Source organism: Sparus aurata, chromosome 9 (assembly GCF_900880675.1).
Source record: "Sparus aurata chromosome 9, fSpaAur1.1, whole genome shotgun sequence".
Lineage (NCBI taxonomy): Eukaryota > Metazoa > Chordata > Actinopteri > Spariformes > Sparidae > Sparus > Sparus aurata.
In genome coordinates this window covers 5,373,586-5,506,055 of record NC_044195.1, presented here as the reverse complement: position 1 = coordinate 5,506,055, position 132,470 = coordinate 5,373,586, and the positions used below count along the sequence as shown (strand labels likewise).

The following is a 132,470-nucleotide window of genomic DNA, read 5'->3' as shown; positions in this document are numbered from 1 at the left end:
TTTTGAGCTACTATGATAGAACATGTTTTCATTCATCAAAAGACAATGACGGAAAAATATGAAATATTGTTCCTCCTCCTCCTTGTACCCCTATTTTTACAGTACTGTACCCTGCATCTCACAAACTTGTCCTTTGTTTCTGTGATACTGTAATTCTTGTTCTTTGTAGATATGAACCTGCTACCAGTCAAAATCTATTGAGCAGTCAGTACTGTAAACAAATGGAAAGCACAATGTTCAGGGCCCGACAATTTGTTTGTTGTACAGTATGCAGCCTACAATGCACTGTACTACAGTATACACTACAAAAATCAAAGGAGCAAACATGTGATCAATGTGCTTCTTCTTGTCTTTGGGCTGGGTCAGGCCAGAGCACTTTGTCCACATCACAAGCAATATTTTCCCTTCTGAGGCAACGGGGGGAAGAAGCCTCTTGTGTGCCGTATCCAGCCCTGACATGGTTCCTCACCTGTATTACCACAGGCTAAATCCATGGCTTGCAGAAGATTGACCTGTTTGCTCTCTGAACGGGCTTATATTGGTTGTGTCACATGATTTGAAACAAGTGAAATCAATTTTGAGTGGTCGTGTTTAATCAATATGTGTTCTCTATTTGTATTTGATTGTTGCCACTTGTGTTTACTAGTATGGATGACATGTGCATTAGAGTGCAGAATGTGTTTTGAGGATCAGAATGTGTTTAGAGTTCTGCTGAAAAGTCTAAGTGAGATCTGCAAATTGTGTTTTACCATGTGAAATGGTTGAAGGTATTGACAACAGACTGCACAATTAGCTAAATGAGTTCAGGCAACTGCAAACTTTGTTCAGCCAGTGGGTTTTAGTGTTTTAACAATTGAGAAAAAACTGTAAAAATGTATTTCTCCCTGAGAACTATATGTTTTGAACAACATGTTTTCTATTTTTCGGTGTATTGTTTACTGACTGCTTGAGAGTGTGTATCATTTTGATCGCTTTGTTTATGATTTGAGAGCAGTGTTTGGTTTTGAGCACAAGTAAATCTGTTTTGAGGCGAAAGTTTCATTTTGCACGAGGAGTCAGAGGTTTTGTAAATAGTGCTTGAGGCTGAGGATTTGTGTTTAATGTTTTCAGAAAATGGAGCAAGGTTTCAGAAATTGTGTTTTAGCAATTGAGAAAAACTGTAATCTCAAAACAAATTTCATATTTTTCCGTCATTGTCTTTTGATGAATGAAAACATGTTCTATCATAGTAGCTCAAAATTGATCAGAAATTATACTCTGCTTTGCTCTTTGCAATTGTGTTTTAGCAATTGAGAAAAACTGTAATTGCATTTAGTACGAAGTAGTACTGACATATATTGGAAGTATACAATTTTTAATTCAGGACATTGTAATGGAGTGTGTCTATAGTGTGTTTGCTACTTTTTAAGTAAAGAATCTGAATACTGCCGGCACTTAGGCACATCTAAATACATTTAAAATGAATTCAAATTTAAACCGCAAGGTAGCTGTATGAAAATGTCTGAAAGCTTTTGGTATTATAATAAGCTCTGGACACAACAATGAAGTGTTTGTTTCATCCTGTTTGTTTCATCCTGTGTGCCACTGAAAGGCCAGTTTAGTGAACAAGAAGTGCTTAGAGTGCAGGTATGAGATGCTGACATCACCTCCAACCAGGACAGAGAGAGGAGAGAGAGAGAGAGGGAGAGGAGAGGGAGAGAGAGGACAGAGAGAGAGAGAGAGAGAGAGAGATGAGAGTGTAGGAGATGAAGGAGATAGATCGGATGAGAAGATACTAGGCGAGATCGGAGAGTCGCTAGATAGAGGAGATGCGAGAGATGCATGCAGAGAGGAGAGATAGAGAGAGGAGGAGAGGAGAGAGAGAGCGAGAGAGAGAGAAACACCTTAGAAATGTTAGAAGATATGTCAGTTGAATGAACCACACCTGTTCTTCTTTATATGCAAATATTCCCAAGGCAGTTTCCTGACACTCCACTACACACCTACCTGGCAGCACATACACACATTTGCATAAATAAACACGGAATGCATGCAAATATAAGTGTATATGTATAAGTGTGTGAGTGGGTGCTGATGATCTGTGGTGGGTCTGCATAGACACGTGCAAATAGTGAGAAAAAAAATCTCCATTTGGAGATACATTGGCTGCAAACTTCAGAAGAAAGCAACACTAGGAACGACTCTGAAGAAACCACAGTGTGAACTTAGTTGATAATCACTGGCATGCTGAATGTAGTGATTGCACGGCTTAACATTCACTCAGCTGGTGTAAATGTATGGGAAACAAAGGGATTAAGGTTGATTAGCCACCCAGGTAGCAGATTACTGGGGCTTGTTTTACAGATAAATGTTTTTATAGCTGTCTTCATGAGTAATGGTAGAGTAAGCAAAGGGAAACCCTAATACCCCTAATATGTTTAAAATGGTCCAACAAAATCACAAAAGTAAACTGAGGCACAGGGAGTCGAAAACAACAATGTTTACACGACACAGAGATGGAGTTAGTAGAATAGGATGAGCTGTTCCTCTGAGAAGCTTTGTCAAGGTCCCGAGGAGACGACAAGACAAAGTGAGAACAACATGCGCCTGTCTACTGACCACACTAAACATTTTACACATTTGCACACACACGTGCACGTATGCCCACACACTACATAAGACCTCCAAAAGGCCTTTGCTCTGACTTCTCACACCGTGGTGGCAGCGTAGCATGAAGGCACGAGTTTCAGCAGAGAGACACTTGGAGATAGACTCACATTCCTTTTTCACCCTTTGCTGAATCTCTGCCTGGGAGCAAACAACACTCTTATTTTGTCTAAGAAGTAGCTCTTGTATTCAACTGTCACCTCATCTCAAAAGCTGTTGTCAGTTTGCAGCAAGGCCAAGTGAGCTGGCATTCAAATCTGATGACAACCCCAGAATAAAACTCACATTCAACTTCATTTTCAACCTGGTTTAGGGTAAACTTGGCCTCTTGTCAGGCAGGAACACACTGGTCACAGATATCAACATGAATCAGTAGTCAAGGACTAAAAAGAAATATAAATGATGTTTCCATCTTGTTCCTGGCCCCATGATTCCTTGCGTGATTTATGAGTGCGGTGTTGTATTGGGAAAGAACTAATGTACATCTGTTACATCTTAAACAGGATAACGTGATCATACCTCTGCCTTATACTCATGAGGGGTGGGAGGAAGACCTGAAGGAGTGGTCTCAAATAACGTAAGCATAAGCATACTTAGCTACTTTGTTAATTTCGTTGCTTCTGAACAACAGCTCTGTCATAAATCATGTTTTATGTAAGTTGGTGGGACAGAACGTTGTCTGATCAAAACAGACAAAGACTCAAATAAGAATCTCAGAGCCCTATGTCAAGCGCAAGTAGTCTTAGTCACAGACTGTGTGCCTGTCGAAGAGGGTGCACATTTATCAACATTATTTGGCCTGCTGCCTTCAGATGGCTGTAGGGATTTAGTAAACTGAGGGAGAAACTTTTCTTACAGTACGAAGCAGCTCATGACAACAGGTGCAGTAATAATAAATGCAGATGACTCTACTAGTGTTCCTGCTATCATCATATACATCATTTTAAAAAATCCAATTTAAACTCAACCATTGATTGGAGCGAATTGAATTAATTTACATTTTAAGCATTATTACACAATTACTGCACGTTTTCTCTAAGTCTTTTTACTTGCTGTTTTTAATAAAATCCCCAGACTGCAGAGTGATGATGAACCACAAACAGGTTTACATCTGGGACAAGACTCAATGTCCACCCTACTATACCAACAACTCACTTTGTGCCACCTCATTTAAATGAACCTGCTGACTGTACACAGTGCACTCCACAGTAGAAATCAAAATACTAAACAGATAGGAAAAGCCACTTTCAAGGTCAGGAAAACTATACAATGGATGGACTTAAATAGGGTCCTTGAAGTCCTACATCACCAGATCACCTGGCAAATTCAGCCATTCAGCATTGTTTCCAATGTTGCCCAGTGGCCACTTGGCCACCTGTATATCAGCGAAAAAAGTCCCCTGCAGCCCAAAAACATTTTACCCAGAGATCACAATTATAAAAGACAGGACACATTGACCTGAAGGTTCAAGATCAGTTATGACCCTTGCTATTATTCATTTTTGGTTCATGAAGCATTTTTCGAGCAGAGGAGAGCAATTTAAATTGTGAAGTCATTGTACGGTAAAGTTTAGGGCTGGTCCCAAAACTTTAGACTACTGGGCATATTCCATGGGCTGCGTAACCAGGAAGTAAACCTGGAAGCTATAGAAACTTTTGCAAACATTCGTGTTCAATTCTCATTAGACTGAATAGTTTCCATCTTTGAGTCCGGTATCTAATTTTATTATTATCGCTGCATTTCTTCATATTATCTGTTATAAAGACACTGTATGTAATTTCTGCTGGTAGGATTCTCTCAATTAAAACAATGCAATCATCATGGAAGTTGCTATCTTCATTATTAAACAATCTCTATTGCAGTTGCAAATCTATTTCACAGTGACTCAGAGATTCAAAATCCATCCAAAAATGTCCTTCTGGTCAGGTCGCAGTGGCAGTAGGCTAACCAGTGTGTTCCATTTCCACATTCTTCTCCCCAGCAATGCTCTCCAGCTCCTCCTGGGTGAGGCGGAGGCCTAAGAACCGAGGTGGAGTCCATTAATTCCTGATTATGGACACCTCGAATGGCATTATCCCGCTTATGGTCACCATGGTCACTTGCCAAAGAAAAGAAATTAAGACCATTAATTCATATTTTCATGCATTTTACAATCAAAATATAAAGTTTTTCAGAATCAGAATCAGAATCAGAAATACTTTAATAATCCCAGGGGGAAGCCATAATGAAGTTTCCCTGGTAACGCCTGAGGGTTTGACTAATACCTGGAACAATCATTACCCTTCCGTAAGCTTCTTATGCAACGGAAACATTGTTCACTCCTCCAGTAAATAGGATGGACCATAGATACGACTTGGCAACGGTAGATATTGTAGTCCGCTCAGCGATGAGCCAGAAAGCTAACGCTATGCTAGCAAGTTTCAAAGTCAATGACATTGTGTATGGTTGACAAACACGAACTCCCCTGCATGGGCTTGGAATGAAGATTCGTCTACTATTGTACAGAAATATTTCAAGAGAGGAGTTATCTAAGTCAGAGTCCTGCACGGGTGAAAAATAATGTACTGTGTCAGACACAGATGCGGATCGGGTCGGATGCCTGGAGAGGTGGGTCGGGTTTTACGACTGCCATTTTCAAGGTGTCACTTATCATCAGTCATTATTAGCGACACAAATGATAAGCATTTATATTTCATATGAGCTCATTCATGCATGCTTGTGCCCTCCCTGAACTCCCATTCCCCACGCTGGCTTATTTTCACTTTTAAAAATTGCGGGGCGTCCTTCTGGCGTCGGTATCAACTTATAGCGGGTCGGCTCGGGTACAGAATGTCATTTGTGCTACTGTTGGAAAACGGGTCGGATGCGGTTTTAAGTATGGCGGGTTCGGGTGGGTGCGGGTTTGCAAAATGAGACCCGTGCAGGACTCTGATCTAAGTGACCATTTTAATCCTAATTATCAAGCTAAATATCCAACATGCTAGTTAACGTCAAAGACTGCGGTGGAAGACAACGGTAAAGTATTTCCTTTCTCTAACACTGGATTTATTTATGCCTGAATTTTTAAGGTGTGGTGGCTTTTATTTTACCGTGGCCACAGTCAATTGCATTTAGGGGAAACCCTGCAGTATGCTTAAAAACAACAAGACTAACTAGCTAACCAGTCATGTCATTGTCCCCAAATCAATATCAAGATTTTCACGAACAAATGATCGGCCGTGTGTAACGTTACTGTGGCCGCAGCCTGAAGTAGAGAGTTGAACAGTGAACGGGATGTGAGATTTTTCGTGTATCAGTAAGTTTTGAAGGGAAGTGTACTTTCTGCAGCTTGTGTGTTACAGTCGCCATCCTGCGGTGTTTAGAGGATAAGACACTGAAGGACTGATGGACTGCACTCAGTGTTTGAAATGAAATATTATATATAGAGTATATAAATACAGTATTTCATCTTATTTTCTATCTGCTTAAGCATTTTAAGACAACTCAGGTTAGCAGATGTTTCTTCCACTAGCCGCCGTCCTGCCAGTGAGAACTGTCGATTTCCGACAAGGTGGAACTCTCCCAAAGCTTAGTTCCATATAAAAATGGATAATTAATTGTTTTGTCGTTAGCGATAAACAATATTGACCTTGAAGTTGAAAAAGGAGCCTCATATAAGAAGCAATACTAAAATCAAAAGCCGGGAAGTCACTTAAGATATTGCGTGGAAAGTTGTTGCCGGAAGACAGTAGTGGTCCACCTTAACTGTCCCAATCATAAGCCTTCTCCAAGTCCCCCAAAAATCTATAATTCATAACTCCCATAACCTGAGAAAGCTTGCATAGGTAAGGAGCTGGTCCACCATCGAAGATGGAACCCACATTATTCCTCCTAAATCTAAGGTGTGATGATGTTTCTTACCATACTCTATGTTTTTCTTGTCAATAAAAAAATCTAAATACAATCTGAGGTTCGACAATTGGTTGGGGCCTCCTCCCAGCTCTCAGGAATAAACTTTACCCATAGCCCTTTGCAGAGAAGGTTTGATTGATTGAAATCTTTATTTCAAACATGTACAAAAACAAACACCAAACCAACCAAAGAATAGGGCATAAGAAAACAGGCAATTCTAATTACAAGTTCGTAAAGGACTATGTCTGCGATCTCTTCTTTCCTCAAGTCTTCAGCCTCTGCCTCCTCCATAGAGGACATGTGAGTTTGGTTCAGGAATTTCTCAGTGTGTTCTATCCACCTCCCGGCAATATTCCCAGTCTGGGTCAGCAGTTCCTCCCCTGAACACAACCTGAGCCAAGCCCTGCTTACCCTCGCTGAGTCACTGGCTGGCTTGCCAGAACTTCCTGGCCAACCAAAAATCCTTCTCCATATCCTCCCCAAACTTCTCCCACACCCAGGTTTTGCCTCAGCAACCAACCAAGATGGTGGGATCCCTGGGCCAACTCAATCAAAAGGGCTCCTTCTGTAGCCTGATGGTGCTAGCAAGATCTTAAGTTGCCATCATGACAGGCGTTGATGACCTTCTGACCACAGCTCATAGCAGCCACCTCTACAATGGAGACTTTTAACATGGCGAACTCTGATTCGATGTCCCCAGCCTCCACTGGGATGAACGAGAGATTCTGATGGAGGTGGGAGTTGAAACCTTGACAAACAGGGGGCCTCCTCTAACAGATAGTGAAAGGAATAACTGGAAGTCTTGCCAATACATTTTAGCAGTAGCAGTAGTAGAGAAAATAATAATAACAAATATACCTACATAATAAATGTTTGCTCAGTGGAAGACTGGCCATCAGGGAGTTTGGAACTTTTCCCTGTAGGCTGGTCTTGTGATGTCTTTTCCCAACCCTAGCATTATAACCCATATATATAACAGCAGATAGCAGTTCCTAATATAACTGAGGCTGAAAGTTTCTAGCACGTAGGCAGTTATCTTGCACTTTTTGCTGAAACATGGATTAAAAGAAAAAAATCCAAAGCTTGCGATGCAGTGCACCAAAAAATAGAGTCTTTACCAGCTGTCACCGCAAAGTGTGCTAAAATAACAGATTTATTCAAGTCTGCAGGTGATAATAGGGACTTTAAGCAGTGATGATAGAGGGACACCTACAGCATCGACCGAAGATTCCAACGAGTTGCCTTAATGGTGGGAAAAAAATATCACTAAGCAACATTTACCTCTTACAACACCTACTTCTGTGACTACCTTCTAACACTTTTTGAACCCAAGTAGCGTCGCGATAGAAGCGTGCATGCGTATTGTTTTTTCTTAAATTTTAGCCATCCCTTAAACCGTCACTGCTTAAACCTAATGAGGACAGCGGTGGCATAAATTTCAAGGAGCATGTGTAGTGAGCAGTTAGTAGGTGCTTTGTCATGCTTACATATTATGTACTGTGAACAAGCTGAATGAATAAACTAAAGAACAAAATGTTTCTGTTAACCTTGATGTTTCACTGTGGGAGTCCTGCTTCTAACTAGTCAAAGTTAAACCATAGTGTAAACTTCACTCAGAGAAGAACACTATAAATTGTTTGAAAAAATGGTCAGCAACTTCAACTGTGAATGTGATCAGCAAATATGTTGTGTCAGTTAGGATTTTGTGTATACTGGCGGTGCTTGACAGCATATTCCTGGGCTGCTTATGTTGTCAATACACCTCCGCATTTACTGTACAGCCTGTGCGTAATGCAACGAGGCATGGCAAAAAAGTGTCATCTTCACATTCTATTTTTGGCCATTATGAGAAAATACATGGCAGATTCTTTCTTTCAGCATATGAACACTGGTTTCACAAATACTAACAGCGAGGTGTGATCGGTGAGCTTCATGCACTAATAGGCCTCACCAGCTGACCACATTCCACAGCAGTGTGGCTCAAGGTCCACACACACACACACACACACACACACACACACACACACACACACACACACACACACACACACGGTCGGGAACACCTTCAAAAAGTAATTCATGGGATTCAGGGAGTCTTAGCCAAGTCTCAACTACCTTCAAAGTGTTTCCACTATATGAAAAGGGTGCTCAAGTTTCATTGGGGATTAAGGACATATGCTTTCTGGACTCATATTTGCCTTCATCCAAGACCAGGATAAAAGTCTGTTATTTCAAATGGGGATAATAAAGAGGAACATTTTTTTTCTGTATGATCTTTTTACACTAATATGTTTTGCATGATAGTGTATTAGACAGTGGGTGGGAACCTCTGACATATCCCCACACACTATCAAATGAGCCCGTGCTCCACACAGCCATTTGGACACCCCAAATGGCTGATAAACTGGACATTGGAGGGTAGTGCATTTAAAAAAGAAGATTGTTTAAATTGATTCCTCATTTAAGCTTTTGAACTTCCCTGCTTGTGTGCTAACACATGATGATCTCATGTCTCAATGAACTCAATTGCAGTTGGTGGTTTTAGTTTGCCATCAGTTCATCGTCTTTTCCGAAAATGATGCACTAAAGGTCACTTACGCATTTGTTATCCTTTTGACACATACATTTGAATATTGTATTTATTCTTACCAGTCATAATTTATATATTTTTTTATAGTTTAGCTTCTCCACAGTGATTCCATGTACTCCGTAGAAACTGTTGAGGTAGGTCCACCACCTGATTAAGAATTGCATTAAAGAAGCTGTATGTCTTCAAGGCAACCAGGGTTTAAGTGTCTCTGTGTGCAACAATCCAGCCTACTGACGTGTCCTTGAGCAAGACACTTAATCCCTGCAGCTCCATGGGTGCTGCTGCCTCCCTGACCCTGATCCCTGACCTCTTTGGAAGGGGTGACAGATAGAAAAGGCAATTTTTCTACAGCGATTAATAATTTATCACACTTTTATTATACCTCTACACAGCCCACCAATATTTACTGGTCTGCCTGTCACTCTGAACCAACTCCAACTGGACAATAAGAAGAGGTCAGAGGTTCAGGTGTGTGCCTCAGACATCTACATTCACATGGATCCCAAAGATATAAAGACAGTCTCACAACTAGAAAGACTTCCTTGTATATTTCTTGCAACGTTTGATGCTTTGTGTAACGCTTTGTGTCCTTTCATTCTTTATTAAAATAGTTACTTTATCTTGTTGTTCACCTCCAGTAGTTTCATTCACACCTTGTTGCAGTGAAGTACAGGTGCACTCCAGGACCAGGCAACATCACGGTTGGGTGTGGTTACAGCAACAAAGTGCATTTTTAACCACACCTATCAATGATGGTGGATTTGATTAGAGGTGGACGTGATTTAGAGATAATGTTGTCCTTCGCAGAGACAAACTATCATTGGCCCAGAACAAGCCACAATTCCACTGCACAAAACTATCAAGAATATTCAGATTTCCATAAATTAATGAGATAAAAAAACATACAAAATCTGGCTGATCCATCTACAATACTACTGAGGATGACTTGATACAGGATAAATGCACTTCTGTAGGATAAATTAAATATATCATAGAGTTCAAAGTGCTGAGTTCAGTACTGTGTGTGGAACTATTTAGATTTGTGTCCATATATCTTTTGATGGTTGCGTAAATGTGTTACATAAACATGTACGAACAGTGTTTTTTTCTTCTTCACTTGTATCTATTTTTTGGGGGGCTTTTGTGCCTTTATTTTATAAAACAGCCAAAGGACTGGACAGGAAATGACATGCAGCAGGTAACCACAGGGTGAAATGGAACTCGGCTGCAGTGAGGACACAGCCTCCGCACACGGGATGCCTGCTCTACCAACTGATCCACCAGAGAACCCTTTTCACTTTTATTTAAATGACTTCTTGTTTGGCTGTTTTTGTTGCATAATGGGGCTGCACCTAACAGACTCGTCAAGTTTCTTCATGTGTGCGCATTTTAAAATTGCCATCGTGTTAGTAATGCTATTTTTCACTGAATGTACTCTAATAACATTTTTTTCCCTGTAACTTACATGGGGTACAAGTGTTCTGTCACTGCCCATGTCTTTCTATCAGTCATATATTTTTAAGACACAACGACAACAGTGAGCACTACTTTGGACTCACTTGGGAAAGAACCAAATCCAACAAAACCCATTAGTGCTGCTGTTCCCTGAGGTTTGTTCTGTGCTTGCCTCCTGTGCTCTCAGTGGTCCATGGTCCTCAGAGGCTATAAGGAGACTCTCTCTCAGTCCCTGGCCTCGACAGCCCACCTATCAGGGCCTCTGACTGCGTCCAAATCTCCCAGCGGGAGAGCTCGTTGGCCGCGGCGCCTGTCAATCATGATTTCCGGCAGCATGTGGGAGGAGCCCGGCGGAGTGATGAAGGGAGGGGTGGCGGGCTAGAGGCGGAACGACTGTCAATTGTGTTCCCTATTCTCGTCAAAAGTGGGCTGTTGTTGCTGTGAGTGGACCCGACGGGACCGTGGCGGCTGTGTGCAGTCAGAGCGATGAGCTCCGCGGGGACAGCTGGACGGATCTGCGCTTCTCCTGACGCCGACAGCAGCGCAAGTTCGCTCCTCTCTGCACTTTGACATCGATGTGTTTTGGGGAGAAGGAGCAGGGTTTCGGGTAGCCCCGTAGACACCGCTGGATTGTTTTCAAACAGTTTTCTTATTGACACCACCTCGCTGTCATCAGTTCTCGTTACGCACCGAGGCTTGGAGGGGTTTTCACGCTCAAACTGAGCCTTCCCCGCCTCGAGGACGAGCGACGCTGGGAGCGGTGAAGACTTGTTGCGCGCATCCGGGGAGCGCACCAGTCCAGTCCTCATCCAAGTCCACACTGAAGGCAACCTGCCTGCGTGTGATGCTCTGATTTCCACCGTGAGCCCTTCAGTGGAGCGGAGGTGGACTGAAGAGACCAGCTCACACTCACTGCCTGAAGTCAGCTCGGTGACGATGACAGTCTGTTCATAATTAACGAAATTGGGCTGATTAGTTTTCTCCAGTGTGACAGAACTGCTGAGCGGCTGATGCCCGAGGAAAGCAAGAACCCGTTCTCCTTTAAATGGCATCAGCACACTGCCAAGTGAAACTTTATTCGGGTCAGATCCGACGAGTTCATTAATCTCCCTCTGCTGGTGTTTCCAAACCGAGTCCTTCTTCTCGTCGACATGTCTGAGCGTGATGGATATGGAGACGGCGACGGAGCGCCGGACTGCATCCCGCCGAGAACGTCCCGCGGCCGGCGGAGCGGTGTCATCCTTCCCGGGGGCGGCCAGGACTCCGACACCGTCCTCCTGGAGTCAGTGAAGGCAGCACCCCGCCGGAGCAGCATCATTAAGGTACGGAGGTCCAGTCCTGACACGGCACTGTGTTCTTGCTCAACTCTACCTGTGAATATGAACGTGTGTGGAAACGCCAACAGCTTATTGGATCAGTTATGTCAAGACAAAACAATACCTTGAGACACTGCCAACATATAGGACTCATGAATCAGATCTTCATTGACTGATTTTTCTTAAAATTCCTAAACAAACTTAACAAACAAACTCTTTGTTTTCTTGACTGAATAAACAGATCTGGCCTTAAAGGACAACAAAGTTTAAACTTTGTTTATATGTGGCGGACCCTGCCACCTTTCTAGCTTCAAACAGTCTTCTGGGGACTTTATTGTCTTCTTCTGCTTCTTCTTGTTTGTGAAGTTATGGGAAAATAAATAATTATGAGTTTGTGTTATTACCTCCATTACTATTGTGAATACTGCAAATCTGAGTTAAAATGTCTTCTCAAAATGACATAGTGCCTCTTTTAGATGATTCAATGAGTAGAAAGTATCTGGGGGGAACACTAATAAGGGAAGCTGGAGTGAAAGATGGAGAAGTAATCAGAAATGTTGCACTGACAAGGGACAGGTGAGCTGAGATGCTGGTGATGCTTGTCCAAATCAGTCTACACCGTTCCTCCTCTCCGAGGCTGTGTGGGTTTTGATACGGATGTGACAGCAGAGCATCTTGTAGCACGTGTCTGCTGATAATATCTCATTTCGCCTCCTTTAAGGTGCGTCACACATGTGTAATTTCACATTCCTTTGACATGCTTTCAAAGTAGCCACACCACATTCTCAGATGGTAGGATAACTGTGCAAGGTGAAAAAAAGAACCTTTTGACCTGAGAGACACTGCTTCTGAGTGACAGTAGACACTGCTGTGTAGAGCTTCATAGTAACATGGAATTAAAATCTCCTTCAGGATTAGTTTTACCCTACAGGACTGGGCTTTGATACATTTTTTATGGATTAAGCACCATGGGAAGAAAGTCTCTAGGAACAATGATTGTGTGGGAATATTACAGTGCTCTCCCGCAGACACCCTCACTCTGTAAATGGATTTCACGAGGGCATTCTTTTATCTTTAAAGCATACAGAAAATAGCTTAGATCTAAACTTTAATACAGTGGTGTAAGTCCACAAATGCTTTAGTGTAGTAAAAGTGCCTGTACATCAATATAAAAAGTGTTGCATTTAAAGACCTATTTCAGTAAAAGTAGATCAGCAAAATGCACAACATGGCACCAAAATGTCCCGTCACTGATATGTTATTATTCTATATATGACACGATTACATCGTGAATACTGATGCATTAATGTGTATAGGCAGCATTTTAATGAAGCAGATAAAGGTGGAGCTAGTTCTAATGACTTGATATACTGTCCGGCAGTTAAGCTCAGGAGCTCCCAACTTTAGAGTCACAAGATACATCAGAGGGGTCACAACATGATTAGTGGGGTTAGAGAGAAGGGAAACAAAGTTCTGCTTCAAGTGTATTTATTTATCTGTGGAATATTGGATCATCTTAGCTCACTGGGCAAACGTTATTCACAATGACATCGTCTGAAGGTTCAGAGGGGAGTTGTCTCTCATAGACGTCTGAACGTTTTCAAAGGGCCCCAACTACACACAGCTTTTTAGTGAGTGGCCCCAAGCCAAAAAACTTGGGAACCTCTGGTTTAAGTTTTAACTGTGTAATAAGCTTCTCACATGTTTTGGGTAACATCTTCAGCTGGAGGCAAATAGTAACTCCAGCTGCTGTGTAAATGTAGAGGAATGAAAAGTACAATATGTCCCTCTGAAATGTAATTGAGTAGAAAAACTAGCAAAAGTACCACAACACTTTACTAAAAACTACTCGAACGAACTTTCATTTTATGTTGCCTCTGACCCCGGTGTGTTTTTGTGCCACACCACCAGACTACAGAGCAGCTTCTTTCCTCAGGCTGTGAGACTCCTCAGTTCACAAATAGTTAACATTTTATGATTTATCTGACCTGGTGACAGGTATTAAGAATAACTATAATAACTTTACAGAAATAGTCAGTCTCCTCTCTGCTGGGCTCCCTTTCCCATGTAGGTCATAAAGAGGCATCAGTATAAAATTGAGACTGTTTCATCGCCACATTAAAGTTCCTTGTTGTATGCAAAAGTACAGTACTTGAGTAAATATACTCAGTTACTATCCACCACTGCTGGAAAGACCCCTCACCTACTACCCGACTGACGTCATGGTGACATTGTGCCTTTCCACCCTCACCTGTGCTCAGGTTGCAGGTCAACGAGTCCCATGAAGGAGCAGGGTGGGAAGTGAGGATCATGTTTGGGGATCGTTACCTTTTAATGGTCAGAGGCGCTTCCCCTCCGGTTATGTGTCACCTGCGCAGCGAGGCGAGGTCATTCAGCTGAGCAGAAATCAGGCAGAACACAGGATTTCTTGCAGTTGAAGACAGCTGAAGGAGGAATAGATTGACGCTTTGGTTGCAACTGAGGTGTATGACCTTCTCAGCCCGCCTCATATGTGATGCTGATATCAGGCTCCATATTTCATGTCAGCCATCAAGTGACGGGGAAGGTTATAGTTTTTACCAGGCTCTTGTCCGTACTGTATACGGGTCACGAGTCACCCCAGTGAGCCCCATCTGGAAGATCCAGCTGAACAGAGAGTCCTTTGACTGCTGCTGGGGAGGAAGTAGATGAGAGGATGGACAGATGAGACGAGTGATTTCAGTGACAGGCACGGTCAGCTGTGACAGCGAGGGCTGGGTATCAAACCTTCAGAAGGACTGAAAACTGTCTGAATATTGATGACTGACTGAAACCTGGCACCAATTCGCTAAGATTTCTAGTTAAAGTGAGAGCCACAATGAGTAGTTAAAGGGCAACTCCACCAATTTTGAACCTCAAAGTGTATTTACAGGTCTTGGGAAGTACTACTGCGTATGTGAAAAAGTAGCGTAAAGCCTTTTGTGGTTCCAAAGATAGCTGAATGTCACTCCAAGTTGGCCAAGTTGCACTATGGGTAATGTAGGTGTTAGAAGAGGTACAAGAATGTGTGGAATTTAAAAAAATGGGTTTGTCAAATTATCAAATTTGATAATTTGTTTTAAACTGTCTATGAATATCTGAATGTTTTAAAAGAAAAAGCATTTTGAAATAGAATAGTCAAAATGATTTGTGATCCATGTTTAGCATGGAAGTAGAGATAAATGAATAGTTAACATGGATCCTGGATTAGCACTTAGAAAATGTATTTTTCATTTCGCTGCATCTTTAAGTTTGTTTTTCACTCTAAAAATCAGTCAGAAGCCAAAACAGAACAGCGCCCCCCAGAGAACACTCAAAAAGGGCGCTGTCAACACAGAAAAATAAATGAACTTTTTATTTTGACCACATAAGTCGCCCATGTATACCCTGTCCGGATTTCTTAACAAAAATAATTTAGATTTCACTTCGATTTGAATTAAATACAGTGCAAATCGAAGCTCAGTGGAGGGAGAGATGGTTCGATACTCAAGTAGAAGATTTTTTTTCCACACATTTGCAGACGTTCTTCATTTGAGGGGATTTTTTTGGAGGTTACTAGTTGTAATGAACGGAGGGGGCGAGGTTAGCTCCTGCACCGCTCACATTACTACAACAACACGCGCTCACGTGTGTCCGATACACCCACACATACCATGTCACCTTCTGCACACACGCACGCACACACCCCTGTTTGTTCAGCTCACCCCATCAAACACACACGCAAGCAATTAAGGCAGTCCTTGTTAGGTCTGCAAGCTCCGAACTGTTGCAGGGATGTAGTAATTACATCCTCAGCGCAAGAGCCTCTATGGGTAATGACTGAGATAATTCACATCGTTGTTGTCGTCGACGAAGTTCGTCAGTGTCATCGTCAGCATCATTAGTTTGATAGACAGTAAATTAATTAGTATCTATTTTCATAGCTGATTAATTGTATCAGTCAATTTTCAAGAGAAAAAGCCGAACATTCTCTAGTTCCAGCTTCTCAAAGGAGCTTTTCTTCGTTCTAGATGACAGAAAATGTTATATTTGATGGTTTTGTCTGTTAAATAGACACACAATTAATCAATTAATCGTTAACTGTCAACATTTTTTGAAAAATGCAGTTCCCCGGAGCTAAAAGTGATGTCTTCAAATTGTCCAGCCAACAGTCCAAAACCTAAAGACGCCTCATTTGATGTCATAAATGACAAAAATAAATAATAGTTATCCTCACATTTAAGAAGCTGCAACCAGCAAATTAACAATTCGTCTTAAAAAATGACTGAAACAGTTAGTTGATTATCGAAATAATTCACAGCCATTTTCCTGTTGGTTGATTTGTCGACAGATTGTTGCAGCTTTATTCACAAAGTAAGAAAAAAATACATTTTTATTGCATTTTTGCCTTCATTGTGCTGTTGATAGTACAGAGGAAGACAGGAAATGAGGGGAGAGAGATATGGTATGAAAGTGCGGTTTTTCCTAGCTCATGAAAAGTTTGCGTTTTGGAGATAAATGGCTTTACCAGGATTGCTAGCTTACATCATTGTCCACACACACACACACACACACACACACACACACACACACACACACACACACACGCACGCACGCACACGCGCACGCACACACACACGAGTCTCCTGAATGGTTTAGCAGTACGACAGCTTACGTGTCATTAGATAAATTAGAAACTTGTCACATATCAACATTGGCCACCACATATTGATTTTCTATTTTTGGAGCTGCGTGTCCCGTGTTCACTCACTCAAGACAGCCAGTGAATAGCATGATGTTATATACTCCGACACAGTGGATGGCGTGGTAGTTTTTAGTCCACGGGTAAAACCAACGAAGAAGAGGAGGAGGACTATTTAATGCAGTTGGCTTGACTGTAACTTCCTCTGCAAAGAAGACAGCTGGCCTCAGATCAAGCCCCCACACAGAGCGCCAGGCCTTGAAGCCAGTATTTGTTGTGGCCAAACCGTGTAGTTACATCGTCAGGTGATGCACAGGGGACTTTTTCCCAAATGCTAACATTGTGAAAGACACTGTAAAATGGTAATAAAAGCCTCACAAGCCCTGCAAAATGACTTGTTTTACTGTCAAAATTTGAGCAATTCGGTCCAATACTATTAGAGAGGTGTAGAAGAGCCGATTGAATAATTTTTATCCCCATTCAAGTTAGTAAAGGGGTAAAACTTCACATTAACCACCGATCACAGTGGCAGTTTGTGCGAGGAGGAAAACAGTCAGAGAGCTGAAGTAAGCTGAAATCCCTGTGTAGATGGGAAGAAAACCCTGTGCCATAGCTGTCAGGTTTATTCAGAACTGATTTAAACTGTCCGGTTTGTGGCTGGACTTTGCTTACCACAGTGGTCCTTTGGAAATTAGGTTAACTTTATTTCCAAATCTTGTGTCTTTGACTTGTGATCAAAGAGCCACATTTCTTTCTGTGTAATTACTCATCGTTAGTTATGATGATTCATTTGGGAGGGCTTCGTGTCCATTCATCCCTTGAAAATGCTCCAACAGCCAGTCACCTCTTGACCCTTGATGCCAGAAATAACTCACCCTTCTTCTCTAGTTTAATAGGACAATAATTATGTGTACATGACTGTAGAGAAAAGCCTTCTGGTACTCCTTAAGGATTCAGGACCACAGAGAACAGTTAAGCCAGAGTGGGAAAAGCAAAACAGAATGGTGTGCGATAGAAAGACCAGCTTATCATGACTTCAAACTATCATTGTCTCTGGAGCTAACAGAAATGAAGTTGTAAAATTTGGTGAAACCTAGAGTATCTCTCTAATAGAGTAGTTTAATTCTATTGTACGTGCAGAAAAGACTTTAATGCAATAACATTTCCTTCAGAAATATGCCAAAACGTAATTAAAATCTGTAACTGTTTGACATCTCCTCCCCCATCGTCCAGGCTCGTCTTCATTCATGCATTGTTATTCAGGCCATAGTCACCCAGATGAGCCGGTGCAGCTGCCAGAGCGATGCTTCATCACGTATTAAGAGTGAGTTAAAGGGACATTAATCTCAATCAAGTTAAACACATTAGGATCAGGCTGTTATATTAATTTTCCCCAGCAAACCATCAGCAATTAGCTTACAGCATTACTGTGGAACAGGCCAGAAGGCTAACCCAGCGCTCCGCGGTAGACACGGCGGTCAGGCCTGGGAGAGTGGTGCGGGATTAACAGTCGAGGCTGTATACAAGTGAATGAAAACACACACACACACACACACACACACACACACACACACAGACACACAGACAGTCACACAGGTTTTCCAGGATGAGGCTCAGGGGAAGGCATGGTTGGACGTCTCTCTGACAGGCCTGTGTGTTGCCTGACTGCTCACTGTTAGAGCGCTGAAGGACACTGTCTCTCTCCATCTCCCTGGCTGTTGTGTTTGGAGAGCAGAGCCTTGATGTCTCGGAGTTTGACCGCCAGACTGTGTTTAGTATTACTGCAGGGCCTCCGGTCGTCACCAAATTTCTGAGATGGAATTTCTTGGAATATCCAAATCCTTTTCCAAAAAAGGAGTGTCCATGACATGTACAGGACTTTTTTGTTCCATTGTTTGAAATGTTGAGGGCATTAGGGTTGTAACAGCACTTTTTAAAAAAATGCATTTTTAACAACCTTAGTTTAAGTTAAAGTTTGTTCCGCCCTAATGTCCACCTTGCCCCACTTGTAAATGTGTAGAGGCTGCTTAAACAGTAGAGAGGAGTATTTTGACCGCTTACATTTTTTATTCGTTCCGGTAATCGAGACAAACACATACACAAAGTGGCAATTTTCCTATGATGTTGCTCGGGCGGGAAGGTCATATGGTGGGGTAATGTTGTTAATGTAATTCATCAGCAACTGAAAAGACAATGGATCATGAAGATTTGGAGGGACATCAGGCTATCTTTTAAAGCAACATTATCTGGAAATTGGCATTTTGTATGAATTGGTGCCCCCACAGTTTCTGTAGTTCAAGAGATAGGCGGTTGTTTTACCTTGAAATAAGTCCCTCCAGAGTTTCACTCTTCAATGTTTCACTACATTTATTGGACTTGCAACCTGAAACACAGCAGTACAACATTTCTGCTTCCCGCACTGACTGTGATGTCAGTGGAAAACGGCTGCTGTGTGAATATGGTCTATTGACAGACTCTCTCGCCATAAGGTGACAGTCAGATGTATTCTTTGTGCATGACTGCATGTAACGAACCATGACTTCCATGCCGTAACAGTTCTGGCAAGTACCATCACACCCTTACAGGCCACTACATAGTGATTGACTTTCACAGATTCTGTACTCTAAATAATTAAAGTTATAGTGAAGAATATAGTAGTTAGTTATGTAGATGTAACAGCTGCTGGTTTTCAGCTGTATTGTAAAGGTCAGTTATCCCATTATAAATCATTAAGAGTTGAGAAACCTCTTAATAATGTACAAAAGTTAAAACATTTCAAGTGCACAGATGTGCCTGCCAGTCATGGAAAAGTCATGGAATTTCATAACAGGGCCACAGTGGGATCCCTGTTTATGTTTGATATGGGTAGCTGAGTTTATTTTTGTCCTTGCTCAGACAGAGTGCCATGTAGGTTTCTGTCCCACTCTGCCTCCGTCTCCTCTCATATCTGCACTCCTTGCTCTGTGCCTGAAACATTGTGTTTTCTTTTGTCTCTCTCATTTTCAGCCACTGTTTTTCCTCCCTCTTTCATTCAGTGCCACTTTGATGTGTTCTGTTGTTTTCCCGGCATTGTTGTTCTCACTTTGTTCCCTTCGCTTTAACTCTCTGTCCCCCTCCTGCTGTGCTGAGAAGTGAACAATGATTTGTATACAACGTACTCCTGGAAACTGGTCAAGAGTAAAGACAATGTATTCCCACTGTGTGTGTGTGTTTGTGTGTGCGCACATGCAAAGCAATTAGGGCCACTGAGGGCCTTCTGTCTCCCAGTATCATTCTGTTACTGGTGCCACATCTCTCCGGGAACACACACCACCTCATCACAGCTGCTGGTCAGGAGATGATGTGTGTGACCGCAAGAGAGACGAGCACACGGAGCTCTGAACCACCTCACAGTCATGACAACAACACCACAAGTGTAGCCAGAAGAATGTCCATGAGCTTGGACATGCAGAATTCATTATTCAGGTATTCATTGATAGCTATGTATTGGCTGTTTACTGTCAGTTGTATGTCTTCCTGCTCCCTCGCCTTTAGTGTCAGCACCACATAAAGGGAGCCCCTTTAAGACGTTCACCTTGCTCAATAAAAGTGTTTGAAATTTTACATGTTAGTCGTGGCATGTATGTAAACCACCTGCCAAGCAACCAACTTACTGTTTAGCGCCCGCCTACCTTGAAACGGGATAAAATGATTTAATCGTGCGGCTCTTGTAGACTTTACAAATTTAATTGGACCAAATGGCTCAAATTCTGACTGTTTAATACCCAAGTACTTGTCCTGCTCTTCTTCATTGGTTTCACCGGCGGACTAAAAACCACACTCCATGGATGTAATTACATGAGAATGGGATGATCAGCTCCAAAAACAGAAAAACAATATGTGTCGGCAAATGTTGACAATTTATTTATTGTGTGGGAAACACTGAAGTAAATTGCTGATGCCATGTGTGACGAGGTGGGTGGGGCTTAATGATGATCTGTCAGTAAAATTATATCGCTGATTTGGAAAAAAAAAGTTGAATTTGGATTTTATCTTTCTGGGCAGGGTTTCAATTTACTTGGCAGGCTGTTAAAGTAGAGCCTGTGTATGGGAAACAATGTTGTTTAGAGGTCATTTAAGAAAAAGTGTCACCATTACAATTTGTTCACCAGAGAGCACAACCAAGGGGATTCTCCCACAGTAAGATGTCTTTAAAAGAACACATCTAAGGAAGAGTTGTGTATAGTTGTGACATCACAACCTAAATAATCTGCTACAGATTCAATGACTGGAAAGGTCTGTAGACGTAGTCATGGAAACACTAGATTTTGTTTAAACTTCTATATTGTGCTCGGTTGTCATGATATCAGTCTGCATGATGGAAGGAGGTTGAACATTGAAAATGTTGTACCTACTGTTGCTTGTCAGTAGCCCTTTTTAGATAGAAAAGGCAGCACATTTGCTCCAAGGTAAAGGCGGCAATGTGCCGGCCTGTCTTTCTAAAACGGAGGCGTAATATTCCTCCTTTGCCAAAAGCTGCCTCTGAGGTAGGCGTAAACATGTGATGTGACGTGAAGCTCGAAGTTGGGCTGTGAACGGTGACATAGAATTTGTCTTCAAAATAAAAGCTTTACATTACACCCCGTTGGAGTTTAGAACTGGGTTCTTAGCGGGGGGGCTTTTAATTTGAAAGTAGCGACCCTTAGCTTTCCGACACAACATCAAGCTAACACAACCAAACAGCTCCAGAGACCAAGGAGACGCTGCATCTCCTGGATCTCAGCAGCTGTCCAGTTGCTCATCTTAATGTCTGCAGATGAAGTGATGGACTGACTGCTGTGATCAACTGTTTCCTGGTTTTAAAACTCCCCGGCTGTGGGTCGCACAATAGTGCAGGTCATTGACACCTCCGCCCACCTCACGCAGAGGCCGGCACATTTCCGCCTCGTTTTTAGATAGCAGGCGAGGCGGAAAATCGGCGGACCACAACAGACCCCCAATTTGCCGCCCTCTGTCTAAAACTTTGGCGGCTTGGTGCTCTGTCTAAAAACGGCTATTGTCTACTGCTCAGAGAGGTTGATTGGGTTTGTTGTGTTCACCTGTCCTCGTTGACAATTAAACTTCCATCTCAATTCATCACTTCAGCAGATGATACATTCATGTTCAGGGTGGATCAACTAATGGCATTTTCATTGCAGTAAAATGTGGTGAAACTATTTCATAAATGTGCCCGTGCAGTGCTGTGTTTTGAAGAAGTTGAAGGTTATGGATGCATCTTTCAATCATAAAGCCTCAGATACAAACCTCCCTGTGGTGTCCTTGGCGGATCATGCACTCCGTGGCAAAAGTGTTTACAAGGTTGCAACATTATTCAGTGTAAGAAGACTGACCTTTTATTTGTCTTTCTTTCATTTCAAAGATGAAACACATAAACAGCTGTAAAGTTTCTCTGTGAACATCTTGCTCTTCCTAAGACCCTGACAGGCTTCAAAATGACACCCACCTGCAGAAAAATACTCAAAATGAATTTGCTTCATTATAACCATTTCTCACCAAGTGACAACCATACCCTCGACTTAAGTTTAATTTAAAACCAAGAAATTGCAAAAGAAGACATGCAGAACAGGTGGCGTTAGGTCAGTGGAAGGTGACATTATGTAAGCATTTATGCCTCCGCTGGCTTTGCACCTACACAGAAATAGTGTGAAATGTTTGAACAGTGTGATTACTGGTTACACATCACCTGGCTTTAATCTTAAAAGCCAATCCAAGCGCTGTAGGAAATCTTATCAGTGTTAAGTTATTTTATTTTTTTTATTTATTTATTTTATCAGTTTGGAAAAATAACAGTTTTTAACTTTTGTGTAGATTTCTCTGACCTGCACACAGAATCTGTCACTTCATGTATGTTACTAATTTCCAATGAAATCTTTGACAGCAGATTATAGTAATATTTACAGCATCCAGTTCTCTTTATTTAACCCTCTGTGGTAATAGTGCGTACCAACACAGTGTGGTATACATTGTGAAGTGTTATGGGCAGCAGCCCCCCTTAACATGCTAAAGAAGAGCACAGATCCAAGATGAAACTTGGCAGAAATCAAAAGATAACAAATGAAATTGAAACAGGTCCTACTGTAGAGAAAATATTCTCAAGAAGAGGTACTGAGGAAAGGCCTAATTTGTGCTTTGATCCAGTATCATAAAAAACATTTTATTTCCTGTGCCGTCACTTCAGATTGATGGTATGTGTGCTCAAAACATGCTCTGTGCTTTGTCTAGAAGCAAGGCATCACAGTGCTGCTTTTAATAATCCGTACAATCTCTGATATGAGCATACTGATTTTTAACTTCCCGTGGGAAGAATGAACATATAAGAGTCCATTCTTGATTAAAAGTTCTATTCTCGCTGTCTATTTTCTCCGGCTGCTCTCTCTGGTCTGTGTGTATCTGTGCGACTCCAGTGACAATGCCTAATGCAAGACACAGATTTGATTGGCTGAGTCATCCAATTGGAATGATAGTTTCCTGGGCCACTAGTGCTGTAAAAGACAGAAATGCTGCTCTGGTTAAAATAGAAACCATCTGTTAAAATATAATAATTCTCAATAACTGATCAGTTATAGCTCTGGGTCTGGACGTGGGCAGTGTCTGTCTGCGGGGGGTTGAGAAGGATGGCAGGTTAACAAGGGGGATGGCATCCGTCCTCATCCCCTCCTCAAAATGGTCAAAGAGACGCATGAGCAGCTTTTGTGAAGACATTCACAAGAAAGCTAAGTGAGTTGTTGTAACTGTTTTTTTTTATATGGAAGTCTACTGTCATGGTGTTTGAGACTGTACAAGGCGACGGTAGAACAGTGTAAACACTTCACTTAAACTTTATAATGCGGCATCACGAAACCACCACTAAAGCATCACTTCTGGGCTCTTATTGTTTTGTTTGGCAGTCTTCTAAGGTCTTGCAGGAAAAAAACATGGCCTGTAATCGTAGTTGGACTTTTAACAGTTTTACCAGATTACAAGCAGGCCATGTGTGCAAGACTTCTAAGTTTTTCTCGGAGGGTGTACGCCAGAATAAGTGTGAAAGGTAGAATAAGAAAGGGACATAGACACCTGATACATGTTAGAGTGTTCATGTCGGTTATTAGAGTTAATGTGAATGATGCAGGATTTAAAGGGTGACCTTCACTCCGGAGATGGCAAGGTCTCCAGTGCTGGAATTAAAACACCAGAGCATGAAGAGGATTTTAGATTCGAATAACTGCAAACACAAACTAGTCTAAAGCCGAGCGGCTGCTTGGATGACTGTGGCATGGACTGGTGAGAGAACGAGAGAGGAGTGCAAGCTGTTTGTGTCTACAAATCACTCCCTGTTCAAGCCTCTCTGCCTCCCTCTCACCCTGCATACACACGGACAAACACATTTCTCAGCTGCACAGCTGTCTTGGCTTTCCATCACCATCAGTGACTTGGAGTTCTCAAAAAGGTGGAGATGATTCTGGAAGCAGGAAGGGAGCTTCTCCAGAGTGCAGGGGACACAGACAGATAAAAAGTGAGAGTGCTTCGACAGGTTGTTGAGGAGTTGAAACGCAGACTTGACGTGAGGGCAAACAGTGAAAAAAAGATGCAGCAGAAGGAAGAGAAAAGAGTCATTCAGGCCGATGCAGTTTGTGTGTGTGTGTGTGTGTGTGTGTGTGTGTGTGTGTCAGCTCAGCAGTGCGTGGTGTTAACCTCAGGGTGGATAGATCGGGGAAAACTCTAGAGACTGCATGACGGGTTGTTTTGCTGTTTTGGGCTTCAGCCTAGAGGGCAACACACACACACACACACACACACACACACGCGCAGAGGTCCTGAGTGATGTAACAGAGGCTGCTTTCACACCGGGTTTGCTAGTTTGAATCCCACTCCTGATAGCCCAGTGGTCTGTTTTCACACACTGTGGTACTTTGTGTGTGACTTTCCTCTACACACTGCAGGTGTTGCCCTATGTGGCAGGGAACATGTTGGTGCTGTTCAGGCCTGCTCACACTCGAAAGTGGCACAATGAAATGTATTCTAATGTCTTTGTAAAACAGGCGTACCTTGAGGCTTGGTACCATAGTGACTATTCACAGGGTTAGTCGGTGAACTACTATAACAACCAGAGACAGAAAAGGTCAAAAAGTCTGAGAGCACTTCTGTTTTGCATTTGTTTTAAGTGTAGCACTACTTATATAATTACAAATGATAATATCAGCATTACAACTTAAGTGAATAGTGGAATATTTAAAAAAAAATTACATGAATTTTCAGAATATCTTTGTATTTGGTATGTCCACTAGATTGAATGACAGCATACACCCGAGCTGGCATGGAACCCACAAATTTGTGCCTGATGACTCATGTTATCCCAGCATGATCTGACAGTGTTAAACAAAGCGTCTTGTGACGTCACTGAATGCCTGGTTCTCTCAGTCTTCACCTGCTCCCATAAATGTTCAGTGGAGTTGACGTCAGGTGACAGTCAATGACAGTCAGGAATCCTTGGTCTTCTTTGGTCTTCAAGTACTTCTTACAAAGCTCGGAGGTGTGTTTGGGTTCATTAACCTGCAGCATGGAACTCAAAAATACTGAATCAAGTGTATCCAAAGTACGATCAGGCAGACCCAAAGTGACCATACCATCAGAAGATCAGAATTCCTTTTTACGTCCTGCAAACAGGGAAATATGTGTCAGAGTCAGCAAAAGTACTGTCAAAAGAAGGCTGTCTTGTTGTGGCTTCAGAGTAACAGTTTCCAAACCACTTCTCGGGAGGGTAAATGAGACCAAACACATGAGATAGACTGCTGTTTATGACCAGTGTGAAATCAGAAGTCAACAGTGAGTTCTTTTAACTTACTAACATAGTGGAGTCAACATGGGTACATTTATTACTGAAGTTATAGAAGTAACAGAGTTATTTAAACCCAAACCATGATGTTTTCCTTACCCCAACCCTGTAGTTTACTTTCCTTATCCTAACCATACAGGGGCCGTGCAACGAAGGTCCAGTACACCAGTCACTGGTACGCTGCAGCAGTCATGTTGTTTTTGGGAGTTGCTGCTAATTGATTTATTGATTTATAAATCATTTTTCATTTATCGTTTATTTTGGTATGAGGGTGTGTTGATGATTAGCGAGAACGATCGCAAGTGTGGAATATTGTAGTGCCAGTCAGTCACAATACCAAGTCATTGCTTCAAAAAGTAATCCCTTTTTTTCTGAAAAATGTTGCCACGTTGTGTGTCTGGGCTGTTATGTGGCTAAGGCCTTCAAATAAACTGGAAAGAAGTAAAATAAACCAAAAATCCCCAAAACAAAAACAACAACTAATGAGTGTCTTCCACGAGCCGACAACAAAGAAACATTATGTTTAGCATCATGTCGGGCAGTGAGGCATTTTATCTCTCCTGTTGTATTTGGCTAGCGGTGCAGGAATGTCGCTAATGATGTTATCATGATTAGCAGTCTTGGATTTTTGTCATATGGAGATCACAGACCAGCTCATTCATGCAGACTCTTGAGACTTCTACTCCTAGATTCAAGACCCAGATTCAGAAACTACCAGTGAGAAAGCATATTTATTTTGTCCCTAAAGCAATTCCATGCTCTTATCTCCATGTTTTCTGCAGCAGTGCTACATAATTACACTCTGACTATGAGTGTGTCCACTCCAGCTGACTCGTGGTTTTTAAAGCCAATGGGTGTGTCCTGATTTACCAGAAAGTTGAACCAATCCATGCGAGTTTTGTGTGTGTGTGTGTGTGTGTCTGTATTTATGTACTTCAAACATATTTTGTTGTAGTTTATTAGACTAAACAGACTTAAGGTAGTTACAAGCTTTTGTGTGTTAGTGTGTGCATGTATATATATTTGTGTGTGTGTGTGTGTGTGTGTGTGTGTGTGTGTGTTAGTAAAGGGCATGTTTCAGCTCTTTCAGAGCAGAGGAATGCTGTGTGGCTGCCAGACTCGGCTGCTGTGACTTCACTGGGACCAGCGGAGATCCCGGGCACCACACACACCTGCTGCTATGGCAACCAAATACAGGACCCATGACAACCACCTCCCTTCCCGTCTCTCGTCCCCGCCCTCATCCCTTCCCTTCCCATCCCAACCCAACTCCCTCCTATCCATGCTGTGTGTGTATGTGTGTTTAAACATTCCTGATTCTTTGACTTGCTTGTCAGATTTTAATATGGGTGACTGCAAAGGTCCTATGGACATTATTTCAATTGTGTGTGTGTGTGTGTGTGTGTGTGTGTGTTTTCTGCAAATTAAATGTTGAGTTAGGGGGAGCTATGAGAGTGAACCAAAACAATAAAATAGTGGGCTATTAATGGATGGGGTAAAAGTCGAATAATAATTCTCTGTTGGTTTGTCACTATGGGTGAGCTCTGTCACAACTAGTCATGTGACTGATTATTAGAATATGAATATAACACGCAGCTTGTTTAGGTTTATTGTTTGGCAGTGAACCCTGGTGGTGATAGGGATTATGATGGGAGCAAAGGAGGAAGTCAGGTGAGATTGTTAAAACAGCCCGCCAAAATCTTTCAGTGAAGTGGGAGCCTTTCATTGCTTTATTTGTTCTGGACAGACGATGGGTGACATGAAATGGGGAGAGAGAGGGAGAGTGGGGATGAGGGCCACAGGGTGGATTCAATCCGTGGGCAACTGTTGTAGAACTGCACGCTCCACCAACTGGTGCCCTCTTTTCTATATATTCAACAAAATAGTTTTTGAATGGAGAATCCTGATTCATATCGTGATTCCCCATGTCCAGAGAAATTTGCTGTGGACATTTTGTGACATTGTGTGAGTCGCCTGTTCACACATATCGCTCGAAACAGAAGATCATCCATGTCAAATGTGTCGCACCTACTTGAAAAACTAGCCCCATTTACTCTGCCCATTCACTTTGGGAATCATGTGCTGATTCTCCACATTGCCATCTGTATGAAAATTACAAAGCAACGTTACATGACCAAACAAAGGTAATGTGGTAACTGATAGTGTCTTTTGTAACTGCCATACATGGAAAAGTGTCTGTCGTCCGACCCTTTGTCACATTTCTGCCCGAGAAAAAAACAGCGTCTGCCCCTGGCAGCAGAGCCAGGCAGCTCCCGCAGTTGAATGTTGGTGATGATGTGACCTTTTTTTAGAGCAAAAAAAGTTAACTCACCATGCCTCCGCTCTTTGCACTTTTGTGTTGTTGTAGTTACTGTCTCTGGCAACCTGTTTTGAGGAAAAAAATCTCCTCGACAATTAGCCCTCCTGACTGAGACTTTAGTGAACTTTCCCCCAGAAAACAGCATCCCTCCCCACAAGTGAGGGCCAGACAGGGTCCAGCATTTACACAGCAAAAAACGAAGCTTTGACACTTCCAACGATGCATGGTTGGTCAGACTGTTAAAGTTATGATGTGTACCCTCACGCCTCTTTGGGTTCTGCTGCCTGGTTCAGTGTGAACAAAAAAAGATGGCGTGAAGGTGAACCTTCACTGAGCCGATAATGCAGAGTGTCTGTGTGAAAAGGGCTACTGTTTGGCTGAGGCGAGGGGTGGGTTCTGCTTAGAGCAGGCAGGAGGACTCATTCTAAATAATGACTGTTTTTGCACTGATATCTAGGGCTGTGATCAACCAAAGTCAGCTAAAGTTAAAAATTAAGATGAAGACTAGTAGTCTATTTGCTTTAGATGAAATCGTTTTTTGACTTTATTATTTTGCATTGAAATTAATTAATTAAAATGAATGAATTAATAAACACACTCAAGTTTGGCTCTGACAGCATTTTGCATCACGTGCATCTGCGCAATATCAAGGCCCATTATTTCCGAAATATACTATGTCAGCTAGTGATATCAGCACAAGAACTGTTATATTGGAATACTTGACCAATTGTTTTTGTCATGTTATAATAATTGACAGACACTATCATTTCGCTCTGTGTGTCTTCGCACAGAGCAAGGCTGAACACAGGAGCTCAGCTCCATGGCTGAGACACGAACTATTAACCTAAAACTTTTACTCTTAAACACAAAAGGCTTGTCCACTTTAAGCAAAAATAATTGTTCATATACTTAAAACGGACGGAGCAACCTAACGCAGACAAGTCAGCTTACCATTTTGAGGTGATATGCCATGTCTGTAGTCGAGCTGTGATATACAAACTGTTGCTTGCAAACTTTGCATTCGACTGTTTTTCCATTTTTATAAAATGCTGCCACACTGCTGATGTCTTTGACATGGTAGAATAGGAAGGACTGTAAATGAAATGCTTAAAAATAAATAAATATTTAACAAACCACCGGACTGAGGCCTTCTAGTACCTTCTTCAATCTGTTTGTCTGTAGTGGGTTGGGCTAATCCAAAATGGTGAAAACAAGGGGGTGCTCTGAAGACATGGTTGATGGTTCAGGGAAAAATCCCCTCGCTCATACTCGTACTGATGCTCACACGTTTCCATGGTTACCAAACAATTATTACGCCTGGACCACACCGCCCACCTCCACCTGTGCGTGAATGCTACTTCACTGAACTGCTGCAGCTTCCACGTGTGTGGTGTTCACACGGACACCATGGTTGCTGTGGTGGAAGCTCTATCTTTCTACATTGAGCTTGCCTTTGATGATTTCCATCAATGAAAAGCCTCTTTAACAAATGATCCTGTCCACAGAACCACTGGGGGGCTTTTTACTGATATAAGCATTGAAACAATAGTGAAAGGTGTAATGCTGCTGGTAAGATGTCAATATGACTAGCAACAGATCATTTTTAATTTCGATTTCTGTTCCATGTTGTGTGTAAAGGGGGGCACACACATAACGATAATCGGGCTGATTTTGCTCCAGTTTTACCCCTTCCTGACCACGGAAGATTATCTTCTGTCTTATAAGATTATATACGATTATCCTGTGGTCTGTAGTGTGTTAAGAGTCAGTTTGTCCTGATAATTTGCTCGGAAACGGGTCGCGGCCGACAATCGTAAATGTTAAATTTGTTCAATATTTACGACGAAAAATCTTCGTGTGTTTCCCCTGATTTTTCGGACAGCAATAGTCCGAGGACCACCATCATTCCCTCTTATATGTCTTCCACGTCTTTCATGTTTTAAAACTTTTATTTACTCTTTGTCTATATAGAGTCTATGCTCTTTTCCGTTTATGAAGAGCCCGGTGACGCTGGGGTTGTTGCCATTGGTTACTGTAGATCACGTTTGATCACGCGATATTTCTGGCTCGGAGGACTAGATTCTAGATCGGCCGTGAGACAGATAATCTTTATGTGTGTGGTGTCCTGTGCTGAGAATATCAGAGCACACCACACACAGTATGATCAAAGCTGATTTTTTAATCATCATGTGTGGGGACTCTACAGATAAAAAATCTCTTAAGATTTATAAAATCCTTATGTGTGTACCCCCCCTTTAGATTGACATCTTAATGATGAAATACACTGGAAAATTCTGTTGACAGAAACAGAGTGACTTTCCCTGTTTTCATTCTTGATGCTGATCTAATTGGCTGTTGAGAGTAGAGGTTCATTTTCATTGTTCTGACCAGGGCCTAAGGGGGAACCCTGGCGCAAACATGAAAATGAGACTCCCCTCTTCTAGTCTCCAAAGCACCATCAGCAGCAAAGTATTTTAAAAGTTTTTTAAAATCAAAACTACACACAAACAGAAGAGATGGCAGTCTGGCCGGATGCAGAACTGGGAGGAGCTGGCTTTTAGAATGCAGCTTGGAGGTTGGAACCAGTCAGCTCCCTGGGACAAGCTATACACGCCGCCATCATTCACTCAATCAGCCAAACGCAGCTGCAGCCTATCACACACTCACACAGTCGGGTAACAGAGAGATCACAGAGAATTTAAACACATTCTGTGATATAAATGTTTATAAAACTTACAGGGTCCTAACCCTGAAGCTTCATATACATCGATAAGTTACTGGTAGGTGAAGTCAATGAAAGTGATCAGCTTGTTTCAGTGCAATGTTTTGACTAGAAAACCCGGGCTCCTGATATTCATGTTGATGCCACTTGATGTATACCACCAACCCCAACACCGTTACAGATCAAGTCCACCCTCTAGTGGCAGTGGCAGTGCCCCCCCAGCAGGACAGTGTACTCCGTCACTGCAAAAACTACTCAGAGATGGCCTGAGGAACCTGAGAAAGAGATCAATGCGTCAACCTGGCCTTCAAATATCCCAGATCTGGATCTGATCATGCATCCGTGAAATGTGCCAGAACATGTCCGATCCATGGAGGCCCCACTGTGGATCAGACTTGGCTCTAACCTGTCGAGGCACGGACACAGGACCTCTTGAGGGGTCTTGTGGTGCCTGGCACATGGATGTTAGCAGTGGATCTTTTGCGTCCTGAGGGTTGTTTTGGTTGATCAGTAGACATGACAATCATATAAATCTAAATTTCTAACACTCACAAGAAAGAAACACAAGAAAGTCAATGTTGGACTATTTCCTGTACCCTGTTTGAGTGAGTGTAATGGGTACTAAATCCATGCTGAAATCATGTATCAACTAAAACATATTCTGTTAGACTCCAGGTTAATTGGATTCTATCACTAGACACCATTACTGGGTTAATAACTCCTCTGCTTCCTTTTGAGCTATATTCTTAAACATTACCCACCTACACACCACATCCGTTCTTCTGTGTGTCACTCCCACTAGTTTAAAGCAACTCCACACACAACCACACACACCACACACACACATGCACACAGAGTGAGGTGAGAAAGGTGTTGAGTGTCTCAGGTTGTTGTTCTTGGCAGTTGTCACTAACGGGATTACTGGACTAATCATCTTTCTGTTTGAGTCCTTTCAGGTTAAACCACTGTTAGCTTTACTCAGAATCGGCCCCTTCTTTTTCTGCTTTCGTCTCAGTTGCTGAAATCATCAAGTGTCTCTGTAAGGCCAGACAGTCTGTATCGATATCAAGAGGTATGGTAAACTCCATCTTAAAGATGCCCAGTGGAGTTACTGTTCATATTCACTGATACTCACAAAAACATATTGCGTGTTTCTTTGGGATCTAATAACAAACATGTCGAAAGCATTTCCATCTTCATTAAAAATGTAAAAATAAAAAAACATTTTTATTAGTACAGTGCTACATTTCCTATAGCATTCCATCCACCGGCTGTCGGTCAGTAGAACAGAATAAGCATGGTGGCAGGAGGGATGTGTATTGCATCACCCCACATGTGCACGTACATGCACAATACAAACGAAGCAGGAACGTACTTGGAAAAAACACTGCTCCATTGTGCTTCTTGTGTTTGAAAACTTGACAGGGTACATTTAAAGGTCCACTTGTTGATTTTTGAGTCTCATTCCCAACTCGTCAAAATATTCTCCACCCTGGGACGGTCACCATCCCAAAGCGCCAGTGTTTGAGACAGAAAAATCTACTTTCTTACAAAGTGGACCTTCTTTAATGAGTATAATGGCTTAGGAACACTTTTGACTGGTAAACAGCACCATCACTTTGCAGTTAGAACCAAAATATGAAGGAATGTCTTCCTGTTTACACAGAATCAAGTTCACTGGCATATAGCGTGAGCGATAAATGGTCAAACCAAAGCAGTAAAATTCACCACAAACTCTTTGCTTTGAAAATAGATACGGTACAGAAACAAGAGATACACTTTACTGTGTGTTTAAAACATAATAAGACTGAAGTCACTTTCAGTGCAAGATATGTTTTGTCGTATACAGGAGGTCCTGTTCTTACGAGGATACTCTGGGCTCACTCTGTATCTGTAGCTGTTCTCACTATTTACCCCATGTAACACCTTTTAAATTGAGATTTATATTATATTATATATGATATTATAGGGCATTTGCCATGCCGGACAATATTATTGCTTTTAGAATTGGATCTAACTGTGCTGTTTGAGGTTATATCACAATTGCATTTAATTATTAATCCTATAATGTTGCAAAGTCTGAGTGCTTTTGAGACATAAAAGTAAATGCATTTTGGCAGATAATGTGCTCATGGATCTCTTCTTATGGATGTCAGGTCATTTCTGAATAGTGAAATGTCAGTATAACAAGAACTTTTTATGAGATGAATGGGGACTTCATATTGCTGTGTTTTTTTATTATTATGGGTAGGCTGTACAAGGAAGAGTGACAGCAAATGTCCGAAGGAAAACAAGTCCTGATATCTTCATCCTTGCAAACTATGTTGACACTTTCAAAATTAATTACAAATTTGCATTACCAGTGCATGAGAAAAACAATACAAGACAAATACATAGTATATGGACTTAATGTTAAATTATACATTCTTCACAGCTCATAGTTAACCTGAATTAACACCCCAGGCTCAATCCTACTAGTTTTCTAATTACATCCAACATTTTGTCATTTCACTCAGAAGGTTTCACACTTTTTTCTAAGATGAGCTTGGTGGAGGTTTTTGGAGGAATCTTTTCAGAATTTTTCACATTTATAAGATTTTCATCCATATGGTCAGCCGCTCCATCACCAGCTCACATATTCAGCCTCGCAGAACGAATCGCTTTGGAGAGCGTGACAGAGGAGGAAAATGATAATGACATGGAGGGTGGTGGATCAGTGTGTGTGTGAGAAAAAGACAGTCAGGTGGTTTTGTTTTTGAATCATTGTGAATCATCATGGGGAGGTGGTGAGTATGAAGAGGGAAGAGAAATGGAGCTGGAAATAATCAGCTGTAATCAGCCTGTTCATCTTCCCACAGCATTATATTGACATTATATTGCTGTGTTCCGACACAAAGTAACATTCTCCTGCTATTGAAGAGCTGTTTTTACAACAAATAATTTTGTCCTTGCCATGGTTTTTTGTTTTGTTTTTTTCGGTGCTGCTATTTCCCAGCTGATTTTTCTCTCTATAATCTTTAATACAGCTCATAAACACCTCATCCCTTTGTGTTATTCTAGTTTCAGCCTGTGTCCAAAATTAAAATCCTTTTTTCTACCTACTGTTTCATTTGTGTTCAAAATCTCAGTGTGAGATTAATGCACCAGACTGCACACTGGGAAACAGTAGTAAATGCTAAAAATCCAGTAATACACCTGGTAGGATGGAATTGTCACAAGATAAAATGAAAAAAAATGACCTAAACAACAAGTAGGTTTAGGTCATTTTTTTTCATTTTATCTTGTGACAATTGTGCTAATTCTCTGGTTAGGTTTAGGCACAGAAACTACTTGGTTAGGGTTAGGAAAACATGTTTTGGCTTAAAACATTGGTTTAATTGTCCACAAACCTTGTGCCAAGGTCTCCTTAAAAATATTCCAAATACTTACAGATAGTAAATGCAGTCTCTTGATGAAGAATCCTGCCTTAACCACACACATACACACACTGGCACATAGTTAAAGTGTAAGTATTGGGCACATGTCTGAATGAATCTTTAACAATCAATCGTCAGTGACTGAATCAGAAGCTTTCAGCAGTGGAGCTCCTCTCTGGTGACTGAGAGTGCTGTTGTCCTCTCAGCCGTGATACGCAGTACATTACTTCATTATTAAAAGCACATTAAACCTTAAATGTCTACCCTGGCTCTTTAGCGACCTGCCAAAGTCATTCTTTTCATTCAGTTAAGCACTCAAGTCCCTGGTAGTTGTTTTTAACAATGTTCTGGTGTCAACATGTCAAAGATGGAATTTGTTTTTTTGCCATTTATGATTTAGATAATTTAAAAGCAGAACTGGAGCTGGAGAGTGACAAAGCCAGCTCAGGTAATGTGAGCTCTTATTTAGGGATCGACCGATATGGATTTTTTAGGGCTGATGCCCTTTTTCATCAGCCTTAACCGATGACCGATACGGACTGCCGATTTTCTTGAGCTGATATTTGGAGCCGATACTACTTTTGCTCCCTCAATTTACATCAAAAAAATTACACAATGATGAGGTTTCTTCACCAGTTAGGAGTGTCGAAGAAACCTCATAAAGTCACCCTCAAGTGCCTCAAATTTACTGCCATACACATCTCTGCCGTCAGCTGTTGTAGCCGTGGCGAAGCCAAAGAAAGCTGTGCCACGAGTGCCAAAAGCTGCAGTGACCACATGCTGACTGTGATATGTGATTACTGAGCTCAGTCAGTGCTTTGTGTTTGCTAGGTGCCAGTCTGTGAGAAGTTTCAGTTGTCTGTGTGTAAAATAGTGCAGTGGAAACATGAAATCTTACAGGTTACACTGAAATATGTTAAATTGGCAAAGACAACTTACCTTTTATTCTGATGTAAGTGTAATGGCTATGATGCGTTCAAGTCAAGACTTGACGGAACAAATGTATTGTATTCCTTAATTAACATTAAGCAAGCTTAAGCTCTTAAATTGTTTTATTTCAAGTTTCTATCTGAACCAGAGGCTGAGAAATAAAAGATTTTCATGAACGCTGACAATTCATCAAAATTTTCATAAAACCCTCAGGTTTTCAAACAATGCCTCGTTTAGATGCATTTTTGTTGGCTGCCCTCGGTCTAAATGGGTTATTGAATTTTTTACTGAAATGGTTTTTAAGATTTCATAAATGGCAGAAATATTTTACTTTTGTTAAAATAATTGTTAGTTGCAGCCTGAACATGCAGGGAGTAGAGCTGCATGATATATCGTTTGAGCATCTTCATCGCGATGTATGTGTGTGCAATAGTCACATAGCAGAATCTGCTATGTAGGAGGCAAATGAACTCATCTAATTTCAAGGGAACCTTACACACACTGTGCATGCAGACTCTACATGCGCACCGATCCACCAATCACATTAGTTCTTAATCAGTGTGCTGAAGCAGTCCACGCCCCTGCACATGGAGTGAGTCGCTGGTAACAACATTGAAAAATGAGCAAGGAACGAGAGTTTGTTTGACCATTTATGTTGGTACCACACAGCTCAGTACGACAAAAACAGGTACGATCAGTGCAGGTTAATTGTCCACAAGATAGCAGTAGTACAGCATAACTTAAAGGGCTATTCAGGTCATCTGTATTTTTTTATATCGCAATATATATCGCAGGGTTAAAAAAAATTGCAATGTCACTTTTTTCCAATATCGCAGGGACTATCTTTAAATTACCATAAAATGACCAAAACCAACATCTAGTTTTGCTTCTAACAAGTATTTTCTTTGTAGCCTAAGCCTGATATGTCTTTTATTTTTCTGTGTCATAGAACTCATTGTTCTACTGGGTGAGGTGACCTTTATTATGGCACATGAACATAGGCTGTAGTTTTAGACCTCTTGATAAATCATCCTGCTGCCATAAACACTCACTGGTGCCCCATATATGTAATAATGCATGTCTGAAAATAGTCCTAGGCAAATGTGCCTTTTACTTCTGTTACAGGGCCCAGCTGTTTCAGGAAATAATTTTTACAGTTTTACAAACTGAAGTACTATGTCTATGACCTGTTTTAGAAATGTCTGTCTTCAGCAAAAACTAATAGATTTGGGGTTGAATAGGGAAGTTGAAAGTTATTAAGAGATGGACTAATGCCTGTTGGTTTTTTATCTTTCGCAGGATTTACTTACAATCTGAAAATGCAGAACCCCACCAGTCTTATCCCTTAAGACTAAAGCAGAGCTTAACCTTGAGGGAAGCAGCTTTTTGTCCCCAGATGGGAGGTGAACAGATCAACAGGGGCATTTGTTTTCAAGAAAAATCCAAAACATTTAGGATTTTATCTGATCCAGCATTTTGTTGATTTAACAGATAACATGTCATAAAAGTAAGAGTAGCAGGGCTTGAGCCCTCAGCCTGCTGTTCCCTGTCATTCTTAATCCACCACTTATGATGTTCTGTACAAGAATTTGCCATTTCTGCCTAAGCTTATGTTGCATGATTTATAATTTCTATATAAAACCTCCAAACAAATCCTCTGCTGAATTCTTTATAGAACTATTTCACATGGTATGCACCGGGGTGACATCATGTACAGTATGTGGAAAGTTCTCACACAGCCGCACTTTACTTATTTAAGACAAACAGAGTGAAGTATGGAGAGAGTCTGATGGCATGAGTGACAGCTTCTGAATCGGAAACAACGCAAATGCTCATTTTTCTGCATACAGTATTACCCATAATGCCTCTCTGTTGGGGGTCATGTGAACAGAAGCAGTGCTTGACATTGTGGCAAAGTTAATCTCCCGGAGTTTCTCCTCGACATAATGAAATTCCTGAGCGTTTTCCTTTGTGAAAGTTTGAACAAAACCAGTAAGAGCAGCAGGTCCAACACACTTTGGAGGTTTTCCTTTTCATTCAGTGATTCACAACAGCCATGCTTTAGGAGTGAGAGAGATTGGCATTATAAAAGAAGCAAGGTAATGGACAGTCCCCTTATTCCCATGGCCTGTTGCTGGAAGAGATGAATGAATGTGTTTAAGAATAGTAGAAAAAACACAAGAGTTCCCACCTGCTTCTTTTCTTCAACAATAACAAACCTTGTGCCAAAATTTTAGAGCAAGGCACCAAGTCAGCTGTGAAGGAGCACCGTGTTGGATGGTGGCCAGTAGTAAGAGCATAAAAATATTTTTCTAATCACTGTGGATCTATCCAGGGCAGGAAGGATATATTTATACAGCATCATATGTACGAGGAAGTTTCAAAATTCTTAACATTTAAGTCTCGAAGGAATAAAAAAACAAACTGTACAAGCAGAGGAGAGAATGTGAACTTTCTGTTTTAAAAAGTCTGACACAATCCTGATTTAAAGTTAAGGACATCAAACCAGCATCAAAGGGATTAGAGAGCGGTACAGATAAAGGGGCTTTGAGTCTGCCTTTAAAAGCTGGTCAGACTTTGGGCACACCATGCCCTGCAGATATCTGTGACCACAACCACCATCTCTGAATATTTGAAAACTCAACAGCAGCATCTCTTTGTAGAAACATGCCTCGTGGCTCAGGACAGCCCACACATCTCACTGGCCCTCATTTATCAATCTTGCGTGAAAACGGGTGCAGATCTGAGCGCAGAATTGGTCTTACAACAGGACACACGTGTGATTTATGAAACATTCGTATCTGACCAATCCCAGCGTACGAATGATCGGGTCTTGATAAATGTGGCAGCTGAATTCGATCGTCATTAACATGTTACGCCCTTAAATATTCCTGGTTCGGAGGCCTCGCCCACTGAGGTCAAACACGGAGAGAAGAAACACTGAAGAAACACAAGAAGAGAAACTTTTCCGAGATGGAGATCGGCATCCTGGCAGCGCCGGCACATCAAAGGCAGTCTGTTCACTAATGCAATGTTGTGCAAAACTGAACAGGCCAAAATAATATCGCACACTTTCTCTGGTGTATACAGCAGCGTTCCCCCTGCTGGTCAGAGACAGAGCCACGTGCCCTTCAGCAACCCGAGGCAGCTCCACTGTGACCCGTGTGCGTGTGTGCACACTATTGAATCTGCGTTCCTGCTCTGTGGCAGGGTTTGCCAGCGGGGTTATTAGGTATTCCGGTAATGAGTTGTCATATTTTATTTTACAAAAAAGTGGTATCAGTAAAAACTTGGGCTTTTTTTTAATTAAATTTTTTAATTTTGTTTCATTCGTTTTAAGATTCCGTTTTGATCTGTTCTAAATATGTGACTGCTTATGCTTAATGACAGCTGAGGTTTGTTTGATAATTATTTTCAGACTCAGCCAGATTTTGCTGTGCTGCACCGCAAATCCACAGACTCAGATTTGCGTACACGAGCTCAGACCTGACGTGAGATCTGATCGTAGCTTCCGCTCACGTCCAAATTGATGAATGCCGAAGCTCGCGTGGAATTGGTCATACGTACGGTTTTCTGCCGTACGTTCGTTTGATAAATGAGGGCCACTGTGAAGACTGTTAATCAGGGCTATTCCCTCAGCTGAAAGTGGTTTTATATATATACATGATAACTCTATATCTTAAGAAATAATAAAGAAAATAAAATGTGTATATTGGCTTCAAATGGGAAAACAAGTGAGATTCAGGCCTACATGTGTTTGGGAGGAGAGGCCTGCCCAATGTCAATTACTGAATGTAATGTGATCCATTCTCAGAGTTAGATAAGGGGTAGGATTACTTATCTCAGCAGCATTTATAGACAACCCAAAGTGTATTTATACAAGTAAAACAGTCAGCGTCCCACAGGGCCTGTCTATCAAGTACATTTACATAGAACAGCAACAGACAGACGGGATCGTGGAGCAGGAGGATCTTTCCTTTCCCACATCTATCCTACTACTGTGGTTATTTAATTGGCTTCAAATTGTGTTCACACAGTTTCTCATGAGAATGACATAACGCACAGGTTCAGAGTTTGAACTCTGAAACTCAAGCTCAAGGATGGATCATTACAAAGTACATCTTGCTTTTTGTATTGATGACTTGAGAAACAAAACACTAAATTAGTTGTTTTTGGGACATTTTCCATCCAAAATTCTGTTAATGTACTTGGTCTTCTTTTCCTTGGATGGGAGTAGATGAGGACGTTTGTGTTGGTTGTTGCTGATGACAGCAGAGAAGTTGGGGTATTTTTTTTTTACCCTACGCATGTTTGAGCTCACTTAAGTCGTAAGCGAGGAAAACAGTGGTCACTGTATGTACAGTAACTCCACGTCTATGAGCCCTTGTTTAGCCCTCGCAGCCACAGTAAAGCCACTATTTTTTTATAACCAAACAAATGTATCATGGTAACGACGGTTTGGGAAGATTTATGTGGTAGCAGATGATGATGATGATGATGATGAAACTGGTATACCACCCAATACTTGCAATCATTTGAATCACCATGCTGTCTTACTTCGTACAATCAACAGTCCAAAACCCGACATACCCTTTCCTGGCTGGTGTTTGGGATATTTTCTTGATAAATGACTCCACAACATTGGACATTTTTTCTGTTAACATGGTTTGTAGTCCGGACCTTTGTTGCATGGATAACAGAAAACCTCAACAAATTAAATGGAAAGTGGCACATCTCTTGGTGATTTGGGTAAATTGACCTTTTCCAGTCTGATCTGGATCCAGAATGGCACACTAGGATACTTTGTCTGAACACTATGACTCGTTCAGTCCAGTTGCAGCGTACATGCTCTCTGCTCACTGCTGCACATATCACTCTGTGGATTTAGATGGTGAGGTCATTGTGCTCCCAGACATGCTGGGTGGAGTGGACACATCTCACATAAGCCATAAAAACCTCCTCATTAAGACCACCGAGGCACTACACCTCTTCTCTGTCACACTCTGTTGTAACACTTGAGCTTAAATGGTGAAGTCAGATCTCTCCCTCCATCAGCTTCTTTGTCCTTTGGCAGCCATTTCCTGTACGTCAGCCGTGACCTGTAACCTTGAATGAGGACATCTTTGGTTGGTTTCCTTGGCTACTGAGAGGGGAAAAATTAATGGCTTCTCTGACTTCTCCATCTGGCTCTCTTTTTCATTCATACACACACACAGACGTTTTTCTCTCTCAGCAGGGTTGTTGAGGGTCTCAGCTATGCATACAGTCATCTGAGCTGAAATTGTTGAATGTACGAGGCTGAGGACTGCAATGGAGACCGCAAGATGTGGGAGAAATTCACCTGTTCTTCAGCACACTGTCTGATTGGGCATTGAAAGCTCTGAGTGAAGATAGTGGAAAGAAAATTGAATATCCCCCCAAAAATTATGCGGAGATGGGAAAGTTGGTTCATTCATGTGCCAATTGGACTGAAATTGACTACTGTGGCAGCACAAGGTAAAATGAGGACTTCCAACCACAATGAGCTGCTCACGATTCCTGTTCTCCAGATATTATTATCTTAACCTTCATCACTTGGAGTAGATTGGGAAATTTTTACAGTAATGGGCCGAGAAGCTGATAAACGGGCGTGTTTGTTAATGAGCAGGCAGGGAGATGGAGGCTGGTCAACAGACAGCTAAGCATAACAAACAGTTTTGCAAAGCGGTGATTCCACTTGAGGATAGTAAGACGACCGGGACAGATCCATAGCTTACATGCACGCACGCGCGAACACACACACACACACACACACACACACACACACACACACACACACAAATATGAGGATCCCATGTCTGTGTTGCAACTCCAGCTCTGGGCCACGATTCAGATTCAAACAAGGGCTAATTAAAATAATTACTGCTTTTCTCGCATGAAGAGATGTACTTTCCCCCTTTTCCTCCCTCTGCTGTTTTGTGTGACTGCTGCAGGAATGGAGGCATCATTAGCAGTCTATTCAGTCCCAAAATAGTCTTCTCCTCTCTGTATGAACAACTCTTCATTTCTCTCTCTTTCATTCATCTGCCAGCCTTTCCTTTCTCCCATTAAGTCATAATTGCTGCCTTTGTGGTCATTTCTGTCTCCTTTTTCATATAAAGCTTCTGTCATTATCTCTTCAATATGTCAGAACCGGATATATAAGGTTTTGAACATTTATATTGCATTATTAGCTATTTCCTTTTAAAGAAATATTTGGGTAATAGCATCCTGTGCAGAGAATGACGTCACACTCCCCTCTGTGTGTTGTAATCTAGCCTCTCTGTGCTTTGTTTTTGTAGTCCATCAGGTTGCACGTGCATGTTTTTGCATGCGAGTCCCTGTTCAGACAGAAAGTACATTTTGAACTTGTGATACATGGATGACTTTGACCGTGGGATCATTTGTGTTGATTCATCCCAAACAGACAGAATGCCTATAAGATGGCCGTAAGCCCGCAAGCTACGATGGGCATGGACTGTGTCTTAGTTTGTGTGTGTGTGTGTGTGTGTGTGTGTGTGTGTGTGTGTGTGTGTGTGTGTATTCAGTTGGACCTCTGACCCAACTCAGCACTCACCAGAGATTCAGGTTCTTTCTGTTACTTCCCTCCAGTCTATCTTCCTTTTTCCCCTCTCTTCTCTGTACCTTCATAAAGTACATTTACACTTCAGTCAGTAGCAAATCTGTGGCTAAAAGTGAGAATAAAGATAAATCCACTTTTTATTCCCGAAAGTTGAAAACAAACAAACCTCTGAGCTCTCCTTCCACTGGTAAACTGCTCCAGTGCGACTCCAGGTGTTTATTGCTCCAGAAGGTCTCTCTACCCAGCTCCACTTCACACACAGGTTTGACGGCGGGATCATTTGTGCTTATTCGTGTTACTTCCACATGTGTTTATTCTGGTTTATCTGGTTTTCGTTGAAGTGTGTTTTAATGATGATCAGTGAGGTGGAATTACTGTTTTTCGTTATTGTGTCTGGAGAGCAACATAACTGCTGTTTCTGCTTCGAGGGCAGGTGTGGCCGACACAACCATTTATTTTGTTTCTTAGATGCTGGTGTTATAGTGCGACATTGAGTGTCAGTCACTGTCAGAAAACCCCCAAAACATTTAAATGACTTATGCCACCTCACTGACAACCTGAATAATCGGAATTTCTTATACTGCGAAAATCTAATGTTTTTTACAAGAAAATGATGTGTGTGTGTGTGTGTGTGTTGATATCCATTTATCAATAAAATCCATTTCACACTAAGGCAGAAATAAACTGGAACATATTGTCCTGGCACGTGAAATGATTTCAGTTACAAACAGGTCTTGCTCCACACGGCTTCATAGTAATAGGCTCTGTCATTAGAGCTTCTATATTGGTGAGCAGTCCTGCTATCTTTGTGTGCAACGCTGAGCTAAACAAGGCAGCAATCTGTGACTTCGCAATCCTATTAGTCTCCTCTCCCTTCTTACCACTTTGACCTCAGGAATAGTAAGCACTTTATTGATTATAATCTGCTGTAGCTAACTCTGACAGGATTACTAAGAGACCAAGTTAAGCTGTCCATACATCCAATTTTTATACCTGCTAATTCTTATTCAGGGAATAATTCCTATTTGGGAAATGAGTACATGGGGCGAGAGGAAGGCAGTGTTTCTGGCAGCAAACACACAGGTAATGCATGCTTATGATTTTCAGTTTTGACAGACAGCCGCTAAAAATGGCTCCTTAGAAAATACCTACGTTTTTTTTTTTAAAGAAGTAGGTCCCAAAAGTTTTTCAGCTAGATCTTATGTCAGCTTATTCTGACATGTGAAAAAAGTTGACGTGTGTCTGAGTTTACTGCAGGTGAGAATCATCAAGGTCCTCTCAAGCAAAGCTAGGAAATGCCTCTGGTAAGAGAAAATGAAGAGACCGATGCAGAGAGAAAACAAGCAGCTGTTCAGCACCAGGCACCTGTTTAGTATCTCAAAGAAATTATTTTTCAATATATATTTTCAATCATCTTCTTTTTATGTTTAGAATGAACTCCTATGTATTCAAACTGGATTTAATAAGACAAGCACATAAACACCATCACATTTAGGTCAGAGATTGCATCAATGAAGGGAGGAGAAAGGGGGAGGTGCATGCCAGTGATCAGAAACAACAGTTTAGAGTAGATATTGTAGTTCAGCTGCTGATGTGGCCACTTATCAGCATGGTTAGCAGTTAATCTATTAAAATCCTCAGTGCCTGTAAATGCTTTTTTTGAGACATAAATCGGTCAAATCTGAACATATAACAGCGAGTTAAACATCGTCAAGTCTGCTTAGTAATAATTGAAAAAAGTTGACGACTTTTCAACTTCCCCCCTGTTTCCTCATGGTATTACCATGAATGTAAGTATATGTACTGAATCTATGGGTAGTACTGTTTGTGTTGCTGTCTCAAAGACAGTAGCAACATAGGCTAAGCTGCCACTGTCCAGATAAAAAAAACAAAACAAAAAGAATAACAATTTTACCTAGAAACCCCCGTCTCTGTGCTCTTAAGAGAGGAGAGTAAAACACCCTGTTGTATGAATAAGTAGATAGTAGATTGTTTCCCTACTGAGCAAGTAGAACAAAATGCTGGTTACCTGGGGACAGTGACTGGTGAAAACAATCCAGTTATTGTTGCGTAATGGTAGATTTTGCCTCCGTGAATCAGCCTTCATTTTTCCGGGAAAAATCCAGCCTGGTGGCAGGCCAAATAGCAGAATTACACGGTGAAGTCAGTATGTACTTCAGAATGATAAGTTAAAGCAAAAAAGTGATCTATTGCCTGTTTTCTAGTAGTAGTTGTCTGTGTACCCATTGCCTACTAAAAAAAGTCACACCTAAAAATACATATCTCGTTTTAAGTGTACACTATATTTTCAACATTGTTGGTGCTTTACATTGCCACCAGACAGCAGCTGATTAGGGATACATAGCTCATACAACCCCACATCAAAAGACCTGAGCTATCCCTTTAACTAGCATTGTCTGAAACTTTTTAATGATAGCGGAAGCTGTCGCCTTTCTGCTCTCGCTATGTTTTGATCACTGTTGAAGAATCCTTTCATAACTTGCCATTGGACATTAATTGGTATACATGTAAACATTGATGACACACAGTGAAGGTCATGATACACACATTAAACACAAACTGTAGTGACATACTGTCAATAATTAGTAGTAATTATCTGACGTGTGTGCAGCTGTTCCACCTTCAGGCTTAAGGACAACACACTCATGCTGCATCACATTGTGTCATTTGTAACCTGGTGGCACACACCTGACGCTCCACACACACACACACACCCACACACACACACACACACACACACAGAAGACATGGTTGAGATCTGGTGTGTTGTGCAAGTGCAGAAAGGGAACATTAATGTGGCTGTGAGGAATGTGTGTCAACATTGAGAAATCTTGTCCTGCCTCCCCAGTTACTGCTTTGTCAAACTGTTCACACATGGCCCTTTGTCAGTTTACAGTAATAACAGAAGGGCAGATTTGCACCTGAAATTCTTAACATGTTTTGAAACAATGGGTACTTGATTTCAGAAAAAGGAAAACAAGATAAAATGTCTTTTCTAGCTGGTGACCATTGATATGATTCGACAAATGACCACTGCTGCTAACAGATGTTATTAGCTGTAGCTGGCTTGCTTATCAAGCTAATCTTAGCTCCAAGAGTTTATTAAAAACGGCTGTTTGCTTGAGGGTTGCAACAGTATGAGATTTCCAAAGTATGACAACCCCCCGAAAATATCAAGCGTCATGAAAGCATGGTATACAGTATTACACAGCTGCTATTATGATCATTTAATATGAGTGCCAGGGACCGAGCTAGCAGGCACCAGAAGGAACAGTATAATTTCCAAAAAATTAGATTTGATAACAAAAAATGAAAATAATCAATTAACAGAATATTCAATATAGTTTTGGGCCTCTAAAATAGGTCAACTAAACAGAACTTAACCTAAACTAAATACACCCTAGCTCAGGACAGACTAAAAACAACCTAACAACTGAGACGTCGGGGTTCACATATATACTGGCTGAAGGACGTAACCATTTAAACTTAACTACAAAAAACACAAATCACAACTATTAATTAGACTACCTGATCTTTAAGGGGAGGAAAATCATAATTATTGATATAATGATAATTTTCACTGAAATCCTATCCAACAATCAAAGCATGAACCAGGGCCCCTCCCCATGATGCAGGAGGCCCATGGGACAGTCCACTTAGCAGCCAACACTATTTAAGCCAGCTGATGCAGCTCAGCCTCCTTTTGCTGGCCAGCCAGGACCTCCACTGTTACTCCCAGGAACTGGTAACTCAAAGAATATACTATATACATTAACTGTCAAGACAAGTAATGAAATTACTGAAACAAAAATAGTAAAATTGATAATAAAAAGGAGTGTTATATGGAACTTAAACCTATAAAATAGATGAGACCACCCTTAGTAATAATGAATAATAATGCTTTATTGCAGACACGGGTCCATATCATACATCATATAACAATAAATAGTATAAGTGTGTTGTTCAGTGTGGTGTTGCTACTGCGGCCATCACAATGAGGCTATAAGGAATGAAAACAGAACTTTCTTGTGTTGAACAAATGTTTTAAAATATTGTACACAATATTATGTCCTGACAGACAAAAACCTTGATATTGGCCTGGAATGATCAACAGAATTTGATGCCTTAGAGAAGAAAATGTACATGGTTTAATAACCTTTATATATATTTACAACATATACCTGGTAAACAGCTGATTCTCTCATCCTCAGCTGACGTTTTTGAACTTGATGTGAACCCTATAAAACTGGTTGTAACTTGATGGTGCACCAATTTGTATACATACCTTATATTATGTGTACATGATGAAATGCTGAAAGACTGAGGCTGAAGCTGCACGTCCCACTGCATGTCAACAACATCCTTTCAAGCTGAAGATCCTTGTAGAATTAATGGAATTAAAGACATAATGTTGTTCTTGAAGTGCAGTTCAGACCTAGTTAGTCCTGGTATTGTAAGTATTATGATAAATGTAAGATTATTATTTTATTCCAACATGTCCAGTTGCTTAGATTATGTTTAAAAGTGAAACTGTATGTTTGATGTACAGTTTTAGGATGAGGACAAGTGTGCTTGCAATTGTGATGTTATCTCGCGTAACACTGAATGGGATTTTTTAGAATCATCTTTGTCATGTCAAAGCGTGTATAGTGCTGATTGAACAATTTTGTACTCCAATAGGTATTGGCACGGGCACCAAAAATGGGTATTGGTCAGGCTCTGCTGATAACTGATGATAACAAAACCAATTTCAATAGGTTGAACCTATTTTTCTTGTTCAAATAATTATTTGGTCATAGCTACGTGAAAAAGAATTGTAGTAAAATCTTTGCTTACATGAAGATGTAAGCAAAGATTTTAATTGTTGGATTGATGGATGGATGGATGGATGGATGAATACTTTATTGATCCTGAGACACATTTAGACATCCAGTAGCAGCACACAAATGACAACAACAAACATGAGATGAAAAGTCTGTGTAACATTATCCAAAAGATGAACTGACTATACTAATGTTTAAGCTCATATTGAACTCTGTATGTAGAGAAAGAGAAGAAAAGATGGACAAAAAAGTTGGGCTACTTTTTGTCAGTTAATTCTAAAAACACTGATTTGCATAGCCGTGAGGTTCCATGAAGGTCTGTGTGCACTCAACGTTGACAGCTGCTCATGTCGATGCTTTCCAAAATTTGTGACTGTTTTTCAGTCTTTCAGTATGCGCCCACAAGCACCGACTGTGTGTAACAATGTATGCAGACACTCAGTGTTATATTTACAGATACGTGCATATATTGCCTAACTGTGTACGTTTTAAGTTTACAGGGGTCGTGATCTGTAGCAAACCTGATACATCGTCGGTTCTCTCTGTGTCATTGTGTGGGCTTATACAGAAAATAGGAGTGGGTGTTCTAACAAGCTGCTATTAGCCACATGCACTTAACTCTGTCACACTTTTCATTCGACTCCCTCACCTATTAAAGTTTAACCTACACCCCATTCTTTCTTTTTTTAGATTCTTTCTCTCTCTCTCTGATGATAGGCAGGTGGGCTTTTTTTTCTCTCTCTCTCGCTCTCTCTCTCTCTCTCTCTCTCTCTCCCTATCTGCATCTCTCTCTCGACCCCGTCTGTCTCTCCATTATGCTGCCGTATCGTAAACATTTCAGTCACACTTAGTTGCAGCGCTGGCTGATTTATTTAACGCTGCTCCATGTCTGCCTGCGCACAAAGCTGTCCTCTCCATCTCTGTCGCTGCCTGTCACTCCCGCTCGCTCAAAGTGCCTTCCAGCACGCATGTACACACACACACACATGTACACGCACGCACGCACGCACCCGCGCACGCACACAGTCTCTTCTCTTCCATCTCTTCTTCATCTGTCTTCGTGTCCTGTTACCATTGTGTCCCACCTCCCTCTTTTAGCCTCAGTCCTTTATCTTATCAGAAGCCTCTCTTTAGCTCAGCCTCTCTCTTCACTCCTGTCCTCTCTGTCCATCATACTCCCTCTCAGCTATTAGAACTCATAGTGAGGATGGTTCGCTCTTTACAACATATTTTATATCAGTGTTTTTTTTTTTTTAATCACTGTCCGTTTCTCCCTTGAAGGTCGGCTGTGTGTCATTATCTAATGCAAACTATGCATAAACCAATAGTGTTTCATGTTCCAGGAGCAGTAGGAGAACTTAATAATACTGCGACTCTTGAATTTGCTGTATACAGTAGAACATCAGTACAGAGTATGACTAACTGTGTTAACAGGTCTGGTTCCTTGAAACATTAAAAGTATAGCCTACTTTCAACAAGGCTGTCACTTGAGCCGGTAACATTGAGCTGAAAATGAAAGATTACAGACCCCTTAATCACAGTCGCCATTTACCTTTGGTTTCTGGGTCAGTGACGTGGTCCATTGTTCAGTTTGTTTCAGCTTCTAAATGCCCCTCTGGCCATGTAAAGAAAGCAGCAGCTTCAGTCCTGTGTCAGTGTCTTTACAGTACAGTAGTAGATGTGTATAGGCAGTGCTTACGTTTGACAGTGCAAGTTGCTGGCGTCTCCATCATGAGCAACCTGTTCAGTGTCTTGTCCAAGGACCCTCTGACATATGAACCCGGAGGAACTTTAGACTGTACATGAAAAAACTATTCATAAAGGGCCATTGCAGCCTTTCTAAAGCTCACATGTTCATATTTTTACTTGACATTCTTCCTTTTGTTCTTCTTGTTCCTGATCTTGCTGTTGTTGTTCATCACTCTCTATTATCTACCATCATAAATAAATGACACTTTGCACAACAATTCTTGCATACTGCAGCTTTTAACAGTTATTTTATATGTAATAAGCCATTGTAAAGGTTTATAGGCATTAGCTGCAACTTGACCACCCACATATTGTATAGAATAACTAGACAGTATTACCCATTTACAAAGTATTATAAATATCAGCTGCAACTTTACAATAAAAACAGGTTATTAAAGCATTTCATTGTTTGTTAAACGTGAAAGACTAGTAGCTAAAGTCTAATTAGCTATCAATCAACCATTTATTAGTGAGGGTTACATTAAAGTGTCTTCTTGTTCTTCTTCTTGTTCTTCTTCTTCACCTTCACCACCACCACCTCCTCCTCCTCCTCCTCCTCCTCCTCCTCCTCCTCCTCCTCCTCCTCCTCCTCCTCTTTCCTGACACCAAACCTGCTACATTGCATATTTAGACAGTACTCCAGCCACATTTTTTAAATGATGAAAAAACTGAGCCCACATGTGCTGCTGCAGATTATCACCAAATAAATCTCCAGTGATCATGAAAATAAATTCAAAGATTTTAATGCCATGGCAGATATAGTGAGGTATTTTGGGGGGAATTATATCTCAAAAACAGAACAAGGCTAACTCCAGTTTTCCCTTTCTGATGATGGACCCTCCTGTATTTCTCATATGTCTTCCTCCTCTTCCTCCTCTTCCTCCTCCTTGGCCCTATGACTAACTGCTGCTCAGCAGCTATACTATATTCATGAATTACTTTTTTTATTTAGCAGCTATGCAGCTATTTATCTCTCTGTCACCACATTTCCTCTTTCTTGCTTGAGGATGTCTTGTCTAGACATCTTATTAAAGTCAATAACATAGAGTGACCTGGAGAGACTGTGTAACAGAGATCACCTGAGGCATGATTTCTCCTTTTAAGCTGTTCACCTTGTTGCTTTTTGTTTGTGTGTGCATGGAAATGTGTGAATTTATGAACTGTCATGTCCACATGTGTCTATTAAAGAATATACTGTGCTTGTGATTTTTTTGTAATTAGTTTTGAACGATTGCCTTTCCACTGAGAGAAGTCAGGTCTTATCTGTATTGGAAAGCTACTTAAGTCTTGAGCATGTCAGTGAAGCATGAAACTGGAGTGAATGCAAATATTTCTTACTGCACATCTGAGAGTGGCATGAAGCAGATACAGTGTTTGTGTGTGTGTGTGTGTGTGTGTGTGTTTGCATGTTAGGGTGCGTTCGCACTTGATGTAATTGAAATTCGGAGCGGCATGACCCACAACACTGTGGTACTAAACTATTAGCTGTGCAGTGGTGTGTGGCAGCCTCATCTTCTCCTCACTGACGGTAGTTTACCTCTGCCAAATCAAAACCCCAGCTTTCTTTAAATTCGAAGAATGGATCTTGCTGTTAATTTTTGACCCATTTCTTCTCTTCTCACAAGAAGTGTAACTTTAACCTTCATCCTTGCTGCCTCGGACAGTCTCACAGGCAATTTGAGGGTCACATTCTCAGCTGACAAGTCCATTGACTGCTTGTCTATCATCTGTCATATACATTTGATCTCTGTGGATTTATGTTATTACTTATTTTTTCTAGAGTCAGCTGGCGTTCAGACTTAAAAAAAAACATATTTATATTATTATTTGATAATATTAATTTACATAACTGACAGTAGTGTGATGACATAGAGTGGGGGATATTGTCTAGCTGGCTTGAAAAGCTTCTCAGTCCCCAATCCCATCAAATTTATAGCAGAAATACAAATGTTTTCTAACCTGGTACAAAAAAACATTTTGGTCTTTATAGCTAGTGTACCTGCTCATGACAACTGGGCCACTGGGGAATTTTTGTGTAAGTTCCTCATTTGAATTATATTAAGGCTGAAGGTTGCTGCTGCTACTTTGAGTAACCCCCAGCTGAGAGCCATTTTGCTGTCTCTGTGCTGCTGATGGCTTTTCTGAGAATTTTTCACACAAATATTGGTAAATTCATATGGCTTAGCATTAGCTGGCAGACAGCTGCTAGAGCTGGCAAGCTCTGGAGGAGACAGCCAAGGGCAGAGCACATAGAATCTGGAAGAATAAACACCCGAAGTCAAGGAGAGAACAGAGTTTGTCTTTTAAAACTTTTGGGATTCAGAAGTGGATTCATCTTCACTCTCACATCTCAATCTGTCTACAACAGGTGCCGAAATGAACGGTAATGTGCCTTCATTCTTGTATTTTTCTGCTGAGAGGGGGGAAATGTACTTCCCTGTGTGAATACACAAAGGAGAGATGGGGAAAAGAAGAGATACTACACTCACTGAAAGTCCTGGAGTCTCTTGTGAGTGCTGACTTTAATGAGGCAAAACTGAACACAAGACCAGTCAAAGAAGGACGTTAAACCATTTCAGTAATTTGCCACCACAATTTTTCAGGGGATATTATCTGGTGGTGCACTGGTGGAAGGGGTGTGCTGTGAATTAAACATGAATAAACATGTCATTTCAGGTGGTAACACATTACTGGACATAGTAAATGTAATGATATTACAACATCATATTAGTAACATGTTAAATTACTCTGCTCCAACCTAAAGTAAGGTATAACTTGGTCAGTATGTATGTATGTATGTATGTATGTATGTATTTAGGGCTCGTAATGACTTGGCTAGTCCAAGGTGTGTGAGTCTTTTAGATTGTGTGTGTGTGAGCCACGTGTTAAATGCCAGCTCTTATTTTTATTCATAACACATCATTGTTACATATAGAACTCAGTATTTTCATTTCGTCATTATTTCTTGTGATGTATATTGTTTGCAATTATTACCCTCGAGACATTTGTTCTTTGGGGGTCCAAGCTGCCCCTGTGGAGCAGTGTGGTGACAAACCATCAGTGTAAAGATTTTTCAAAAAGGAATACATGTGGTTTCTGAGGAGCCAGGAGCACCTCATCTCTGTGTATGTGTGTGTCACCACACTGGTACTTATTTCCATGGTTACGGTGATCCAGGATGGTCTATGAAAGCGGGCCTCCTGCAGACATCGTTGTGTGCTCTCATTACTGCCCTGTGTGTGTCCTATCCAGCTGTGAGAGTGGGAAAGAGGGACAGAGAGAGTGGGATGACAATGCAGAGCTTATGGGAGAAAAGATGTAGAAGTCAGCAAACAAAAATACAGCAAAAATGGAGCACAAGGGAATGAAGAAAGGCGGCGAGATGGAGAGTGGTTATAAGATTACTGTAGGGCCTCCCATGAGACATGCAGCATGACAGTGGAGACACTGATGAAGTGGCAGCAGAGGCACAGATTGATGCTGAGTCTGAGAGATGAAGAAGAGCAAAATGAGATACTGAGAGTGAAGAACTAAATAGGCTCAGAACCCTCGTAGCAATCCATTTGATAGGGATTTCTCAATGTGTTTTTGCAGCCAGTCTTTCCAGAAACATACATTGATTTTGATTTCACAATCTTTTTATTAGGATTTTACATACAAATGTATTTCGGGAACTGGGTAGGAGTCATTGACCTTGCAACATACACCAGCTAGACATTATACCTTGGCAGTGACAATGATAAAGGTAATACAGCAAAACAATGCTCTCCTCCACATGCCCACAACCTGCCCGCCCTATTTTTGAAGGTTTAGAATTGGCACCTCATTAAGAATGAAAAAGAGACATGTAGAGAAGGTAGCTGTTCATATTTAGTCAGGAGTTGGTCTTCATATCAAGGGGAAGATAAAGTACCTCTTCTGCAAGCCCTAGGTTGAGAAATGCAGCATTTCTAATTGGGAAAAGGAAGGAAGGTTCTGCATCAATGTAGAGACAGCACATAATTGAGAGTCTGAAGCGTATGTTGATTGTTGATTGTCTGGCCTCAGCTGGAGAATTAAGTTACGTTGTGACGTTGATCCCACGCTTTGAATTGTGGGCGGACATAAGGCTAACATTACTTATGTAGGAGGCATGTCAGAGGGAGGCAGAGATCCTCTGCACGTGATAATAAAAAGAGTATGTTTTTAAAGGGTTAGGGTTAGGGTTCTTCTGACCTTGCTGGGAAGCACGTATTGGAAGAAACCCACACTTCATATTCAGCAAATTATGTGGTCATTTTTACAGTAGAACAATTCCTCTTCAAGTACACTATGTTTGATGGGGAAAAAGATACAGACATACTCAAAAGTGGAATTGTACAGATGTTCATCCCAGGAAATGCAAAGTCAGGACTCCAAACCACACAGGTTGATCACCCTTTGTTTCTTCATTCAAAAAGATATCCTACATACAGCAGGAACTTAACAACCAGATATTAGTGGATGTACCATTGTCCTCAGTTTTTTTCATTATTGCTCTATTATTCATCTGTACATCCTCACAAGGAAACTAATTTTGATGTCTGTGCTTTGTGTTTGTTTTAGGAATTATAAAAATAGTTGCATTAAAATATGCAAACTAAAGATATTGACGCTGGACCGATGCTAATGTATAAAATTGAGACTGGTCTCTAGGGAGATAGTTATGTGAACACTTCTAACCGCTGCACACACGCGCTTGTGTGTGTTTGTGTGCGTTTTTGTTACATGACAAATATGAATTTAACCTGACCTGAGTGTATGGAGGAGGAAGAGAGCTGGAGGGCCATATACGTTTTTACCCTGTGAGACTGGGCCACTTTAACAGAGATGGAACATTATATTCTATATATAGCATTATCTGTGATCGTGTGCATGCTTGTGTGTGTGTGTGTGTGTGCATGCTGTGTATGTGAAAAAGACCAGAAACGAAATGTCAGTTCATAAATAAAGGAAGCATGTGTTGCATATTAATGGTGTGTGAGTCCAAATATGTGTTACATGCTGCTAATGAGTTTGAAGCTGATAGGTCATTGCAGTGACAAATGGCTCTGATGAGGGAATGGTTTGTATGTAGGATGCCATTAAATGTAGGCTGCTTCTTAGAATAATGACGTTTTGTGTGTGTGTTTGGTTGCACATGTTTATCTTGTGTCAGTGAACTTGTATGAGCTGTAATTGCACTTTAAATTGTGAAGCTTTGGTTATTTGCGTCCAGTGTTGTGTAAGTTGACACTTAACAAGTGCTAGCTTAAATTTGAGGTCACAGTCTCAAAAAATTAGGTAGTTCACATTCAGCATGTGGACAATGTAGTTTATTACTGCCTACTTGTTAGGAAACAGAGATAACCGGTCCTTTACAAAATGTTGAACTTGGATTGATGAACCTTGCATCAGTTTGCTCGAGGCTTTAACCTCTGTTCATGATTTCCTGTGATATTTGTGATTGAATCTGTACTGATTTGTTCATAGTTAATGCTGCACACATGTAAGATGTAATCTCTTCTGCTAGGGGTCTGTCTATCAAAGAAAACAAAAAATGTGTGCAGAGTGTTGTATTGGTTCAGCTGCTCAGGTTCAGAGCAAGACCTTCTGGAGGAATAAAACAGTCAAGTCTTTTGTACTATAACCCCAATTTGGTAGACTCATTGTCACGTTCCTTGGGCCATTCTTGAGCAGTTCTTGCAGTTTGTCAGGGCACATTGTCCTTTTTATGGGGGCAACTGCCATTGGGGATTGGAGTTGCCATCAGTGGGTATACTTGGCCCACATGTTTGTTTGCCCACATGACGTTATTAATTTCACCTGTTGGTGGTTTTCATGCTGTGGCAGATCGGTGTACAGCAAATGTTTTCTGACACTGCCTTTACCACACCTAGATGATGAGATTTAGGCTCCATTAGTTTTTTCAAATCATTTTTAATTTTTCAACAACAAAAGGCTTAAAGGGTTAGAACGTACAGACTGATTTGGGAAACTGAGTTAGCCTCTCAGTGCTCACTTAATTCTTTGAGCTCTTCAATTGGATATATCTGGTACTGTCTTGCACACAGCGGATAAGACAGTCCCTAGGGAGGCCCATGGAACAGAGGCTAGCTTAAAAGGATGCAGGATTTTGGCTCTTTATACAGCACTGTAAATATGACCCTTTGCATCTGTCCTCTTGAATCATTTAATATAGAAATTCCACTCTAATGATGTGTCTCATCCTTGATTGCAAAAAAGTCTTTAGAAAAAGTTGAAGTGCATTTTGTAGTGCACATACACACACTAAAAATAATAACAAAAAAAGGTCTAAAGTAGATGATTAGTTCATAGATTAATCTCAATTGTAATATGTTCAAAATGTCCCCATGTTGTTATCCAAAGCTGTACTAACACACACACACACACACACACACACACACACACACATTCAAACACAAACATACAGTATTGTGACCCCATCAGTACAGCATCAGCCAACCGGATGTCTCTCTCTCTCTCTCTCTCTGTGTATGTATGTGTGTATGTGTGTGTGTGTGTGTGTGTTTACATCTGCTTTACATGACTCTGACCTTGTATCCTGTATTTTCTCTCATGTGTCTCCGTTGTTGTGTGTCCATCTGTGTGTGCATATGTGTTTCTATGTGAAATGACTTCAGTTTGTTACATAAGGAGATTATATTATGTAACCTTGTGTTTTCCTTTTTAAAAACCAGACCAAACAGTAGGGTTTTATTGTGTGTGTGTAAGCGAAAATGTTCATCTGTGTACGTGTGAGTGTACCATTGACTATGTAGCTGGCATCCACCTACAACCCCTGGGTGTTTTTTTTCCGTTGCTTCCGTATCCCAGTTTGCACCCAAGCGCACACAATGATACCCATACACGCATGCATGCACGCACGCAGGCACGCACGCAAACACACACACACACACACACACACACACACACACACAGAGCGCAGTTAACACATGCTGGGAGCAGGGTGAGGCACACAGCTGGACACTTCTGTCATTCTCTGCCCCTATGACTGCTCCCGACAATCCTCCACATGGTGATTTAAAAGATTTACATTGCAGTTTAAGATAAGATGAGACAGAGTCATTATCCATTTCCTCGTTCTTCAGGCATTTTGAAGTTCCGACCACCTCCAAAAGATCATGTTTGATTGTAATTGATTCAAGCTGTTCAACTAGTTATATTACTAGTTAAATTCTTCTGTTCTGTTTTACAACAGGCATCTTCACTTGTCCTTGTAGGAAAAGCAGTCAACCATTATATAATTACATTAGTGACCCAGGAAGTAGGTTTGTGACTGCATATGTTTGAACCTTTCATTTAGGCCTTTTAGCAGCCAACAGATATACACACATTTTCACCTCCCTTGTGTCTATCTGTCACAGAGAACACAGCTTTATGAATTGCGGACAATAACGAAGGCTTCATTAAAATTAAGCGTCTTGTGAAAACAGCTGATTTAATGCACACAAGATCATCGATGGGCAAACTTGAAGTGAAATGGTCGCATTACAGCAGTCTGATGGCAGTTAACCACTTCAGCATCCACAATTTGAGCCGGACCGATCCATGACTTTTGGGGCTTTATACGGATAAAAAAAAATTACAATATCAATATATGATGCATGGACCTACATTTTCTTTGCAGTGATCTATCAAAAATGATTTCAAACAGTTGAAGAAATGTAATGGAGGCAGGATATTTTACTGTTAACATTAAACTTTTTTGTGTAGAACAGCATTGTTCTGAATACTGTATGTGTGGTGTACTGATGGGAATTTAATAATTCGAGATAACCCCAAGCATCTTTTTCTGCATTTTAATCTCTCAAAAAAGCCTTTCATATTGGTGTGTATCAAGTGTTAAAACAAGAGGAACAGTCTGGTTAATTTAGAAAATTACGTCACTTTACTGAGATTTAGCTTTTAAAACCAGAAAGAGACAGACGTAAGTGTTTATGTCACATGACAATATAATGATATCCAATATATATATCCAATATATAACCCTAAAGAACAACATTTACACCGATACCGATATATCTATGATAGGCCAATGGATATGTTTTCCAGGCTCCATGCTATTTTCCATAATTACTGCTCCTCCTGGTGGATAAAGAATTGCCACTTGTTTCCACACATGGTGCTTATGGGCATTGGGACAGGGGAGGAGGGATCTAATTACAGCCAAAGACCCAGCAGGGATCTGCCATGGATCTGCATGGGCCCTGTCATGGACCAGCCGGCAAGATGCCTGCATCTGTACGAGGAGTGCATCTGCATAGTATCATATTCCACTGAACATAATGCTCCAGCATGTATTCTAGGACAATTTGTCCTTAAATGTTATAAATCCATCATAATGTATCTTTATGTGTATTACACAAATGCCACCAGACATTCAATAATCTTCATGCAATTCTATTATGACATTTCTCAGAATTTCCTCGACTGTTGGATTTTTTTAGATGACCTGGTCATTAACCTCTTACAGCCTTTTCTAGATAAGTTTCTTGTACATCTCAACTTTTGTCATGGTAACCTAAAGTTACAATTACGAAGGAAAACACCTGACATTGAGAAACAAAGTATAAAGATTACCAATGTTGTCGTTGTTTGCAGTAGTTATGAGTTGTTGACATTCAAATCCTTGGTGTAACACCTCCAGTGGAGCAGTGATGAAACCATTTTGTCTGACAGCACAGACTCCTTGCTGAGACAACACAACATGCTGTGTCCATTGCTGACCAGCCTGTCAGCATCACTCAGGGATGACAGCATCTTTTGCCCACAGTCTAGCCTGAGCCCGACACACTCCTAAACTTACTGCTCTACTAACCTCCAGCCCATCTCCTCTCGCCTCAGCCACTTTATTTTTCTCAGTCTTCCTCTGTCTCGCTCCCCTCCTGCTGTCCTAAATTCTATTCTGGCAATAATAGAATGACATTTATCATAATCTCTTTCTCGCTCGCTGTATTGCTCCCTCCCGCTCTCTTGTCTTGGTTTGCCACCCATCTTTTCTCAGCTGTCAGTTAGCCTTCGCCAACTCCTCCCCAGCCTCCCCACTACTCTCTGCCCCCTTTTCCCATCCATCTATCCATCCATCATTTTGACTCTTCACTTGTTAGTCACTATGTTGGTTTGAAGAGCTGATCCCCAACGCTTCTATAGGGGGGGCATTAATTTAAAACATGATTAACTCAAATCTCCGTGATTAGCACTGCCTCCCTTTAATATATAATATAATCCAGTTAAGCACAAATGGCACTGTCATGCTTCACGACCTGAAAGTAAACCCCACACTTTGTCTTAACATGTGACAAACCAAAACCTCCAGGGCCAGGAGCATTTAAATAATTGAAAAAACGTGTTGTCCCTGAATGCTTCAGCTTCTCACTATAAGCGTTTATGTTACATTCAAAGCTTTGATTTCTCAACAGGGATCCAGTCCATTCTGGATCAATAGCCCCTTTCACCCAGAGGCATTTACAAAGCTTTATTTTAAATACAGAGATTATCTTCCAAAGCAATAGTTCACATGTTGTCAGGATTTAAGGTCTTGCATCCCTCTCTTGCTTACACACAGTCTAACTTTCTGCTTTCCTTATTTTATTTGAAAGTGTATATTTTTTGTTAATCTAAAATGCATGTGTGATAATTTCACATCTCATTCAGATTACTTTGGAGACCCAGTTAACCTGTTGGGCCTCAGATTAAAGAAAATGACTAGTAGTTAGTCCCAGATGTAGCTCTAGTGCAGATATAAAATATGCTGGCAAAGCAACACAGTACATGAAACAAACACAGTGGAAGTTTCTTTATCAAGTCACTTAAAAGATGATAACTCAAGCATCTAATACAAGTGTCTTAATTTTTGTGATGTCTCTGGAGGTGGTCACTACACCAAGTATTCACAGTGTGCATAGCGTGTGTAGCACATGATCAGAGCTGCAGCAGCACCTTCAGTCCTACGACTGTCTACACAGAATGCATTCAGGACCAGTACTGAGTGTAGATCACCGGCACACGTAACTTCACTGATTGTGTATTGATCTCTGAGCTTTGCTAAACTGTGGGTGATCAACACTCAGTACACTCAGGCTGTGTGGATATTGTGTTAGTGTCAGGTGAGGAGGCTCACCTCTGAAGTAAACGTGTGTACCTGTTTGCTTATGTTTTGTTTCCTGTTTAAGATTATGCTACTCAGTGTCAATAACTGTAACTTTGAAATGGGTACTTTAAATACCTAAGTAGATTTTACTGTAATCGTTTAAAAAAATGTGATTAAGGGCTTTTGCTTTTGAATACCCTCCTCAAATCTTATTTCCTGAAAACATGGGCATTATTGTCTTGTCTTCAGTCTTAATTTGTGTTAGTTAAGGGTTTCCATGCTGGTGAAAACTTCTTGAAATAAAAAAGTGAATATGAGCACAAGGCCAAACTGTGCCTGTGGTTCATTATGTTCTCTTAGGCTTTCCAAGCATGAGAATATGCTGCCCATTAAATATCAGCATTGGACTTCTAAACATAAAACCTTGTGTTTTACTGTCAGGTCATGTCCTTTTGTTGGTTAGTTCAGATAGCGTTCTCTCTTGTCTTTAACTGTTTTATTGAAACAACACCACACTCTACAGTTTCAGGCGGTTTTGTGTGATTATTAGTTGCTACTTGGCATTGATCTCACCTCCGCAATGGGAACTGAATGAAAGTAAAGCAGAAATAAAAAACTGGTTGTTGAGTGCAAATAAACAGGAAAATCCCACAGTTCTCAAATCCACTGCAGTGTTTAATCTTCATGTTCATGTGTTCACACTACATTAAACTAGAATGTGTTGTCAGTTTTGACAACAGCTGCCATGTGACAGTGTGTAGTAATTAATATATATCATGACTTCAATAACAGCGTCACAATTTGGAGTCGCCACTGGTGACATTTAGTAAACTAAACCTTAACTGCTGCTAACTGTAGCTAGCTGCTGTTGGGTAGTTGGCTCAGTTAGCTTTGGAGCAAACACTCCATCCTGACTCATCCCCGGGTTGCCACGAGCCAAACCGAGCAATAAATCCACCTTCATACTGACCCCTTCATGTTCATGACAGGTGTAATGTCAGTCTTATGCACACCCCTGCAAACAAAGTATTACAGTTATTTATTCCTCTATGACAAACAATGTGTTTTACGATGTGTGACACTTTCTAGCCTAAAAACAAATGAACTGATGATTGCAATGGAGCAACATATGGCGTGCAACTATCTTTATCAAGAGTGTGCTTACATTACATAGTATTGCATACATTTTCGACCTTGATACATGCACACTTGTATGTAGTGGTTCGCACACTTCTTTCATTTTCTCTTTACCACCAACATTATGCTTTCTGTGACACCAGTGAGTTTTCTAATGTCGCCCCAAACACACCTTGCATTTACGATTTTTTCACCTGATCTGTTTTCAGAACAGCAGGTGAGCCACGATTGTTAATTATTATCTGATCAAAGCCAACGTGCCACAAAAGACTTTACAACAACCAGGTTGTACTGAACAGGATCTGTTCAAATCAACAGCATAAGTAGGGCTACAATAAATAGGAGGGGTCAAGTCACAATCTGTGTGTTTAAAGGTGGGATGCAAAGCCTGCGACACTAGACAGGACGGGAAGAGCCACGGCTCATTGTCCACTAGTTAATTGATCAGCCATGGTGTCGTTCTCTTGGATAAATTAAGAGATGCAAAAATGGGTCTCTGAAGTTTTCCATACAAACACTGTACTTGGATAGGCCACCCAGGGAGTATTAAGAGTAGTGTACGTGTGGGAAACACTGAGCTATCATCCAGAACAAAATTTTACAAAGCTTTTGCTATGGTCAGTCAGAATAACATTGTAATATGTACACTGTATTCAGCAGGTAAGGTTTTATACCTGTTTTCACTACTAGGTCATCCTTTTCTGCAACGTTGTGCCTTACTGCTGACTGACAGCTCACTGCTTACTGCTAGCTCACCAGGCTAATGGAACACCTTGGCTAAACTTTCTCTCTTCCCGCCTCCCAGTGAGCATCTACTTGTAACACACAACACACATCAACAGAGATGCCGGGCAGAGTCAGATAGAATGAGAGAATTTTCCGACCGGAGCCTGAAGCTTTACACCACATGGCCTGAACCTGACCCAACACACGTGATCCTTTTCGTTTTTACTACATCCTCCTCAGAGTGTCTGTTGCCCATTTCTGTAACAACTTTTCAAACTGAGACATTTTCAGAATGAAATATTTGCTCCATGTTACTTTGTCTCCTCCTGAGGCCTTAATCCAAGTCGTCTTGTTACTTTTGTTTATCAACCCAGCTGCTCCCTGCCTCTCTGAATCCATCTCATGGCCATTTCCTTTTTCTCTTACTATCTCTGTAATAGTAACGGTCATCTTCTCTCAATCCACCCTGCCCTTTTATCTGATCCACTCTTTTCACTCCCATGCCTTTTTCTCACACTTGTTTTTATGTGCATGGTTTAGTTAGTGTGAAGAAATTACAATTTTTGATGAACACATTTTGAAAAAATGCTTTTAATGTTCTTTCAAAATTAATAATAATTAAAAGAACACTATCGCTCTTCTCCTCTTACAATATGTTTGATATGTGGCTGTACATCAGACAGTGTATATACAGTGCAGCTTCCCTTTAGTTCCGTCTGTCTCATGTCTCATGGTATGTTATGATATCCTGTCATTATATGTTAGGTTAACTGATGTCATAAATAATTTCTTCTGACTTGACTTTCATTCATCACTTTTCATTTTAAACCATCACAGGTCTCTGTTTCCATTTGGGTTTTGATATAAATAATGAAAACTTAACAGGAACTACAGTTTTTAATGGCAGTTATATTTAAAAACACACAACACGCTTGTGGTATGCATGAAACCTTCTCTGAATCTTGAACTCAGCAAAAATGTTCTTTGGCCGTAAATAACAGAATTTCATTGATTCAGGTTCAGTTACAGTTAGTTCACAGGAGCAACTGCATCACACACTGCACACAGGGCAGCTGGCTTGGTGTTTGACCTTGTGTGTTTTTTTTTTCTCTTGATTCACGTGACCGCAAATCCCTGAGCTGTTTGTGTCAGTGCCCTGATGAAGTGCACACTGCATGCTGCACACTGCACACTGTACACCTGGCACTGTGATTATTACAACTCTGCAATTTAAATGAGATGTTGTTTCTGTCTCAGATTTTCAGACAACACTTTATTTTCTGATGTTTTTCTCTTTCAGAGATGCCTCACATTTGCATTTGGAATTAGGATTTCTTGTCACTTGAGTTAATTTTTAGTTACCCAAGCTGCTCTCATGTTAAGAGATAAAAATCACACATACTGATGCTTAAAGATTTTGTTTTGGGGTACACTCACTGTGATTGAAATTTTTGTCTTAAAGGAAAATGAAAAATGAAAATTCATTGTTAGACATGTATTGGAGAGGAGTCAATAGTGCAACTATGTCATTTAAATAAACTTCAGTTACCAAGCCAACAAGCGTGCTAACTGCCAGGAACACTCACCAGCTCAGAGAGCTTTTCTCCCTCCTATGATTGAAATGACATACAATCCTGGGAATAAAATGTGTGAACAGCTCTAGACAGAAAATAAAATGAACCTCAGTGATGCAGAGTAAAGACAAGTTAAATCAGGACCTAAAGCACATGCGTGTTTATTAATTGTGCTTGAAGGAAGAAAAGACACAAATATAGACTTATACACATATTTCGCTAATGTGAACTGAGCTTGGGCTGAGTTTGAAAGCTCAGGGGAATATGTGATCAGATCTTGTATACAGTATTCATAAATGAAATGCACTCACAGCTGCCTGTGGCTATGACAGTCCTAACTCTGGGAACCCACATTAAAATGATGTAAGAACAACACAGGCTGTATAGCGCATGTGAAGAATCTCGATAGAGCTTTCACTGCAGGATCAACATAGTGATTTCTTTTGCACAAAGTTCAAATACACATGTTTGTTTGCAGAAATGCTCTAAGGGCCTGGCGCTCACACAGGAAATGGGTGTGACGCTGGGTTGTTCAACTGAAACACACACACAAACGCATGCACACAAGTCTCCTTCTGTCTGGTTTCCTCTACTCTCTCTGTGTTTGTTCAGGACAAAAGAACGAAGATTGAGACTACCACATTTTCATTATCCCACCTACTGTCCTTCACCTTTGGTTGCTAGGTAGCGGCTGAAACCATATTGAAAATAGAACCGTAATTGTAACGATGTGCATAGAGTGTGTGTGAGTGTGTGTGTGTGGCTGTTCAGCCAGTCACTGCTCTGACATGTCTCATTGGGTACGTTGGATTGTGGAGGTGGTTGCATAACTGCTGTCTCGGCCAGTGCAGGACTCGTCTGACAGAGCCACTGTTTGACTGCCTGCTCCGGAGCCTTCTGGAGACGTTTCTGCTGCACACACACACACGCACGCACACACACACACACACACACAGTAACTGCAGAGTTCTCCATTCATCATACATGGCCCACTTGCACACATGTATTGTTTAAATGTATAATATCAGTTTAATTTCCTCTCATCTCCTCTCATTATTTAAAATGAACTGTCTTTTCGACCTCTTCCCCCTCCTTTTTATCCCTCTCCTCCTGCTCCTGCTGAACCTACCCCCCAACCCCCCACCCATGTCTGAAAGATTCATCAAGCCATTTACTAAACATCTCCTTTTCAGAAGCGCACAGGGCGTCCTTCCAGCAGTCTCCTCTCCCCTCCCTCCCCCTCATCTTTGTTTTCTTGTCTCCTTCCCACAGTGAGAGCAGGAATAGAGCAGTCAGATGTCAGCCTTGAATAGGTTTTTTTCATTTTGTTTGTGAAAGCTGATTGGGTCTCTGTGTTTCTGAGATACCTACCTGACCCCCTCTCTGCTCCTGCTTCTCCCACTTCTTCTCTTCCTCTATCTTTTCTCCCTCGATTCATTTATTTTTTCCCTATAAGTCTCAGTTTCTCCACCAGTTTTGCCCACCTGTCTTTGCTTCCCTCTCATCTCGCGTCTTCTCTGTCCCTTCTTGTCTTTTCCTTATATCTCCCGGCCTTCTCCTTTTTCTGTCACTATGTCCTCTTCCTCTTCCTCCTCCTTTCTTTTCTCTTCCGTCAGTTCTCCCACTTTCTCTCCCTCCTCTTGATCTCAGTACCAGCTTAATCTTTCCCCCCTCCCCTCTCTCTCTCTCTCTCTCTCTCCCTTTGTGTGTGTGTGTATGTGTGTGTGATATTTGTCTGTTTGTCTCTATTGCGTTGTGCGTGTGCGTGCGCACATCTGTAGATATCACCCGAGTCAGAGGCCCACCAGAGAAGCTGCAAAGCTTTAAGCTGTTACATAACAAATGTCCTCTTGACTTGGAAGTGTGTCATTGCTTTGGATAAGGGCCCCTTGTGGCCACTGCCTTAAGACCTCTCCAGGCCTTCCCTTGATAGCACTAATGCTCAGATGGAGGGATAAAGTAAGAGAAAAGAAGGGTAGGGATAAAGGGCAAACAATGGCGAGGAATTAGAGAGAGATGAAAAAGGGCAATGAATGAGGACAGAGAAAAAGGAGAGGTGAGCGACATGGAGGTGTAGGTACAAGGCTGACATAAAGCAGAGGTGAGGAGGTGCAGCACTTAGAGGGTCAGAGGTGACAGTCACTGGTGGGATTCAGTAGGAGGAACGGGAGGTAGAAGAAAGGGAAACGGAGCATCTCCGACGGACAGAGATAAAAGGCAGGGAGAGAGCAGGCAGATGGAGTAACTGGGTAATTGTCTAGACATAAAGGAGAGGTTGCTGTGCTGTCTGTCTGGGTGGGTTTCGTTTGTCCTCTAGTGTCACAATAGTTTAATTTATATGCAGTGTGTTGCAGAAGGCAGTGGTTACTATTTGCTGCTAGAGAGAGAACCAAATGTCACATGCTCCTGGATTGTAACAGAAACAATAGGCATGCAGATTTACCCCCTGTCAGACTTGCACCTCTTTATGTAAATATAATGGCAATCCAGCATGTTGAGCTCATCACATTAAAGTAAAGGTCATGATGGCAATCTTAAGGTTGCACCTAGTTTCCATGTCACTTTCATTATGGCTGAACTGAATGCAGTCAGATTTACGTAAAGACTGCATAAGCGCAATATAAAACATGCCTAGAGATTAAAACCTGTGCCTTGTTCTTCTGTGTGTAACGATTATGCACATGAAGGTAAAATCAGTTAAACTGTGAATCACTGTGAAAGAGCCAATTATGGGTGTAAAGATTCTTCTCATAGATCAGTCTATAAAAACTATTCATCCCCGTTTGGTGCAGACAGTGCAACAACAATCATACTAAGCACAGTTACTAGAGTTCTCAACGGCCTGAAAATTATGACCCGACCCGGCCCGCAGGGTTTTTAAGCCCGAACCCGACGCAGCCCGACACACCAGCATGAATTGTCTGCCCGAACCGGGCCCGAACCCGACCCCCCGCGCGCCTGCATTGTTGTCCTCATACACTACGCAGCGTCAGGTCTGCGTCAGCCCCTCCCCATGAAGCAGGCTGCTAAAAATGGTTAAGCTAAGCGCCGCAAAGTTTGGCTGCTTCTCATAAATTACACCCTCAATACTACTTCAGTAATATTAAAACATGCTTACTACAGTTTGTATCAGATCTTTGACTTCAGCCATGAGGGAGATCATGAACTTGGTTAAACTGTAAACAGTCTAAATTTTATGGGAGGCACTTTTTCTCTGGACCATCTGCAGTATTGAATAGGTTAGCCCAGCTGTCTCTCCGTCTGATTTCCCCCAAAATTAGACCAAATAATTTACAGTAAGCAGACCAGAGGAGCCTATGTTTGCATTTTTCTAGACAAAGTTTGGCAGTTAGCCATGTATCAAATATATCATATATGTATATTAGGGCTGTCAAACGATACATTTTTGTAATTGCAATTAATCGCATTTTGTCCATAGTTAACTCGCAATTCTCTGCATCTGCCAAGTGTTTGGCTTGCAAATGATATTTGAGACTCGACATACTTAAATGGTAACTCATTTTATGTCGACAGGACGTGCAGATAACTTTTGTCCTATCGACCGAACCATCTGGCAGTGTTATGAAAGTAAATTTGCAGTTCATAAGTCCTTTCTCCATTTCCTTTCGCTTTCGCTTTTCAGTCCACCGTGTTTTACCCGAACGCCATGCTTCTTCTTCTTCTGATTCCCCTTCTTATTCTTCTGCCACCCTCTGGATCAAGACAACAGGTGCCATCGACGGCCGTAAATCATACAATGCGCGATTCTTTTTAAAAGATACCTAGTGTTAATCGCGCGTAAAAAAAATGTATGGCGTTACAAGGATGTTGCGTTAACTTTGACAGCCCTAATGTATATCAAAGGAAGCAGATGAAGATCTTTCTTTGGATATTTTTTTAGACATTATATTCTGTGGTTTTTACTGATACTGGTGCAGAATCAGCAAAGAGAAAAATAATTGAGTAAAGAAAAATAGAAAAGCTGACCTCTGAAACAGAGCATGGCCTTCCAGATTAAGATCTAAAAAAATGCCAGGTGGTCCTGCTCATGGAAAAATGCATTTCATTTTCTTCATTTTGAGAACACAAAATGAAATTTCCTCGTAGATGCTATAAATGTGTACAGATTTTGCTTCCAAGCTTCCAGTTCATTTTACCAATGACTGCTGATTTTGTTCAAGTCTTTCTTAACTGTTGCTAGGAGTTATTTGTTTCATATATTTCTGCTTTTTTTGTACAGCCTTTTGTTTCTTCATGTACAAAACATTACTTTTTTATATAGATATATTTAGATACATGAGGCTGGCAATGCTGTGTTCCATGTCTGCAAGCGCCTTATGCTGTCATCCCCATGCACTAATTTTAAAGCACGCCCCATCTTTTTTTAACCAGTGGCATTGTTTTTTAGTTGTGTGAGTGTGTAACAGCTTGTTTGTATGTGTGTAGGGGATCAGGCAAGGTGAAAAGAAAGCCTTGTTGAAATCCATCAGAGATTCTCTTCATTATATGAGGGCAGACGGGCAGAGAGCCAGAGACCTGTTAACGGCGTGTGTGTCTGTCTGTGCGCGCGTGTATGTGTGTGTTCAAGCCTGTGGTGAACAGGGCTTTGATTGAAATGTCCCCATCAACTCTGCTGTCCTTTACAATCATCTACACAGCATGAGGCCAACCCTTCAGCAACAGCCAAGACACACAAGAATCCAGGTTACTGAGAAGAACCAGATTAATGCAGGAAAGCAGAGATTATGAATACATGCATGACATGAAGTGCCCTGGTTGGTATGATTAGGAACCCCATAACATTCAGTTTTAAATAAATAAATCGTAGATTCTGAATAAAATATTTTGTATGACTTTGTGTAAAATATAAACAAACCAACATGCTGTGAAATAAGGGAATATATTATTATAACTGACCACTTTATCACGGAATGTTCTTTCATCATTCATTTTTTGTATGAATTTTGGAATTGAATTTCATTGGATATCATTTTTATAAAATTGTCTTAAGCATAGAAGTTTATTCTTGATTTGAGATCAGCATGTTTAACACAGAAGTCTCTAGTTAAGGTCCATTAACACTTCTTTTTGAGCTTTCAACTGAGTTTGTACATATAAAGCCAGCTTGGTGTTTGAGGGCTCTATCATAAGTCTGGCGCAAAGCAGCGCACAGCGCAGGCGTCATCGCTAGTTTCAGACTGACGCAGTTGTCATTTTCACATCCAGCACCCAGGTTGTGTAAATAGCAAATGTGCTTGTGCCCACCTGTGCGCCCCTGGGCATGTTGGTCTTAAAGTGAGGTGTGGTCAGACGTACTGATGGTGGATTTCTATCTTGAGGCAGTAGAAAGTGACAGCGCCATGGACCAACAAAAAGCTGGTCTAAAGTCAAAAGTATGGTTTGTTTACTGCTATTTAAAGAGCACATTAGATGCACCTACATGCATCTAATGCAGGTTCACACCGTTCATACAATCTGATTTTATGATTTGAGAGGCTGCTTTCAGTTATTTTAAACTTTTCCTTGAACACACTCATGTCACTGTGACAAATATTGTGGCACATTAAATCAGTGAAACTGAAAGCTGTAGATATAAACTCTCCAAAGGGAATGAGTCAGGAGCTTTAAACAGTCAATGAAGTTTATCAGCTGATCTTGTGCGCAAATGCGCATATTAATGTAGAGATCTACATATGGTTTCTGCTGCTGGGTGATCGCTGCAGGTAATGTCATTTATGTTTTCCTCACTAAGGACGTATTTTTCCCCTCTCATCCCACCAGTTATTGATCAGGATGATACTTTTTATGAGCCGTCCCGTCGGATCCATGGACTGAGAATCGCGCACACAGAGGAACAGCACTCCTCCTCCTTCTCAGTTATATTTTCATATGCAGTTTAACAGAGTTGTTGATGGGACAGGTGATTGTGAACTGGCGGGGCAGAGGGTCCGGTAGCTGAGGATAAGCACTGATCATGCCACTGGTTAATATGTGCCAGGCCCTGGTGCACCTGGCTCTTTAAGGGGAATGGGAGATGACACTCTTCCTCTTTGGGTGTTCCACCCAAAACAAAACCATGACTAATTCATACTCAAAATGCTACCTCTTTGTGCCGTTCACCGCACTTTGTGCCCAGATTATCCACCCTTTAACTAGCAAAATAGACTTGGACACGCCCTAAACACACTGGCGCACTGCGCTCAAGGCAATGTGCTTACACGTCTAAATAGGGCCCTGAGTGTGTTTGGGGTAAAGCAAGCTTTTACAAAAATGATGACGTAACCCATAGAGTTGGTTCTTTGTTGCAAGTTATAAAATGTGAATCTTAAGTCGTCTCTGAAATTCGCTGTGATTGTTACTTTACATGCCAATTAGGCCAAATACCCAGCAGAGCTGTCATTAACCTGGTTTTCTGTTGTTTTTGTTTGACAAAATTCACACCATGAAATAATGATGTCAGCTGACTGTCTTTCCTACTCCTAAGGAGATGCTACCGGATGAGGTTAAGCTGTTCTCCTATTGTTTAAGTGTCTCACTGTGGACAAAAGTTTCCACTGAATTTATCTATAAATGCTTGTGTGCTGAAAAGGTCTAGGTGCCACATGAATATTGTGAAAGTATCAAAAGCTCAATCAGGACTTGTGTGAGGATGTGATGTCACACTATACAGTCACCCCGTTTAGACACTCCCTCACCACAGCTTGAGTTGCAAAAATACCTGGAGAGATGTGAAAACATAGTGGGCAGTGCCTGCTTAGGCCTCTGAGAGCTGACCAATCAGAGCAGACTGCGCGTTTGGGAGGAAGCATTCGGTCAGAGAGTGAATGGAGGAGCTGCAGTCTGAGAAAAATGTGTATTTGGAACATTAAACCATGTAATCATAATGTGGTTCCTTTGAGATGACACTATATAGACACTACTGTGAAATAAAAACGCATACAAACAAAAACAACATTACCTAACATACAGACACTGCTAATACAAATACAGACAGCTTGCTCACCCTCTCCCACCTACACCCTGCCCTCAGCTGTTGTACAAGAAAAGCTGAACACAATGGCCTGCATAATAGATCCATTACATTTGCAGAAGGAGCAATTGGAGCAGGTTGTCTGATTGTAAGTGCACACGCATTAAAGGCATAAGCAGGTTGTTTTTAGATGAGAAAATGAAGATGTCCTGAAGCAGCAGAAGGAGATAATGAAGTGATGTCAGAGAACAGGAACAGTTATTCTGGTCTGATGGAGCTTGTATTAGAATGACGTCTGTATCCCATGGCAGAAAATAACCCTAATTTTCATATGCATATTCACACCCAACCATCATGTTGACGTTCACACATTGTGGATACACAGCCATCATCACAAAAACATTATCATTCACAGACCACTTGAGGTTACCGGCCTGAATGTTCCAGCTTATTGATGTTTTGTGATTCCTATCAGTCTGAGTTAATTGCAGTGCATTTGTAATGATCACAGTAGACGCGATTGATTGCAGCGGTTCATTGTACAGTACAGAATCCATACTGTGCAGGACGTGACGAGCAATACCACGCAGAGGTACTGTGGGAATCAGTTATAATATCTTTTATTGGATGATTCAACCAAATACAATCAGTGGGCACGCACTGAAATATCTGCACACACATGCCACCCACAGACTCACAGACACTTCCAGTCACGGAGATCAATTAATCATTCTGGTTTTGCACGACTCGCTCAAAGTGTTGATCAGATTTTTTTATCCACCACGACTTGTTTTGCTCCTTCACACTGACTCCATTTGTGCCTCGGCACACTCTGTCTGTTTTAACTCTCAATGAACGTCATCAGTGCACAGTGTCTGTGCGCAATTTAGCACAAGAGATAGTAAATCATGCTGTAAGACTCTCTCACACACACGTCAGGATTTGGAATAGCTTTATTTTCCCCTTCAACTGCACAGACGTGATATTTTACGTTCATCCAATATGGGAAGTATTTAAAAAAAAGGGGGTTTTGAATGTGAAAACTGCTGCTTTAGTGTGACGTTGAAGCCACAATCGAGTAAAACAAAAAATATGCTTCCAAATTTTACTACACTTGACCTCCCTTTTTTTATTTGCCCTCTTCTTCTTTTTGAAGTTCTCCCTGGCAATGATGGCTCCTCAACACATCTCACAATGATTGCAGTTGAATATTTTGTGAGGTAAATTTTAGATGTTTATTTTTTGTCTGCACATCATTTGTTCATTGGCGGAGCAGCGGCAACATAGCCCAGCAGCCTGTTCGCTGTGGTGGTGGAACAACTGGCCGATAATCTGCCTCACTGGCTCTGTCACTGGCTCGCTGTTTTTACAAACCAACTACGAGAAAGCATAAGAACAGCCCATTAACACCACATAGCCATTGAACATACAGTTAGGAAATAATAATGATAACAGAGATTTTTGTCATAGCCCTGGTAACTTTAGTCTGCTGGACAACAAGAGAGAGGGAGATCAGTGGGACCAGGGCTGAGAGGGAGACCAGAGACACTGCAGTTGCAGAGAAGACCGACTCCGGAGGATGAGTGACCCCGTCAGTTTGGCCATTTTTCAGCCAGTGGCCTGAAAAATGGCCAAACTGTATGACAAACAAACGTGTGCTTACTTTTTTTTGTATCACATTGAAAAAACAAGTCATTTTTTGATTTGGGATTTTGGATGCTTGATTGAATATCAAACGAAAGAATAATATAGAGAATGATACATTTTGATCGCTTTTCTGAATTTTAAGTCTTTTTCTTTTATTTATTTTCGTGTGAGCTATGAAATTGAATGACTAATGAAACATTTTACTTTCACATCCTTGTAGTTATTCTATCAATCCGTGGTGTGGGGTTATCTGGAGGCGCTGAAGGTAGATCATTCGCTGATTCACAGCCTGGTGTTTGCAGTTCTGATGCTAGAGGTTGTATGATATACAGAACATTCCAAGGCTTTAACTCTATCCCGTGCCGAGCTCAACTTTGGGGAACCTTGACATGAACACGCACTGTCAACCAAAACAAGCGGTCTAGACATTTCTGACCTTAGGTAGAACAGAGCCATTGTGAAAGACATTTGAGTTTCATGTCTATGGAGCCCCATACAGTTAGGAGTAGTAAGAGATTATTAGTCTGTATACAGTTGAATACATCAATCAAGACATTCTTAGTGGTATGAATGGGTTCACTATTAAAAATTTTAAATTCTTGCCATTAGTGTGTACCATGCTCTAAATGCCTGTGTGTGTGTGTGTGTTTATGGGTGTGTGTGCGTGTGTGTGTGTGTGTGTGTGTGTGTGTGTGTGTTGGCACAGGTCTGGGCCGCTGTGCTGACTGTGATACACAGCGGCCCATCCTTTGCTGTGGATTAGTGGCTGTAAGACTATGGATGCGGTCGGCAGCGCAGTAATCTATTGTGGTAATCTTCTGCCAATGTGCTGAGGGATCATTAGCTAGATCATAGGATCAGATTTGGGACTGGATTTATGCAACTGCCAGGTGCTGGTCTGGTGTGTTCAGCAGACTGTGTGTGAGAGCATTGGGCACAAGGTTAACAAGTTGCATAAACAAGCTTGTCAATGGATGGAAACACTGAGGCAGGGTGCAGGCACAATGTAGGGATTGATAAACAAGTGTATGAGTGTGAGTTTAGTCACAGTTGTAAACTGATTTTCACATATATGGTTCATTGCCTGGTTCACTTCAGTTAGAGTATCCAGTGTCTGTGTTACAGCTGCTGAAGGTCACTGTGCAGGACAGGCTAGCGGGGCTCACTGGATATAGACTGTTGGTATAAGCCTGCCATAGGTATCTGCATCCCTTTGGGTATCAGTATGTTACTGCTTTCAGTGCATAACAGCTACCTCGCAGCTAGCAACCTACACGCTGTAGATGACAAGCCTACCCTAACACTAACCTGGTCACTTCTCGTCCTCAGCTGTTATTTTTCTGTGACCTCATCTCTTGAGTTTATCCAAGAGTCCATCTCCTCAGCCTTTTCAAAGCATCCCACACCTGTCTCTTTGTTTTTCTAACTGTGGTGTTGAGACTGATGGTCAGACAACTGAGTCTGCCAAGCAGACTGCCCAGCCACTTCAGCTTCACAGCCCCTGTTACTGCTGGGCTGTTTATGTCCAACATTGACCAACGTCTGGCCACAAAACTTCTTCAGCGGAAAGGTTTTAAACATGGTCTGTCCCTTATTTTGTGTTTTCTTGTGAAAAGACCCTGTTGTAATGCCTCACTAATATGACTCTACTTTAACCATAATATACAGTCTAATGACATATTTAATTCCACGTGAGAGCCAGTTTCTGCTGTATTGTTTGGCTCTGGCTGTGTGCATGCTGTATAGTTGCTACTGAATGAAGAGACAGCTGCAGTAAACACTTCATGTGCTGTCTCAGCCTGTTCAATACAATGACCCATTGTTGTCTAACCATTTTATTCTGCTTTTGCTCTTCTCTGCGTTGCCACTTGTTGCATCTCAGTCCTCTTTTCATCTCCCATCTGTCATATATTCTGTCATTCAGTTTGCTCCTTTTTACTGTATTTTTTATTTGTGTCAATTTTTTCTACCTCCACTTTAGAAATCCTTTCATTTTTAACTCCTTCTCTTAAATTGTCTTGTCTGACCTATCTTACGTCTCCTCTCTTTTCCTCTCAGCGTTTTCTCTTCAGCATCTCTCCATCTGTGCTGAGATTTTTCCCTCGCAGCAACTCAGTGATGGAGAGAATGATCACATCTGAGCTAAAGAGAGCGTAGAAGTAAAACAAGCCGGAGAGAGGGAGATGAGGCTTAAAGCAGGCTGTGGATTATAACTGATAGATGCCCTTTTAGGCCAAGCAGAGCACTGCATTAAAGGCTTTATGAGGACGTGGCCATAGTTTCCTGGATGGCATCGTGTGTCATGCACTGAGATGTCAAAGTGACAGTGGAAACATTCACATAATGCAGTGCACGTACATGCACACACTGGATTAGTAATGACAGCCACAGCAACGTCAGTGTTCCCAAATGTCCATGCCCCAAAGCATCACTAACATCCATGGCCGCCCCCGCCCTGCTCTGTCCACCTAAATACCCGCTGACCTGCTTTCTCTAAGCTCGTCTGTCCAGCCTCCTCGCTGACCAACTTAATAAAAAAGACATTTAGTGGGACAGTTATGTGAAAAAAGATAAATAAGCAAACTGCCTTTACTGGAAAGTCTGACCTTACCATCTCCCTGTGTCTTTCAGTGTGCTGGGAGTTGCGGGATTATTGGAATTGGAAATCAATACATGTATGTGTTGTGAATGGGACAAGGCAACGATTTTCAGCTCAGCCCCTGACTGTCTCTGAGGTGTCACTGTTGTGTTTGGCCTATCCTTCTATCCTGTGTGATGTATACTGGGCTCATTGTTTTTTATTTTTATTTTTTTGCCATGAAATACACCAGACTTAATGTTCACCTGTTACTGAAGAGTATTCCCAACACAAGGTCCAACTTATTACTTTCCAAAGCTGTCAGGCACATCTTGTAGTCATCCACAGCAGATGATCGCCACGTTTAAACTTAACAGCCCATTTCAGCTTCAATACGTCCTGGTCAGAATTAAAAAAATGCCCTTGAACCCTCACACACACCAACGCGGCATTTTTCATTGATTCTTGTGGGGTTTAGAGGACTTTATTTGAAAATAGGGAAAATAACACCTGTTGTTCTGAACACTGCAGGATAAGCCTGGATCAGTCAGTGAAACTACTGTTGATGTTATTTAACAACTTTAAAAAAGTGGATGTTGTGTTAAGTTTCTCACGATTAATCAGTTTTACCTGTATTTTATGTCTCCACTTCTTCCTCTTCACTTCTGAAAAAATAAGTGCGTAGATAATGCAATATCATTATTAATGATAATTGTTTTTCAACACATACAAATGTAATGTCAGTGAGGCTGGTTGAATTGATAAAATAGAAAGAGGTTGTTGAACAACCTGCACAGCTCAGGAAATGCTTCCATTTATAGACAAAGCGAAGAAAAGGTGGAGAGGTTAATGATAAAATCCCTCATAAATTGTTTCATGAAAGAAATAATTTAATGTTGGCGCAAAAGTTATTTTTTTATTTACCTGGTTTAAAAATCTGACCTTTTTTCTGCTTTGTTTAGATTTAATAAAAGCTATGGATTTATATCACCCGGACAGTATCAGCCATTTCAATAGTAATGCCCTTTAGCGGTTTGGATGACAAGATTAAAAATGGAATCCAGATGACATTGTTATAGCATGATGAAGTCCACTTAGGCAGGAGGTTGGGGTGGGCGGATGGGTTAAGACTTTAACATATGAGACTGCTGTTTGTTTCCTGTTACTAAGCATTAGTCAACATGTTTTTTTTTTTTTTTTTAAAGCATCACTATGATCATTTGTGAATCGATCATGAAGTGTTTATTATTGTTACTGAGGCGACAAAGGTCCTCTAACATTAACAAAGTAATGATTTCAAACCACGACAGTTTCCTGTAACATATAGTGTATTTTAACCAGAACAATGACTTTTCCTGAAACCTGACCAAGCCTTAATGAACCACAGCTCTGCCACATCACTAAACTGATTTATTTCTCAACAGTTTTCAGAAGGGACAGGCAAATAATATCATCCTGCTGATAGTGCCATCAGATCAGAAAACGCTGTGTGATTCCTTTCTCCTTAAGAGAATTGTTTTTCACTTTATATCTGTATCCACAGTATGTTTCTCCTGACGCTCCACACCTACCAGAGTCTCATGGTCTTTCTCATGTGTCTCTGCCTGTTGTGCAATTTCTCACCTACAACCAGTCCCTACCTGATCTTTAAGATCCTCGGAATGAGGAAGCAGAGCTGAGGCCTCAAATCATGTTTAGAGGACTTTGTGAGAACATTTAAAGCCTGAAATGTAGCTCCCTCATTGGATCTTGTGTCACCACAGTGTGCGTTCAGCTGCTTCCTGGGAGTATTGAAAGGAGGCCTAACAGTCATGTACTGAAGACACACAGGATATGTACCAGTTTGGATGCAGATTTAATAACTGAACAAATATGTGTGTGTGTATGTGTGTGTATGTGTGTGTGTGTGCGTGTGTGCGTGTGTGTGTGTGTGTGTGTGTGTGTGTGTATGTGTGTGTGTGTGTGGGGGGGTTTTCAGTATAGAAGTAAAGTAAAGACAGAATGGACCTTTATTTTATTTGTAGTCTGACAATAGGTAAGCTGTGAACAACAGAAGCTTCAGCAGGCTGCCACAGCTTGTTATTAAACTGTGATTCACTGCTTACCTTTGCCGATCACATAGAAATGACATTAATCATTGATTAGTGTCTGGTATGTAACCACAGATTGTTGGTGTTGAGGCTGAGTGAGCCCGTAAAAGGATCCACCGGGAGTCTGGAAACCTGGTTTTCCAGCCCAAGCTCAGGTTGCCCTCAATGCCTTCATGTTCATTATAGATGATGATGTCAGGTTACTGCTCTGTCTGTACGTCTTTGACACGGCTCCTCACACACTCAATACTTCACACACAATATTAAGTTTCACACAAGCTGAAATGTCATACAAAGCATACAGTATGACAGACAATCAATGTATATGAAAAATCTGTCTGTCTGGCTTCATGTGTACAGCATAAGACTAAAGTTAGCGGCATGATGGGAGGAAATGCATTCCTCTTTTATCTCATTCAAAAATCCTCTCACAAAGCCATGTTTTACTACTATATTTCAATAAAGTGTTCTGGGTATTAGGACACAAAGCTGAGAAATCACAGATGTTCAGAAATCTGGACACATTTTCATCACATATCAGCTCAATCTGTCTGTCTGTGATTGGTAGTGGAGATTTGGCACATCCAGATCCTCTTTGTACTTCAGAGGATGTGGATGGAACCTTTTTCCACAGCATAGTGAAAGAGGAAAAGAATAGATGGAAATATGGAAATAGAAAGTGTGACTACTGATCATTTTTGTGTTTGGACCTGGAGATCCTGGGCTCGCTTTATCAGCTCAAAAAACCTGATGCTTTGATTGCTTAGGCCCTTGATTTTGGATTGATGACCCCTTCAGGAAATGTTGTGGGAGGTCCATGATTTTCTTCTTATGTAGAGACCCCAGCTGTAAAACCTAGTTATATAACTTATTGTTATATGCTGTATATCTGTAATTGATGTTGATAGTATTATAGTACATCAATGTTACTGTAGTAGTAGTAGTAGTAGTAGTAGTAGTAGTGCTTGTAGAAATAGTAGTAGTAGTACTTGTAGTAATATTATTATGAGTGTTATTATTTTTTGTAGCGTTGTTGTTATTTTCGTTATTGTTTTAAATATTCAGCAGTAGGGTCTGTGGACCCCAGACAGTGAAGAAGTAAAGCCCTTGTCTACATATTAGGAAGAACAAAACATTTCAGTATTTCTTATTTTGACACGTATGAAAGACAAAATAAAACTGTCAGTGGATTTCTGTGGTTGATTGGTATGCTGTGTTATGTAGGTGTTTTTGCCACCACCACTTTATCTTCATTGTTTTTGCTTCCATGTTCAAGGCCATTTAACTTGGAAGCAATTTTAGATATTGAAGACAAACAACCTTTACTGCAAATACACCTAAATCTGTACATACCAAATGGAGTCAGCAGGGGAAAAGCCAGCACGCAGGAGACGGGGCCCACTCTCTGCATTCAGCCCAGCGTGTAATTACTGCTGTCATTTACCGCTGTCATTTCAGAAGAACCATTGCAGCTCATTACAAATCAGTGAAAAGCCATTATCAGGGCCCTCAGTAAAAATCACATGTTGTAGCGCTAATGAAAGTTAACTTAACATCGACATTTGCTTACCGAGCAGAAATGAAGATGCCAATCAGTCTGTCGGTAGCTGGAGACAAAAAGAAAGGGGTGTTAGCAGGGTTCCAAAATACTGTAGGTGTGTGTGTGAGCTGTGAGAAGGGTACGTTCTAGAGTATATAGAGACAGCATTACTGGTCCTCTGTACAAAAAGCTTAAAATAGGCTGAAGTGGTTGGATGAGAGAAGAAACATTAAATAAGATATACGCATCTGTCACCTTTGGAACAAGATGAACAGATATTCATTAGCTTCTGGTAAAGATTAATTATTTTGATATAAGTAATCAATTTATGTGTCATGGCACTTAAGAGAGAATCGCCCACATATTAGAAGGGGCCATGTTAGCAGGGGTGGATTATGTACTCTGCTGGATTTATTGCTGTTTGTGAAAGTTCTCCACCTCAGAGTGCGTGGACCCAGTGTGGATGGGATTTGCAAGAGAGAGAAGATTGCAATGAGGAAATAAGCAGGTATTCAAGGGGAAATCAGTCAGATGTGGCAAGAACTTTATTTATAAAGCATTTTAAAAAGGACTAACGCTATCAACAGAATGTCAAGTCACATCCGTCTGATGGTCTCCATAATTTCTACTGGGGGTTGTAAACTAGGTGAGTTTTGTGCTCAGTCTAATAGGTAAACAGAACATAAAAACTCACAAAATGACAAGAAACAAGATATTTTAACAATCATTTTTTGAACAAAACAGAACAATAAAACCGTACACCATCTATATTCCGACTGGCTCTGATGCCATTTAATGCCTCTCCTGTGTCCATCTGCTGTGTCCTCTCACCCCTGCAGTCAGCAGTTTTGAAGGTACCTGTGTATTCTGGCCATTTCTTGCAAATTACACCTTTAAATATAGGCTTGCATGTCAAAGTGAAGCACTTTGTTAATAAACATAGTATCTCATGACAGTAATTCACACTACTAGTGGACAGATGCTGTTGTTTTTTTTTTCCATCCAACTTGAATTTAAACACAATCATTAATGAAGTTTAAGATCACAGCGGGCAGCAGTTCAACATTCCTTTGTTTTGTGAAATGTGAAGGTTTGTCTGGCTGCATTAACCTACGCTCATATAAACCCCACCTGCTGCGCTCCACTGCTCTCTCTCTCTTTACTGGTGGTGCTGCCATGCTGTGTATATTTCTGCTTTCTTTTCATCACGTATGTGTTTAATGCCTCCTAATGTATTGATAATTCAGGTTGCAGTCATGAGCTGCTGTCTAACTAAATTCAGGTGCTGAATACAGATTGTGGCTGCTACCAAATTAGAAAACTGCTTCAAACATTTCACATTCTGATGATGAATACTGTGATTATTTTGTGATTATTTTGAAAACTATCAAATAATCACATAAGAAGCTGGACCCTAAGCATTTCTGGCATTTTTACTTAAAGATAACGTAATTATTAAATGATTACTGAAATGGTTGGCAGAATAATTTTCTGTCGATCGAATGCTTGAGTAATTGATGCATCATTTCAGCTGAGCGGATGAGCCTTTTGAAGGGTGCAGGACAAAATTATTCGTATGTTGCCAAGAAGACAGACAGCTGTTTCCTCTTTTAGTGTGTGAAACCTCCTTCTTCCTCTGAGCATTTTTAAATGCTCCGTTTAAATGTTTTCACACTGTACAGTATGGAGGAAATACATGTGTTGATATATATATATATATATATATATATATATAAAGCTTCTTGGCCTCATTCTACAAAACCTACAGACAAAAACACATCTGCATGCACGGAGCTTCCATCTCTCTTCTGAAACCCTTCCTGCAGGCCAGCTCACCATGCAGGCTAAATAAGGATGTGTGCTTTTGAAGGACCCTGAGAAAATAAAAGCAGCTCGGGCCAAATTTAGAGACTGAGATTACATGGTGGATCGGCTCCTCTGCAAAAGAACACAAAACAAAGTGAAAGAAAAAGCTGTGAAACACTCCTACAAGCCCCCAAAATATCAAAATCCAGTAGTCCATCTCTTGTACATTTAAAGAATGAGCCTATGAAAATTTCAAGCTGGAAAGTGTAGAAACTGTTCGTGTACCAACCATGTCAATTTGAACAACTCTATCAAATGCTTCTTTCAAAAGCTAAAAGGGATATTTGTATCATACAGTGACTGTGTTAAATATATAACTAGACATAATCATTTTCTTTAAGAGTGAATCGTACAACATAGGAGCTCTGTTAGCTATATTACATGCTGAGAATATAACTAATCCCGTTTCATCATCCCAAGGAGTCACATCTCATTCTAGTGTTTGATATCTTTATTCACTCTGGAATGAGAGAAACATTACTGATTTTTTGTTTCAACCTCAGATCTTTATTTCTGTGTCTTCACAAATTCATATCCATAATCCATGTGATTATAATGCATTCTTTTATTCTATTTTGAATTGATCAGTTTCATGGTTCTTTTTAATCTTGTATTTGTTTTTTAGTTTTGTTTACCCTTTTGTTGGCATTAGTTGGCAAAACCTCAGACCACATACACTAGTGCACTCTCTACTGCTCCTCACTTTACTGGCTTTCAAATATTGCACCACCTCCATCTATTGGCCTAAAACCACATGACCATTTCTCAAAGCCATTTATGGCCAATGCCTTTAACTGTGAATGCAGCACTGTGTTGTATATTGTTTTTTCACGTTCCTCCCCCCCTTCGAAATAAACTTCATAAATGCTGTTTGATCCTGATGAGATACAGAGGCTGAAATCAATGTGTTCGAACAGTAAAGTTAAATGGGCATTCCAGTATTTTAAAGCCTGGACACTATATTCACATTTTTTTGTTTGTAAATGATTCATATTTACCAAAAGTTTTGGAATCAGTCCAGTTGATCGCCTCAGCTTGTCAATGCAACATGGCTGCAACATAATCTTGTGGACCAACTACAACCGTTGGCAATACATCGACTGAAAGGGCTTGCTTTTGCCACTGGCTGGCTCAGGTTGTCATTCAAAGTGTCTGACAACATTAGGGAAACGTTTCATACAGATATAGACCTTTTTGTAAAATAATAAGATATTTTTTTCCTACAACAAACACAAGTATTTTATAGTATCAGATTTGCTTGCACAACGCAGAATAGGCAACAGCTGTAACAGCTCACCTTGCAATAATCAGAAGGAGACTTCTCCTTGAACAAGACATGTGTTTTCTGAACAGTCTGATTATTCAACAACAAGGTCCGTCTCTGTAGGAATTCTTTCTGTATTTTTGTCAGACACAGAATAACATCCTCAACGTGCCAGTGAAGAAAACAACTCTTTTTTTCTCTGTTGTCTTGGCTGCCAGCTGAGGTGATCTACCTGACTTATTATACAACTTTTGCAAAGTAAGAATCATTTACACACTGAAACGTGTAAATTAAAGGTCCAGGTTTGAAAATAGCAGAATTCCCCTTTAAAATTGTTCTCAAAACTACAAATCCATTCAAGATATACCAACAGTTTTGCATATAAAAGCAATATTTTTTTCAAGATACAATATTGATTGTATAACTAGAGGTCAATATTTTGTAGTTACACTACTGATGGAAACCAAAGGAGTGTTGTATGTATTTTTGACTGTTCCATAAATCTGATTATCTGACTCTTCTTAACCGTCCGTCTTTGTCTTTTCCCAGGATCCCTCAGTGCAGAAGATGGGTGGAGGTAGAAAGAAGACTGTGTCCTTCAGTAGCATGCCCTCTGAGAAGAAGGTAGTTTATTATCATATAGTAACATGATAAAAAAGTATGTTATAGCTAAAAATGGATCATAAAGTTGTGTTGTGGTTGGTTTTGTATCCCAGGTGAGCAGTGCAGCAGACTGCTTGGCGTTCATGCAGGGCGGGTGTGAACTGAAGAAGATCCGGCCCAATTCCAGGGTTTACTGTCGTTTCTACACCCTGGACCAGGACCTCAGCTGCTTACGCTGGGAGCCGTCTAAGAAGGATTTAGACAAGGCTCGTCTGGATGTGTCCACCATCCGAGAGGTTCGCACTGGGAGGAGCACAGAGACATTCCTCCATAACGGTCCTCTGTCTGAACACCTGGCTGAGGAAGCAGCCTTCTCTATCATACATGGGGATGACTACCAGGTATCATATTAATGTTTCATCCTTACAGATCTACAGTGGATAATCTTACAGTCCTACAACCTAATTTGTGTTCCCATTCGCCCAGTGATCTTTTCTGTCTTTCCCTCCCTGCAGTCTCTGGACTTGGTTGCATTGTCGGCAGATGTGGCCAACATCTGGGTGACAGGCCTCCGCTACCTGTTGGCCCACCCCTCAGTGATTGGGGGGGCTGGAGGAGGTGTTGTAGGAGGAGGAGGAGTATTGGGTGAAGGTGGGGGTGTGGCTGTAGAGGGCAGCCTAGGAGGCATGATGAGGAGTGAGTGGTTGGCAGCAGAGTTCGCCCAGGTGGATGAAGATGGCCATGGCATCGTGTCAGAGGATGTGGCAGTCGCCACTATCTGTAAACTGTACCCGGGTATCAAGGAAGCCAAGGTGAGGGGTAGAATGGCTGGGCCTTCTGAGTATGAATAGAGTCATTTACAGCTGCTGCCACTGTTTAGCTGTCAACTATAAAAGTAACTGCCAGCTATTTTGTTAATCATTTAACTGGTTTGAATATTTTTTAGAAGAAAAAAAGTCCAAATTGTCTGAGTCAAGCTTCTTAGATATGAATATTTTCTGGTTTCTTTCCTCCTCTATGACAGTCAGCTAAATATGTTTGCGTTGTGGATAAACTCGTCACACTGGACTTTGGGAAATACTGATCGATATTTTTCATAATTTTCTGACAATTGTTTTCTATATTAATCGTGTAGTTGTTTGGTCAATGGAATGATGGCTTGATTTACAATGAAAATAATCGTTAGTTGCAAATTTAAAATTGTACACCTTCATGCTTATGATCCATGTAGACAGAATTAATGCACATAGGCAAAGGTCATTGACCTCTGTAATATGTCATTTTCATTCACAAACTTGTAAATGTGTGTATCTTAGGATCTAAATATGATAGAAATGTAAACCAAATATGTATTTCCAAGCTTCTGGGCATGAGGAACTAATTTATGCCATTGATAGCACTCTAAGAGGTCAACATCATTAAGTGCAGTGAAGGTTACTAGGAATGTGAGTGGCTTAAGGTGAGACACTATGGGTGAATAGGTTAAAAAAATTAAATAATAGATATCACCATGAAACTTTCTCAGTTGATTACTCATGTTAAGCTAAGAAAAAAATGTATTGCAATTTTTTTTTATATTTTAGTGTTTAAATATGCAAATGAGGCCTTATCTCGTTAAAAATGTGCCAATTTGCATACATTTTAAAAACCGAAATCAGATCGTGTAACATCCGACCTTTACACCGATCACCGATCACCAAAAGCAGTATCTGCCGATCCCGATATTGCCGATCACCGATCACAGTGTCAAATCCATAAATTCTTCTATATTGTTGTCTTGTGTAACTTTCATATATTTAATTAATGATTTTTCTTAAACAGCATTGACATTGTATTATTAAGTATAAAAATTAGGAGATGAGAAAGTATCATGAATTGACCACCGTTTTATTGCAGGCTGAGGCAATGTGCAATATTTCACACTCTAGAGACTCTTAGAGACAACTTGGACTCAGCTTACACAGAGTAACTGTAGCTTACTAGTGGGAATGCATGCAGTCAGGGAGGGAATTTTGTCATTTTAGGGGCAAGTCCATTTGGCCTGCACTTTTTTTTTCAGGGGCACCAAGGCCCCATGACAGGGCACAAGGCCACTGGGTAAAATTTGTTGATTTACCTTTCTGACTGATACCATAACATCCTAATTTATAATAAGACATGGATTATGTATTAAAACATTTTTTTAATACCAAAATCAAGTTAAAGTTACATTGGAAAGTCCTTTTTTGTTAAGTAGGGTTAGGGTGAGGTGATTTTTGTGACACCACACTGAATATTAGTGTTATTGAATATTTCTCCCAATAGAAATTCCCCAAAATTATGGCAAAGCACATTTTTTCCAAACAAAAAATTGTAGAATAACCAGCAGGAGACCACTGATGAGTGGAGTAATTTTGGTGGCACTACACTCTGAATAATAGTGAAGTTATTTATTTTTTTGTAGTTTCTCTTTTCGGTGTTGCACTTTGTAGACGGTCCCTGCGCCCTCGTCTCACAGCTGGCTGACCATACAGACCAGAGTTAATGTCCAGACGCTCGTTTAGATGAAAATACGGTTGCAGCTCGTTGTCTTCCTCACTACGGTAGGAAAGAGCCGTCGTTTGTGTTTTAATAAGGTTTCACTTATGAGTTATTGATCCAGGAAGTTCGAATCTGAGAATATATTTCCAACTTTACCGGACTAAATCCTACCACATAAGTCAGTTACGTATCATGTCAAAACCGGCTGCGAGCGCTCGCTGTGCTGTAAGTTTCGTTCTTCTGTTTTGAGACGCTGCTGCTGTGTGAGAGGCTTTCACTAGAGATCATCGTGATGATGAGACTCCACCTGCGCAAACCGCGGACTCACTGAAGTTACTGTGAGTGACTACTGTGCACTCAGGTGGCTGTAATTAAAGGCAAGCCCGCTACGCTGACCGGGCCAGGGGCACAGAGGCCACTGTGGCTGTACGATGAGTTTTTTTTTCTTCACGCTGCATCAAGGCCAAAGTGCGGGGCAGCAGCGGCCATGGCCACCGTGAAATTCCCACCCTGCATGCAGCCAGTGCACTGTCTCTATATTGAAACGTCATCTGATCGGCCTGATTTGATCTATTTTGAGAACTCCGATCAAAACCGATAGGGGAATTATCGGCCGATTGCGATCGGTTGCCGATCGATCGGTGCATCTCTACAGCGTACCACACAGAAAGTCAGTGTATGGGACAAAATGTTTGAGACACATGAAGCTAAAACACAGCTAAACAGCTAGCATAACTTCACAAAACAAAGAATGTCACCAATTTCTGGCAGAAAGCAAAGAAACAAACCATCATGTACTGTAATAACATCTTTGTAATCATGACTGTATGTCATAACAGCAGGTGATACTTCATCTGCATCACCTCAGCCACAGCAGGAGCAGCGCGTTTCCTGATCAGATGGTCTGCTCCTGTAATTAGAGCAGCACAATGTTTAATCCGTCATGACAAGAGATTTGTTGCTTTTTTGCTTTCGCTGGTTTAGATCTCTGATATGGGGTTAGACATGGCTTTGTAGCTTCTCACTACCTGCTCCTGTATCACCTGATGACTGAACATCAGGCAGGCTCAAAGGGACTGAGTTACCGTGGAGACATTGAGAGCATAACAGTCTATTGGCTCAGACATTTGACATGACTGCTGACTACCTGCTAGAACTCAGGCACATTTTAACAAGATGATGTCAGAGAGGGAAGATTTTTTTCAAGCGTTGGCTGAACACAGAACAAGATAAAGTGATAGAGGAGGAAGAGGAAACAGACCAAAAAAAGATGGAAGGAAATTGGAAAGATGACAGAGAAGGAACAATAAACACACTGTGTTGTTTAATGTGGATCATTTTAATATCTCTATTAAAACACTATATAAATCAAGTTTGATAAAAATTGTCAGCTTGATTAAGTGATTATATTTACTCACATCATTTACGGCTCCGTTAACTGCCCGGCCTGCCTGACCCTCCTCTCTTTTATCCACTTTCTCTTTCCACAGGTCCGCCTGCGTTTTAAGGAGATCCAGCGCAGCAAGGAAAAGCTGACCTCCCATGTGACACGTGAGGAGTTCCAGGAGGCCTTCTGTGAGCTCTGTACCCGGCCGGATGTCTATTTCTTATTGGTGCAGCTGTCGAAGGACCGTGAGTGTCTGGACCCCCAGGACCTGCGCCTCTTCTTGGAGACGGAGCAGGGCCTTTCTCTGGCTACAACTGAGGGCTGCTGGGAGCTCCTGAGGCGCTTTGAGCCCTCAGCCCAGGGCAGAGAGCGAGGACTTCTGGGTCTGGATGGGTTCGCCTGCTACCTGCAGTCTCCAGAGTGCCAGCTACTCGACCCAGAGCACTTGGGTGTTTGTCAGGACATGAACATGCCTCTGTCCCACTACTACATCAGGTGAGTGGTGCATTTTAGTCTGATTGGAGACACCTTTTAGAAAAAGAAAAAAATCATATACGGTATATAGACATTTTTTTAAAGAATAAATTACAACAATTTGTCAAGACCGTACCTTGAACAGGTGATTAGAAACCATAAATAGGTTTCAAATCACCAAACCATAACTAGGCACGTCCAGCTTCTGTTATTCTACATGTTGTAGTGGTGTGAAGTAAACTTTTATTAGCCTTTCCAAATCAAAAAATGTAACAGCAGGATAGCTGTATAAGGAATGGATTAAACAGTGTGTCTGTCTGTTCTAATGTAAATGGACATAAGCATGTCAGGCTCACTCGCTTGCTACCTACAATAGTTGTCACTACCAGATGTGAATGTAGTAAAAAAAAAGTGCAATATGTTAGATGTTTGATTTTGAACTAATCCAAAAGTATTCAGATTAGATAATCTTTTTTTGGAATCCATTGGATTATGTTACCTATTAGAGAAACTGCCCTGTCTTTGAACTGTTGAAAGGTCAGTCAGCTATCCCAAAATATCTACTGTAAGTATACAGCGGGAGCCTCTTCTACCTGTCCCAAATGTAGAATAAGTACTAGAACCAGACTGTTTTTGGGATTGTGGTAAAATCCAACTATTCTGAAAGGCAGTATGCACAGGAAAAAGTACAGCTAGGGCAGCAACTGCTCCCCGATCCACTTGTGCGCCTACTGGGGAGTCTACCAGACTCTCTGAGGATGCACAAAGACATAGTACAGTCTCTCCTGATGTTGGCATTGAAGACTATAATGACAAAGTGGGTTGGGGATGATCCTTCTAATGTCCAGATGTGAAAATCTCCTGTATCTGATGGTATAACCTTAGAGAGACTGAGGTATTGTACTGGTGGGAGAATTAATCTGTTTTTGAAAAAATGGGAAGGGACTCTGGAGCTTTTATGGATTAGGTGTAGCCTGTCATGGAGATAATGAAGAGTTTGTTCCAATCTGTGCATCCCTTCTGCTATATTTTGCTTTGATGCATGCTGTTTGCTTTTTCATGGACTAATAATGTATGTGCAAAAATCAATAAAAAAGATTGTCCAATAGAGTCAGTCGGAGACAGAGCTTTTAACCAACTCATAGAAGTACAATGATAATAATATAATTTGTCGTAAGTCGTAATTTCAGCCTATATAATTCATGTGTTCACATTCATGTGTATCATTGCTTCAGAAATGATTTCATAATGAACATGACCACTGTGAACTGCCTGTGGCGTGCAAGAGTTAAAGGCTTGACTGCTATAGCAACAGTACGGCTAAGCAGGAGGTCAATAAAACAGCTCACCACTCAGTAAAAATGTACATTCTGTAATATCTGATGGTCCACAAGTCTGTAAAAAGTCGTGTTTTTTTTTCCAGAACATTTCTATATAAAGCTTACAATCTCTGAAAGAACTGCCTCAACCATTCATTTTCTAACAGTGGCTGTCCACTCATCTAGCAGATGGTTCTGCTTACTCACTGCACTCTGCATACCAAAACAAACATTTGAAAAAAAAAAAGTTCATATTTAATTAGATAAAATGTGCCACTATTACATTCTACATCAGGCCATTTTATTTACATTTTTTTGGAACGGTAAACTGCCTTACTGTGTGGCAACACGTGTCGAGCAACACAGGATCAGGTGGCCAGCGTTAAGGCTAAAATATTGGGCTAAAATGTTTTCTCTATAAATCTTGTTGTCATTAGGTGTTAGTCAGTGATTGTTTTGTGTGTCACCAGCAATTTCCTCAAAAATATTTCAGCTGATGAATAGTATTATTGATTTTTTTCCACAGCACCTCGTACCGCTCCTACCTGCTGGATGACCAGGTCCACGGCAGAGCAGACCTGGGAGGGCTGATCAAGGCCCTGCAGTCCGGCTGTAGATGTGTGGAGCTGGGAGTGACTGATGGCCCAGAGGGGGAGCCTCTCCTTGGGGTCGACTATGGGCCAGACATCCCTCGCCACCACCATCACCACCACCATCACCACCACCATGCACTTGTCACTATCCGCTCTGCTCTGGAGGTGGTCAATAAGTATGCCTTCCTGACCTCTCAGTACCCACTCTTGTTGTACTTGTGCCAGCGTTGCTCTCCTGGTCAGCAGCGCACCATGGCACACCACTTAAAGAAAGTGTTTGGCTCCCGTCTTTACACTCCAGAGGCCCTACCTGTCAGCCTGGGTGGGCGAGCCACGACCCTACCCTCCCCAGAACAGCTGAAGGGACGCGTCCTTATAGTGGCGAAGAAGCTCCCTCCAGAGCAGAACGGGTCTGACGGGGAGGTATCTGAGGAGGATGAGGAGATAGGAGGAGGGGGGCCTTTGGCAGGACGGCGAATGACCATCCCTGGTGAGGAAGAATTGGGTGTGGTCTTGGTGGTGCCTCCACCCTCTCAACCCAGGAAGCTCCGCCTCCACAAAGATCTGTCAGACCTGGTGGCTATTGCTCGGACAGGCAGCCGTAGCTTCTATAGCCAAAGAGCCAGTCACAAACAGGCTCAGCAGCAGTCACCACCCAGCAGTCCCTGCTCCCCCAGCACGCCGATGCCTCCTGAGCCGCCTTATTGGACACTGTGCTCCCTGGGTGAGGGAGAGGCTGGTCGACTGACCACTGAGAGCCCCGAAGACCTTGTAATGTTCACCAAACGCACCCTTACCAGGGTACGACCCAGTTCAGTGCGTCTGGACTCCAGTAACCCCAACCCACAAGGATACTGGAAAGGAGGGGTCCAGCTCGTGGCCTTGAACCAGCAGACCCCTGGCGCCATGCTGGACCTTCACAGAGGTCGCTTCTCACAGAACGGAAGGTGTGGTTATGTTCTCCGACCTGCTGTAATGAGGGATGAGGTGTCGTACTTCAGTGCTCATACACAGGGCTGTGTGCCAGGAGTGCCCCCTCAAACTCTGCGGATTAAGGTGTTGATGTCACTTCTGTTGTATTTTGTAATATTCTGTCTTTGATTCTAGCTGAAACATTAGATTTTTAGTGTTGGCTTCCCTGCAAAGTATTACATTTGACAATTTCACAATTGTTTCGACCAAGTAATAAATTCTGCTTTATGTTCTACTGTGCAGGTCATCAGTGCCCACAACCTGCCCAAGCCTCTGGGGTCAGGGGCAAAGGGGGAGGTCATTGACCCATATGTGGTTCTGGAGCTGCATGGCGTACCAGCAGACTGTGCTGAACAGCGGACACGTACTGCTGCTCAAAACCAGGACGACCCACTGTTTGATGAGACCTTTGAGTTTCAAGTAAGGCATTTTATAACTGTATACCCTGGTGCTGGTCTGTTTTTGTGTACGTCTATGTGCATTTGTTTATTTTGATGAATAGTGCAATACACTGACATTGTGAAACAGGGCCAATGCTCAGCTTGTGGTACAAAGGTAGGAGGGTGTTGTTGACTGAGTTTTACAGCTTTGGTCACCAGGTGGGGGTCGTAGGTATCGATAGACCCTGCGGTACAGTCTTGAGTATGGCACAACGCAGCCTTAATGCATTGTTATAAGGAGGAATTCATTACTGGAAGGTGGATTTGAGTCAAGGTTCAGTAATGGCAAGTCACATTAATTCCTCTTATCCTCTTTTAAAGTAACAGATATGTTCCTAATGGCTCAGGCTGCAGGCCACTGTTTAGTCACATGCATGGTCTCAGAGCACAAACAGTTATTATAGTTTTTATAACCTAAAATATATACATATAGATTTGTAAATAAACCTAAAGGGGCAATTTGCATTTATTTATCACTTTTAAATGTGCCATATGTGAGCAGATTGTAACATAACTAGAAAAATTAGACCCTCCCTATCTCTCTCAGCTGCCTAAACAAGCCTGTGGACAATTTGTTGAAGTTGTTTAATACAGCTGGTCTGGATTTCTTTGTGAAGAACTCTCTCTGCTCTGCTAACAGAGAGCTACAGTAGCTAACTAATGTTAGTTTAGAATTTGAAACTTCCAGCACAACACAGAAGTTCCACAGAGCCCCTTTGAAAGGTCTATATGCCACCTTAGATCCAAATGAGTGTTTTGTGAGAAATCCTACTCAACATAATGCTCATAAGATGGTATTTGCAGTTAAGTTTTTAAACGGTTGCACTCCTTAGTCCTATTTGGGTGGTTTATATGCAAAGGATGAGGCCCATACAGAAAATACTGGGGAAAGCAATAGCCTGTATACATACTCACAACTGTATGACAGCTCATTATAATCCTGTTTACTGGACTGGATATATTATTTCAATTTTCCAGAGAAAATTATTTATTTGTTGTTTTTCTGAAAGGAAAAATTGTCTTGAGAGCTCAGGATGCACACTAGGCCCCCTCTCAGAGATGATGTCACTCAAGAAGAGAAGAAGACTGCAGTTGGTACACTCACCTTGCAGTAACTTGATGCTCCTTCTGAAGCATATGTGGATGGCATTCTGTTAAAAATGATCCATTAGTCTAACTCGGTACAGTCTGTGCCCTTATTGCACGAAATTGTGTTTTAATATGCATTTAAAAAGGAAGCCAGAGTGGAAAATGTCAACAACATTAAAGAGGCTTGTGCAATTTTAGAGATGTCTGCTTGACGATTTGCACCTGCATGAAATTAGAGCTTCAGAGTACTTAATTGAAGGGGGATCAAGACCATCAAGACTTAAATTAGGTGCTCCCATGAAAACATTTCTGTCTGCACTGAATTTATTATATGAGACAGGATTTGATGACTGCTGTGTTGCAGATTTGGCTTTTTTACCTCTCACTGACAGAGTCCTGTATAGCTAAAGCATAATGACAAGCTGTCACAACTGATATGGCATGTTCTCTGTGGCTACTGTGTGTGTGTGTGTGTGTGTGTGTGTGTGTGTGTGTGTGTGTGTGTTTGTGTATTTGTGAAAGAGTTATGTGATACCTGTAAGTCAAAAGATAAATCTGACCTTAAGTAATTAACTTTGCTAATATGCAATAAGTGAGACACAGGTGTAACAAGGGAGAGCAGAGGAAGACACAGGATTGTTGTTATGATCTTTGAAGAGTTAGTCCAACTAGAAACATTTTAATGCAGTTCCCCAGATGCCAACCCAGTTCAATAATCTATCAATTAAATGTAAAATGTTCTATATATAGTAAAACCCCATACATTACATGTATATTAATTCCCCTGGTCCAGACTACCAAATGAAAAGTAATCTAGTTTTGCCGCGTTAGGGTTCATATTTGCTTACAATCTACTAACTAAGGTGTTTTTAAAGAAACTCATAACTCAGAAATGTATAAACAATGTCCTTAAGTCACACTGACAGGCAGCTCATTGGTTTTGACAGGGTCACTGACTTGTCATTAGCCCTACTCAGACATGTGAGGGAAAAATGAAAACAAAATTCCTTTTGGTGACAACAGGATATTATGGTGTACATGACTGCTCCTGCTGGCTTTTTATCTTCGTCAGTATTCACTACAAGCTCATGAAGATGTTTTTAGTTTATCAGAATAAATAGAACATAGAGTCACTACTTCCGAAGGAAACTTAAAGCTGTGGTCTGTAACTATTTTTTGTTATATTTGCTAAAATTGTCATAATGATCTGACAGTAGAATAAGATACAGGTCAGCTGTGTAAAAATCTACCGTCTGTGGCTCCACCCAGTTGCTGTAATTTGATTTGCAAGAATCCACCGCTCCCGGCTCAACATAACCAATCAGAGCCAAGGGGAGTGTCTGAGAAGTGTCAATCACTCTTGTGCATACACTGCTGGCAGCCCCCCTCCCCTGCACAGGCACAGTGTCTGCTCTTACCTGGTCAGAAAGGTTCAAGTTGTAAACAATGGCGGAGAACAGACAACGTCAACAGAGCAGAAAAATGCCCCACCATTGCCCACGTCATTTTCTTTATAATAATGCAGTCCAAGCCTAAGGGGATAGCCCCTTCCTCATCCTGTCAGTGTGACATGTTCCATTTTTCCTCATCCATCACCATCTTCTCCCTCATATTAGACTCACACATTTGTAAAACATTACAGCTAACATGGCCGTGCATGTCAGTGATTGTGTTTATATGTTAATGTGTGTGTGCACTATGTGGCTATACTGCATAGACAGGGTTTAGTATTTTTCTGTGTCTGTCTGACTTTCTTGTAATTCCATGAAATAACATCTCTACCTCAGTACCCCTAGCTGTGTCCCAATTTAGGAGCTACTAGGAGCTACCCTTTGAAGTTTGCATTTAAGATCAAATGTGTCTTTACAGGTCGATTAGGCCGGTTCCATTACAGTGGCAGATACAAATTTGAAATGTATCCATCTTTCGGAGGAAATTTCTGCGGATGCATCTGGTGTATTATCAAGATGATTGGCAAATTGTTCAATGGTGCATTAAGACACAATGATTGAAAAAGTATTTAGATCATTTACTTTTGTAAAAGTAGCATTACAATAGTAAAATTTGAGAACATTTGGCAATTAGATCACACCAGCCAGATGTTTTGACCACATGACTAGCCAGTAGACATAACTACGTTATCTCATGTGACAAGATCTGTCTGCAGGCATGTTAGTGCAGATGTATAGTATAAAACTATTAAGTACTTTAAGTAAAAGTGCTCTTCATGCAGGAGGATTGCTTTCAAAATAACATATAATTATATGCATTGCATTATATTGCAAGTATTGATGCATTCATTTGCACATCACTGTAATGTTGTAACTGGTAAAGATGGGCCTATTTGAACTGTTTTGTCAATTTTATTTTGTATTGATAATCTGAATCTTGAGAGTAACTACTGACAAAAGCTGTCAAATAATGTAGTTGTGTAAAAAGTACAATAAATCCCCTTGCATTGGAGTAGAAGTATAAACGTACTCGATTTAAGTCAAATAAAATACAAGGACCTCCTGTACTTAAGTAAAGTATGTAAGTTAATGTACTTAGTTACTCTTTACCAATGGGATTAACAGAAAATTTTAAGTAGTTTTATAGATAAATGTTGATGAATAACTGGCATGGTTAGCATAATTGCTACCCCCTGATGTTAACCATTATCTTAGCAAAATTAGCAACTCCAGAAGCCAGGTGGTCGAGGGAGCTGTATCATTTAATATACATAATGAGCCAATGAGGCACTGATGCTAAAACATCGATGAAGCACTTTCAGCCAGTCATGTGTAACTTCCTTGCTCTGCCTAGACTAATTAAGGTTGTACAGTTTTAGTTTTTCTGGGGCCAGACAGTCTCATTCTGGAGGAAGGCTCTGTCTCAGCCCTCTGAAGGCTGTATATTTATGGGCTATGTCCTTCAAAGACAGTGGCCCCTGAATTTGGACACAGCTGTTTAGTTTAGTTAGCAATGAATATAAGTCTTGAACTGAATGAATAGCTGTCCTGCTGGTTTTGTGTTGGGGATCAACAAGTAAGTTTTTACTGCTGAGTGGAACAAAAGAGTTTATTCACTGCTGCACTCCCATTGTTGCCTACACAAAATTGATAGCAACAGACTGTTAAATGGAACAGATGTGACAGAACACATGCACGAACACAGATTCAGACACATGCAAAATGTAATATCTCAATATTCACCAGGGAGTCAATGTGTCACCTGCGCTGCTTGATTATTTGAGACTTTATGGGTTTATTGGTATGGGTGTATGCACGAGCACACACGCACACACACAGGCACGCGTGCATGCACGCACATGCACACTGACACATACACACACACACACACACACACACACACACACACACACACACACACACACACACACACACACACACACAGGCTTGGGGCAAGTTTAATCTCTTTCTCTGTAGGGAAATGATTGATACTGCTTTCTGCTATAAACATGACACAGATATCATCTGTGCAAGTGTGTTCGAGTGCATGTATGTGAGAATACCAGGCTTTGTGAAGATGAAGAAACATTAGCTGATAATATTTTATTGTCAGATGTGTTTACTCTTGACTCCTATAAATGAATATTCAGAGACACACTCCTAGCATAATTTGCCCTCCCATTTACTATGTGTTTGTGTGTGAGTGTGAGTGTGAGTGTGTGTGTGTGTGTGTGTGTGTGTGTGTGTGTGCGTGCGTGTGTGTGTGTGTGGGGCGGTCCATGCTTACGCACTTGGGTGTTTTAGCCGAAGGGAAGGTAAAGTCCTGAGAAGGTGTGATGTAAAATATAATGTTTCAACAAGCCTCTCTCTGCAGCAGCACCACGATGCCTTTTCATTGTACTGTGAAATTAACATCACTGCTCTGAAAAGCTTGGTCTTGTAAATATTTAATTAAGTGCATCTTTTCCTCCTTAATAACAGCAAACTTGATGATTGTCAGTCAAGAGCAGATGAAACCATACTGATGCATTTAAACACCGTTTGAATGGTGACAAAACATTAAAAGCTTAAAAGCCTAGATGATCAGATAAATACAGTTGTTAGTTTTGTCCACTGCTATTTACTGTAGCACTGTGCATTCTGAGATGTGAATAATGATTTAATTTCAACTATGTTCATTTCTCGTTTCCAGGTAAACATGCCGGAGCTGGCCTTGTTACGCTTTGTGGTATTAGATGACGACTACATTGGAGACGATTTCATTGGCCAGTACAGTGTGGCCTTTGAGTGCCTTCAGCCCGGCTACCGCAACGTGCCCCTGCTGGGCATCGCAGGAGACCAGTTACCCCATACCAGCCTGTTTGTCCACGTGGCAGTCACGAACCGGCGAGGCGGCGGAAAGGCTCAGCGACGAGGTCTGTCTGTGAGGAGGGTGGGGAGACGAGGGCGTGAGTACGTCACTCTGAGGCACACTGGCATCAAGGTGGTGGATGAGGCTTTTAAACTGGCTAGTACCCCCCTCAAAGAGGCAACGGACCTCCGGGAGGATGCTCAGGTAAGAGGGGACATGGGTTGGAATTGTTAAACCATAGGTAAAACACATCTTTTGACTGTCGGACAGACTTAAAGTTAGTGTTGTTAAGAGATTCGAGAGGCATTTTTTTCTGTATATTCACAGAAATCAATCTAGAAATCAAATGCTCTGACAAATAAAAGAGAAAAAACACAGTTTCTGTAGTTGGTGCAGTCCTCTGATAAGTCAGTCTGGTCATTTCAGTAATTCTACCTATGTTCCTGCCTCCATGCACACAGCCTATGCACTCATTGCTCATGAACAGAGCTAGGCAGATATAATGCTAAATCTATTAGCAAGCTAGTAGCACAAAAATGTTCCCCAACACACTACAGTATCTTAACAGCAGTGAGTGCTAACAATAGCTAAGTTCATTGTTTATGTTCATGACAATGTTAGATGTTGTCTTACATATAAGAGAGACATGAGGTTGCTGGATATGGTATGGATATGGATGCATGACACAGATGGGTTGCACTCACAGTAAACAGCCTCTGAGCCTGCTGATTAGCAGCATACCCAGTAGCACTAAGCACCCACACCCTGAGCCAAAGAGTCGCAGTAAGGTAGTAAAAGACTCATTTAGCCGCTAACAGTAGCACAAAGCACACAGCGCCCGAGCCAAGCTAACCCAGTTTGAACAAAGCACAGTAACAGCAGTGAGGAGCTACTGTTGGATTGGGTAGCCTGTAGGACTGAGGTACGTTTGTGATGGCTATTTCCTAGTGTTTATATGATTGTAACAAACAGAGATGTTTATGTATGTATTTATTAGACTTAAATGTGATCTGATAATGCAGATAATGTCTGCACAGTCTGTAGATGGTGTTTAAAGTGAGAATGATACAAAGTGAAAGTTGGCTTTACTTTCTGTATGAACATGAAAACATCTAACACCCCCCCCCCTTTTTTTTTTTTGCTACATGAAGAACCTTAGTACCACTGAAATACCTTTATTGCCTCCATGAGTTGTGCAGCTAATGTACTGACGACACTGAATAATCCACAGACCACCTTCACAACAAGCTTAATTCGGAATACTTTTAGTAGAAATGAAAGGTAAATGCAAACTGTTCAGTGAGGATTTTGGATTACCCAAAGTAACCAGGGCACTTTTCCTAGAAAAGATGTTTTGACAGTTTTTCATTTTTCAGTGTCAAATTAACATTGTATTGCTTTGTGTTTGTGCAGCACAAACACAATTTGTTTCACCCTCTCAAAATCTTCACTGGATACATCGAGAGGAGTGTGAGAAAATGTCCTTTGGTGTTGGCGAACAAAGTAAAACCAAAACCTTCACTGGCACCTTGTGTTTATTTTGCCTATGTGCCAAACCCCAACCCAAAGTTACAGGAAAGGCTATGAGTTGATTCACAACAGATCAGGTGTCATTCCGCATTTGTATTTTTAGGCTTTGGTGATGAGATATCTGGTTATGACGGTGAACTGGAGTAGCTTACTTGACAGTGCTGAAATCAGATTCCACCTGAGACGTCTCTGTAGGGTGAATAAGCTAGGGAGAAAGAGAGAGGAGGAGGTGAGCCAATCACAAAAGAGGAGTCAGTAAGAAGAGTGGAGGAGGATTATAAAGCATCTATAAATATCAGCAAAAATAGAACCTGGTCGCACAGCACCCACCAGCTTATCGCTGAATACAAATAATCTTGGGAAGGCGATGTGAAAAGAATTTTCACTGAAGATCTGTTTTTGGAGATGTATGTTATGAACTAAACGTACACTGTATTTTCAAATGTATGTGGACACCCCTGCCCTTTCCTTTTTCAGCTTGACACGATTCCCCCGTGCTTAATGTCAGATCCATAATGATATTAACAGGTTTGGTGGGAGAGAACAAGCCTTATTGCCCAATATCAGTATCCAAACTCACTAATACTCTTGTGACTGAACAGGACCAGAGGCTGATAGAGCACCTGTATTGTACATGTACATTCTGCAAGCATTTTGGGAAATGGGTGTACTGATGTTCATGAGGAGGGTTAAGATTTGCACTATGCAGTATTATTTTGGTTTTATTTCTTTATTTATTTTAAACTTTTTTTTTAATTCTTATTTTGAGACAGCAAAACAATACTCATCAGGAGAGCAACATATGACCACAAAATAATAACATCTGATACAAGACCATACACAATCAAAAACAAAACACAAAACAACACAGAACAACGAAACAAAAGAAACACACTGAATAAATGAATAAATAAATGAAAATATAAAGAAAAATTGTGGGGGTTTAAGTAAGTCTAAAGTAGTTTTTGAGGACATTCAGCCACTAAATGTTCCATCCTCTCTCTTGCATTCACACTAACAGCGCTGTTGTTCCATCATATGCCCCCGCTCAAGTGGTTGCCAGTTTGTTGCACTAGCTAATGTTGCGAGTTAGCTTTCAAACATTATGTTGCTAAAGTTAGCTATCTTATTGCGAACTCTGAATAACGTCAACTTTGCTAATGCTAGCCAGTTAACATAAGGGCACTAAAGAGTGCTGGTCACATACTGTAGAAATCAACCATTTTTAAGTTTTCCCACAAAATGGCAACCACCAGGACGCTGAGTCACTGATCAAACTCATCAGGTACCAAGTGAAACCAACAGTGTTATAATGTTGGCTGACAAACTGTGTTAGAAGCTGAAAACAAGTGTCAGATTTCTTACACAGAGATATCCAAAACAAGAATTTTGGACTTGACAAATTTGTAGAATCTTAATTTGCAATGGTATTAATGTTTTTAAGGAAAAGAGATACTTTTATTTTAGGCTTGTCTACAAGCGCTGTCGAATTATTTGAAAAAAGATTTGTCTACATAAAAATTTTATAAATATGACCTTTAAGTATGAAGCCGGAGTCAGGATGTAGTTTACTGTGCTTGACTGAGGTTAGCTTAAATCCATAACAAGAGGCATTGTAACAAATGTCAGAAGTTTAAAATCACAGGCTAATCAGATCAACAGTACGAGACCAATACCATTTTCTGAGTCAAACTCCTACCAAATTCCTTTTGCATCGATTAAAGTCTTCAGTGCTGTTCTTTGCTCTTCTTTCAGTGAAATATACTGTGCAGTTCTGATTTGACTTATGCTACAGTAGCATCTCTGCTAGCATTTTCAGGAGCTGCCGTCATTGTTTTCAAATGAACTGTCGCTCCTCTCGCTGGTCGTCACATCTAAACCAGACCTGTAGCTGCCAGAAGTGCTCCAACGGATACTGGCTGGTTTAATGCCTGTGTGCAGCCACAAGTGCGTAGCTTGAAGGCTGGCGAGATGGATTCTCAACATCACATGATCACATGATCTCGTAAATTCAGCTGCTCTCACAAGGTGATGTCCCAGCTGATGTTGACCAAGAATTATAATACACAATGTTTGTATATGTATTAAACAAACAGTACATAGTTGTATTTTTAAACTAGCCAGGCTAGCTGTCAGTTTCCCCTGCTGACAGTGTTTGTGCTAAGCTAAACAGCTTGTCTTCTATTTGTCTAGCTACAGACTTCATGCAGTCATGACAGTAATATGGATCTTCTCTTCATTTTTTTAAAAGAAAGCAAACAAGCACATTTTCCTAAATGTCAAACTAAAAACCCCTAACCACCATATTATTCAACATTCACAATGGGTGCTATGTTTGGGTGTACATGTAGCTTGGGCCAGGAAGTGTAGATTCATGGATCAAATAACCGAAAAGGGAATCTCTGGTTTCCACGACATTCCTCGACACCATACTGCCATAAAGAACTCCTGCTCACTCATTTACAAAATGTCCCACGATTGTTGTGTAACCACCTCAATATAATCATTAGAGGAAAACCTCCAGCGTGAGATAAATCCCTATCCACCTCATGTATCACACAACCCTGAAACAATCCAGCCCAATCAATCTGTCAGACACCCTCCCACACAAACCCACACACTCACACAGTCAGCCCTGCACAGAAACGCACTCGCTCATTCACAAACGGCTTTTAATCTGCCTGCTTAAATCTCATTGTCCTTTCCCTCCGATTGGAGCTCTGTCCTCCTCGCTGTCCCTGTCTCTCTGCCATGAGTCCAGCTGTGGGCTCATCTGCCACACTCACTTATTATTCACCATGCCTCTGTTGCTGTATGTCATACACATACACACTTGCAGACACACACACACACACACACACACACACACACACACACACGCTTTCACACAGGTGGGGCTAGATAATCACTAGTCCAGTTGGGGCTCTGCCAGGTGGCAAATTGCATTCAGTTAGACAGAAGAGGTTCCCATTCTAGCTCTTAAATGTGCAAAAATAAATCTTTTACCTTCATAATGAAGTGACCTGAAATAGCAGTTTAGCAGATTTATACATGACTCCTATTTTTGGCCCTTCTGATTTGCTAACCAACCCAGTTTTGCATCCTGACACACCTGCAGCCGTTGAAAAACACTCTGATTTGCTTGGATTTTCCCGTTCCACATGTACACCATATTGTCTTCTCTTTTGCCAAATGCGCTTAAGCTAAGGCTGATTTCACTGGATTAAAAGCGGCAATGACTGCCATATTGATTTAATTCACAAGAGAGACAGCATATGACAGGGGAAGGGAGGGAAAGTGTGTTTATGTGTGTGTGTGTGTGTGTGTGTGTGTGTGTGTGTGTGTGTGTGTGTGTGTGTGTGTGTGTGTGCGCATGCACACATGTGTGTACGTACAGGGTGTGCCATCCGCTTTGACCTTTCTCAGCTTAGTTTTAGAGCCGGAACCGTACATCTGATCTAATACTAGTTTCCCTCTCCTCCTCTTCCTCCTCATCCCTCTCCCTGTCTTTTGCCTTCACCCTGTTTTCAGAGCACCACTGCCAGTTTCAAAGAGCAGTGTGGGCTCCCCACTGTGGCCAAGCTGAAGCAGTGCATCCAGAGCCTGGCCACGAGGCTGCAAAGCCCTGAGGGCACTATGGGGGCTACCATGGTTCTGAAGGAGGGCTACCCATGCCTGGAGCCTCTGGTCAACCTCTCCGAGACGACGCGAAAGCTACTCACTGCCTACGACACGGTCAGTAAGACTGATGAGTGCACGTATTTGTTTTGAAGGGTAAACCTACTACAGCCTCAGCTTTCTCAGCCTGTTGTTGTAGTAGAGTTTACTCACATGTCATTAAATGTAAGGTTGTTGTTCAAGTTTTAAGATGTGGCTTTGATATTTTAACACAGGAAAAATGTCTACAGTTCCGAAACAGGCACCAACATCGGACCTCTCTACTATTAAAACATTTTTTTTTACAAATCTGTTTATTTATTCTGTGCACTTAAAAAATGATTGGATAATGTAGTTCCACCTGAGAAAGTTTTAAATGCCACCAGAGTCAGCACATTCTATAAAATGACAAAAACCAACAGTAAATTCAATCAGTCTAACTCAAATTGTCCACATACTCTTCTGGAAGCCTGACAGATGGTATCGCTCTGACCCATCGTCACTATTGTACGAAACTATCCAAAACTTTTCCGGGTGACATGTTGCCTGATTACAATGAAAGGTGGGCACTGTAGTTTATTTGGAGTCAGTCCCACATACTCATAGTCAGCAATACAAAAAATAGGTATTAATCACCGGACTAGCAGCTAGTTGAAGCTACTGTATACCCAGCCACAGAGGCTCTTTCAACTAAATGCTAATGAAAGAATGCTAACCTTAAGTGGAAATAGACAACTTCTCCGCTCTTAGTGTTTCCCTGTGGTATTACTGTTGTCACCACTGTTGCAGTGAAAGTGTTAGCAACATGGCTAGCGTTAGCAGCGTGTCTAAAGTAAAATGCATCCATTACAATCCCAATTTCACCTAGAAACCCTGATTTAAGTGCTATGAATGCAGCAAGACACCTAGTTGTAGTTGTGTCAGTAGGCAGGTGTTGTTACTCTCTGACGTAGCAGAAGGAATGCTGGTTTTGAACAGTCTCATGACCCGATGGTAAGAGGAAACACCGTTACCTGGGGATAGCGATCGGGGAAAATAATGCCTCGTTCTGTTTTCGTTGTGCATTCATCATGTTTTTCATCCTTTGTTTTTCCTGTGAAAGAATGATGCTGGTTGCAGACTGAATAGCATAGTGAAAGCAAAGGTTTAAGAGAACTATTCATACGTTGCAATCAGCTCTTACTTCAGAGTGATGAGTTGAAGCAAAAAAGTCTACTATTGCCAGTTTGACATGCTGATGTTTAGTGGGTTGCCTTAAATGTTTAAATGTTAAAAAAATTTCAACGTCTTATTTTAGCCATTTACAATGCTGACATTTGCTAAAATGCACTCCACATACAGTAAAGTATTAGTTGACATAATAAAGTCTGGATCAAAGTGGTGGACAGACCAACTTACTGATAACAGAGTCAAATTTATGGTTGAAAATGGCTTTTTGTATCATACGGTGGGTTATGTGCTTTATGTTCGCTTTGAAAATGAACAGAGTTAGCAGCTTTCCTGTTGGCTCTATGAAGCTGTATTTCATGGTACTTGAACTAAATGGTAAAGTCAACATGCTGACCATAACGATGCTAACACGGTGATATAAAGAAGATGATGTTTCACATATGCACCATCTTAGCATGTTATAATGCTCAACTCTGCGCACGCTCACAAAGTAGTGTCCATCAGCATCGCCATGCCTGGAGCTAAGTCGCTAGGGCTGCTAAAATCTTAGGCTAATGCCAGCCTTCAACATTTAAGTGACTGAAATAGTCTGTCTGATCACACAGTGACAAGTCTCTGTGCTCTTTGTGTACCCTTCATCATTTGATTAGTGTACTCGGTGGTTAGTTGCTTTGTGCTAACTTTTCTCAAGTGCCATCAAAATGGATTCCAATGGAATTTTTTTTATTCGTAATACCCAACACTGTTACAGAGTGTGTACTCACATCTCCACATGCAAATGCATTTCACTAATGCATAAAACATGCAGAAAGACACTAGAGACACATTAGAGGCGATATGCATGAAACAGTCACCACACTGTTCCTCAAGCACACACACACGCACACACACACACACACAGGCACATGCAGACACAGACACACACACACACAGGCACACACACACACACACACACACACACACACACACACCAGCTGTGTCTCCTCCTACTCGATCCCCTCTTGCATCAGATCAGGACAAATCTCTCCCACTTGTTTCAGCACTCAGCCTTTACACCTACACACACCTCAGTATAATGAGTATCTTTTTTCTATGACCATCACTCTGTGTACATCCATGTCAGCAGAGCTGATGATGTTTGAGTGAAAACGCAGTAAATGTGAGCCTGCCAGGTCAGTGTCACGAAGCTACAGTTAGTATGATCTCCAGTCATACATCACACCTCTTCTGCCTTTCTGGGTGCACACAAGGCTTAGTCACCAACCGCCTCTATCTCTCTTCTTTTCCTGCTGTCCTTCAGCTCGTCTTCTGTCCCTCTCTTCATTTCTTACATTAATTTACACAAATTTTGCATGTAAAACAAACCCAAAACAAACTGTATTGCTCTTCAACCCAGAGTCCCACTTATCCATTGACATTGCTAATTATGGTATCACAACTGGCTCTTATATTTTTTGGTTTGGCCATTGGTAATAAGAGCATTTTACTCACCATGTTACTTGCTGACATCTGGAAATGTGATGATGTTGCTACAAAACAAAATGAGGACAGGGCAAGCTGTCAGATAATCATATGAGCACAAGATTTTAATTCAAAACATTCAGTGAACTAACAAGATCAACAGACTGTGTCCGTGTAGCTGTGTAGTTGAGTGTAGTTGACTAAAAGTACAATATTTGTCTTCAAAATGTCATGGAGTGAGAGTAAAAGTGAAGGAAATTGGAAATAAGCAAATACAAGTTTCTTTCTTTCTGACCAGCAATTCATCAAACTACTACTTTTGAGAACCAACTTAAATTTTGAATTGTCAAAAAAGTTCCCTTACCAAGAGCTGCTCTATGCAGTAAAACAGTAGTCTGCTTCACAGTGTTGACTTTAACACAATCTCCCTCCCTGTCCCTTCAGATGATTTCCGCCCAGAAACAACTTATTGAGAATGCAGACGCCGTTCAGGAGAGGATCGCCCAGGTTCAGAGAGAAGGTAAAGTGCACAGGCCAGTGAGAGGGGAATGAATGGCTGGTTGAGCTGACGAGAGGTGATAATGAACTAACCTAAAATGGTTTAGATGAGTGCTCATGAATATCATGAATATAATGACTGAGGTATCCTAAAGATTCAACAATTGCGGAGGTCTGATTTAAACATCAAACAGCCAAACTTAATTTGGGAGACTCCTCGGAGAGTGTGTCAGTAAACAACATTACAAGTTTAGAGACAGCACTTGGTGGTGTTTTTGACAGTATGAATCTCTAATTAGAAAAGCACTGTCATTTTTGTACTTTTTGATATGAGGATCCGTTGAGCTACACATTCCCAAAAAATATCCAGTAATTATCTCTGCTTGAAATGTTGTACAATGAATCTACATTCACAACACACTGCAGTTCTGTCCAGCATTAATATTGTGATTTTTTTTTCCCAGTCTTTTTTTCAGTCTCAGTTGTCATGAACCAGTGTGACAGCTGCACAGCAAACATTTACAGCCAGATCTCCACTACCAAACCTGTGTATTATTAAAACCTCCCTCCTGACCTTTAGCTGCCCATGTAAATGTCATGAGGGATGGCACTGTCTCTGCTTTGACATCAATCTGTAAATCAAGTATCTGACTACCAATCCATCAAGACATGTTTTTGAAATCTTCCTCTAGTCATTTGCTATTGGTCACAAAAATAGTTCAAGCAATTCGCCCTTACACATGAAAGTTATAATTCACCTGACTTTGAGTTCTTGTTGCCCACCCACTCCTCCAAACTGATGCAAAGCTTCTCTCCTCTTTATTTTGCAGGCATGGACTTCCATGAGGATCTTTCTCGGCTTGGGGAGAAGGAGGGACTGAAGGGACGCAAGCAAAGCAAAGCTCTGGAGAGTTTCACCTGGAACATCACTGTGCTCAAGGTACGGGAAAGGAACACAACCAATCAAAACTCTCAGTTTTAATAGGACTGGTGGCAGATAGATATCTGTTAATTTTGTTTATTCACACTTTCCTAATGTTTTCTTTCAGTGTCAACTTTTTTAAAGACTGTTATGTTTCACCTGCTGCTCATGTAAAAGTGGAACAAGCTCACTCCACAGTTCAGCTAAAGCTTATAGCAGCCAGGGAGATAATTACCATTTAGAATTTACTATGACAGACTAATGCAGATCTTATTACCTTTCGGTAGCCATCTGTCCATTCATTTATTGAACTGACTAAGCAAACTTGTGGATTAAACTCTGGAATAATATTAATTGACAACTCAGCAAAAAATATTCATTTATTGAACTGAATACTACATGACAGGTCAATCATGTCCAATTCAAGTAGTTAGTTCAATAAATGAATGGACAGATGGCTACCGAAAGGCAATAAGATCACCATGTTAGCTTTGGCTCAGGTGCTTCTTTTCAATTAGTCAAAACTATGTTATTGTCCACCATTAAAGATACAATCAAAATGTCTAAAAAGACTAGACCTCTGTAATATTTTTTGCTGAGTTGTCTATTAATATTATTCCAGAGGTTCCCAACAATGATCAAATTCAGAGAAATCCACAAGTTTGCTTAATGTAATTGTGCATTTCATTTGGTCACCTGAGAGTCATAGAATGAGGAAGACAGTCGGCAGGAATACACTTAATGTAAATAAAACTTAAAGATACTAACTCATCTTTGTACCTGAGTCAAGGAACTTTTTTGACAATTCAAAATTTAATTGAAGTTGGCTCTCAAAAGTAGTAGTTTGATGAAATGCTGGTCACACTTTATACTGTGTGTTTTAAATTAAGGTCATCCTCTCACAGAACTCAGCATTCACCAGTGATTCTGGTTCTCTCTAGTCTTTTTGCTCTCCTCTCTGTAACATTAAATTAAGAATTAAATCACATTTCCCCCCAGCTCCAGTCAGCAGTCAACTTTACAGAACATGAACACTTGACAATGGAGGTCACCTCCATGGGTTACTACCAAAATTTGTTATGCATTTATTACAATAAATACTTGAGTCAAAGTCATGTTTTTCCCTGTGTTATATAGGGTCAGAGCGATCTGTTAAGAGGAGCTAAGATGGATTCCCTGGATGCCCTGAGGCAGCTGGCTCTGGCCTGTGAAGCCTGTGGACTCACCTCCTCCTCCCCTTCCTCCAATTCCTCATCCTCCAACTTTTCCACAGCCGAACTTCACTACTCCTCACACCGCCGAAGCAGCACCCACGGCAACGGACGCATCTGACAACCCCGCTGGGTCTAGCACACTGCCAAAGATGAAAAGGGAGTGGACGGAGTCATTGCAGAGGTTAACAGAGATGAGGAGATATGAGAGTGAAAAAGACAGAAAAAAAAGTATGGGTGTAAAAAACACCATAGGAGTCAGAGGATTTTTATCCCTTTACCCAGTGCAGTATGTGTCTAGACTGGCCTAGACCAGAGCTGTATATCTGTTAAAGCCTTACGGGTGATGTCATTAATTTATCACTGAAGGTCCAGCCCGCCAAGAGGCTCTTCATGAATGTCATAACTCTGTGGTGGCAAAGCAAAGGAAGACAGTCCACTTGGATCTTTGGACTTCTGACAGCTCCTGCTTATTTTTCTGAGAGATAATGTGTGACTTGATATTGTAACTCTGTGGGTTTTCCTCATCGGTGAGGAAATCATAGACAACTGAATAATTTGTGACAACGGGGCTGTGGTGGAGCTGATGTTTACGGCCCTGTTGGTGTTTCATTTCAGTGGCAGAATGCAGAGTGGAGGGGATGTAGAGCCGATGGGACGGGTTATTCTCTGCCTCGACATTTTAGCTTGTCCCTTGGAAAGGCATCAACTGTACCTGTGTGTGTGAATGTGTGCATGTGTGTTAATAGAGGGACAGGTTGTGACCTACAAAAATACACAAGGTTCTTAAATTAAATGTAAGAATCTTTCAAAGTAGCTTTGATTTTTAGTGTAAAACTCCTTTTTATATATATATAAAAAAAAATACTAAAGTTTTATGATGCTTCTGCTTTTGTTTTTAGATGTAACCACAGTTAATGCAACTAAACATTTGTAGTCACTTAAAGGAGCAATTTGTAAGATATGGCAAAAATGTTCTGTGCCCTCGTCTACTGTGTCTGACTTCTCATCCTGGGAGTCATAGTCCTGATTGGAGCCACTGTAAATCACCTCTGTATTGTATGCCCTGTCTTCAAACGGGTATCCGTCAGTCTTAGAGGCTGGGTTTAGTCCCAGTCAGGTGTCCAACAGTGTTCACTCTCAGGCGGCCAAATCCAGTTTTGCTGGATCCAGCCACCCGTGATGACTCCCTCCATGATTCAAGGTCCCAATCAAGGCAAACTGTAGGGCCAGAGGCTCCATGTCTAAGTAGCTTATGGAAGCAATCTACAACCAAGGACAGCTAGTGTCGTTACTGTGATGAAATGCTGCCCCACTGATGTTTTTAGAGCTACCTTCAATTCTGGCCATATTTTACAAACCATACCTTTATCGTGAAAAAAACCTTAGTCCTAAAGCAGTAGTAAAATGATTAAACAAATTGACAAAGGCCTTTTTCAATATTTGATGCATCTGTTGCTTGACTGTCTTGGGTTTTCAAACTTGAAAAAGATGTCAGCAGTTCTGGTGACACCAAATTTCTCCAAAGCTATAAGCCAAAATTAGTTTCTTAATGATTTTCAGACAGAAAATGGATGTTATATAAACTATCAACAGTTATTAATGAGTTTAGATGTTTGGAGAATTGGAAGATTAAGCTAATTGGCTGCATTCGTTTTTGGAGCTTCTGTCTGGTCTGTCACGACCTGTACCCTGTAATTACCCACAGCTCATACATGTTAAATATCAAAATATCCATCAGAGGTACAGTGAGGATTGAGGAGTTGTAGACTTTCTATACATAAACCAGAGTACATGAAGATCCCCCAGCAATTCTGAGCACACAAAAATGTCCTCAGCTAACTGCTATATTGATGTACTGTGTGAAATAACCAGCAGAAGTGTGCATGTATGCACACACACACACACACACACACACACACACACACATTGTTGTTAGCCCCACCTGATGGCCTTTGAGTCTGTCATGTCCGCTTGGACAGGGGACAGCTGAAATAGGAGGAAATGGAGTGTAGTGGATAAGTGATGCGGTAATTGGAGAAGTTGTTGATGTGTGTTGATACTGTAGTACTACATGTCTACTGTAGTACATGTGTGGATCAAATAACCTCGTCAGTATGTGGGGTAATTGACACTCAGAGTCTGTACATGTGTGTGTGTTTGTTTGTAGGAAAGACCAATTCCTGCAGGATTTGTAGACTATTGATGTAGCAATAACGTTAAAGTTAAAAGAAGTTACAAGTTACATGAGGCTGTATAACTCGGTGTGTACTGACTGAAGGATTGAAAACATTATAACTAACTTTATAGCTCAGTGATGCTTATAAATGTGTATGAAAACAGCAACAAACCTGATCATGGGTCATAGTTGTGCTACCTGTCAGTGATGGCGTTCCTCTAGGCCTTTGAGTGTAACTCTGTGTTTCTTCAGAACACAGGGAAAAACACCGGATACTTACAGCTTTTGTACTCGTATTCTTGTATTTGTAATGCTGCATTTGAACCAAACTTGACAGAGTCAAGCTAAACAACACACAGGACTAAGCTAACCCAATTAGATTTACCTCCTTTGAGTATTGTCACATGAAAATAGCCTCTGTTGAACAAAATGGTACGTTTTGATTTTGGTGAATTTCAAAATCCTTTTTCTGGAAAATTCCAAAAATGCATCATCATCCAGTTTATACAAGGTGTTTTCTTCATCCAAGAGAAGTGAATATTTTTGAGATTAAATGTTTTCACCTGACAAGACCGATGTCAATAAAAAAGACCAAGTGAGGCAGGTACTATGTTTCGAAAAGGTTTGATTTGAATCACTAGTTTTTGATGTAGTGCACCATAGGAGTGTTTGAACAGTGGATTTGAACGAATAGAACTGCACCTAAATCTGCTGCTGCTGACAGTAACAAACAGTTTGAACAAAGCAGGTGTGAGGCTAACAGGCATCTGGAGGGAACTTTTGTATAGAAGACATTTGAATGTTTATTCTGCGCTTTGAGGAAGACTGACCATTGAGAGATCACAGCTGAACATTGTAACAGCTCACCAGCTGATCCACCCAGCCTGTGGCAGCAGACAGGATGTAATGAGGAACACTGAAACATGGGGAGGACACTCACCTGTTTAGCCCCTTTTAAGTGCTTGTGCAGAATCACTGTATGTTCTGAATGACAGCCCATATTTTTGTACACTGTTTTGTTGCCTTTCATTCTTCTACACATTCCTTTCCCTTTTTAATGCTATTAACCTCTTTGATACCTGCTCCTTTTTCCATGCTGTTGTTCCCACTGCTCTTTCGGGGGCTCCAGGTGGGGAATAACATTTCCATGTGTGTGTGTATGTGTTAGAGAGAGCATATGCTTCTAAAAGTAGAAGACGTGTATTGAGGGGAGAGCAAAGGTTGGAGCAAAGACGAAGAAGCGGCTGATATTGGATTAACTTTTCAGTGAATGTGTGGCTGGCTGTGCACACCTGCAGAGCTTTATAATTGGCTGTGAGCAATAGACAGAGTGACAGCACCTGCTGTGTTGGTCTATTAATAACATTGTGACTCACTGGATGCCCTGAGATATGTGTATATGCTGGTGTGCTCATGTCTGTCATGATACCATGGTGCCCTAATTCCCTGCCTGATGATGTAAACTGGTTCTCCTACACACACAGTCATTGCCAAACTATCTGCCACATTCCCTCTTAAATGCACTGAAGCAGACAGCAGCATCAGGAGCTGTTTGGAGGATCTCCACTGCCCCTGAGAGGAATGAAAACCACCGTTTTCATTTGACCATCTCCTCTGTCAGGGATCTGCTTACCTGCAGGGAGGATCCCTCTGCATTAATAATACATGAGCTCCAGTAAAACAAACCACAGTATTAGCTTTCTGTGTTCCGGTTTATATGCCTGCTGACACAGGGAATACAACTGGGTCAATGAGCAAACAGGCGAGGGGGCTTACTATACCTGAGGAGATACAGTGGAGACCGAGGTAACAGAGTTTACCTTAAGAGGTGGACATAAGGATTAGAGGGGTCAGGTTTCAGTAATTAGATCTTTTGTAGTTAAGCTAAACCTAATTCACAGAATCTTTCATCAGCTAGATGGTTGACTTATGGCTGTGCTGCTGCTTTAAATGACAGCTACATGTTATAACCAAGAGAAATGGCAGCTTGTTGATTCAGTGGAGAGTGACCTACGTAGTGTGTCAGGAGGATACAGCGCCCGAGTCAATGATTTGTAGCCACATGAGAGCCAAATGGACCATACCTGTGTAATTCGTAGTCCACAAAACATTTTTTGGAGCTTCACAACAAAACATGTTGCAACATTCTCCCGAACAAGAAGCTGAAGTTTTGAAACATAAAAAACACAAGAAAGCATAAAATGGCTCCACACCGCTTGTCCAGGGTAATCCAAGTTTCCTGAAGCCCTTAGATCCCAAAGTGATTTGAAGACGTTATTTAAACTGGTTAAAAGTCTTCACTGTAGATGCCAGACTGGGTGCATTAGTACCTAGGCTGCACAGTATAGATATTTTTTCAGCCAATACCAAGAATATAACCAATCATTTCACACTGTTTTTATTTTAATGATGGATGATTTATTATTCCATAGCTCTAATTACATTTCTGGTGTTAAGCTCATAGACTTTGTTCCTCTTATCTAAACCCTTGTCAAACATGTTTTGTGAATTTTGTGAGTTTGTAAAAAATGTTCACACCAGTGACAACATGTTGGGCTCTATCCAGGTGCAGCAGTTTGATTTCATGAGCACAACAGGCTTCTTCTTCTTTGTTTACTAGTGTATATAAGTGTGTAGATGCGGCACTGTTGAACCGCTGAAAGGTTTGGCTTCATATAAGCGGCTCTATATATCAGCTAGAATTTCACCAAAACCAACAAATACCCATTATTATAAATGTAATTTACTGGTTTCAATAGTTACCATGCATCTTTACAGTTGAGCGACAATGTTGTGAATAGTCTTTTCAAGTCAAGTTGGGATCTCAAGGCTTCTAAAGACTTGGAATAAAACTGACAGGATGTATCGAGTCATTTCACTGTTTTTGGTTGTTTCGGATGTTTTAAAACAAGTCCCCATCTACTTCAGCTGTTTAGGAGAATGTGTTTTACTGTGAAGCTTCAGAAAAAGACATTCCATCAACTGAGTTTTCATTTTTGGATGAACTGTTCCTTTAACCTATTTACTTATAATCATTTATAGTGAACTTGCAATGGCAAACTTTCCAATATATTTGAAGTATATAGATTGAATGTGCTTCTGTACCTTCCAGGCTGCGAGTGTCAGCTCATGGCGACATGCTTAAAAGAGATTCCATCCGTGAACATCGTGAGCATTTTTTTTGTGACAGGTCATAGTGTGGTGATGCAACAGCATTTTTGTGATGTGCATTAAAAAAACAGTTCCTGTTGTAAAGCCTACCAAAAGAAGAAACTACAAAATTTCCTTTTGCACAATGTGCATTCACATCATTTCTGACCAAACTCAGTCTGAGCTCCCCATCAGCTCAAGATTTCCCTACTGCAGCAGTTTTTTTTTAAACTTTCAAATGATGTTGCTTTACCACACAAGGATTATGTAACATTCAGGAGAAGGAAACTGAGCATGATGTTCACCTGTCTCAAGGAAGGTTGAAGTCCCTAAAATTTGCAAAGTTATGGAGAACAGTCATCAGAAAGGCAAAGCGAGCATGATTTGTAATAAAAACTAAACTTGCGTAAAAACGGGTATGATCCTTTAAGCAGTCAAAAATAGGGTCTCTACATACACATCATTATCCTTTCCATGCCTCTCACACACTCCGCTTCATATGTCACTGCACTTACCTGAAGATATGTTTACCTCTGCTAAAGTCACTGCGGTGAGCCAATCACTGCAGTTTTTACTATGATGTTCAGTATATTTATCTTAACCCATTGTTGCACCCTGATACTCAAAGGTGTGGACTTCTCGACTTCCCTTTAAACCTTTGAAAGTGAAACAGATCTCTGTAAAGCTCTGTCTCTCACTGTGATACAGTTTTAAGTCAGAAGGATGAGAGTGGCGGAGACATCCAGGCTAAACAGCAGGATGTGCATCAGGGTGCATTGTGTCTCTGTTACCCACGTGTCTTAACGTAGAGCTAGCTCTCTCTGTGCTCTTCAGTGTGTGGTACTACCTATCTTTGCAGACCACTGGTCTAATAGTGCTTAACATTCATTTGAATAATTGGAGAGTTGTTTATACCTGTCATAGTGATGTGGACAGATTTGTGTAAAACACTTGGAGGTGTGTAAAGGTATTTTCAGTTTGATATTACCCGTGGCATCTGCAGTGTCTGTGTTGGCCTGTGTCTACACCGTTGACCTTTAATCCAGTGTTGTTCCCTCAGCTGTTCTTTTGTAAAAATGACCAAAAGAAAAAAAATATTTATTGAAGTGTGTTTTAAAAACCATAAATAAATATAATTAATTAAATGGACCTTGCTTTTATTTTTGAAAAGCTACTGTGTTTTCTATCTGACAAGTAATCAACCATAACAAGAGTATGTATCCCAGACTAAATAAAGTTATCTTTTCCTGAAAGTATCCTTTTGTTGTGTCTGCTTTATCTTACTCTGGCCCTCTGTGTGGAAGCTGTGATGTCAATACATGTAGTCTCGTTCTTTGGTATTTGTCCCAAGTTTGTTCAGGCACCTGATTGCAGTTGTACTATTACACTCACATGACATACTCTATTGGCTGCAACTTATATCTAAAACAGCCTTTGAAATGCAAAAATAGATGTTAAGCTATATAAAAACATCTCTTTCATGGAAGTTTGACCATTATCCCTATTGGTTCTGTAACAGACACAACATGAATTTACAATATTAATGGGGTGATTACACAAACTCAGTAGTAATTATTTTTCTATTAGTGAATAAACGAGCTGCTCTTAACACTGAACAAAAATATAAACGCAACACTTTTGTTTTTGCTCCCATTTTTCGTGAGCTGAACTCAAAGATCCTAAACTTTTTCTATATACACAAAAGATCAATTTCTCTCAAATATTGTTCACGAATCTGTCTAAATCTGTGTTAGTGAGCACTTCTCCTTTGCCGAGATAATCCATCCCACCTCACAGGTGTGGCATATCAAGATGCTGATTAGACAGCATGATTATTGCACACGTGTGCCTTAGACTGGCCATAATAAAAGGCCACTCTGAAATGTGCAGTTTTGCTTTATTGGAGGGGTCTGGGGGGGTCAGAAAACCAGTCAGTATCTGGTGTGACCACCATTTGCCTCACATCTCCTTCGCATATAGTTGATTAGGTTGTTGATTGTAGCCTGTGGAATGTTGGTCCACTCCTCTTCAATGGCTGTGCCAAGTTGCTGGATATTGGCAGGAACTGGAACATGCTGTCGTATACGTATCGTATACGTATCCTATACGTGTTGTATCCAGAGCATCCCAAACATGCTCAATGGGTGACATGTCCGGTGAGCATGCTGGCCCAGCATACCAGCATAGTGCTCACTAACACAGATTTAGACAGATTTGTGAATAATATTTGAGAGAAATGGATCTTTAGTGTATATAGAAAAAGTTTTAGATCTTTGAGTTCAGCAAAGACAAAAGTGTTGCGTTTATATTTTTGTTCAGTGTAGAAAGGTGGCAGGGTCCGCCACATATAAACAAAGTAAAACAGTATAAACTGTGTTGTCCTCTAAAGTCAGTTTGTGTATTCAGTTTATTCAGTCATGGAAACAAAGAGTGTTTTGTTAAGGAATAAAAAATCAATGGAGATCTTTTTCTTCTTAATATTTATTTCCCAGAACTACATAGTGCACCTTTAACAAATCTGAAACCTTTTATATAAGCTGGTTTAGCTTTCAACTAAACACATTTATAAATACATAGAACTTAAAGATCTCTAATCTGTTTTGTTGCCTAAGGAGCTAGAAACACTACTTTTTATACTGACCTTTCCCAGAAGACATCCTGATTTGTCATCATAAAGCACAGAGGCACAAATATACTCAACAAAATGTAATTGTATGGTTATGATACAAGTTGAAGTTAAAGATTTATGATGTTTTTTATATACCCAAAATATTTGTTCTCTTTGATTTTGGTACAAATTAGTTAAATCTGTGTGAGTGAGTGACAAGATAATCCATTAACCTAACAGGTGCGGCATATCATGATACCAATAAACAGCACGATTACAGAAAGCAACACTAAAATGTGCAGTTCCATCACTCAACACACCGATGACACCCGTTTTGAGGGTGCCTGTGGTTAACATACTGACCGCAGGAATGTTCACCGGTCCACCTGTTTCCTGGGAATTGAAAGTTCATTTCACTGTGATAAGCCGTCTCCAATGTTGTTTCCGAGAGTTTAGCAGCACATACAACCAACCTCACAACCACAGATCATTTGTAACCACCACGCCAGACAAGGACCTCCAAAACAGGCTTCTTCACCTGTATGATCAATGTGGCAGCTGGTTTGCAAAACCAAAGAATTTCTGTACAAACTGTCAGAAAGCATCTCAGGGAAGCTCATACGCATTCTGGTCTTCCTAACCAGGGTGTTGAACCGACTGCACGTTGTTGTTGGAACCAACTTGAGTGGACAAATGCTCACCTTTGATGGCGTAGCTGGCACACTAGAAAAGTTTGAAACCTGGCTTTCACTGTACTGAGTAGATGGCAGACAGTGTTTATGATGTTGTGTGGGAAGGAGGTTTGGTGATGTCCCTTTTTTAAACTCAGTCCCACATGTTGGCGGTAGTGTTATGGTATGGACAGCCAACACATGGGGCATTTTAGTGATGGCAGTTTGAGTCCGCAGATACAGTGAGGAGATCCTGACGCCTGTTGTAACGCCATTCATCCACCATTATCACTTCAGGATTTACTCTATGCAAGGAAATGTGTCACGCTAGGCAAACAGTGGTCATCCGCCTTGTTCTTTGGGGTATCTGTGACCAAAAAAATGCATATCTCTTACCCTAGTCAAGTGTCCATAGGTCAATGCCAAAATAAATGTTTCATTTTCAAGATAAAATGCAAATTGTAGACTGGCCTATAACTTGCACTAATGTTCAATCAACATCTTGATATGCCATACCTGTCAGGTGGATGGTTAATATTGGCAAAGGAGAGGTGCTAACTAACATGGGATTATGTATTTGTGGTCAAAATCTGGTCTAAAATCTTTTACTTCAACTTGTAAAAAATGGGAGCAGACCGAAAGGGTTGTCTTTTCTTATTTCTTTGCAGGATAAATTATGAAGGCTGAGTTCCAATCAGTTTATTAAAATCTAGTCTCTACTGCAAGCACATGAACACGCCAATCTGTCAGTTACAGCAGCAGGTGTAATAACATTAATCCATGATTATGGTGAATCGGCCCAACAGTGACAAGACCTAACTTCTCTCGCATGAGATTTCCAACCACGGTCTGAGGTGGCTCATACACTGAACATGGTGTTACTCTGTATTGTCAGGAGGGGGAGCTAAACATCAAGCTATTTTCTTTTGGGGCCATCTCACAGTCAACTTGTGCTGTGTTTTTATGTCAAGTTTTAACAGTGATGGGTGTAAATGAACACTTACAAAGGCCCTGCATCATATATATTGATTAAAAGTCTATATTAGGGCTGTAACTAGTGATTATTTAATTTATTATGTAACCTGATGATCATTTTTTCTATTAATTGATTAGTTGTTTTGTCAGGAAAATGTCCTGATTACATTGTGGGTTCCCAGAGCTAAAACATCTACAAATGATATAACTGGACCACCAGCAAAAACCGCAAATGTATCTAAATCCTGAGAAGATGAAACTAGCACATATTTGGCATTTCTACTTGATTAATAACAAAATAGTCTCTGATTAATATTCTGTCAATCACCTAATTGATTTATCATTGCAGCTCTACTTTATATGATTGCCGTTTAATCTAGGTTTTTTTCAGAGCGTCGTGTTACATAGAATACTTCAGTTTTCTTCAAAACAACCACCCTGCTGATGAGAGAAGATGATCTTCACTGGATTATGGGACACAGACATGTTTAAAGTATGCCTGCCAGTAGATGGAGACATTCCATATTAAATAGTGTACAATGTGTGTGTACATGTATACTACACTTCACATATCATCAAATAAGAATGAAAGGTTCCTGCCCATCATGACATATCTATTATTGTTGTGTTGTACTGTCTCTCATCTGGGTTGAAGAGCAATAAATCCTCATAGTCGCTGTACCTGCCCCCCCTCTTCTCTCCCTCAGGAGGTGTGGAGCAGCAGATGGGAAGTGATGGAACAGTGTGGTAGTGTAGGCGGTGACATGACAAGCTGTCAGGCCCTAATGCAGGCTAACATCTGGAGGTTGTTGGCCACATCACTTCTTGCCTGCCGGCAGGGTCCTCTAGCCTGGAGCCAGAAGACACCCTGAGGGACATATACCAAGGGCCAAACCCGGCCTCTGAGACAGGAAGCAGCAGCAATGATGGTGTATGTACAGCAGGAGTCGCTTTGACTTCTATCATGAAATGAAAGCAAAAAAGCCAAGCTTGTGTTGAGAGTATATTAATTGAGCTGCAATGCATAGTGTCAGAAAAGAAAGTGGTGCAAGTGGGTCATCAACATACACGTACTTTGTCGGGCTAAAATACTAGCAGTAAAATATATTCAGTGTGAGACTTACTACATGGCTCTGCAGCTTTGGAAGACACCGTGAACCATATTTCTCAGTGTATTTATCACAGTAAACAGCTGTGAAAAGACATCTCAGTGAGTGGGTGGTGTAGACGCGACTACATGCACAGCAGGATAATATAAGGCCTGTTAAAACTGTTAGCGCCACTGAGGCACTGTGCTATTAGTGCGAGCTTCATGCTCGCCTTAAGCTTCCAAGAAGCAAGTGCCTCTTCTATTTTAATGACAGCCCTCACCCAGAGGTAATTTCACCGTGATTAAAGCAGGGGAAAAAAATCATGTCTTAAAAGTCTCTAAATTGCATCTTATTTATCCACCTTTTAACTAACTACAAAAGGCAGACAGACAATGGCACTGCATGTTTCTACCGCTCCTGGCGAACAATTATGCTTTAGAGATTCTCTGCTCCATCGTTATATGGGTATTAAAAATGGCATCCAGGAGATGACACAGAGTGAAGCTTTGATGTTAAAGTTTTTGTAAAAGAAATAAGATTTTTTTTCCCCCTAAATGCGTTTTTTCATACACCTCTATTTACCTGCCTGATGTATGTACTGTAGACCTTCTAGGCTTTCTGAGTTTTATTTTTCACACTTAAGTACTGTGTATCAGACCTTTCTCCTTAAGAAATTATTCTTTTTTGTAACAAAGGCAGCAGTGTTGCTTAAGGATTAGCGATGTCTGTCGGTTTGACAGTCTATCACACTGCTCTATCAAATTTTACTTTCCTCTGTCAACAAAAGCCGATCAAAAATTTCACATAAACTTTGAAATCTAATCTACGTAACAGTTTGACACAAAACGTTGTTTCCATGTTCTAGCCGGTGAATTAATGACAGTGGTTAGCAGTTGTGGATTTGACTGTTGGATTGCTTGCCACAAGAATTGGTACAAACATTCTTGTCCCTATCAGGAGGAACTAGTTACTTGATCCTCTGATTTTCTTTAGTGCCATCATCAGGTTCAGATTTCACTGTGTCCAATACTATATTCCACCAAATGCCTGCAAAACTAATAACTTTCCCATCAGGCTCAGTCATAGTTTAAAGATATGCTATGTTAAAAGTCTTGTCTAAAAACAACTAGACCATAAGTTTAACATTTTTCTTGAGGTGTGTTGATACATTACCCTGTGTGTCTGTTTCCAGTAATATTTAACCCAAAGAAATTGAGAGTTTACTCGATGTGTTTCATTGTTGCCTGTAGCAATAACTTCCAGGAGAGAGTCAGAGGGCGAGAGAGGAAGAGGCGTACAGGACTAAAGTACGCGTGAATAAGATTTAAATATTACCTTGTCAGTGAACATTGGTGCCACAGTCATGTAAGAGACATTTTCATCGGCAATGGTGGTTGTTAACAGTGTACCTGGTGTTTGACCGGGGGATCATTTGTGTTTATTTGTGTTATTCGCCACAAACACTCAGATAACTGTACACTGGCAGTGAGCAAGGACAAGCTCTGATGGTGTGTGTGTCTGTGTGTTTGAATTCAGGTCAGTTACTAAACTCAGCACTCACCAGAGTCTCTGGTTCTCTCTCTTCTTTTGTTCCCTCTCCTCTCTGTAACGTTGATGTCAAAAAGTAAAGCACTTTCCTCACCAGAGGGGTGTACTATGCAGCAAGATAAGTGGGTTAAGGAGTCTGAGGACTTTTAATGTCACAAAAGTGGCTCTCTTTTATCCTGGCTTGATCACCATGGTCCAGCCTGGTCTGGAGTTGCTTGAAATCGGCTAAAAAGCACCATTCAATTTGGAAATGCTGTCCGTCTATAATTAGTAGTCATCAGCCATACTTAATCTGACCTGAGGGAGTACGTCATGCATATATGCAAACTTGTTGGGCTATAATGTTAAAATATTGCCACTGAACGAAGCCGTTAAATTACAGAAGCATATTCTGTTTGTACCATTTTGTGGTCATTAATAGATCATTAATAGTTCTCTATGTTCATCAGTGGCCTGTGACATTTACTTGCATACTTGCATAAAATGTGGTGCAACTCCTTCAAACCATAATGTTACCATTTTAGGTCATGATAGAATGCTTTGTCCAGATTTTCTGAAGTTGGTTTCAGACTGCTGGTAAATGACAGCGAATAAAACACTGATTAAAAGCAATATTATAGTTTGTTGATATTCATCACAGATAGTTTTCAATTCAATGTCCTAAACTAAATTGTAAATCTTGAGTGTAATATAAAACATTCTGTATTAAGTGTCCTGTTTAAGAGCTTGTGATGTTGCAGTTGTCACGTTAGAAATTGCCGATTTACACAATTAGACATTTTTGCGTTATTTGCAGTATTATTTTTTTTTTCACATTTTACATCGAAAATTACTGTTCTAGTCGATATCTTTTTATCCCGCATTTAGGCAGTTATTTAAGTAGGCCTATAATATAGTGAACTTTTAATCTTCTGTGATTTTATTGAAGGACAAATGTCCAGAGAACACTACAGACACCTTCAGTAGTTCAGTCAGAGCAACAAAACCCTGCAAATCAATACAAACTAGATTCTGATCACTGATAGGCTATAGGTTCCCTTGGCAACAGCACTACTGTAACTGCACGGCTGCGTTCGGTGGCATCATTAGACGCTGCAGCTCATATAGCCTATGTATTCCCTCAGCTGAGAGTCTGACACACTTGATGCTACTTTCAAAGGAGATGATCAGTGAAAGGCACTGCCTAAATTCGGGATAACAAGATATTGACTAGAACAGAATAAGATAAGACACTCACCTTAAGGACATCACGTAGGCTATTGCAGTTTCTAGAGAAGGTGCACTCGATTTGCTTACCCAGCTGTCCAGGAATGATATTAATATTATTCATTTGTATTTTGTGTGCACATTATACCTACTTTGTTGCCACAAATTAGTATTTTGTGGCCACGAATGAGTATTTCATGCGCACGTTATAGCTATATTGTGGCCACAATTACATTTTTTTTTTTTTTGACAATGTCATGTCTTGGGCTCCGTAGAAAATAGTTCTTGTTTCCTTGATTGATTTTTGTGTGGAAGACAAGTCAAATGACACACCACACTGTGTCGACCTTTGTGTGTAGTACAAGGCTCTGCTCCCATCAGGTTGATAATCCGAAGTGAAAATAAATCCACTTTTTAACCCCAAAAGTTTAAAAGTAATCTCTGCGCTCTCGCAGCCCTGTCAGTACACAGCTCTGGATTAGAACAGAATCCAATGTGTCACCTGGTTTTTATTCCTCCAGAAGATCTGGCTCTACACCCGACTGTCTCTTCCAGAGCCGGCCTGAGTAATGTCTAGGCCCCCCAGTCCCCTAACAAAGCATTCAACACATCTTTGTTTTGTTTTAGAGACCCCTGGTGGCAGAAATTACATATTGTGCGCTTAAGTTTTGTGGTTATTAGCAAGTGTTAGCATCCTACCATACCAAACTAAGATGGTAAACATTACCATATCTAAATAAAGGCACTGTCATTGTGACCATGTTTGCATTTAGCCTAAACCAGCGCTGCACCATAAGTCGAGCCTCAGAGAGCTGGAGATTCTTAGATCTGTTTTCTTTCTTTCGCTGTTTGGTTCAGCTCTTCTCTCCTTCACTATTCTTTATTCTCCTCCAGTTTGAAAGATACAGGTCAGATGCATTGCTGTTATCAAAACCAAGACAACTTACTTTGAAAGAGAGCCACCAGAAAGTGTTTCTTATTGAATCAAGCCCAAAAATCAGGACAGAGGGAGGGTCCCATTAACAGCACTCGTCTCTACAAATCACTCTCTATTGTGTAAGGTAGAGAGGAGCTGCAGAGCAGTTTACGTGGATAATTACATTCACCAGACTCACTTCTGCACCTCTCTGAGTGCTCCCGCTGCAGAAGACCCGACAAGTCCCACCCCCTTACCTGAGCAATCACACGCCATCTTCACAGACATTGTATTATAATCACAGCCATTCACAACTTGCTAAAGTTATAATATACCTCCTGAATCATTCCTCCTACTCTGGGCTTTTCATTCATTTTCTCACTTGATTGCATGCTGGACTTATCAATCAACAGTTAGTCAGTGAGTTAGTCACACAGTCACTCAGACTGTCACCTTAGGTTCTTTAGGAACTGCTTTGCAAATGACACACTTGTATATTGAATTGTAGTGCCTTTTTTTCCACAAGCAGCCCCTCACACACATACACACACCCCTCGAGCTAATGTTGCTAATGTTAATAGCCTGTGCTGCTTTAATTGGTTCCTAAACGCTGTAAGCAGGGTTCCCACTGTGTGTTTAATGAACAGGTAGCACTCCATGATTACAGCAATCTCAACCCACCACCCCGCTGCTACAGACTCCCTTCACACACACACATACACACACACGAACAAACGCCACACACACTGTCCCCAACCTCGTACGCAAATGGACAAAGGCAATTTGAGAGGCTCCTGTGCACTGCAGGATGCTGGGTAAATTAGAGATGAGGATGAGAGGGAGAGAGAGAGCAGGCGAGGGACACAACAAAAGAAAATGAGGGGAGATGAGCGCAAAAAATGATTACTGGTTTATGAAGGGAAGAAGAGGTGGAATCATTTCATAGCACATGGCAGTGTGTGAACAGTAGGTGATTTGCTCCAGTGCAAGCTTGAATGTGTGTGTGGTGAAAAAGCTTGGCTGATTATAAAAAGTCTTCCTTGTGTCATTTTGTTGTAATGGTGTTTGTCATCCATAAAGTGTCTCTGTGTGTGTGCTTGTTTTTTTTTGTTTTGTTTTTTTTTCTTGGAAATTTCCATCAGATTCATCAAATTATTGAAAACGTTCTCAAGAGTCACTTGAGAGACAAACTTCTTGACCTCGATTCTGATGCTCCTTTAAATGTTTCCTTTCCTTTCCTTTCCTTTCCTTTCCTTTCCTTTCCTGTCCTTTCCTTTCCTTTCCTTTCCTCTCCTCTCCTCTCCTCTCCTCTCCTCTCCTCTCCATCTGTTAGTCCTTGTCTATCCGGAGGCACAGAGTCAGAAGCTCCTCTTCTCAGTCGGCTGATGAAGATGTGAGATGACAGCCATCTCCCCATTTTTCGACAGGACCGCTCACACAGGATGAGTAGAAACAGAGGTGGGTCTCATTGGAGGCCTGTATATATGTACGGCTGGGTGGCAAACCTCATGTTGTATACATATTTGTTCAAACATGTGCGAGCTGCTCAGTAATCCTCCCCACTCTGTTTCCCCTCCCACACATGTATATAAACAGGCAGGCCGCTGCCCATCTCAGCCACCATGGGGGAGATGGGTGAGGTTAGTGAGAAGGGGGATGGTGAGGGAAGGGTGCATGCGCAGCCTCTGCCAGATGCCCTTTGTAAATAAGCACAGAGTCCTTAGAGGGGCGCCGTCGGGCGTCCCGACTCACCCGTCCCGAAGGACGCAATCAGGGTGTCCCCCTCCCTCACCTTGTGCAAGGGGTAAAGAGGGGTGAGGACAGGAGAAGGTCTGGTCTGTATGTGCCTGGTGCTGACACAGAGGAGCTGTGGGTCTAATTCATTAAACCAGCCTTCTAATATAAACAGTCATTCATTTCGCTGCCTGACACTGGGCCTGGACAATGTGAAGAGCTCCAATAGAACTGCCATACACTGTTTGTGTGTGTGATTGTGTGTGTGTGTGTGTGTGTGTGTGTGTGTGTGTGTGAGAGAGAGAGAGAGAGAGCATGCTGGAGCCTGACTGTTTGTGTGTATGAAGTCTCAGAGAGCCTGTTGCTCCCAAGCAGGTACAGTGAGTCTAACCAGAGGCTTCATGAGCCTCCACACAGTTCACAGAGCAACTGAAATTCAAAATCCAGCAAAATAATGTGATTTTGTGATTAAGGGAGGACACTGAAATATTGCTTACTGCTGTTAGTTGAACTATTAGTGATTCGTAAGCGTCAACTCTCCAGCTGGCGACAGTGAGTACCTGACATGTAAGACTAAATAAACCCTTTAAACCTCTGAGCACAGACTGCTTCACAAATACCTATTACAGATATTAGAGTGTTTATACAGTACATAAAAACAACAACAACAACAATAATAATAATAATAATAATAATAATAATAATAACAACAAAAACAAACATTATCTGGCAATTATCATAGTACAAAGCAATAAGTGCAAAAATAATAATCATGAAACGGGAAAATAAAACCAATGAAATGAATAGGCAAGTATGCTTTCTGATAAACATACAAGTTCAAAAGACGACAGTGACACAGACAGCCTTATTGCATCGGGCAGGTCGTTCCAGGTCCTGATGACAAAAGCTTTGTCTCTCCGTTCATAAGGGATTAAAAAGTCTGAAATGTAATCTGGAGCCAGGCCATGAAGAGCGACTAAAAATAAGCAATAATATCTTAAAATCAGTTGTTAAACCAAGAGGGAGGCAATAAAAAGAGGCTAAAACAGGTGAGATGTGACTGTAATTCTTGGTTTGTAGTTAAACAGAGGAAATGGATAAATGACATGATCAGTTATTCACATGGTATTGATAATCAAAGTAATCAAAGTATTCAGATATTATAAGATCCACAATCCACATTTTTAATTGCTGCTTAACTTGCAAATAAAAACCAGCGCGCGCACACACACACACACACACACACACACACACACACACACACACACACACACACACCTACACACACACACACACACACACCACTTTTGGGTCTCCTGCAGGGCCAAATTGTTCAGATCAGACCCCCTGTTGCACGCACTTAGCTCCATATCTTGTCATGTTCTTTTGCTACAAAGTGTTCTCCTTTGTGAATCTGACTGAGGAGAATGGAAGAAGACCCAGAGTGCTGGAAGAAGACAGTGAACAAATGTCTTTAGAGGTAATGATGAGTAATCATGAAAGCCAAGGTTTTTTTTTTTTTTTTCCTGCGAGGTAAGTGCTGGAAGAATTTGTCAGTGTAAAATCACCCAAACCTTTGCAGGCTCACCTACACTGAATTGGACAATATTATTGAAAAGAATTTTAGCAAGAAGCAGAAGACAGAAAATCAGATGTGTCAAATTATCCATTTTATTGTTGATCAGATGAAGTTTAAGCGTTGGACTATATCAGTGTCAGATCTCCACTGACCAGCAGTGTGGCCAGCTGTTATTCAGGGACACGTTGACAGTAGACACAGTCGTCGGCAACAGACAGACAGACAGTACACACCCACTGAGACTGATACTGAATGTGGAATGTGGGTTTTATGGGCTTACAAATGCACACAAACACACACACCATACACTCATGTATGTGCACGCACGTAGACACACACATGCGTACACACCCATCCGTCCAAGCATGCAAGCATCCACCCACCCACACATGCAAACACACACAAACACACACGCACCTAGGTATCTGTGACCACTAATTGTGTCTGGCCAGTGCCGTCCCCAGCAGCCAGGGTCATGAGAGTGCTGCGGTGCAGGACAGGGTAGCCATTGCGGCAACCTCTTAAACATAGCTTATCCTGAGGCCTGTTATTACCCTGAGAAACTATCATCTTTTTCTCCTCAAAACCGTCCTGCTCAGTCAATTTAATGAAGCAGGCATTCCAATGGAGGGAAATGAGCAACAACTCCCACAGTCCCACACAGCACCAGCAATTAATGGTTCTAGACAACAACCTCCGGGAAGGAGACAGGGCACAGCAAATACGTTTATCCTAACAATGTTATTATCACTTGTCTTTGTTGTTTGTCTTTGTTTGGTTTTTGTCTGCCTTTTTTTTACCTGAACGAGGCTGATATATGAACTTTTACTGTGAGACTATTGTCGCCGTTGAAGGTGCAGTCAAAAAATGCGTGCTGCTCTGTCGCAAAACGCAATCATAATAGTCAGTGCAGACAGGGGGCTGATATGTGCTGGTGACCTGATGACTATGGGCTGAGGACAGACGTGTCATGTCTTGCTCTGGTTTATGGTTTACCACTGTCTTATTTTGTTGTATTTACCTTTCCTCTCTTTTCAGATCCCCTCTCACTGTCCTTGGAAGTTCGTCCTCCACTGGGATTGTCTTCCCCCGCCCTGATTACTTTCACCTGTTCCCCCTGTGTGTGTATATATAGTCCCTGTGTTTCACCTGTCCGTTGCCAGTTCGTCTTTTGTCTCTGTACTTAGCGTCCCAGCCTTGTTCCCAGTGTTTTGGGTATTCCTTTTTCTTTTTTTTTTGCTTCTGCCTGTTTTTTTTCTCGACCTCGTCTCTGCCTAACCCCTGCTGGATTTGGTTGCCTTCGCTGACTGATGTCCTGTGTACCGAACCTGATCCAAGTAAAAGAATTTTTCTTTGTGTCGAGTCGGGCTTGGAGTCCATATTATTGTCGTCACCCCACAAAATGGCTGGATTTGAAAAATCACTTCCTGTCACATTCTTCGTTTTAGAACAGAAACTCTCTAACAATTTCACAATTTCTAACTTTGTTTAAAAAGAGAGGTGAAAAAAATGATAAGGATATACATCAACTTGTACTGCTTATTGTAGTTGTTTCTGGCTATTAACCCTCATATCGGTTTTTTCAATAGTTGTGACAAATATCTTTTCTGAGATATTTCTCAGATGAACAACAAACAATGAACAGCAAATGTAACAGTGAATATTTAACAAAGATCATAAAGTCAATCTTTCTGATTAATAGCTTTAAAACACAATATATAATTGAAGCCATTTAACAACAATTTGTAAATGTGCAAAAATACAGTGTGTGGTTATTTATCTGTGAGACTGTTGGCCACTTATTGGCTCGCTGATACAACAGTAAAGCAATAATACAGTACAATCACTGATTTTTGAAATGTAAAGTATTAATACTATGCCAGTATTTTCAGTGGGATTTCTGGTGTGTAAATGAGTCATACTACTGTCAGTGCAGCACACCTGCAATGACAGGTGCCCCACACTGACAACCAAAGTTATGTCCGCTTAAAGTACTAAAAGTTTGAATTTTAGCTAGAAATCTGCCAGCAAGAATATATTTCCAGTCATGGCTGAATGTTTGACTGATTTTTATATAATGCAACATATGAAACACCTCACCTCTCTATGTTTCAGAGTGAAACTTCTCCTTGAATGAGACCTGTGTTTTTGGTAACCAAAGGGATCTTATAATCAAACAAAAATAGGAATTGTTTTATTAATGTTTTCAGCCACTTGCCTGTGGTTCACACTGCCAGCTTGTGTAGTGTGTGACGACTATGCTGCTGAACTGCGGCAGCTCTCTCGTGTGTGTGTGTGTTCACACAGTCAGTGGTGCTGCTGCAGCACAGCTACTGCCAGCCCCATCTTTATACATGGAGTTTGCCTTTGATATTTATCAAGAAAAATAATGATGACTTTCCTATACCCCTGTTGAAAGGGCGAGAAAGAGAGGTAGGACAAAAACTGCCCTTCACCTGTTCTATGGATACAGACATTAAAACTGTAGCAGAGCGCTGGGACGATGACTGTCTACAGGGCGCTGCTCACAGAGCCAGCCTGCTAGAATAACAACTTCAGCCTGTCAGGAACTTTTATTGGAGGTAACTTTGACAGTCGTAGTTGCCCCAGAGGATTACATTGCACCCATTGCAGCCATGTTGTGCCAGCTGAGGTGATTTACTTATTCAGAAACTTTTGGTAAGTATGAATCATTAACACACCAAGACATAAATATAGGGCACATGTTTAAAATTACAGTAATTCTCCATTAAAGCTAAAGTTGCCTGTACAGTATATATACCTGGCAGTAGGAACTGATTAGATTGGTGCTATTGACCTTCACCTTCTTCAGAAGTTATTTGGAGTATTTCAGCTATGTGTAACCTTGAGAAGTACAGAGAATTCTGAAACTATTAACAAAGCAGAGATATAGAAACAGTGCAGCTGTTGCTCCTCCTGCTCCCTCACTATATGATTTTATTTCACGTTTGTCGTGTTAGAATGAATTTCTTGTCTCCCAGTCAGTATAATATCACTTGCTTAAAGAAGGCAGAGCTGCTAGCTGAGTGACAGCCCAGCCTTTAACTTTTCTTCTCCTCTCAAGGACTCCCCTTCAACTGTTAACTTGAATTAGTCTCCTGCAGCCTTTATTAGCAGCAGCGGTGGAATCAGAGAAGGCTGTCTGCGTGGATCGTGGAGGAAGGAAGGAGGGGGGGCGACCGCTAAGTGCTTCACTTCTGATCTCTGATGGGGGTCATGGGGTCGCCGCTCAGCCTCACCCTGATGACTTCTGACACCGCATGAGCAACCAAAACCACATTTGTGCATGTGCGCTCGTACACACACACACACACACACACACTGGATTTATATCCAAGAGCACAAAGAGCCACATCCTTAGGGATGGTTGGAGCACTGATACAATTAACTCAACTACTCTTGCTTATGTATTTCTCAAATATCAAGTCAAGTCTAAACAAAGCACTCATGGACCCACTTCATGTTCTCACATTGTGAACAACAACTAGGAAAATATGAACTGATAAGATATTTTGAGTAGCTGTTGCTAACAATTAATGGGTCAACATCAGGCTTATGGTTGATGCTTACGGGAAGGCTGCTCTTTAATCATATCACTAAATTAGCAGTAATTTGGGGTTCTGAATGAGACTGGTCTCATTTTACTCGCTAGTTATGTCTAGATCTTACAATCTCAGACAAGATGTAATTAAAAATGAAATGTAATCACGTATAATACATGTTTTTAACAGCACTCCAGACTTTGGAAATGTCTGATATTTTGTGGCATACAAAACAGAGTGGCAAACAAAATAAGTGGCGCAGTCACAGTTATAGTTTGCCCTGCTCCTTTTGGATAAATAAAAAAGAATCGGGCAAAGTTGCTTAATTTACCTATTTATTGATTTTTGAAGACTGACAAAAAGACTAACTAAACTTAATTGTGGCTAAGAAATATGTATGACACTGGCTGTTGCTGTTTGATTTGGGGAAACTGGCAAAGTTAAACCAAACAATGGTGTATTTGTAGCCACAAATCAGAACACAGCATCCAGCTCTCCCTTTTCATTTACCCTTTAGGGTTTGGAAAATGATCCTACTATGCATCAGCTTGTTCCAAATCATCACTCAGCTGAAGCTTTATGATGTTTATGTTGAGAAAAATATTCAAACTCAAGACGCCATGTTCTTATGGCTTCGCCAGTCCATCAAATGTAAGTGTTCCAGATGTCTTGTGCATTATTTTATTTTCAAACAATTCAACCTGGACACCCATTTGTGGTTAGCTTTAGGCAACAACACCACTCTGGTCAAAGTTTGTGAAAGATTGTGGTTTTGGTAAAATGTCAGTGTCATATCTTTGGTCTCAGAAGCATTACGGTTTTCTGTTTGCTGTCCGAGTATAACGACCAGTCGTGTTTGAGCTGGCTTTGGTTGCATGCAGGTAAACAGTGCATGTGGAGAACACAAGAGGGGGAACACATTGGTAGAACTGCATTCTTGGAACATATTGCCCATCATCTGATGAAGATTTAGCTTTTTATTAGCTTGATAAAAATGTTTTGAAATTGGATTGTACACAATGATGACCGCACGAAAGAGGAGATTAGGGTTGGATATCTATTATTCCCTTTTCAGATATCCACTGGCTACGCCGCATGCTCTGAAACAAGCTGATGTGTTCTGAGACTTTCCTGAAAACAGCCATGAACAACTTAATTGAGTTGTAGTATTTCAAGATCCTGGGCAACATCATCACTGAGAAGCCATCATGGTCATCACCACCCTGGTTAGAAGAAAAAGAAAAAAGAAGCACAGAAAAGGCTCTACTTTTTAAGAAAACTCAAGAAGGCTACATTCATAAGAAGGCTAAAAATGTTGTTAACTTTTACAGACCACAGCTCACTTGACTGATGTCACTGATGTTTTGTAGAAGGTACCAGCGATGCTTTGTAGATGGCACCAGTGATGTTCTGAAGATGGTACCAGTGATGTTCTGTAGATGGTACCAGTGATGTTCTGTAGATGGTACCAGTGACGCTCTGTAGATGGTACCAGTGATGTTCTGTAGATGGTACCAGTGATGTTCTGTAGATGGTACCAGTGATGTTCTGTAGATGGTACCAGTGATGTTCTGTAGATGGTACCAGCGATGTTCTGTAGATGGTACCAGTGATGTTCTGTAGAAGGTACGAACGATGTTCTGTAGATGGTACCAGTGATGTTCTGTAGATGGTACCAGTGACGCTCTGTAGATGGTACCAGTGATGTTCTGTAGAAGGTACCAGTGATGTTCTGTAGATGGTACCAGTGATGTTCTGTAGATGGTACCAGTGATGTTCTGTAGATGGTACCAGTGATGTTCTGTAGATGATACCAGTGATGTTCTGTAGATGGTACCAGTGATGTTCTGTAGATGATACCAGTGATGTTCTGTAGATGGTACCAGTGACGCTCTGTAGATGGTACCAGTGACGCTCTGTAGATGGTACCAGTGATGTTCTGTAGAAGGTACCAGTGATGTTCTGTAGGTGGTACCAGTGATGTTCTGGAGGGTTTAAATCACCTGCAACAGATCTTTGACAGCACCTGTCACCCAAGATGATTTCAAATGGAGACATCAATCTCTTTCTAACTCAACCCTCTTTGTCACTTTCGTATGAGTGTTACAGATTCACGAACCAATGAGGCCGTCTGGTGTGCTGACTCAGTTCACTTATCTTGTGCACACAAATCAATCAACACATGTGACCAAATTGTATCTTTTGCTTTGTGTCTTGTGCGTGCGCAGTAGCAATTTGCGTGCTCAATGTATAAAACATGGCCTCACTACCTGTCTTTCTCTCCATTGCCCCTCTGGAGCTCTGTAGTTTTCTCACTCTTGTAAAATCTACACCTTCACACCTTTCCTCTGTCGGCTCCATGCTACTGCTTATTTATTTCTGAAACAAAGTGGAGGATGAAGGCTCAAATCCCCTCTCTCCGTCCCACCTCCCTCCCTCCTGCCCTCCCTCCTCCTGCCCAGACTGTCTCCTGTGTGTTTATCTTCTCATCAGGGCTCTTTATTGGTAAATAAGGGTGGCCCGCCCAGCCTGGCCCCTTCTTTCTCTCCTCTTTCTCTCACTCCTTATGCTGTTACATCTTTCCTTTACTCCATCTACACATCCCATCTCCCCCTCCCTGCAGTGCCTCCCTCCTCGTCTCTGTGTGTGGAGTCTAAGTGCTGCTGATATGTGTGTGTGTGAGTGTAACTATAGCGGCCAGTGTTTAGGCTATTAGAGCCGTCTATTTACAATCTGGAGTTTCCTATTGATTATGTCTGCCTTCTCTCTGTGTTTACATGGGGGAAATAAATAACACATGTCGCCGACTCGCTCTGACTCGACATCTTCTTTCTCCTCCAGCTCTGTCTCTCTTCGTTCTTTCTCACCCCCTGCTCTCTTGTTCTCCATCCCCTCTCTCCTTTTTTTCAGACTGTCGATGCTTTTTAACTGGTTCGTACTTTCACTTTGATGGTCGTCTCACAACTTCCCGCTCTTAATGTAGCTCTCAGTTCAAATGCAGATTGTAGTGTAGTCGAGGCAATTCGTAAATAGGAGACACAAAAAGCAGGGACATACATTCTTGGACACCCAGAGGGTCTCATATATCATTCAAGACACTCTAAATCAGACACACACATCATATATGTGTGCATTCACATAGGGTGCATGCAAACAGGTCTGCAGAGACAGTTGCTAACTTTGCAGGAGACCCTCAATGATGGATACACCCACAAACCTGCACGCACAAACACTCAGAAATATAGACACACAGCTTGTACTGCCATGCACCACAATTGTGTTTTTTTCTCATGGGTAACAGGAGCTGGTTGTCTGGGCTTCGGACCAGGCAGTGTGTCATACCTTCCATCCCCCCTCCCCGCCTCCTCTGCGTGGCATGCAGTGCTCAGATAGCCCCTCTGATAAGACCAGAGCTCCATATGAACAACAGGCAGGAGTGAAGTCACACTCCGGAGCTGACTCTGGCTGGTGGTAAAATACATACACAGAACCATAAATACTGGAAATACAAAGCATCAGAAGTCAAAGTCCTGTATTCAAAATGCCACTCAGATGATTTAATATAAAGTACAGCCAACAGCTAAATTAACACAAATCAAAAGTAAGCAGAATGATTCTTTTATGATGACAAATTAAAACAACTCTTTTTAAAATGATGATATTATATCTTTTCCACAGAAAGGAAAAAATTCCACTCATTCATTCAGACATGAAAAATCTAAAATCCATGAATATTCAAACATCATTCATATAAAAAGCAGTGGTGGAAAGTAACTCAAAACATTTTTTCAAGTACAATTTGAGGTACTTGACCTTAAATTTAAAATATAAACTCTACTTCCACTCCAACTCATTTCTGAGGGAAATGCTTTACTTTTTTTCCCCACAACATTTATTTCTTAAGAGTTACTTTTTCATTTACAGATTAATTCCAAAAAATATAATCTACAAATAAAATACGATGTTTTATTAAAGGTGAATATCAGACTTTATTGCTCCCAAGGAGAAAGATAAAGCTGTAGATGAAGTCATTTTTGCCTGACACTATAAATGTATGACTTTTGCACAGTAACAAGTTACAGAGCACCTTGTTGGCTGGAGAGGGATTTTAAACTGTGATATGTATTTATTACTGTCATGGAGGTGGAGTTGATTTTAACAAATTATACTGTTGGGTATTTACTGTATGTCATATATACCATGCATTATATTGTATAAACTAATCATTAAGCATAAACCTGCAAAGTAACTTAAGCAACTATAGATGCCTGATAAAAAGAGTCAAGTAAAAAGTAAAGCACTGCCCTCTGAAATGTAATGTTATGTAATGGTACAAAATAACATATAACAGAGACACTCAAGTGAAGAACAAGTTCCTCATGACTCAAGATTGTTTGTAACAGAGATTAAAGATGTATTTAGATGTTTTTATAAGTGAAGACAGTAACACCACAGAAAAACAAACAACAAACAACAAACAAGTAAAAGTCCTGTATTCCAACATTTACTTAACAAAAATCAGTCAAAGCAAAATAACTTATTATGCAGAAAGTTATGTTATTGTATACATTAAACACAGTACGTGTGATCTTTTTTTGTGTGATCTACAACATATAGGTATATATAATATATATTTATATACAGGGTGATAGTATATAATATATTTGTATGTATAATATGTATAGCTTGCAGTGATGGAAGGTAACTGAGTACATTTACTCAAGTACTTTATTTTAGTACAGTTTTGTGGAGGCAAATATTCTTCTTTTGTCCCCAGTAAATGTATATGATAACTTAAGTTACTGATTATCTTACAGATCTCATGCTGTAGTGCATTTGTAAAATAACTTGTTTTGTACTGATTCTGATAAACACATACAGATTCTGACGATCAGAAAAATGCTAAATGTTGGAGCTGATAATCAGCCAGGTCATTAATCTGTTGACCTGTATACAGTATATATATACACATACATATATATATATATATATATATATATATATATATATATATATATATATACATATGTGTGTGTGTGTGTGTGTGTGTATATATATATATATATATATAAAAAGCAAATGTATATTTGAATACAATGTAATGTACTTGTACTTTTGATACCTAAGTAAATGAATATCTTATACTGTCTTTTACTACTATTTGTATGGGTGACTTTAACTTTTAAGTAATATTTTAACCAGATATCTTTACTTCTGTACTTTGGATACTTTTCACAACACTGATAATTCCCATAGTTCTTGAATCAAATGCATTGTAATGTCTGGAGAGTAACTCTTATTTTTCAGGAAATTCTCTTGTTTTATTCTTGTAGAAGTCACAGCAGAATTAACCAATTCATATATATTATCAAACTGTGATGTTAAAGAAACTTTGTAAATGTGCTGCGTACACACATGAGCACACAGACACACACACACATCATTAGGTAAAAAAAAACCAAAAAAACAGCTTATTTAAAGTGGTTTCTCTGGTCTGTGTCTTGCTCACAGTGCATGTTTATGCCTTTGTGTCCACTGCTTATATTTGTGCTGGACCACATTTGCATGCCTGCAAATATATATATATTTGTCTACAGCATATGTGTGTTTGTGTGTGTGTGTCTATGTTTGGGGGGTGGATATTCTCTCAAGAACACCTCTCCACAACAATCAGAAGGAGGACGAGATGAAAGGCAGCGAAGCCAGAGAGAAGCAGTGTGTTTACAGGAGAGAGGCTTGAATAACGGGCTGCGGTGGTCAGTGGCTGTAACTCTAGCTGCTTGTGTGGATGCATATGGAGTGTTATGCTGCGCTCTGTAATGCAGGGGGGTTACAGGCTTTGTTATCCCATAGTGACACCACATATTTTGACCAGCAATCAAATAAACTCTGTCTCAGTTTCTGGGGTGCCTTTGAAGCAAAGCGCCGCAGGTTTTGAGTAAGAAGGCATCTGAGAAGGGATACACATGAACATACTGAACATAAGAGCATAAACACTTAAAAAAAAACCCTCCCTACCCATACAGAGTGTACACAGAGATGACATGACTGAGTGCTGGGGAGGGGAAAGTTTCCTCTGTGACCAAAAGGGAGCAGTAGAGGCCTGGTAAAGCTCGAGCAGCATGACTCCAGCTGCTCTCTTTTAATACTGACCCTACGCTCCACAGAAAACTCTCTCCTCACCTCTGCTGGCCTTTCCTTTTGGCCCCGACTCTAATGCTGCCTCCCAATCAGGCCAAGGTGTGTGTATGTGGGTGTGGCTGTGTGTGCGTACGTGTGTGTGTGTGTGTGTGTGTGTGTTTGTGTGTGTATGTGTGTGTGTGTACATGTGTGTGTGCATGTGTGTGTGTATTGAGAGGCAAAGAAAGGGGTGCTGTGAAATATCTCTCAACAAGACTGTATATACAGTTCCGGCTTAAAACAAATGTGACTGATGGACATCTGTGCATTTGTGTGTGTGTGTGTGTGTGAGGGAGAGAATGTGAGTAACACTGAACGTCTCTGAATGTGAGCATGCATGTTGTTTTTCTGTTGTTTTCCATGTGAACTGTATCTGGTGGCCTTGTGGCGGCCGCAGACATCCCTCCAAATGACAGTCTAATCAGAATACATGTCCATGTGAAACAGCACCAGTCATTACTCTGCTAAGTATAGGATCGCCGCTCTGCTCCGCCAAGTGTTTTATGATAACCAGTGTGTGTTAAAATATGTGTCCTGTGGGAATTTATCTGCTGAGGAGCGAGCGTGAGTAGATGTCATGGTGGCTTGCTTAGCATGCCAGGGATGAGGAGGCAGTCCGGATTGTAATTTTGTGGGGGGTCGAAAGACTTCATGGATTTAATGCTTTCTGTCATGAAGTTAGCAATTGTTTTAAATTGATTTCAGTGGCATATCAATACCAGTGACAATCTGAATCTGAAAGCGTTGATGCCTCCCCGTGCTTGAGTAAAGGCTGGGTGATAATCAGTGTGATCCGTTACTGACTTTAACTATTAGCTGATTAATCAATCAATCAGTGTTTTAAAAATGTGCCCAAAGTAGAGATATTGTGTTCAAATATTACTTTTGTAAAAGTAAATGATACTTATACTGACATGTACATATTGTATAATTTTAGTGACTATTGGCCTGGCTGATAATTGAAATAACATATTCAGCATTTTTCTAATTTTTCTGATCAGTGATTTTTATTTCTAATCAATTTCAAAATGCACAAATTTGTCTCTGATGTAGCACACAATCTGCAAAGTAACTAGTAACTAAAGTTATCAAATTAATGTTGTGGAGTGAAAGTAAAATATTTACTTCTAAGGTGTGCTGGAAATGTGGCAATACTTAAGTTAAGTACACATACCTCAAAATTGTACTTCGATTCCATCAATGCAATTAATAAATCAACAGAACATTTACTGACAACAGTTTTGATAAGTGACTCATCATTAAAGTCATTCATCACTTAAAAGTGTCAAATATTCTCCAGCAGCAACTTCTCAAATCTTTGGAATTGTGCTGCGTTGGACAAAACAAATACTTTTTTTGCTAGTTGAT

The 132,470-nt window shown here is 40.9% G+C and overlaps 1 protein-coding gene across 1 annotated transcript; it reads left to right on the top strand.

Moving 5' to 3' along the window:
* The first annotated feature begins 10,980 nt into the window (after positions 1-10,980).
* plcl1 (phospholipase C like 1) lies at positions 10,981-110,287 on the top strand. The gene is made up of 12 exons (XM_030427798.1): positions 10,981-11,904; positions 80,104-80,178; positions 80,271-80,558; positions 80,673-80,969; positions 84,168-84,559; positions 86,384-87,506; positions 87,666-87,842; positions 93,095-93,457; positions 98,315-98,518; positions 101,516-101,591; positions 102,400-102,509; positions 103,629-110,287. Exons 1-12 carry the CDS (start codon positions 11,734-11,736, stop codon positions 103,821-103,823), a joined length of 3,471 nt encoding a protein of 1,156 aa, XP_030283658.1. The 5' UTR covers positions 10,981-11,733; the 3' UTR covers positions 103,824-110,287.
* Positions 110,288-132,470: the final 22,183 nt, after the last annotated feature.

What these genes read in the sequence shown, in the direction of transcription:
- plcl1 (XM_030427798.1), top strand. Translation starts at nt 11,734, where the DNA reads ATGTCTGAGCGTGATGGATATGGAGACGGCGACGGAGCGCCGGACTGC. An exon ending in GCCGGAGCAGCATCATTAAG is followed by an intron (nt 11,905 to 80,103) that starts GTACGGAGGTCC and finishes GTCTTTTCCCAG; the next exon opens with GATCCCTCAGTGCAGAAGAT. An exon ending in GGAACATCACTGTGCTCAAG is followed by an intron (nt 102,510 to 103,628) that starts GTACGGGAAAGG and finishes TGTGTTATATAG; the next exon opens with GGTCAGAGCGATCTGTTAAG.